The sequence below is a fragment of the Canis lupus genome, chromosome 25 (assembly GCF_048164855.1).
Source record: "Canis lupus baileyi chromosome 25, mCanLup2.hap1, whole genome shotgun sequence".
Lineage (NCBI taxonomy): Eukaryota > Metazoa > Chordata > Mammalia > Carnivora > Canidae > Canis > Canis lupus.
Window position 1 is genome coordinate 5,679,554 of NC_132862.1, and position 138,861 is coordinate 5,818,414.

Consider the following 138,861-nt stretch of genomic DNA (forward strand, 5'->3'; position numbering starts at 1 on the left):
GTGTGTGAGCACGCGTGTCTCTTCTCCTCCTGTGTATATCTTTACTCACACACACATACACCTGCATTCACAGGTCCTCTTTCCAGGCCTCCATCTCTTGCTTCCAATCCATTCCATTCCCCTAGAACATTCCCTATCCCCTGGCCTCCTCTCAGCATCCTCTTCTTGTTTTACATCATGACTCGGTGCTAGTTCCTCCAGGAAGTTTTCTCGGGAAATTCTCTTTACTTTTGTTTCTCCATCTACTGTCTCAGCAGATTCCTGTAACAACATGCAGCTCCCAGGAAGGGGAGTAGAGAGCATGAGAAGGAGAAAAGCCCCAGGAATGGGCCTGGCACGCACTGCTAGGCTTTGGTTTTCTCCTGTGGAACTCAAACAATTTCACAGAATACCAACATCAAGCCAGGCCACTCTCTGACCATGATGGATCAAGAACAAGACTTCCCTGCAGTTACATTCAAACCCAGACAAAAACAAGAACGTTGTCCAAGCCACAAATATGAACAAACACCCCTCATCCTAGCCAGTGGCAGTGGTTGCGTTCTCTCCCACCCATCCCACTCTTGGCCCAGTTGTACCCCTCCCATCTCGTAAGATTTATTAAGTTTCCCAATCACAGAATTCCCCAGCCTTCTGACAACAGACTCTCACTCACTTCCTTGATCTCTCCCTCCATCAGTAAATGTAAGTCCAAATACCAAGTCCTTTCTATCACCCTTTCCCTGCATGCCCACAGCTCCACCTCGGTGTGTGTTCTTCTTGTTGAAAGGAATCCTTGCACCAAATTTTGTTCCACTAACACTGTTGCTGGTCTTTGGCTGGAGGTCGTTGACAATCAAGAGCAACATGTAGGTTCACACTTTATGTAATATTTATTTATTTTTTTTTTTAAAGACTTTTTTTTTTTTTTTTTTAGATTCTATTTATTTATTCATGAAAGACACAGAGAGAGAGACACAGAGACATAGGCAGAGGGAGAAGCAGGCTCCATGCAGGGAGCCTGATATGGGACTCGATCCCAGGACCCCAGGATCATGACCTGAGCAAAAGGCAAATGCTCAACCACTGAGCCACCCAGGCACCCCGCACCTGAGTCCTATTAAGGGAAGGGGAGAAAGGGCCTTGTCTTGCCAGACTCGTAGGGGATGCAGGGAGCAGGTTGCCTGAGAGCTCTTTGTAACAATCCCTAGAGCAGAGAAAGATTGGGCTTGTGTACCCTCTGGTAGGGATCTGAGTGAATTTGAATTTGTCATCACCCTAAACACCTTTGTGTATTATGTCACTGTCCCAGATAAAGAATTTATCAGAGTAATCAGAGCCAAAAAAAGATAGGGCAGTTCCGAGCTTTCAACACGGTGTACACACACACACACACACACACACACACACACACACACACTATCCAGGCTAGTGGTTTTAAAACTGTGTTCCCTGTAGTTTGCTCCTGGGAAATACTCCAAGAGGGGTGGGGAGGCTGACTGAGCCCTACTCCAAGTCCTTCATTCTGATTCAACCAGAGCACTTTGAATTTTCGTCTTTTTTGTGTGTTTTGGGATTCTACGTAAGATTTAATTTGTAAAGGAGCTTTTACTACATGTAAACAGCATGAAGATGCAGTCAGCAAAATCCAAAATATGGAAGACACTGTTGAATAAACAACTTGGTTTGGGGCACCTGGGTGGCTCAGTGATTGAGCGTCTGCCTCCAGTGCAGGTCCTGATCCTGGGGTCCTGGGATCGAGTTCCACACCAGGTTCCCCACAGGGAGCCTGCTTCTCTGTCTGTGTCTCTGCCTCTCTGTGTGTGTCTCTTGGGTATAAATAAATAAAATCTGGGGATTCCTGGGTGGCGCAGCGGTTTAGCGCCTGCCTTTGGCCCAGGGCATGATCCTGGAGACCCGGGATCGAATCCCACGTCGGGCTCCTGGTGCATGGAGCCTGCTTCTCCCTCTGCCTATGTCTCTGCCTCTCTCTCTCTCTGTGTGTGACTATCATAAATAAATAAAAATAAAAATTAAAAAAAAATAAAATCTTAAAAAAAAAACTTGGTTTCTTCAACAAATAAGTCACAAGAAAAAAAGGAGGATGAACCTATGAAATAAAAGACATTTAAGAGCCATATCAACCAAATTCAACATGTGGACCTTGTTTTAGATTATATCAATGTATGACGCAGTTGGGAAAATGTTAACACTGGCTGGATATTTGATGATACTAAGGAGTTATTATTTATTTTTGGTTGTGATCATGGTATTATGGTTATGTTAATACACTCCCTTTAGAGGTGAGTACTGAATTAAATGATACAATGTCTAACATGTTTGAAAATCATCCAGTACAAGAGGTGTACGGAACGGGAGTGGGTAGGGAGGCATAGATGGAGCAAGAGTATGTTGATAATTATTGATGCTGGGTGACAGGTGCGTAGAGGTTCATTGTATTATCCTTTCTCCCTTTTTAAGTGTTTGAACATTTCCACAGACACAAAAAAAAGTTAAAAAAAAATAAGCTAAATGGGACTATAGAAATAAGATTTGGAATTATAACCTATTTCTTTCTTTCTTTATTTATTTTAAAGATTTTATTTTTTTATTTTTTTAAAGATTTTATTTATTCAAAAAATATATTTTATTTACTCATGGGAGACACAGAGAGAGAGGCAGAGACAGGCAGAGGGAGAAGTAGACTCCCTGCGGGGAGCCCGATGTAGGACTCGATCCTAGAACCTGGGGATCCCGCCCTGAGTCAAAGGCAGATGCTCAATCATTGAGCCACCCAGGAGTCCCACTTTATTTTTTAAAGTAACAGATTTATCGAGATATGATTCACATGCCATATAATTCGCCAAGTTAAACTATACAATTCAGTGGGTTTTAGTATATTCACAGAATTGTACAACCGTCACCTGATCAGATTTAGAAGATTTTCATCACCTCTCAAAGAAACCTGGAATCCATTGGCGATCACTCCCCATTCCCCCGGTCCTGACAGCCCCAGGCAGCCACTTACCTACTTTCTGATTCTTCAGTCCATCCATTCGGAACATTTCACACAAATGGAATCAGACAATATGCGGTCCTTTGTGCCTGGCTTCTTCCACCTTAAGATAAAGTTTTCAAATATAAGCTTGTCTTAAACTTTTCTGGCCCGGATAAGAAAGAGCTGCCTTGTAAGTTTATTATTCTGTCTATGGATTTTTAAATACAGACCCTTGGAAGAGGTTTAAACAAACTTAGTGCAGGGAATCTGACAGAAAGAAAGAAAGAAAGAAAGAAAGAAAGAAAGAAAGAAAGAAAGAAAGAAAGAAAGATAAAGGCTAAGAACCCCTCCTCTAGTCCAGACTCCTCACATTGCATTCAAGGAATGATCCAGGAGAGGGAAGTGACTTATACAAATGGTCCTAGCAGCTTGTTAAGGGCAGAGCAGGGTCCAACATCCACACCTGCTGAACTTTGGCTCCATCCTCTGTTCAGGTTGCCACGCTGCCTTCTGACCTAACACTCACACACATCACTTTCTCCACCACAACTCCTAATCACATGACCCATAAAATCTCTTTGGGCACATCTTGAGCATCAGCCATGATGGGGGCTGCTTTGTCTCCCAGCTAGGGTTTCTGCTGCCCTGTCCTGAGATGCAGCCACCCAGGGAAGAAGAGCCAGTGTTAGCACCTGCTCCCAGAACTTCTATCTCAGAGGAGCTCAAGAATAGCAATCTTGTTAGAAGCCAAAGGAAGCTGTTGGAATAGCAGGACCAGTTTCTTTGGGGTGGCTGGTGGAGAGAGTTTATGGGGGGGAGGCTGGTGGGAACATGGGAGAGAGAGAGGGCTAAAGCCTTTGGGGCTGCCATTGGAGGGAACCAAGTTAAAGGTTAAAAGGATGTATAGGAACCCCACGGAGCCCTCCAGAACGGAGTCCAGATAAGACTGAAGGTGAAGAAGAGGAGGAAAAGGTCAGGCTGAGGGAAAGGACTCCAGGTTGAGGCAGTCTATGATCATACAGCTGTTCCTGGAACTCTCCCAAACCATGCGTATGGACAGTTTGGAGAGGCTGTCAGCCTGCTGACAAAGGACAAGAAGAGGACAAACTCTACAGAGAGAATATCATCTGAAGGCTGAGCATGAGGCCTCAGGGATGAAGTGGGAAAAAAAGTTCCAGAGAGCCTGGGAGTAGAGTCTATGATAGCACCTGGATAACTCTTAACTACTCTGGAGGTTCGCTTAGGTGATCCTTGATCCCTGAAAGGGGCACCTCAGGAGATGGGTAGAGGACCGTGCACTTAGTCCCAGAGCCCTCAGCCAAGTAACTTGGACTTGGAGGCCACAGGATTTGACCAGAAGCACATGGGCTGGGCGATAATCTCAAAATACCTTCCATTGTCCTGTCTATAGTGAGCATTGGGAATCTCATTCTTAGAGGCCTGTCCCTTTGGGTCTGGGAAAGGTTTTTTAATTAATATTAATTAATTAATTAGTTTGTTTAGAGCACAGGCAGGGGGAACTGCAGTGGAAGAAGGAGGAGCAGGCTCCCCACTGAGCAGGGAGCCTGATGTGGGGCTCAATCCCAGAATTCCGAGATCATGACCTGAGCTGAAGGCAGACGCCCAACCCATTGAACCACCCAGGCATCCCCTGGGAAAGGTTTTTAAACATCCTTTATATCAAGGGAAATATCCCTGGCTGGGGCAGCAATGAAGGTAAAGCTCGGATGGGAGAAGACCCAGGGCATGCTCCAGACGTGTGGAGTTTGACAAGGAGAAGAGACCTAAAGATAAACTCTGGGGTGCTCTCATGCCCCAAATCAGCTTTACTCCAATCCCTGATCCCCAGGAAGCCTGATTTAGACTGTCTTCATTTCTGAACAATCAGTGGGCTATTCAAGCTGTGTATATCCCATGGCTCTGTCTACTGGAGAGGCTCCTTAACATGCAAGGGCTCTGAGGGACAGGGCTGGGAGGCAGTTACGTAGCTCCTCTCAACCTTGGGTTGCCCTCCAGCCTGCTAGTCCCAAAAGTCCCAGGCCCAGTCTTCCAGTCTGGACTTTAACCAGGTGACACACAGAGTGTGTTGGTATTAGTAGGTATCGGCCTGGAGCTGGACCTGTGCCTGATTCACCCAGGAAGCTGAACCCAGGCAGCAGAACAAACACCCTTAAGCAGCTCCTGCCAGGCATGGGGTGAGAAGTTATCTGGCCAAACAGACAGGGACTTTGTTTGCTCTGTTCTCCTTTTTCTCTCAACCCCAGTTGCCAACTCACTCGTTCCTTTCTCTCTGCCCATCTCTGGGTCAGGAACTCTGTGGGTTTTTTCCAGATGATGCAAGAAGACTCTATCTATCTATCTATCTATCTATCTATCTATCTATCTATCTATCTATCTATCATCAATCTATCTATCTAGGTGAAGGTGATTCCAGACTTGGGTGTTAAAAGAGGCACATCAGGGACTGATAAGGGGGTACCTCAGGAGTCTCTGGGAGAGGAAGCCAGAGTGGTTTGGATGAAGATTAGATGGAACAAAGGGGTCAGAGATCTAGGGGGCCACCCTGCCATCCCACCCCGGGTGCCACCTGTCTATGGTTGAGGCAGGGCCTGCTTTTCTCTTGGGACAACGCCAGCTTGACCTCATTTTCTGCCTTCGTGGCCAGTTTGCTTTTGACACTAATTGATGGACACTCGAGACCATTAATTTTGCTTCACGTCCCCTCCCCCCTTCCTCATACAAATGCAAACAGCGTGGGAATCCCCTTGCAGAGGAAGCAACGGTGCGGCTTTAAGAGAAAGGGAAGGGAGGACGAGGGCACTGACTCAGATTCTCCTCCCATTGGCTGCTGGAGGGGATCCCACCTCGGGGATTGGCCGCAGCAGAGCCCGCCTCCTCTTGTGATTGGCTCAGCCGGGGCTATATAAGGCGGCCGTGCCGGCCCCGTTTTCATTTGGAGGGAGGCGAGGCGGCCGGCTGGCTCTCCGCGCCGAGACGCGCCTGGCGCAGCCCTCTCGTCCCTGAACCCGAGTGCGAGTCGTGCGGAGGCGACAGCCATGAAGGAGAGACGGGCCCCGCAGCCAGTCGTGGCCAGATGTAAGCTCGTCCTGGTGGGGGATGTGCAGTGCGGGAAGACGGCGATGTTGCAGGTGTTAGCGAAGGACTGCTACCCCGAGGTGAGCCGCCCGCCCTCCGGCCCCCGGCCCCCGGCCCCCGGCCCCCGCCGGCCGGCCGCCTGCGTCCTCCCCGGGGCCAGACCCCCACCCGCCCAGGGGCGCGACCCCGACCCCCGGCCCGCCGCCCCCCAGCCGCCCCGCCCCCCGCCGCCCGCTGCGGGACCGCCCTGCCTCCGCCTCCCCTGAGACCTGTTCCACTTGTGCCGCCCCGCCGGCTCCTCGGCTCCTCGTCACCTCTTCACCCGTAGGCCCCGATCACATGCCCCCCCCCCCCCCGGGAGAGGGACCTGGAGGCACTTGAGAGTCTGGGGTGTCTTCTTGACGTAATACCTGCCGGTCTCCTCATCGCATCCTCAGAGGTTCTGCAGGCGGGCTTCTGCCCTGCGGGGCCGGGCGGCGGGAGGACGTGCGGAGCTAGAATTGGCTTGTGGCTCTAAAACTGGGGGGAGTCTGGGGACGACAGAAATCTGTGTGTTTGCCTCCCTGACCACCCACCTAGGGATCTGGGGGCTGGGGGGCTTGCCCCCCGCACCCTGGCTGGAAGTCGCTCAGATTTCTTTTTGCCTTGGAGCAAAGTGTCTATGCCTCTCCTCTCCCCTCCTTCCCATGTGGCCCCTCCCGCCCCCAGGTATCACCCCCCTTCCCTGCCCCTTAGCTCCTTGCACTTCGGGGCCTCACTAGGGTGGGTGGCTCCTGGTGCAGCCGGCACTAACCAGAGGGTTAGGGGAGTAGGTTTGCTCAGAGAGTGACTAGCCCCTCTCTCTTCACAGACGTATGTGCCCACCGTGTTTGAGAATTACACTGCCTGCTTGGAGACAGAGGAACAAAGGGTGGAGCTCAGTCTCTGGGACACCTCAGGTAAGGCTCCTGGCCCCAGATGCCCCCTTCCCGCCCCCACTGATCTGCTCCAGCTGCTGTCTTTAAGAGATTGTTTCCCTCTTTGATGGGGAGCAGCGTGTATGGTGCTGGCCAGGTAACCGACAGAAGGGGACCTGAAGATTCCTTGGTTGGCAGGTCCGGGGGTGCAGAGCAGATGAGCCCCAAGAAGCCACTTCTCTGGCTCTGGCCCCTTCTTTCAGAGGGCTGGGGTGGTGAGGTGTATGGACCCATGAATACAACTGGGGGACGGGCTTCTCTGTTTCCACTCCCTGCCTCTGTATCCCCCCCACCCCACCCACCCCGCCTTTACTGCCCCAGAGCAAAGCTAAATTAAGAGGCAGGAGTCGGTGCTGCTGGAGGCAGTTGTGGTTAAGGCCCCGAGACAAGCCTGCTTTGGGGAAATACTGCTCCTGCCTCAGTTTTCTCTCCTGCATTCCATCTTGGGTCACTGCTGTCCGCCTGCCGCAGCTCCGTTCCACTTGTCATACCGCTGCGGCTCAGGGATGAAGCGATGCATCATCGATGTTTTGGAGGGTGGGGGAGATGGCTTTAATATGGGGCACAGTCTCATTGTAGATAGTGGCGGGGGAGGTGGTGGTGGTGACAGTCACCCCCACCCCCACCCCACCCCACCATACCGGGCTGAGGTAGGAGATGCATGGTCTTTCTGGAATGTAGAAAGCAATATTTTCCCTCTCAATCCTAAACCCTCAGTGCAAGGCTGTCCTTTGCTTTGATTCTGATCCCTTCCCATGATCTCTTTTACCCTAGTTCTTTTTTAGTAGACTGGGCTCAGAGTCATAATTAAGGACTAGGATCCAGGCATAACAGAAAGAAAAGAAAATCCACCCTCCAAAAATGCAATATTCAGGCTGAGTTTAAAGAGGAACTGTGTAAATCACTAGGGGCTTCCTGTTACATATAATAAATATGCCATCCTATTCCTCCAAGAGCTGTTGCTCCCGTGATCTAATTTTTGAGGTCTGAAAAGATTAGGGGTAAGGGGTAAACAGAAAATAAGACTTCCCCTTGCTTTCCCCCCTCCCCCAAACAAAGCAAAACAAAAATTCCTCCACCTGGTGCGCCTTCCTCTGTTGCAGTTCCAGGGCTTGGAGGCAGGGTTCTGGCTATCCTGGACTGTGCTATGCTGGCTGGATCCGACTGGAATGCAGCTTGGCTGCATGATGTATGGGATTTTGTCTGCCCTCACCCTGCCCACCTCTCAGTCTTCCCAGAATCTTACTGCAGCTCATCTCTTTTTACTACCACTGCCCCAAAGTGCCCCCCAGCCACCCCCGCATCAGACTGCAGCCCTAGAATCCCCTTCCAGATAATGGAAAGTCAGCAAAGTGGTGTCTGTTCCCTGCATCACATCCCCACCCCCCCAATTTCAGAAAGGATGCAGGTTACCAGTCATCCTCAAACTCCTTTCAAATTAGGTGCCCACAAAGAAGGAAGGAGTGGTAGGGGTGTGTGGGATGGGGCTTCCCGACACTGGGGCCAGGGTTGAACCTGTTCCCATTATTCACTTGCTGGTCTTAGGGGAGGGGGATCGCCTGAAGCCAGAATGGAGGCCTCTTGCCCTCCCCACCTCTCCCCTCCCGTCTCCTCTCCTCCCTTCTCCTCCCCTCCCCTCCCCTCCCCCTTCCTCAGTACTGCAGTGCTCCCTTCCCTCAGTGCTCAGTGCTGCCTTGCTAAGACCCCACCTCAGAGAGGGGATGGGGGTGGATTGCCTAAGGGGCAGACAGTTATCACAACTCCTCTTTACTCTTTTTTTTTTTTTACAACCAACCCCCCACCCCATCTTGGATTCCCCCCAGTTTCCATGGCGATTGCGGTGCAGGGAGAGGGGCTGCTTGCTATTCTGAGCACGGATTGTCTGGGTTCCAAATCTGCTACTGTTCCTTCCCCAGGGTGGAGGGGGGGAGGCTGAACCCCTAGCATTCTCCCATACTGGACCACCTGGGTCTGCATTGCCTGCTGCCCTCCTAGCGGAAGGACCCTTGCCCGAGCCTCCAAATCCCTAGCTATTGGTGCTGCTCTCTTTGAAACTGCCTCCCTGAGATCTTGGGGGATAGGGGCTGCAGCTTTTTGTGGGGAGAAAGAGTAAGGCACTGGATCCATGATGTTCCTCCTCCCCTCCGCCAGCCTCCTAGAGTTCTGACCCCATGGCAAAGAAGCAGGGCAGCCAGTTATGTAACAGGCAGGTTTGTTTCTTCTTGGAGAGACCCTGGAGCAGAAGCAGGGAACAGAGGTTGGGCAGCAGGCAGACTCTAGAAAAGAGACCTGAAACAAGCCCTGGTCTCTCTGCAGGGGTGGGAGCTTCCTCCTCTGGGACTCAGAAAACTGGTAGACCTTAAATTAAGTGCACCGTAGGAGACCCAGACAGGGCCAAATGATATTCTACTCCCCCCTCCCCCGCCTTTTATTTCCCCTTTCCCTTTTTCAGGACTAAGGAAGATGGTATTTTTGTTCTGCTTTCTGGCAGGTGGTCAGGTCCCAAGCTTCTAGGCTGCAGCATGTTCCCCTGGGAGATGGGTGCGGCCAACTCACCTAAGGACCGAGAGTGGTATTCCCAGGGCTCTGTGGGCTTAGGCCCATAGCGAAGGGCAAATGCCATGACTCACCATCAGCTCTTTCTCCCACATACCAGGATCTCCCTACTATGACAATGTCCGTCCACTCTGCTACAGCGACTCAGATGCAGTATTGCTATGCTTTGATATCAGCCGACCGGAGACCGTGGATAGTGCACTCAAGAAGGTCAGTGTGGATAACTGTGCCATCTCTAGCTCAGCTTGAGAACAAAAAAGGAATCTCGGGGGCCTTGTTGCCTAATCCCCTCATCTGTAACATGAGGAAACTGAGGCCAGGGAAGGAAGAGATTTGCCTGAGACCATACTGTTAGCTACAGCTCTGGGATGAGAACCCAGATCGTGCCCCCCATGCCTCCTGCCCTCTCCCTATCCTGCTCTGCCAGAGGCCCAGCAAGGAAGGGTGGTATTGAAGACTCAGGAAGTGAAGGATCGAGAGGGAGAACCTTTCAGTGACAGAGTTTGAAGGTTGGAGATGGGGTCTTGTGAAGGCAGCTTCTCTGGAACTTGATCCCAGGCCCATCAGGACTGGGCAAGCCAGGCAGACCCTTGCAGAAATGCTGAGAGGAAATGCCTGGTTTGGGTGGCAAAGTCTGCCCGTACAGAAGAGTCTCAGAATACCTTGTGGAAGTAGTTTCCTAGAAGACTTTGGGATTATCTCCTTTTCTTGGGAAGAGACTGGTTGGCTTCCTCCCTATTCCTCCTGGCTTCCTGGAAGCTTTTTCACTGGGTGGAGGGGGCAGATCCACGTCCCACATGCTTGGCAGAGAGAGGGGAGGAGATTTTGCTCCTGGGCTTCCTTTGGTCAACTGGGCTGTTGAATAAGGGGACAGGCTCTCAGGTCAGTACTCCTGTGGCCCCAAAGGCCTCATGGGCAGGAAGATGATGTAATTCATGCGTCGGTGACGCCATGTGACTCAGGGAGGGCTGGGCTGGTGATAAGCTGGATGGCGTGTATGATGTTGCCAGCTGGGCTTCTCCAGGTACCTGTTAGCCACTGACTCTTCTTCCTTCTTCCTTCCCTTTTACATGGCTCTTCAGTGGAGGACAGAAATCCTAGATTATTGTCCTAGCACACGTGTTTTGCTTATTGGCTGTAAGACAGACCTGCGGACAGACCTGAGCACGCTAATGGAGCTGTCCCACCAGAAACAGGCACCTATCTCCTATGAGCAGGTGTGTGTGTGTGTGTGTGTGTGTGTGTGTGTGTAGACACACATATGTGTATTAAGGGTAGGGTGGGGAATGGTATAGACAAAGGACTGGACATGTGGCCCTTGCTCAAACTCTCACTATGGCAAGGGAGAATTGGTATTCTGGGGGGCTATCTCTAGTCAGCAAACCAGGCATCTCGATAGGGGCGGGAGGCAACTGTTTACCCAGTTTATACTGTAGGTTGGCAGGTGAGCCATTCCTGTGTGCACCAGGATTTCTCAGATTGTTTTTTGTTGACCACTGGCATTAGAATCACTAGAGGTACTTGTTAGAATTCCTGACTCCATACCTAGAGAGTCACTTGGGAGAAAAATACAGAAATTGTGTTTTTAATGAAATTCTGGGATAATCTCTTTTGCACATGGGAACGTATGGATTTCTTTTTTTTTTTTTTAAGATTTTATTTATTTATTCATGAGAGATACAGAGAGAGAGAGGCAGGGACACAGGCAGAGAGAGAAGCAGGCTCCATGCAGGGAGCCCGATGTGGGACTCGATCCCGGAACTCCAGGATCATGCTCTGAGCCGAAGGCAGATGCTCAACCACTGAGCCCCCCAGGCATTCCCGTATGGGTCATTTCTTTTAAGCCAGTGGTTCATGTTAGAAGCATCCGAGTAGCTCTTAAAAATATGAATGCCTCCCCACAGAAAGGCTGATTTACTTGGTCTGGCATCAGTATTGTTTTAAAAGTGCTACAGGTGATACTAAGGTGCATGTGGGCTTCACCTTCAGCAAATTGTCAGCAGAGGGGGTGGTGGGAGACTGGGCCACGGGTCCCATCTGGAGTAGCCCTGGGGAGTGCCACTGGGCATAGAAGGCAGTGTCTCAGAGCCACCAGGGACAACCACATTGATGACTTCACTCCCTCTGCAGGGCTGTGCCATAGCCAAGCAGCTGGGTGCAGAAATCTACCTGGAAGGCTCGGCTTTCACCTCAGAAAAGAGTATCCACAGCATCTTCCGGACGGCATCGATGGTGTGTCTGAACAAGCCCAGCCCAGTGCCCCCAAAGAGTCCTGTCCGAAGCCTCTCCAAGAGATTGCTTCACCTCCCCAGTCGCTCCGAACTCATCTCTTCTACCTTCAAGAAGGAAAAGGCCAAAAGCTGTTCCATTATGTGAAGTGGGGGTTAGAGAAGGGAGGCAACCTCCCACTTCCTCCCTTGGGTTGCAGAGGCACAGGGAGAGGGAGGATGGGACAATTTAGGACACTGGACATGTGTTTTTCAGATGGCCATGGTGAGGGCTTGGAAGGAGACAGGAATGGGACGAGGAAAGAGCCAGGCCCGGCTTGAGGACCTGACACTGAGAAAGAACCATCACACCCCAAGCCAGGCACTAGGTTGTGGTGAGGGCGGCTGCCCCAGTGTCTCCCCCCCTGCCCCCGCTCCAGAGGAAGGAAAGGTGTGGGGGTGTGGGGGGCATGCTGGCCTCATGGGCTTGGGGGCCTACGGGAGCCTCACCTTCAGCATCATGCCTCTTCCACACAGCGCTTCCATGTGGGCCAGGGGATGGGAGGGGTCCCCGAGCCCTTCCCTTCCCTTCTGAGGAAGCCGCAGAGCAGTGGAGTGGGGAAGCCAAGAGGCAGCTCCCTTGGGAGCAGAGCCCAGGTGCTTCATAACTGAAATCAGAAGGGCAGGAGCTGGTCAGAGCCCATGAGAAGGAAACCTCATCTTCGCATAGCCCATGCCTCATGGAGAGGTGACATCATACATCCATATGCTTCTCACCTAAGTCCCCAGGGTCCGAGGGAGAAGCCTCCAGACCCCCTTCTCTTGCAGTGTGGGGGTGGTGGTGCTGCAGGGGGCAGGGCTGGGTGGGGGTCACCAGACTTTTTCTGCCCTTAGGGCAGTATAGCTGGCATTTGTTTTATAGACTCTTGTCTTTGGAATTGGGGGGAGGGGGGAGCGTTTCAATCTGTTATATGTTCTGTGTTTAAAGAAGAAAAACCTATTTATTAATGAAAAATATAACACATATAAAGGAGTTGGCTCTGTTTTCTTAGTTTCTTTCTCGATTTCCTTTGTCTGGTCTTTGATAATGAGGAAGAAGCTATCCTGGGGCCCTTTCTGTGTGGGAGAAGTCAGAGATGCAGAGTGGCTGCCTCCACTGTTCCCTCACGTCTCTAACAAGGGTCTCCCTTTCCCCCGACCTACTACATCCCCCAAATCCTACCCAAGTCCAATAAGCCAATGAAGAGCTCGTTAGCCCCAGGGCAGGGTTCTTCAACCTTGGAACTAATGACATTTTACACTAGATGATGCTTTGTTGCTGGGGCTATCTTGTGCATTGGAGGATGTTTAGGAACATTCTTGACCTCCACCTGCTAGATGACAGTAGCCTCCCACCTCCCTCCCTATTCTCACAACCAAAATGTCTCCAGATATTGCTAAATGTCCTCAGGGGCAAAATCACTCTTAGTTGAGAACCATTGCCTAGATAGTCTAGAGGAGTGAGAGAGACAAGGTTTGGCAAAATCATCGGTAGAGGATCCAAGCCACTGAGATTCTAAACCCTGCAGAAGGTGGGATAGACTGAAGCCAAGGTTGGGGGGAGGTTCCTGGGGTCCTGGTTTCCTCTGACTTCAAGGAGAGGTAAGGTCTTTCACTTTCTTGATGCCCCTCCCCCCCTGCCAGTTCCATTGCCTGTTGATGGCAGCTCAGGGGCCTTAACATCACTTCCTTTCAGTGACTTACAGCTCTTTTTTCCGAGTTTCATAGTGTGCTGGAAATAAAGTTACTTTGTATGTTTTGAGCACTTACTGTGTGCTCAGCCCCTTGCTGAGAGCTTTCCCTACATTCTCATATTTAACCTTATAATAGCTAACATTTGTTATATGTTTACTATGTATGGGTCAGGGGGCACTTACGAGTTCTTTCTATATTACTTAATCCTGTGATAACCCTATGAGGTACTCTACCTCCTTTTACAGACAAGGAAACTGAGGTTCAGAGAAGTTAGTTAATGTGCCCAAGGCCACACAGTTAGAAAGTGATAGAACCTGGAGACAAATCCACCAACCAGACTCCAGAATATGCACTTCTTTTTTTTTTTGTATTGCTCTCCTATTCTGTGAGGCAAGAAATGTCATTATCCCTATTTTATAAATGAAGAAATAGAGAAGTCAGAGATGCTATATAACTTGCCCAAGATCATACTGCTAGTAAGTAATGGAGTCATAGTTCAACTGGGTCTGGTCTCAATGTTGCTAGCCATGTTGTAAAAGTTGAATAGGAGACTCTACCTACAGTCCTTACTAGAATGTAGTTCCTCTGTCTCCGTCTCCAAAGATGCATGTTTGTGAAAGAACTCGCAGGGTAGGACAAAGCGTATGAGTGTCCTTTAAGCACAACGTCTTACGTGTGTCATGAGAAAGCTGTGCACAGAGTAAGGGTGTCTACCACTGTGAACTTGAACAAACTTCATCACCTTCCTGGGTCTCAATGGACTTATCTGTAAAGAAGAGTTGTAGCCTGGAAATAGGGGGAAAGCATGGATGCCCAATTTAAATGAACCTAGAGTTGAATTCTGGTTTCATCCTTTTAACTATATTGCCACTGAAGGCATAATCAATAAAACGGTGATAATACCCACCTCATTTGAGTGTTCTAAGAAATAAGTAAGTAGGGGATCCCTGGGTGGCTCAGCGGTTTGGTGCCTGCCTTCGGCCCAGGGCATGGTCCTGGAGTCCTGGGATGGAGTCCCACATCGGGTTCCTTGCATGGAGCCTGCTTCTCCCTCTGCCTGTCTCTCTCTCTCTCTCTCTCTCTCATGAATAAGTAAATAACAAGTAAATAAAATCTTAAAAAAAAAGAGAAAGAAGTAAGTAGGGATGCCTGGGTGGCTCAGCGACTGAGCACCTGCCTTCAGTCCAGGATGTGATCCTGGAGTTCTGGGATCAAGTCCCACGTCGGGCTCCTTGCATGGAACCTGCTTCTCTCTCTGCCTATGTCTCTGCCTCTTTCTCTTTGTGTCTCTCATGAATGCATAAATATTATCTTTTAAAAAAGAAGCAAGCAAGTCATAGAAGTTAAGTGTTCAGCACAGAGTTGGGCACTTGGATTCTCAGTAAATACCACTGCGGCTGCTCTTCCTGTGTACGCCTTTGGTCTGATCGTTGAAGTTCCATTCTGTGAGTGCAGAGCCCTCTAGTGTTCACTGCGTGAGTTACATCTCGTAGATCTCAGATCTCCTTCCCCTTCAGATCTTTCTAATAAAATAAAACATTTAGTTAAATCATAACAGTATAGGAGATAGAAATTCTAATTGGAGCTATCTAGGGTAAATGTGGGCAAGTCGAAGGCTGTAGTGTTCTAAGAGCAGAAGCCCATCTCTCCTGGGGTTACTTTGGGCTATTGTGTGTGATGTTCAGGATTAAATTTTTGGTCTATCCTCAGGCTCTGTTTGAAGAGAACTGAACATACATTCAGAGAGAGAAGCCAGCCCTACAGCCACGTGGTATTGAAACCCAAAAGCTGCCAATGGGAAGATGACAAGGGAGAGGGCGTTTAGACACTTCCTGGTATCTACCTAAACCTTGCAAAGTTTAGGGTCTGTTTGTTTGTTAAGATTTTCTTTATGAGGGCAGCCCTGGTGGCTCATTGGTTTAGCGCCGCCTTCAGCCCAGGGCCTGATCCTGGAGACCCAGGATGAGTCCCACATGGGGCTCCCTGCATGGAGTCTGCTTCTGTCTCTGCCTGTGTCTCTGCCTCTCTCTCAATCTCTGTCTCTCATGAATAAATAAGTAAAATCTTAAAAAAAAAAAAGATTTTATTTATGAGACACACACACACACACACACACATAGAGGCAGAGACACAGGCAGAGGGAGAAGCAGGCTCCATGCAGGGAGCCCCATGTGGGACTCCATCCTGGGCCTCCAGGATCACACCCTGGGCTGCAAAGTGGCGCTAAACCGCTGAGCCATTGGGGCTGCCCCAGGTCTGGGGTTTTTTGGGGTCTGGGGTGGGGCTGGTGAATGATGAACCATAAGATCAAAGAGAAACCAAGTAAACATACAATTTGGGGTAGAGAAGGCTCGGTGGATGACAAGGAGGTTGGGGGGGGGGGCGCTAGGAGGAGGAAAGAAGCAAAATTAGGAAGGTAGCCCAATACCTGGCCAAAATCCCAAGGGCAAGAAAATAAGGAAGCCAGGATCCTATTTGGAATGTCGAGAAAACAGGTGCCACAGCCCAGGTGATACCACCTTGCAGGAAGAACTCTGTAACCCGCTTATGGGCTCATTTTGAGTTGGCACAGTAACTGGGGGTTGTTCCTGCGGGACCAACGTTGCTAAAACGTCCTCCTGAATCTGGGATAGTCCCACACAATGCATTGTCCCACCCTCATTGTGAAATACTAGGCTACTCCTGTAACCGAGCCTTTAGTTTGCCTACCTGTAAAATGGACTTAATGTATCTCGGATTTTTTTTTTTTTTTTTTTTTTTTTTTTTTGCAAAAGTCCTTTTCCACAAACGGCACAGTATGTGTTGTTATTGCAGTTGTTAGTTACAATTAAGCGCTCTCGATATCTAAGGAAGCCCCTGAATTCCTTCGGCGGAAGCCCCAGGCCATGGCAGCCTAGGAGCACCGCGCGGCGAGAGCACCTTGGGCTTGGAAGCACACCCACAGAAAACGGAGTCCCGCAGGCTCAGATGTTTGGCGGACCACATTGCCCAGCAGACCCCTCGTCCCGGGGCCGGCGCTCGCGCGGTGCATTATGGCATTCGTAGTCCTCAGGCCTTCGATGTCGGCCAGCCGTCTCGCACCAGGAACTCGCCTTCCCAGCTTGCCGCGCGCGGCCGGGGATGCAGCTCGGCGACCAGGAAACGGGAAAGATGGCGGCTGCTCGGCGACGTTGAGGCCGCGTTGGGCGGTTCAGACTCAGAGTGGTGAGTCCCGAGCGTTGGAGGCGGTCCCCGCGAGCTTGCAGAGAGGGCGAGAGTGGGGGCACGGCGGTGGCCCCTGCCTCCGGGACGAGGCGGGGAAGAACGCTTCAGGGTAGAGGGGGGAGCCCGGAGAGCTCTGGCGGGCTGGAGCGAAGGGGCGCGGGCCCCGGGGCGGAGTATTGGCTCCTGGGGACACAGGCCAGGTCCCTGGACGATGTTACGGGCCAGACCTCTGCCCATGAGCGCGGCCCCTATGATACCCTCTATCCGAGCTTATCCTTCATGTTTCGAGTAGCCCTTGCTCCAGCCAGACCGGAACTTTGGCTTTTCTCCCAGAATCAGTCATGCTTTCCCGCCTCTGCGCTTCCGTATTATTTCTTTTGCTGGGAATGACTTTTCCGCGCCCTCAATTACACATCTTCCAATTCTACCTGCACTGAAATGCTCAAGAGCCACTTCCTCCACAGATCTTTCCAAATCCCCTTTTGTAAATGAAAGGAAACTTCTTTGAATTCCTATAACACTTCATCTGAGCCTTCGTCTTGGTAAGTACCTGGTACCCTCTATTGTTCTGTAACCTTCCTTTGGACGGGATCTTCCTGATTTATTTCCTTTTGTAACTCAACACGACATCCAGCACAGTGCCTTGCATATAGTAGATGCTTGTTAACTACCTAATTGGGTAAGAGAAAGAATCTGCCCCCTTTATCCTACAAGACCTGAGGAACCCAGAGACCGGGAGGTTTGCAAGGAAGGCTGCTGGGAAGGGATGACCCCGGCGGGCCTGCTTATCAGGCCCTTGTGAGAAGTGTAACCTATAATAAAAGTTGCCTATATTTACTGTTTCTTTTATTCTCACTTCTCATTCTCTTCTAAACTCACTGCACTCAGGCTTCTACTTTCTCCAGGCCATCAAAACAGCTCTCGTCAAGGTCACCAACAATCTTAATTTTTCCAAATGCAGGGATCACTCCTCTATCTCCTAGTCTTTTTCTGCTTGGAAAAGTTGATCACTACCCCCCCGCCAGCCAACACACTTTTGGCTTCTGTGATGTCACACTTACTTTTTTCCTGCTTTCTTAACAGCTTTTGCTTCTTCTTCTTTTTTTTTTTTAAGATTTTTTATTTATTTATTCATGAGATTTGGGGGTGGGGGGCTGTAGAGACACAGGCAGAGGGAGAAGCAGGCTGCATGCAGGGAGCCCGACTTAGGACTCGATCCCAGGTCTCCAGGATCAGACCTGGGCTGAAGGCGGCGCTAAACCACTGAGCCACCCAGGCTGCTCTGGCTTTTGCTTCTTTACAGTCTTTTTTTTCTGGTTCCTCCTTTGCCTGACCTCTAAATGTTACAGTGTTCCAGAGCTTAATCCTGGTTCTCTCCTGTTTCCTTCCTTTAACTGGACTGTCTACTCTGGTAATGTTATTTAGTGTTCCATGGCTTTGAGAAGTTATCTATATATCGGTGACTCAAATTTTTGTCTCCAGGTTCTCCTGAGTTCTAGAATTGCATTTTCAAAACGAAACTTTTGATTTCCTCCTAAATCTGTTCCTTCTCCAGTTATTTCTGGTCGTTAATGACTCCGTGAACCGTTAGTTTGGTCAAGCTGTAAATTTGGGACGTATTTCTGTGTCTCCTCTTTCCCTTTCTCCTTTCATCAGTAAGTCCTATTAGCTCTGTTTCCAAGTATTTCCTGAAACTTTCTACTTCTTCCCGTCTCCGTTGCCACTTTCCTAGAACAAGCTACTGTCACCTCTTGCCTAGACTACTAAATGGCATTCTCAGTGATTTTGTTTCTACTCTTGCCTCACTATTCTGTACTTTCTTGCCAGTCACCAAATTCTTTAAAAGTGTAAAATTAGATCACATCACTTCCTGTTGAACACCCCTTAAGGTTCCCATTGCTGTTAGATTGAAATTCGAGTTCCTTCCCCCTGGCCTAAAACACATTTCCATGATCTGACTCTGGACTATCTCCCTAAACTCATGTTGAATCATCTTCCCCTTGGTTCACTGTCACTCAACCACACAATTTTTAAGGCAAACATGCTGAGCTAGTTCTTGCCCCAGTGTCTTAATACTTGCTGTCTCTTCTACCCAACAAGATCTTTTCCCTAATCTTCATAGTCTCTTTTCCAGCATTCAAATCTCAGTTTACACGGCATCTAAAAAATTCTTTCCTGAGCCCTCGCTCATTCCTACTTTGCCCCATCATATCCACTCTGTTTTGTTCTGTTTATTAACTGTCATTACTATTTGAAATTCTCTTATTCTGCTTGTTATCTGCTTCATTGGAACTTAAGCGTTATGAGATTAGAGATTGTTTACTGCCATTATCTCCAGTAGGTAAAACAGTTTCTGGTGCCTACCAGGTGCTCAGTGAATATTTGTTGGAAGAGTGAGTGATGTCCAGGATGCTTTATAGAGAAGAGACCTTTCTTCTGGATTGTTTTCTTAGGGTTCTAAGTAGAAGAGATATAAGTATAATTGCATGATGTACTGCTGTAGAACACTCAGTCGTTTCTCAGACAGTTGTGAAACAAAATGGGTTGTCTTCACCTTTTGAAAGTACTACTTGTTCATTTTTCTCTTCTTTATACGTTATCCTTTCTTAAAGGTATATGGCAGGAAATTAAATGAGGAAAGGAGATTGTAAGCAAAAGCCTAGGGAGCTGATATTCCAACTGAACCGCTAGAAGATAAAATAAGTTCTGGGTCTTAGGGATGGTGGTGATGGTGATGAAGTAGAGGTAGATTCAGACTTGGTGTCATTTTGGCTCCTGGCTGAAGCAGATTTTGTAGTCTGAAGGACAAGTGACAGTGGGACATGATGTTCAGTGTCCCCCAGGCAGGAGGGGAAAGGAACAAATTCCTGCTGAAATCTTTCATGGGACGGGGTAATGGTCAAGGCTGTGAGAATCTGCGTAGACTGTCAGGATGTTTGTGACCTTTAGTTTTTGGTAACTTTTTTTCTTTCTATTCTGAAATAAAGATTCAAAAAAAAAAAAAAAAAAGAAAAGGAAGAAAGATTCACAGTAAGTTGCAAAAAAAAAAAAAAAATAATGCATACCCTTCACAAAGTTTTCCCGTTGCGAAATGAGAAGTACATTTCTCATTAATCTGGGTGAAAGTAAGTTTGTATCTCCATTTAAATTTAGGTATTCTTTGAGGTGCTGATGATAACCCCAAATCTCAAAGCTAAACTCTTTGTCTTTCCTCTTTTGAGCTTTCTTTACGAGCTCAAGAGAACTTACCTCCCTTAGTCGTGTATGTGTTGACTGATCCCAGTGGACTGGCAGACCGACTAGACTCCTAAAGCAAAGACTAGACTCTAGGAGCAAAATGGGATGCTTCTAGAGGTAGCTGGTATACTGTTCACTCACTAGCATTTCTTTTAATGCTCTTGCCGTTTAATTATAAAAATAAGATATATTCATTGTATATTTATATTTAATTTTTATTTATTTTAAAGATTTTGGTTATTTACTTGACAGCGCGAGAGATCACAAGCAGGAGGAGCAGCAGGAGTAGCGGCAGAGGGAGAAGCAGGCTCCCCTCTGAGCAGGGAGCCCAGTGTGGGGCTCAAACCCAGGACCTGGGACAATGACCTGAGCCAAAGGCAGACACTTAATCAACTGAGCCCCAGTATACCTTTAAAAATGAATATATAGGGGGATGCCTGGGTGGTGCAGTCTGTTAAGCATCTGATTCTTGCTTTCAGTTCAAGTCCTGATATCAGAGTTGTGAGATCGAGCCTTACATCGGGCTCCCTGCTGAGCACAAAGTTGGCTGAAGTTTCTTCCTCTCCTTCTCCCTTTGCCCTTCCCCCCATGCTGGCATATGCATACTCTCGCTCTTTCAAATAAATAAATCTTTAAGAAGAAAACCAGACGTGAATATATACAAAAAGGAATCACAGAGGGACAGTGTAGTATAATGAATGAGTCTCTGAAGCCAGACCACCTAGCACTCTGTCACTTACCACCTGTGTGTCCTCAGGCAAGTTACTTTATATACCTGAGCTTCCATTTCCTCATCTGTTAAGTAGGCATTCTAGTATATCTACCTCATAGGGTTGTTTTGAGATTAATCAGATTATATATAAGCATTATATATATCGATTATACATGGGGCACCTGGGTGGCTCAGTCAGTTAATCTATAGCCTTCGGCTCAGATCGTGATCCCAGGGTCCTGGGATCAAGCCCAATGTGAGCTCCATATGAGCCCACATCAGGCTTCCTGCTCAGCGGGGAGTCTGCTTCTCCCTCTGCTCCTTCCCTCTGCTCATGCTGTCGCTCGCTCTCTCTCTCTTTCTCTCTCTCTCTCAAATAAAATCTTAAAAAAAAAAAAAAAAAAGATTATACATACACAGTTTAGAATAGTACCTAGTACATAGTAAGTATTCCTCTTATCCATGACAGATGGCAGGAGAGCTGGCTGACAAAAAGGACCGGGATGCATCACCTTCCAAGGAGGAAAGGAAGCGATCTCGGACTCCTGAGAGAGAGCGAGATAGAGACCGGGACCGGAAGTCTTCCCCATCTAAAGACAGGAAGCGGCATCGTTCAAGGGATAGGCGTCGGGGAGGCAGCCGTTCTCGCTCCCGTTCCCGTTCTAAGTCTACGGAAAGGTAAAGTGTAACTTTGTATGTCTTATATGGGAAGGGAGAGTACATTTCAAACGTCTTCATTCTTGGTTCTTCTGATGCCTCCAGTATTAGGATGTTAGTCTTTCATATTTCTCTACCTCTAGTGATCTAGTAGCTCTTAAAAGTTAAGAGGGAGGGGCTCCTGGGTGGCCCAGTGGTTGAGTGTCTGCCTTTGGTTTAGATCATGGGTGCTGCATCGGGCTTCTCGCAGGGAGCCCACTTCTCTCTCTACCTGTGTCTCTGCCTCTCTGGGTGTCTCTCATGAATAAATAAAATCTTTAAAAAAATGGTAAGAGGAAACTTGTAAGATGAAGGTCCAGGTGGTCGAGGAAGATTGTTCCTCTCTTCACATGGGTGATGGCCTATCGTTACCATTAATGCTTAGCAGTACAACCCTGATCTAGAAGACTTTCTTCGAATTCCCTCATAGCTTCTCCTGGACACACTCCAATTTGTAAAATATTACTTTGTGTAGAAAAGAGCATGAGAACCTCTTTAGGGCTGCAGTGAAGCTGGATACTTTTAAAATAACACATGATTTCTTAAACTTGCTGTCTTTAGAGAGCGAAGGCATAAAGAACGAGAACGGGATAAGGAGCGTGATCGGAATAAGAAGGACCGAGACCGGGACAAGGATGGGCATAGACGGGACAAGGACCGTAAACGATCCAGGTACCTGAGGGAATGGGGGTAGGCTTTAGGAGAATGCTCCCATCTCTTCCTCTCTGCCTTGGAGCTGGCTCAGTGTCATAGGAAAGAAAGTTCTTAGTGACTCCTACCGGTAGTGATAACAGCTGGCTTTTTTAGAAGGCATGTATCCTTCGCTGCTATAACCAGTTACTGAAGTCACAACTATTTGAGGGTCACCTTGTTCTTAAAGGTTAGAAATTAGTTGAAGAGGCTTACCAGCCTACGAAACATTCTCTTAGCTCCGTTGGACCATTCATTCAGGTTTCTATACAAGATAGCATATATTTGTTAGGATAGCATAATGTCCCAGTACCTTGATCTGTTTCCCTTGGAAACTTTGTATGCAAAGTTTTTATTAGGCTCTGAGTGCGTAAGTTAGAATTCAGGGCAAAGGACACAATTCCCATAACAAATACAGGGGCTTGTTGAAGATCTCTTGTAGATTGGGCTTGTAGCAGTTGTGGGGGAAGGATCACTGGGACTGGTAGGAAGGAAGCATGGGGAGGGAACCTACAGAGCAGTATTGGGGAAGGGTGGATGGTTGGAGGGGACCTTGTAGACTAAATTTATTGTGTATTATAAAATTGAGCAAGATTTTTTTTTCAATGTGTATGTGCTATTTGGAAGAGAGATTTTTGCCCTCAGTAGTGAAGACCCACTTGTGAGAAGAGATTAGTCTTGGAAAAGGAGATTCAGTAGAATGGGGCCAAGCAAGGCCATCATTAGATTTCAGAGCGGACAGAGTGACCATGCCTGCAAAGGGAGCTTCAGGGCATGATGGGTGGCCATGGGCCAGTCTTGTTGAGTCATGGAAAAACTTCATCCTCTTTGGGGCTCAGCCTGACCCTCTTCAAGGAGCGGGGGTAAGACAGTGATATGGACCTCTCCTGTTCCTTTTCTTTAAAGTTTATCTCCTGGGCGAGGAAAAGATTTTAAATCTCGGAAAGACAGAGACTCTAAGAAGGATGAAGATGATGAACATGGTGATAAGAAGCCTAAGGTAATGGGCAGCCCGGGTAGCTCAGCGGTTTAGCGCCGTCTTCGGCCCAGGGTGTGATCCTGGAGACCCGGGATCGAGTCCCACGTCAGGCTCACTGCGTGGAGCCTGCTTCTCCTTCTGCCTGTGTCTCTGCTTCTCTCTCTCTCTCTCTCTCTCTCTGTCTCATGAATAAATAAAAAAAAATCTTTTAAAAAAAGAAAATCCTAAGGTAAAGGAGAGGAAAGATTTCTCTCATCTTCCTCTTCAGTTTGTTCTCCATTACTGATCCTTTATGTACTGAAGTCCTGTGTTTCATCTTCAGGCTCAGCCGTTATCCCTGGAAGAACTTCTGGCCAAGAAAAAGGCTGAGGAAGAAGCTGAGGCAAAGGTGAGAATGTGGAGGTCTCTGTTAGTTGGCAGAGCTGCTAAAGCATCACAGACTGAGGCACATAAACAGTTCCGGAGGCTAGAAGCTAAGATCATGGTATCCGTAGGGTTGTTTCTTTGAGGCCTTTCTCATTGGCTTGTAGGTGGATGTCTTCTCTGCCCTCACACGATCTTCCCTCCGTGTGGGCGTGCCCCCAGTGTCTCTGTCCACTTAGGAGGACACCCGTCACATTGGTTTAGTGTCCACCCGAAGAGCCTCATTTTACCTTAAGCACTTCTTAAAGGTTCTGTCTCCAAATATAGTAATATTCTAAGGTCCTAGGGGTTAGGGTTTTGACATACAAATTTTGAAGGGGACAGGCCATAGTGGGGTCCTAGACCTATGTGTGTTTTCCATAACAGGTGTAATGCCTGAGCAGATATTGTTGGGCTCCCTGCCAATTCTGCAACAGTGGTGCGATTATACCCTGCTCCTGTGTCCTTTGTTTACAGTTCCAATCTATTTTGTAGCCCAAGTTCCTCTCCAAAGCAGAACGAGAGGCTGAAGCCCTAAAGCGACGGCAGCAGGAGGTGGAGGAGCGGCAGAGGATGCTTGAAGAAGAGCGGAAGAAAAGGAAACAATTCCAAGACTTGGGCAGGAAAATGTTGGGTTCGTTTTCCTCCCCGTGTAGCCCTTGGATGGGTTAGGAGAGGGTGGGAGGGGATTGTCACTCTTGAGAGCCAGAAACCAGTTTGCTCTGGAGTTTGGAAAAGGGAGGGTGTGGGAGTTGATGAGAAAAAGACCTTTGTGTCAGGTCTCCATTTCCCTTGTATTGTAAATCTCCCACTTCTCGTTTGGTGTCTGTTGTCTGGATCCTCTCCATGCCCTCTCTTTTCTTGCACTGAGCTCTTCTGCAGCTTTGCTTTCCTTGATCTGCAGAAGACCCTCAGGAACGGGAGCGTCGGGAACGCAGGGAGAGGATGGAGCGGGAAACCAATGGAAATGAGGATGAGGAAGGGCGGCAGAAGATCCGGGAGGAGAAGGATAAGAGCAAGGAACTGCATGCCATCAAGGTGCGGGCCTTGCTTCGGTATTCACTTCCTGCGCCACGCACACAGAAGTTTGGTCTTGTTATTTGGCCATTCTGCTCTCTGCATGTGAGGTCGGGGTGGGCCTCCAGCTTTGCCTTCTGTCCCTGGGCAGGAGCGTTACCTTGGTGGCATCAAGAAGCGGCGCCGAACGAGGCATCTCAATGACCGCAAGTTTGTCTTCGAGTGGGATGCATCCGAGGACACATCCATCGACTACAACCCCCTGTGAGTGGCTTTGGGGCCTGAGCACTAAGTCTTTTACACTAGGCGGTTCCCGGAGAGAACTAACTGGTGACCACAGAAAGAGAAGTAAGATTCTGGGACGGGGACAATGGTAGGCGCGTAGCTGGCCAGCTCTCCAGGCGAGGGAAGACTGGCTGGAAAGGTGTTGGTATCGGCACCTGTCCGTAGTCCGCCCTTCCCTCCTGCTGCCCCAACAGCTTCTCTCTTTTTTTTCTTCCTTTGTCTCAATCTCAGATACAAAGAACGACACCAGGTGCAGTTGTTGGGGCGAGGCTTCATTGCAGGCATTGACCTGAAGCAGCAGAAACGAGAGCAGTCTCGTTTCTATGGAGACCTAATGGAGAAGAGGCGGACACTGGAAGAAAAGGAGCAGGAGGAGTGAGTGGGAAGGCTAGGGGCGGTTGGGCAGAGCCCAGAGCCTACAAAAAGGAGCTGGAGGTTACTGATCCCACTCGCTCCTCACGTCCTGCTCCAGGGCCAGACTCCGCAAGCTCCGTAAGAAGGAAGCAAAGCAGCGCTGGGATGATCGGCACTGGTCCCAGAAGAAGTTAGATGAGATGACGGACAGGGACTGGCGGATCTTCAGAGAGGACTACAGCATCACCACCAAAGGTGGCAAGATCCCCAATCCCATCCGGTCCTGGAAAGACTCTTCTCTGCCCCCGCACATCTTGGAGGTCATCGATAAGTGTGGCTATAAGGTAAAGAGAGGCAGACTGGCCCAGAAGATCTGACTTGTTCCTATATTCTAGGGGAATCATACTTACTTTGGGAACAGGAAGCTTTGTTCCTTTGTTCCTCTGTTTCGTGCCTTCTCTGCCGGGGAGCACTAACGTGATGCTGTCACTTTCTGGTGGGAGTATTAGCCTTTGTTGACTGTGTTTCCTTGCTGTGAACTGGTGTCCTCCTCCTGTGCTGGCTCATGTGCCCACTCTGTCAGCAGTAGCTTGGGTAGCAGAACTCCATCTGTACCTATTACTCCCTCTGGGTCACTGCAGGAACCAACACCTATCCAGCGTCAGGCAATCCCCATTGGGCTACAGAATCGCGACATCATTGGTGTAGCTGAGACTGGCAGCGGCAAGACAGCGGCCTTCCTCATCCCACTGCTGGTCTGGATCACCACTCTCCCCAAAATCGACAGGTGAAGTCAGCTGGCACCAGCTGGAGTAGATTTGGCTAGGTGGGAAGGGTCACAGTGGCAAATAAGCATTTGGTTTTCTTTCTTTCTTTCTTTCTTTTCTTTTCCTTCCTTCCTTCCTTCCTTCCTTCCTTCCTTCCTTCCTTCCTTCCTTCCTTCCTTCCTTCCTTCCTTCCTTCCTTTCTTTCCTTCCTTTCTTTCCTTTCTTTCTTTCCTTTCTTTCTTTCCTTCTTTCTTTCCTTCCTTCTTTCTTTTTTCTTTTCTTTCTTTTCTTTTCTTTCTTTTCTTTCTTTCTTTTTTTTTTTTTTTTTCTTCTTTCTTTTTTTTAATGAGTTTTATCTACCTCTGTATTTATTTATTTTAAGTAGGCTCTATGTCCAGCATGGAGCCTAGCATAGGGCTTGAACTCACAACTCTGAGATCAAGACCTGAGCTGAAATCAAGAGTTAGATGCTTAACTGAGTGAGCCACCCAGATGCCCCTATTTTTAAGTAATTTCTACACTCAGCATGGGGCTTGAGCTCACAACTCCACAGTCCGGAGTCACATACTCTTCCAACTGAGCCAGCCTGGTGCCCCCATTTGTTTTGCTTTTTAAGTTATAATCAGAATCCCGGTTCTTTAGTCTGGGTCAGATATTAGGGAATAATTAGATCATGGTATCAAAGAAGTGTGTGATTTGGTTGGCAAGGACCACTCCCTGAAGAACATGGCTGTCCTGGAGTCTGTGACTTTTAAGTGAGATCTTTGCATCCTTTTCCCACCACCTTTCCCATCTCCATAGCTACCCTTAAGAGTTGACTTTGTCTTGCTCCTGTTTGTGGTTGGATGAGAACCAAAGCTCATGGAACTAAGGGATGCCCCATTTACCACAGGATCGAAGAGTCAGACCAGGGCCCTTACGCCATCATTCTGGCCCCCACTCGTGAGTTGGCTCAGCAGATTGAGGAAGAGACCATCAAGTTTGGGAAGCCACTGGGCATCCGCACTGTGGCCGTCATTGGCGGCATCTCCAGAGAAGACCAGGGCTTCAGGCTGCGCATGGGCTGTGAGGTTCGTTCACCTAGCCGGCAGCCAGCCTGCTGTGTGAGGGCTCTGACTTTGGGGGCTGTGTTTCTAGTTTCTGCCACGGATGGGCTGTGTAATGAAGAAAAGGACTGGCTTATATGTATGTGCTGTTACTTAGAACTTATGCACAGATAGGTAACGTGCACATTAATTCTACCAGCGACCGTATGAGAATAGGTAGGTTACCTCCATTGTACAGATGAGGCTGAGGCTCAGGTCACAGCTGGCGAGGAGAAGAGCTGAGATCCATATCCAAAGCCCGCCAGATCATGCCTTCTCGGGGTGAGGGGAAGATAACTTTTTATAAGAATTCTGATGCAGGAATTGAGTCTTTGCAGACTTTTTGGTATAATCCCTTTATGTAACCTTCTCCGTAGTTGCCCTTGGTTCCTCTTCTGTGTAAGAAAGTTCCTTCTGATTTTGCTCTTCTGTCTAACCTTCTGTACTTTACTCAGAAAACCTATTTATCCCTAAAAAAAATCCAAGGTAACAACAAGGGATTTCATGCCAGTTCTTATGAACCTTTGCTGCCAATCCTAACTGGAGGTTGGGGTCCAAGTTCCTTAGCATTGGAGGACTGTTGCCCAAGGGGATGGATAGTTCACAGGAGGGAGGAGAAAGAGATACATGCTAGGGCTGCATGTGTTTCCACTGTGCCCTCCAGATTGTCATCGCTACCCCAGGACGTTTGATTGATGTGCTGGAGAACCGTTACCTTGTACTGAGCCGCTGTACCTATGTGGTTCTGGATGAGGCAGATAGGATGATTGACATGGGCTTTGAGCCAGATGTCCAGAAGATCCTGGAGCACATGCCTGTCAGCAACCAGAAGCCAGACACAGATGAGGCTGAGGACCCTGAGAAGATGTTGGCCAACTTTGAGTCGGGAAAACATAAGTACCGCCAAGTAAGGCTGCTTCGCTAGGCTGGGAAATGGGGGCGAGTTGCCAAAACTGCTCTGAGGCCCTTCTTGCCCTGGATGGGCCCAGAGTACATTTACCAGCATGTCAGTCCTCCGACAGTCCTAGCTGTGTAGCCATGGGCTGTGCCCTGGAAAATCATTCCAAGGCATTATGCTGCTCCTTACCATGGGTGCCAGCAGATGCTCTCAGCCCTTCCTGTCATCATAGGATGTAAAGGACCTTGGTGAACAGGTACTGAGGAAAGAAGGGGGAAGGCAGAGGACACCGTTTCCTACGGTGGGGTTGTCAAAGCCTACTCAATGGCTCGCTGTAGGTTCTTTAGCCCAGGCTACGCTGGCTGTGCTGATGGGGGATATGTGGTGGTGTCCGCCGGGGCCCAGGGCTGAGCTTCCTGTTTTCATAGACCGTCATGTTCACGGCCACCATGCCCCCGGCGGTGGAGCGTCTGGCCCGGAGCTATCTTCGGCGACCGGCTGTGGTGTACATTGGCTCTGCGGGCAAGCCCCACGAACGTGTGGAACAGAAGGTCTTCCTCATGTCAGAGTCAGAAAAGAGGTACGGGGGCAGCTGAACCAAGAAAAATGTGATGGAGAAGGAGCTTTTTTCAGTACGGGGGATGGAGGGTAAATGTTCTGTCGTGTTGGAGAACGGCTGTTTTCTTGTTCGGGGTGCCATGGGTTTAAGGTCCTGGAATTGGTGTTGGTAGATCCAGGTGGGCATCCCACTCAGAGGTACGCCTCTAATGTTTCTCCTCTTACTCTTCTCCCCAGGAAAAAGCTGCTGGCAATCTTGGAACAAGGCTTTGATCCACCCATTATCATTTTTGTCAACCAGAAGAAAGGCTGTGATGTTTTGGCTAAATCCCTGGAGAAGATGGGGGTGTGTCTGGCAGGGGAGAACCAAATCTGCTCTCTTTGGTGGGGCATTCTAAAGATAGAGGGGCCCTCGAAGCCTCTTCCTTTCAGTTCTGTCCCACTCTTTGACCTCTTTAATATTCAAGTCAGGGCCAGAGGGAAAAGGGCAGTTTGATGGGGATGAGGGATGGGGTCTGTTGCTGTGATTCCCTGTCCGGACCAGCAGTGCCAGTCAGAGCTGTTTTGGGTCTTCCTCCAACGGGGCTGAGCCAGGGACAGGTTTTGAGCCACACATCCTGAGGCTGTGGAATAGTGGATCAAAATTCTTTGTGTTGATCTGTGTTTGGGAAAGGGGGTGGCATGGTCAGGAGGGAGATGTGGGTGATCGGTGTCCTTTACTCCTGCCGCTGGTGTCTGAAGGCAAGGGTGTGTCCTCTTAAGTGTCTTGGTCCCCGCTTGCCACCCTCAGCCTCATTCTCTTTGATGACTGCCCATCTCTCTGGCTTCACCTCCACCCGCCCCACAAGCTGCTTTACCTTTGAGCTGACTGACTGCCCCTGTCACCCCACACCCCGCCGTCCCCCTTTCCTTCCCCCAGCCTGCCTATCCTCTTGCTTTCCGTTGCCCTCATTCTCTCTCCTTCCTTCCCCTTCTACCCTACTGCTCTGCAGCCCTCCCTCTGTGTCTTCACTCCCTTAACTTCTGTGTCTTTCTGTGAGCCCTCTGCTCTTTCCTCACCTCCTCCTTCTTCCAACAGTACAACGCTTGCACGCTGCATGGTGGAAAAGGCCAGGAGCAGCGAGAGTTTGCACTGTCCAACCTCAAGGCAGGGGCCAAGGATATTTTGGTGGCTACGGACGTGGCAGGTCGTGGTATTGACATCCAAGATGTGTCTATGGTTGTCAACTATGATATGGCCAAAAACATTGAAGGTCAGTGCAGGGGAAGCAGCTTCCATCCGGGTAAAGGGAGGCTACTTGTTGGGTGCTCATTCCTCACAGCTCCGAGCCTGGGATTGCTTGTTCCAGTGAGACAAGCTCTGCTCTCTAGCTCTCATGGGTTTGTTGTCCCAGTACCTGGGACAGGTCTGTCCTAGAGGCGGGGGGCTGCTCTCAGCCTGGGTGTGGTGGGACAAGTGCCGTCGGTGGTGGGGAGAGCACTGTGGGTGCTGCAGGGTCAGGTGGCACAAGTGATATCAACCCCGGGGTGGCGTGGGGTGGGTGGGTGATGCCTTCAGAAGGGAGGCCTGGTAGCCTCAGTGGCATTCCTCCCCCTCCCCAGATTACATCCACCGCATTGGCCGCACGGGCCGAGCTGGCAAGAGTGGTGTGGCCATCACCTTCCTCACCAAAGAGGATTCTGCTGTGTTCTATGAGCTGAAGCAAGCCATCCTGGAGAGCCCAGTGTCCTCCTGCCCCCCAGAGCTAGCCAACCACCCAGATGCCCAGCACAAGCCAGGCACCATCCTCACCAAGAAGCGCCGGGAAGAAACTATCTTTGCCTGACACAGCACTCTTCCCATCAGTTTAAGGGCATGTGCTGAAGCCCGTTCGTTCTTCAGGACCCTCACATCTCTCTTTCCAGGTCCTCACTCTTTCGGTCTTAGGAAACAATCAGATACCTTGGCCCACACCCTCAGGTCTGAAGGCCTGAGCATGGGGCAGCAGAAAGAGAGGAAACTGCTGGAGGGGCAGGGAGAACGAAGCAGCACAGGTGCTGGCCCAGCTCTGCCCCTCCTGAGGGCCTTGGGATTGCATTGGACCATCAGCTCTTGCCAGTCATGGGAGCCGCCAGGTGGCATTGCCTCACAGATTTGAACAAAAACCTGGCTGCCAGGCTGGTACCTCTTCGGCACGGACCTGACTGCAGAAGTGGCAGCAGTGTCGTTGCCCTCGGTGACCCCGGGGTGGGGGGGCGTCTGGCACCGTGAGCGTTAAGAACCTTGGACTATGTCATTTCGACAGCTCTTTGTCCTTTCGGATTATAAAAAAACAAGTTGAGAGCCTTGTTTAGAGCTTGCACGGCCCCTGTGCCAGGGGGTGCTGTGCACTCTAGGCATCCCTCACCCAGGGAATTTTTTTAGTAGATGTGGGGACAGGGTGAGCTGGCTGTGCCCATCTTGAAGTCACTGAGTGAAATTTTGTTTTTTATTCTCTGAGAAGATGAGTTTGTATGTTCTGCGAATAAACACATGAAGACGAAGGCCGTGTTGAATTCTAGCTACACTCCATCTCCCAGGTTCTCTCCGCTGCCACAGGAGATAGGAGGACAGCCCTTGCCTCGGTGGGTTGACTTGGGAGATGAAAGAAAACCAAGTCCAGAAAAGAGCCTAGGGCCTCAGTTGATGGTCTGAATCGATAGGAGGCCACTTGAGGGCAGATGGAAAAGCCACTGGCCACAGGATCAGAATGCACCCTCCCTGCCTGCCCTAGCCTCACCTAACTTGTAGCTCTGCCTGCCGGGGCACCCTCTCTTTGCACACGGGTGGGAATGGAGAGCAGCCAAGAAACCGGCACGTGAGGCATCGGTGGAGCCCGCTGGAGTGTGCCGGATGCCCAGACCTCGGTACCTTTGCTTGTGGCTCCCTGATGGCTCAGCCCACTGCTCACGGGAGGGGCAGAGCTGGGGACCGAGAGCTTTAAGGAGTGGTGAGCTGGGGCCCGCTGAGCTCGGTTGTGGGGAGAAGGCTGCAGAGCCGGCAAGTACATGGAGTTCAAGTTACAAGGGCTCTTGGGCAGACTCTTGGGCTTTTTTGTCCCGAGGCAGGGACGGTGTAAGGCTGTGCCTCAGCCTCCTCCTCCCCACCTTCAGAGCAGGTCCTTTCTGAGATGCTGAATGTCTTCCGGCACCTGGGTGGGAGGAAGCACCTGGAGCATAGTGCCTCCCCCAGCTCTGTCCTTGTTCCCATCCCAGTCAGTGACTCCTCCATGAGAGAGAGGGCCAGGATACTTGTTTCCTTCAGGCTTGGACTGCCCGGTGACACACTTGGCCACCTGAGCCAGCACACACAGAACAGGAGCCTGCAGGACTGTGCATGGTGTTTATTAGTGATGACAGTGAGGTGGGGGTCTTGTGGAACATGCTCTGTAGGTCACACGCTAGAGCCATAAGGCAAGGGTAGTCGGGTAGACAGGGCCTCTGGGGGCTGTCCACTGCATCCTCTCTCTCCCCATCTAACCCTAACTTAACAAGCAGCAGTTTATGAATCAGCAAATAAAGTTGGGCCCATGTGCCCCGGGAGGCATGAGGGCCAAGAACAGATATGACCGGATGCAAGAGCGAAAGAATGAGGGGGGCAAGGAGGCCCCCGAAGCTGTTCCATATGTTCTCTGCTATACACGCCCTCCCTTCCCAAACACCCAATCCAGGTTGGCTCCTGTCCGCCGTTTGGCTTGACCATGCTCCCGTCTCTGGCGCTGTCAGGTGTTAAGAAGCTTCCCCAGTAGGTGAAGAGAACCGTTTGGGAGCTTCGGCTGCGAGGCCTTTGGCCCCAGCCTAGCCTGCCTGCTGCTCCAGCCTCGTGTGCGGATGCCCCACCCCAGCTGATGGACAGGAGTGTCACCCTGTTGGGCTTTGATTGTCTCATTTCTAACGTGTGGCAGTGAGGTGAGTGGCGGACCTCGAACCCCAAAGCACAACCCCCAAATCCCTTGACTGTTAGGACTTGTGCCTGCTCGGTAACCTTGCTTCTTCCTCGTGCCATGCTGCCCGCACCCCCACCCTCTTGTCACTCTGAGGGGGCATCCCTTCCCTGAGTCTGGTGGGAAGGCCCCTGGCGAAGGGGTTCCTGGCCTGAGGGCACTGCCCGGTGGGGCAGCTTCTTGTGCAGGAGAGGAAGGTGCCAGGGGTGCAGCACACACAGCTAGTACCTGGAATGGGAGCCTAGGGGGGTCACTGTGCCCAGGAGGTAAGGGGGCTCCCTGCTTCTCCCAGAACCTTGGGACCACAGGCAGCCCTGGAGCTGGGGCTGGGCAGGGGTTGTGGGGGCTGAGCCTAGTGCCAGCCTAATGCCAGTCTAACTCCAACCTGCCTGGAGTGGGCACCCCAGCCAGCTGTGCCTGCACCTGCCAGGGTAGGGTAGCAGGAGGCCGTCAGTAGCTATCCTTGGGCCAGGGCCGGTTGCGCTGCCAGTTCCGGTCATTGTGGTTGTGCTCCGAGTCCTGGGCTAGGAGCCGGTCTTGGGGGTCGTGCCCGTTAGCACTAGGCAGCCCCGAGGTGTGTTGGCGGTGAGGCTGGTACAGATCCTGGTAGGCGTCTGCATAGTCCTCCTCCAGGTGGCGGGAGCTACGCTGTGAAGACCCTGTCCAGGCTTGGCGGGAGCTCTCGCTGGCCTCATCTGAGGGCATCAGGCTGTCCCGCTCCAGGGGTGAGTGCTCCTCGCCACGTTCCCCCAGCAGCTGCTGGTTCTGGGGACAACACAACAGCTCTAAGTAGACAGGGCCAACCTCACCTTGGCCTCCTTCCCCTCTCTGGTGTGTGTGTGTTGGGGTGGGGGCAATTCTTCCCCCCTCATCTCTCAGTTCCTGGATACAGGAGATGGTGCAAGGAGGGAGAAGCATCTTCCACTTGAGACATGGAAAACTGGAGCTTTGGACTCCTGCAAAATTCAGGCTCTGCCTTCAAGACAGACTAAAAGAAAGAGTGAGCCTAGAAAAGTAACCTGAGATTACCCATCTCATTGATTTCCTCCCCCTCTCATCAGGAAGTTCTATGCCCATCTGCCCTAGCTCTGTACAGCACAGCTGAGATCTGCAATCCTTCGGCCTTCGAGCCAGAGGCCAAGGGCAGTCCCCTGGGCCAGGAGGGGGCAGTGCTTTGGCTGGTTTAGCCTGAGAACTGGAGATGGGTACCTGAAGTCCAGGGATGGCGCTGGGAGGGCCCAGAAGTCCAGGGCCAGGGGCTGGGTGGTGGGTGGCCCTCCAGTAAACCTCTAGGTACTCAGCCAGGTGCTCACAGGCATCCTCCAGCTGATTCTCATCCAGAATCACATCAAATGACTCCTAGGGAGGAAAGGAAAAGGGGAAAGATTGGCTTCCTTTCAGTAGCAGCATCCCCTCCATCTCCATCACTCCCCCAGCCCTGGAAAAGCAAGAGCGGGCACAGCAGTAGCTGATCCAGGCACTCACCGGTGGGCACTGAACCAGCTTATCATATGCCATCATCTGTACAGTCAGGTGCTTCATCTGTGACTTCCCCCGGGAGCGGATGAGGCGCTGGAGGACCTGAGGGGAAAGGGCAGAGCTGGGCCTAGAAAGAACCGGGCATGTCCCCCGCTTGGGATATGGTGTCAGTAGCCGGTGAGGATGACGGAGGGGCAGCAGGAAAAGGGAACTCGGGAGCCCTGGGGCAGGGACCAAGTAGAGTTGTACCGCCTCGTGGGAGGGCAGCCCTGTGATGTACCTTTGGTGAGGATACTTTGACAAAGACGATGATGGGGGCCAGCGAGGTCTTGGCCAGCTGTGCCGGGTGGTTGATGGTGTCAGCATCTAGCACTACCAGCTGCAGGGATTTGGCCAGCTCGAATATGCGCTCAATCTCACTCTGTACTTCCGCTGTGGAGGGGGCAAGTGAGCCGTGATGCTCACCTTGGGGCTCCTCCTACTTCTTACTCCAGCGGGGCTGTGGGCACTCCCAGATGGTAGATGGGAAGGAATTGGAGGGAGAGGGTATTCCTCAAGGCCCGGGAAAGCAGAGAGACCGGGAGCCGGGGTGGCTGCGGTGGTTCTTGCTGGTGCTGGGGCAGGTAGAGGAGCTGGACAGGACTGCAAGGTGCCAGGGAAGAGAAAGGTAGGAGGAAGGGTCTCACTAACGCTTGAGTGGGCCGAGAAGCAGGAGACCGGGACTTCTCACCAATGCTGGAGCGAGCGGAGGAGCGCTCAATGATGGTCCTCTTGCCGGGGTTGTTGAGCACAGATCGCTTTGCCAACGAGAGGTCAGCGGTGACTCGGGTGATGGAGATCCTAGGGTGGGGGCGGGAATCACAGCCCACCTCTAAATGTCAAGACTTAGGCCTCTCCTTACCCAGGTCCAGCTTTCTCTTTGGAAAAGTCCTCGCTACAGGCATCTGAAGGGAGATGGTGATCTTCTCCCTGGTTCTCATGCCACCTGGGGCCAGAGCCGCTTACCTGCCATCAAACCTATGTTTGAGGAAGTCGAAGAGAGCCTTCTGCATCATGTCTGTGACCTGGGGAGGTGGAAGGGAGGAGGGCGGGTTAGGGCTAAGGCATGGGACTGACCAAGCATCCCTAGGCACAGCCCTGAAGCCTGCCCCCTCCGCGCCCAGAACTCCTGTGGGGGGACACCCCCTCCCACTGCCCCTGCCCCAGTTAGAAGCAACTCTTTGAGGTCAGGGACCTTCTCTCACCTCGTAACCTTTCAGAGAGGGTCCCACCAGCACCACAGGCCGCATGGAGGGCACCACATCATAGGGGGGAACATGCTCTGCCTGCAGAATTGACCTGAGGTCAGGCAAAGCCATGGGGCCCTGTCACCTGTCCTATGCCTGACTGGTGTGGGGCAGATTCAGAAGTTCTGGGCTCCCTCCCTTCTCTGTTCTCCTGCCTTTCCAACAGTGATGGCCCAGAAGCCTGTCCCCACAGCAGTGAGCCATGAGCCATGAGCCCCCCCCAGCCCAGGTCCCTTCCTTGACTCACCTGCTTTTGCTTCTGCTTGGCTTTTTGGAAAAGGAAATAAAAGATTAAAGTTGGTGAAGGGGGAAAAGCCCTGGGCGCACGGTATTCCCTTCCCCAGGGGAGACACTGGGTTTCTCGGAGCTCTTTTGGTCCCTCCGCCAACCCCTTCCCACACGGCTCACCTCACGGGAACAAGCCCTCGCCCCCTGTGTCTTAGTTACCCACCTCCCCAAGACGGGCGGGGCGGGGGGGTGGCTACCTATCGATGGAGGGGGGGAGCGGCGGTTGCCAATGTCAGTCAGGCTGGAGGGGTTCCCAGATCTCCTGAGGGCAGAAAGGGAGGTCAGTCGGCTTGTGTGTGTGTGCACATCCTGCACACCATTTAATAGTCGTAGATGTTTCCTTACATCTTAGCTAGTGAGGGAAGGGTGTGTGTGACATACATGTACTTGCGTGTGCTGGCTCCCGGTTTGCACGGCGCTAATGTGTGCGGCTGGGTCTGAGTGTGCTTGTGGTGACTCGTACTCAGGGGGAAGTGCACGTGTTTGGGGGGTATGTTTACTGTGTCACAAACCCTGCTCTCACCTGGCCTTCTGCTCCTGCTTGAGCCGGATGCTCTCCAGGCGCTGGGGGCTGGGGATGAAGGCGATGTCCCCACCCTCTTTCACTAGCCTCCCGATCCACCAGTCATTGCTGTACTTCTGGGGGAAGGGGTGGTGAGAGGAGGCGCCCAGGCCTCAGTCCCGGCTCCTCAATGTGAAGGAGCCAGGGAGGCATTCAGAGACCTGGTCTGAGGAAGGGAGCACAAAAGGAAGGGGGCAGGAGAAGGCGCCAGCGGGAAGGGCAGTCGGGGCGGAGCCACCCAAGATTTCAGTGTGAGGCATCACTATTGTCAGGGGGAACCTAAGAGGCAACTCATCTGACTGCTCACTTTACGCATATGGAGACTGAGGCCCAAGCCAGGTCTCAGAAGGATGGAGGCCCTGCCGATCGGGTTTTAGATAAGGGGTGTACGGGTATGTGTTCTGGGTAAGAACTGAGGAGTCTGGGGACTTGTTTATAGACTAACACGAAGAAAGAGGCACATGAGCTCGGGCAGGAGCATTAGGGCAGGGATATCGGTGGCTTCTCTTTGGGGTTGGGGTTGGTCACCTCTTTAATATGCAGAAAATCTTTGGCCTCAAAGTTGACTCCAGATCCCTGGACTGGGCACTCCTCGTCCAGTACGCCACAGTAGCTGACATTGGTCCTCACAGCAAATGCCACAGGTTTGTGCTAGGGAATTTGGCCGTCAGCACAAATGAGGGGGGCCTCCCAGCATCCTTTCTGACTTCAGTGCCCCATTAGTAGAGGGCGGAGGCCCCAACAGAACACCCAGGACACACATACTCTTGCACACTCATGAGCATCCTGCCCACTGACCCTTGGGGACTTAGGACCGACCACAAGTTTCCACCCCAGCCTGGCCTGGCCTGGCCACCCAAGTTGATACCTTGGCCCTTTCAAGCTGCTGCTGAGCCTGGCTCTCCACTTCCCGCCGGGCACTCTCCCGGTCCTCCTCCAGGGAGACGTCTGAGTCCAGGGATGGGCGGCTGGTATAGGAGTCGGCTGAACCCTGGCATGGGGGAGAGGCTGTGACCCCTGGGCTCAGGTGTGAGGGGCACCACAGAGACCCCATACCTCCGACAGCCGTGCCTCCACTAACCCTAGCCTGTCCACGTCCACATGGGCGGCTGGGCCCCAGTGGTCCCTTCCATCTCCCTGAGAAGGGCCCAGTGCCTCTGGGCCTGCAGGAAAGCCAGCCCAATCCATATGTGCTAGGATCTGGGCCCCTCCCCCCAAGCCTATTAATACTGCGGCTTTGAATAGAGCTTTCACTTTCCTCCTTCCTTTCCTCCCCTCTACCCTGGCCTCTGGGGCAGAGTGAAGGGAGATGTGCTGAAGATGATATATTGGAGATGATTCTGAATCTAAAAGACCCAGCCCTCTTGTTCCCATCAGCCTGCAAAGCAGCCTGGTCCTTATCCCTTTAAGATGCGTGGCAGGAGTACAGTCAGCTGGGAACAGTCAAGAGACGCTGGTTGGCATGGCACTGGTCCTGGGTGTCAGGATAGAGCCATCCACCCCCTTAGATCTCCTCTCCCCCAGTGCCTACCCTTGCAGGGTGAAGAGGAGGACAGAGAGCTGCCAACTCCTGGAAGTCACTTCCTCTCCACTCTCCCCACCCCCACTTTCTTTGCTCTCACACCTGCTGGGGCAACTGGCCAGGTGTGGGCAGCAAACAAGACACAGACTGAGAAGGCAACACAAAGCTGTCTCCCTGGGCCCCAGTGAGGCTCGGCCACGCCTACCATCTGGCCTACATCTCCCCAGCCCTTCCCCAAAGGGATATCAGCCCTAGAGAAAGGACCTGTCAGTTCCAGGCAACCCAGCCGAGGACCCTGGGGATGTAGGGACAGGGTCTTTGGCAACCTGAGCCAGGAGAGTCTCCGAGTCCTGCCCACAGGACGGGTCTTTGGGCAGGGGGGGACATTTGGAGGGCTGCGGAGCTCACCGTGAGGAGACTCTGCGGGAGACGCACAAATGAGCAAGGGAAGCTGGACCTCAGGACGGGAGGGTAGAAGTCAGGATGCCTTGGGGAAAGGGAATCTTTTGTTTTCTGCCTCAGTTTCCCCCTTATGATCAGAAGCCTGAAGAGGTACCTCCATCAGTTCTGAGGTGCAGGCGGCAGAGAGAAGATCGGAGTCTAGATGAGGGGTCCACGTGGGAGTGTGTTGTGCGTGTAGGGAAGGGGTTTTAGAATATCCTCCGACTGAGGAACATTCCTTCCAGCTCACCGTGCATGACCACTCACAGAAGGCAGCTGAAGCCAGACTCGCAGTAGGGAACACAAGCTCACGTATCCCAGGCCCTCTGCCCCAGCCCCACCGTCAGCAGGAGCGCTGGTCAGCTTGATGCTAACCCTGGGGCCTGGAGCCTAAGCTAAAGACAGTGTCTGTGGTAGATGGAAGGCATGAAGGTAGCACAAAGGGGGGAAAGTCTTTCGTTTTACAGAGGAGTAGAGTCAGCCCGCTAGTCCCCATCTCTCCTGAGAACAAAGTAAGGCTGGCTTGACAGCAGGGTCAAGAGCCGCTGAGCCCTGGGAAGAACCTCTGGACTGTCAGTGGAGCGGGGGACCTCCTTTCAGGGGTCGGAGCCATGGCAGATGGCTGTCTGCAGTGAACAGGGGCCAAGGGGAAGGAGGCAAGAGAAGACGGGATGACCACTCAAGTTGATAAATACCTACCAGATGCCTCCTAGATGTCCAGGCCTATGCCTGAGGAGGGGTCTGACCTTCACCCTCTGCTCCACGGGCTCTCCGTCTAATTTAGTAATCTTAATGTCCCTGCCTGGGGCGTCTGGGTCACCTGGCCTCTCACCTCAGGACGGAAATGACAGGATCTCCCCTAAAGGTTTAATGGGTTGTGCTCGGAATGGAACCCCCTCTCCATTATCCCCAAGTCCCCAGAGCTCAGCCATCTCTCATGCTCTGGTATCACCTGGGAGGCCAGGGCTGCCCTGCCAAGTGCGCTCTGGGGTCTTGCCTCCCTCACCCCCTGTTATGCCAAAACAGCCAGAGGCTCAGTACTTCTGGAGCTGCCAGGAGTTGGCACAGTGCCCTGGTGGTGCCCCCCTTGCCTGGTGAGTGTGTGGGCAGGCTGCAGCTCCACTCTTGCCTGGCACGGGGGAAGGAGAGGAGGGAGATGAGCCGGTGGATTTATTTAGAGCCTGATCTCCCTCCTACTGCTTCAGAGGGGGCCTCAGGGAGAGCAAGGAGCCAGGCAAGAGAAAGGGAAGTGGGGGAGGGTGATCCAGGAACCAGTGAGGGGTCGGGAGCCGAGGAGGGGGCAGCAGGCTGCCCCGGCACCATCCCCATGTCAGTCTTTACCTTGCAACAGCCCTCGCCTTCTCACCGGGGATGGGAAGAACATTCTAGGGCCCTCCCATCCCCTCAGAGAGGCTCATTCTCAAGCTCACCTTGGCACCCTGGGCCGTGCCAGCTGTCCCTTCAACTGTCAGAAAGAGGTGTCCACCAGAGCCTTGCAAATCATCTGCTCTAGCTGCAATGTAATTAGCCCCAGAGGCCCAATGGGGAATTGGGCCCAGCAGGAGCCCAGTCCCAGAAAAGGACGGAGAGCCGCCCACTCGGAACCCCAGAACTCCTGTACCCTGGGCTTGGCAAGAGTCTGAAGAAAACGCAAATACTCCCCTTTTGACCAGAGCGCTCTACCCTCCACACCTATCAGGGAGCCTTCCAGGCCACCTAGTGGTCCTCTCCAGAGGAGGCCTTCATGCAGGATGTTTGAGACAAGGGACGGAGAAGCTGCTCCCCATCCTTGCCCCATCTTTCCAGGCACTTTCCCTGCTCTCTGAGCTCCGGGAATCACTGCCTAATGAGCTGATTTGTCTCAGTGGGTCAGGAGATAAAAGCAAAGAGGAGAATTAAATATTTATCAGTTGCCTGGTTCTGGGAGGCAGCGCTTCCTCTCCATCCCCAGGCCCTGGGCCCTCCATGCTGAGCAGGAGCTCGAGCCCACTGCTCTGAGGATGCCTGGGCAGGAGGCGTGGAACGCATGGGGCTTAGTCAGCTGGCCCATGTGCTGGGTGCCCAGCTTCCAGCCTGCCAGAGGAGCTGGGCCAGGCAGGGCGAGGACGCGAGGCAGTGCTCGGGCAACCGAGGGAATAATGGAGGTCCCCAAGTTTATGATCCTCCTGGGGCTGGTTCCTGACTCTCTGAATTGTCCTTTACTTGAAGCACAGGAGGTCTGAGCTGTCGCCCCCCTGGAGAGAGACAGAGAGCCCGGCCTCTCGGTAGCTGCTGGGTTCGGCCCGGCCAGCCCCCTTGGGGACCTCGGGGCGCTGCGCCGGCCTCCCGCGGCCTCCCGCCCTCAGTCCTCCCTCCACCCCTCGGTCCTGGGCGCCCGAGCCACCTGCTTGCGCCTTGCCCCCCTCGCTCCCCCCGCCGGGCACACTCCCCGTGCCCCTTGCTCTCGGACTGGGGCCCTGGCAAGCCCTCGGCAGGAAGATCGCCCCCCCACTCTCCTAGGAGCGCCCCCCTGCACGCCCTGTCCCTGCACTGGGGCGTTTTTCGGAGTCCTGACCCGGGGAAGGGTCCGAGGCAGAAGAGGAGTCACCCCAACTCCCCCCCCCGACCGTGGGCACTCACCGCCTCCGAGTCCTCAAACCCGGGCACGTAGGAGTCGTCATACATGGGGGAGTCCGGGCGGGGGGAGCGCGCGGCGCCGGGGCGGGAGCAGCCCGAGCAGGGGCGAGGACAGCGGGCCGCGCCCGAGGTGCCACCGAGCCCCGCAGCCCTGCGGGCGGCGGCGGAGCGAGAGCGCGAAGGAGGGAGCGAGCGGCGAAGACCAGCTGCTCGGAGCTCCGCTCGCCGCTCCCCTCCCCACCCCCCGAGCCCTGCCGGTCCCACCCCGAGCGCGGCTGAGGAATCTGGCTCCGGCTCCCACAACAATAGTGCCCGCCCACCTGACCCCTCCCCGGAGCGCGCGGCGGGGGCGCGGGGGGCGCGGGGGGCGCCGCGGAGCCCGCGGCCGGCGGGGCGAGGGGCCGGCGGCGGCCGGGGGAGGTGGGTCCCCGGGCACCTACGGGGCACCGGGGCGGCGGGGAGGAAGGGGAGGAGAGACTGCGGGCGGGGCGGACCCAGGCTCGGAGGAGGCGGGGCGAGGAGGGATGCGGAGACAGGGACGCTCGGCAACCCAGGAAATACTCCGCCGGGAAACAAAGGGCTGGCGCGGGGGAGGGGAGCAGGGGAGGGGGCGCCCGCGCCGGGGACGCGGGGGGCGCAGGTGGCGGGAGGCGGCGGGCGGAGGAGGACGGGTCGAGGCCGGGGGAGGGAGGGGGAGACAGGAAACCGGGGAGACCGGGGGAGCGCGGGGGCGGGGGACGGGCGGCGGACGGGGGAGGGGCCCCAGGTGACCGGGCGGCCGGCCTGGGCCCTGGCGGCCCCGAGACTCCGAGGGCACACCCCGCGATGGCACTGGGGACGGACGGGCTTGGCGACCCCAGGCCACTGCCGTGAAAGTGGCCCCGGCCCGGACAGGTGCTCGGCCCCCTCCTTGCTGGGACCCTGCAGCCAAGGACCAGGTCGCCCACCCCGCGCAAAGGGCGAGGCTTTGGGTCCCGCCGCCCCACACCTGTTGCGCGAGCAGATTCCCTCCTAGTCTGGCCAGGATGGGGGTTCCCTTCCTCCCTTCCTCGCCAAGGACTGTGCCAGGCATTGCCAAGGCATCCGTGGGAACTGGGGGAGGGAGGGGCTGTTTTAGGGGAGCCTGAAGGAGGAGGGAAGAACCCGGAGGGTGGAGGTAGGGGGACTGTGGGAGCCGTGACAGAAGGTGGGACCCCGGCCGCCCTGGGGTTGGGAGGGGGAAGGAAGGGCAAGACGACCCAATCACTAGTGTCAGGCCAGATTCCCTCCTTAGAGAAAGGATGGGGGTGGGGTGCCCGGATCCTGGTTGGAGCCTCAGTACCGCGCTGTACCAGTCAGTCTCCTTCCAGGGAGCACTGAGATGTGGGGTTAGAGACCGAGCAGCAGCCCTTATCTGGAATAAACTTCCCCAAAGATCCACCCATTTGAGCTCCCTCCTTTCTTCCATCTCCTGAGCAACACTGTTCCTTTGAATGTTGATTACCCACCTGCCGCACTCCCCCGCCAGAGGAGGAGGTGAGACAGAAAGAGGGTTCCACTTGGAGCCCCTCTGAGCTCAGGCCTTCCCCACTCCCAGTTTCTCACACCCAGGAGAGTGAATCGGGAATCTGCTCCTCATCGCTTTACCTTCCTGACTACAGGGGGGAGTCAGAAGACCAAAGTGCACGCGGTTGGAGGGGCTCTATGGGAGAAGCCCAGCGCTCGGGAGAGAGGAAGACCACCCAACCCAGCTGGCGTCCCCCTTTATGGCACGTTCATGTTCCATTGACAAGAGAGAAGGAGAGAAGGGGCCTAACCTTAAGACCGGCTTTAGTCTGTCTACCCCTGTGAGTGGTGCAGCCCAGCTCTGCTTATCATCTTCCTCCTGCTGCATTTGGCACAACTTTGTGGGAGCCCTAGGCCGGGCAGGCGCCTGGCAAGCGCCTGGCAAGCAGGGCCGAGGGAGGCGGTCGGCTTTCACGGTGCCCTCTCCTGAGTCCGGCACCTTTGGGGGGTGGTTACACACTGGCTTCCTTGGTAGCCTTGGCTCCCAGACACTGTTCTCTTCACTTTCGTGCCCTCTTCCAGTTCCTTAGGATTCCTCCAATCCTCCTCTGTTATTTCCTGCCACTTCGGGTCCTTCTGTTTTTCCAGAAGGGCAGAAAAGAGGCATAAGGTGTGAAAGAATAAGGCCTTCAGGGCGCTCTCTCCTGGAAGATGATTCCAGGGAAGACAGCTGCCGAGGCATCTGCTTCTCTTCCCATCTCTGGATCTACTCTCCTGGTCTCTCCTTTGGGGACTCTTTCCACCACCGAGGGGGCCTAAGGATGGTAGCGACACGGTGGCCCTGCCATCAGCTTCACTCCTTCCTCACACACCTTGTTGTCTTCGTCCCCGTCTGGGACAGTAGTGTCCTAGTCTGCTTCTGAAGCCTGAGTTGCCATGCCAACCGCCCCCAGAGGATGGGTTCAAGTTTTTCAACCCTGGATCCATCCCTTGGGTCTTGCAGGAGCCTCAGAGCTGCTGTCTTTCCCTTATCTCAGTGTCGCTACTCAGTGCCCCCTTCCATTTCTCATCTCACCCACACCTGCCTGCTCCAGTTCCCCTGCCAACTTCCTGTCCTGAAACCAGCCACACGCCCGGCAACATCCGTGCGGCCCCAACCCCTTTTCTTTTCCATGGCTGAGCATAAGGTGAGAGAGCGAGTGCACAAAAAGGATTCGGGGAGAGGACTCCTGCTCTCCTCGTTCTGGGTGTTAGACTGGCAGCTGGCCGGTACCCAAGGCATGGAAGCAGGACATGGGGGGCGCGGAGAGGGGAGGAGCCTGAATAACCAACCAGGTTTGGGAGTTGGAGTTCTTGGGAGCCTCCAGAAGACATTCCAGCTTCTCCTAGAAGTGCACAGGAAGCTGGACAGATCCTAATCCCTCTACAGTGAATGGGGAAACTGAGTCAGGAGCCAGTCCTGAGAAGTCCTTTTCCCCAGCAGTCTTTAAGATCAGCACCAGGCCAACCACCCGCAGCACTCCAGCTGCTAGGCTGCCCTCAGGGAGCCTAGAGAGGAGCACCGGGGGGTTAGTGGAGGCCTCTCCTCTCCGTCTTTTCATCTAAGCCCCTTACCTGGCTCCCCAGGCAGTCCTCCCCTCCCCTCCCCTCCCCTCCCCTCCCCTCCCCTCCCAATCCCAGTGCTCCGAAGCCGCCAGCTCTGGTCGCTCCCTCCCTTCTTGCCCACCCCGTCCACCCTCGGCCTCACCTCCTGCATCTTCCCCCCTCCCCATCACTGCAGTCTCCCCCAGATGCGGGCCCTCTTCCTAGCTTGGAGCGGGGCTCCCCTCCCACCCACTGGGGAGGGGTCCCCCCGCGTTTACCTCATTCAGCAGGAAGGTTGCACTGGAGTCAGAAAAAGACATAGACCGGGCTGGCGGCCGGCCCCCCTCCCCCGGGCCCGGGGCTCCGAGGCGGGAGCAGGACCGGCCGCCGCTCGGCACGCGGGCTCCCGCCTGCGCGCCCGGCCTCGCCCCACGCCCGCCCGGCTCGCCGCCGGCTCGCGTCCCTCTCCCGGGCTCCCTCCCCCTTCCCTCCCCCTTCCCTCCCTCTCCCTCCCTCTCCCTCCCTTCCTCGCCGCCTCTGTCACTGCCTCTCCCGTCGCCTTTCAGCCCCGCTCTCTCCGTTTCCGCCTCGTCTTCCTCCTGTCCAGGTCCGCGTCCTCTGTCTGTCTGCGCGCCTCCCACTGTCCTTCATCCGCACGTCTCGCCTCCCCTCCCTCCTCAAGCCCCCCCCGCCAAGAGGCGGGGACCCCGAGCTCCCACCGCCGCGGCCACGAGGGCCGCCCGGGCTCCGGGGCTCTAGGCGGAGGCTCTGGTCCGCGCGGGCCCCTGCGCCGTGCGCCCCGGGAGCCGGGCGGCCGCGCTCGACCCCGAGCCCCGCAGGGAGAAGGATCGGGGGGAGCAGCGCCCGTGCGCGCCTCTCTAGCCTCCGCGGCGAGGCGCCCCCTCCGTCCCGGGGAAGCCGCGCGGCCGCCGACACCCACCCGGGCCCCGTGGCCGCAGCGCGCGCGGTGTCTCCTGCGTCCCGGCTGTGGCGCCGCGGGGTCCGACCGGCTGCAGCGCCCCCTAGGCTCCCTCCAGGCGGCGGCGCCCGCGGGGGTCCGGGCCGGGGGCGGGCGGGGGCCGGGGCCGGGGCCGGGCGGCCAGCAGGAGGCGCTGCCCTGGCCGGAGCCGCGGGCGCCGCGGGGAGCCAGCCCCCCACGGACGCCGGGGCGGACCCCGCTGCTCTCCTGGCCCAGCACTGCGGTCCCCCCTCCGCCCCGCCGTGCGGGGCTCCAGCCTGGACTCGGTCTCCACCCCCTTGGGGTTCCTTTGAGACACTCGGCTCCCCTGGGGCCTTAGCTCCTACCTCCATGCGGGTCTCCAGGGGCGCCCCCGGCGAGCCTGGCCTGGGCCGCGGGGAGTACAGCTGCTCCGGTCGGTACCCCCTCCGTCCCCTCGGCGGGCACGTCAAACAGGACAGGCCCAAGTTCTGGCGGGGGAAGGGGGTGCGGGGGTGTAGCCCCAGCCAGCTCTCTCCCTGCACCCGTCTAAGCGGATCAGCCTCTCATTGGTCCCTCCACACCCCCAATGCCCCCAGGCTGGACTCTTCTGTACCAAAGGCCGGCTCGAAAGGGGAGGGGGCGGCGAACCCCTGGAGGAGACCCACGCACCCTGAGGCTGAGTGGCGGGCGTCCCTAACTTCCCCTCACACCAGTTAGAACTCGTCCCCTTCGGATGGAGGGCGCTCTACCTGCCTCCTCAGTCCTTTTGACTCTCTTCCCCTGGGGGCTCCTGGAAGCCCTCCCCCAATCCTCCCATCCCCCCAGGGATCTTGGAAGAGTTCTTCCCTCTCTGTTCAGCTGACCGTCCACCTGCCCCCATTCCAGAGGGAGCTAAACTGGGGAGAACCAATTTCTCCTCTCTCCGCCCCTAGCTCCTCCTCAGGCTGGACTTAACCTGGAAAGTGCTTTGCAGGGCGCCGCCTCCCCTCCCTCTGTGGTCTAGTCCAGTGGGTGCAAGGATCTCGGACCCCCCACCTACCCCCAAGTTACTCAGCTTCAGCTATTCAGAGGAGATAAAGAGGTTGTGTGTGTGTGTTATTAAAATGTGCATGGAGGTTTTTATAGGTTTTGTTTTGGGGCTTTAATAGAGGGAGCAGAGAGCTTTGCTTTTCATTTGGCAGTGAGACCCGGAGGGAGAGCGAGCCCCCAGCACACACACACCCCTGCTGACCACAGCTAATGGACTGGCTCCTCTGGGCCTTGGGGCATCTTAAGTTTCCATATGGGGAGGAGGGGTGGGGGTGCTGGCCAAGGCAAGCAATTGTCCCTGGCTTCCCCATTCCCCCCCCCCCCCCTCTCTCCACCCTCCCAGAACCTACTGCCTAGAACACCATCTCTCTCTCCACCCCTTATTTTAAAATAGAAATATCAATGGCTTCTCTCTGAGCCTATCAGAGGGACTCTGGGGTGCATCGGGCCAGCTCTGTGCTCTTCACTTTTTCTTGTTTTCATTCCAGCTGCCCGACCACACCCCTCTCCCTTCTGCCACAGGGAGAAGGTAGGAACCTCAGAGCTAGAGCTGGGAGCCCAGCCTGCAGGCCCCCAGAACTGTCCTCTCCCCACCCGTCTGTGTGAGATGACTGGCAGGATCATCGGGGCCGTACTGGCCTGGCCGCACAGCCTCTTGCTCCTCCATCTCTGGCTCTGACCTCACAGCGTCTGGCACCTTGCTAAAGGGGGACCCTAGACCGGATGCACTTCTGGGAGCAACCCCTGAGTTGGGCCCTTCAGGTCCTCAGCTCCCACATACGGCCCCTCGGGGCTTCACAGGCAGCCTTGACCCCTTCTCTCTGGGCTTAGCTCACCGTATTCTGTGACCTCCAGACTCCCAGGGCCTCAGGACCTCAAGATACCTGGCAGGGCCTCCATTTATTTATTTATTCATTCATGAGAGACACAGAGAGAGAGGCAGAGACACAGGCAGAGGGAGAAGCAGGCTCCATGCAGGGAGCCCAATGCGGGATCCTGGGCCCAATGCGATCCTGGGACTCCAGGATCATGCCCTGGGCTGAAGGCAGGCGCTAAACCACTGAGCCACTCAGGGATCCCCTCCATTAACCCTTTTGGCTAGTTTTTGTGCAGATACCTTCTGTGCCAGGGGCTCGCCCTCCTGATCTAGAGTTGGATTTCAGTTACCGCTTGCCTCCCCAGCAAGGCATAACCTGCACAACTAGACTTGGTGGCCCTGGCATTTGAAAATCTGTGTATCATGGGGATAGCGAACAAATATCACCATCTCCATCCCTTTATATCTATTCTATTGAGACCAAAAAGGGTCTCCCCAGCTCTTCTGAGAAAGCTCTGTGGAGGTAGCTGCCACAGGGAATCCCCACTGCCAATTCTGTGTATTACCCTGGGGAAGTTCTTCCAACATGCAACCTCAATCCCTTTTGCTGCAACCTCTGTCTTCTTTTCTGGGTTCCATCTCTAGGTCCATGGTGATATTCGATGCGTCTAGGCACTTCTAGTCTCCAGCCCCTGACGCAGCATTTGCTATAAATATGTCTCAAGAGTTTCTTGCTGACAGTGCCCGGCAAGATTGCACCTTCTTTCCCACACTGGGCCTCTCTGGAGGGACCGAGCTCTCAGCTATGGCTTAAAGACCCAACTCTTGCCAGCTCTGGCACAGGCAGCGTGACTGCTCTGTGCATTTGGGGGTTCCTTCTGGCACCCGGGAAGGAGGGAAGGTGAGAGTGCTGAGAAGCTGGGCTCTCATTCTCTTGCTGCCCAGGCTCAGCCTGGCACGTAGTAGGTGCTTGATATGTGTTTATTTTAGTCTTCGGTCTCAGTTTCCCCTCACACTGCATGTGATTGGTGATTCCAATTTCCCAGGATGAACTGGAGTGGGGGAAGAGGAGGGGACAGGAGCAGAACTGTAGGGCTGCCCCAGGTGGAGGAAGGGGTATTAGCAGCAGGATCCCTAGGGTGGCCTGGAAAGGGGGGGCCTGGCCTCCACTACACGGGCCTTCTCTCCTTCTCTTGCCAAACCCTAAATACTTTAGGACTCTGAATCACGGCACTGCTCAAGGGGCCAGCGCAAGTCCTTCCTTCACTCCCATGTGTTTACAAGCTTTGTAAACATCAGAGGTTGGCCAGGGAAGCTGGGGCTGAAGAGAGCTGGGTGGGGGTGGGAATCCCTGGGAGGTGTTCCGAGATGTTTGAGTCAGATTACTGGCCTAAGTGGTCAGGGCTCTTTGCTGGGGCGGGTGGGGGGGACTGGGGAGGAGTCCCCAAGCAGGGGCCGCTGAAACCTCCCAGGGCTTCCAAAAGTCTGGGACAAAGGGGACTCGGGGCGTTGTTTAGGAGGTGGGGCTGCTGGCGAGAGGCCTGGGAGGGCTCTGCAGGTACCCTCCTGCTTACCCGGTTTAAGCATCTGAGTGGGGAAGCCGTGGCCGCCCCGAAGCAGGGCCTGGTGCCTGCAGGCGCCCCGGGAATGAATTATTGACGAGAGCCGCCGTGAGAGCTGTGCGCAGCTGCTGCCCGCGCCCACCGTGGCCTCGGCCGGCTCCTCCCTGCTGCTTCCCGGCTCGGCTCGGCTCGGGGCTGCGGAAGGGGCTCAGGGAGCCGCAGGGACTGGGGGGAGGAGAGCAAGGCCTGGGGACTCAGGCCCCGGGGAGAAGCCCCTGGGCAGGGGGGAGCCGGCCATGGCCTGATCCGCCAGGAATCGGGTGGGCAGAGCCAGGAGCGACGGCCACCTGGGGCTGGCTTGGGAAGTGACACTGGGAGACTGTCCCCCCCTGGCTTGGGAAGTGACACTGGGAGACTGTCCCCCGAAGCGACTGCGGTCGTTGGAGGGCAGGAGTGCATCTGGGTAACCCCGAGCCAGAGGGAGTCTGGGGCCTTCTTTGACCTGGAGTCAGCACCAGTGAGGGTATTGGGTCACTGGGGGATGCTGGGGCCCAGCCCTCCGTCCCTCCCTGGGAAGTGACATCCTGCTGCGAATGGAGAATCCAGAGCTGGCGGGGGGGAAGGGGGGGCGGGTGTCAGGTGCCGGGTCGGGGGTGGGCTGGCTGGGGCCATGCAAAGAGCACGGGACTTGGAGTCTGAAAACCAGAGGGACATCCTAATTCCATCCCTCACTAGTTGTGGGCGAGCCACTTATCTCTGAAACAGAGGGAGGGGGCTTTGTTTTTTGTTTTTTGTTTTCTACCTCTACAGCGGGAAAGGACAGTGCTCACTTAACCTGGGGTGCTGTGAGAATCGACAGGAACAACTGTTTCATAAATGAAAATTGCTACATAAATGTTAGCTGTGGGGCGCCTGGGTGGCTCAGCGGTTGAGCGTCTGCCTTGGGCCCAGGGCATGATCCCAGGATCCTGGTTCGAGTCCCGCATCGGGCTCCTTGCAGGGAGCCTGCTTCTCTCTCTGCCTCTCTCTCTGTGTCTCTCATGAATAAATAAATAAAATCTTTAAAAAAAATGTTAGTTGTTCTTGTCAGGCGGTGGACAGAACCCGTACAGAGTCATGGCCTGGGTTTTGGTCCATGCCCTGTGACCCACTCTTAGCTTTTCCACTTCTGAGGGCCAATGACTTCCCAGAGGTTACAATCAGTCCATGGTTGAGTGAGATTCAGACCCAGATCTTTCAGATTCTACATCCTGGGTTCTTTCCGTTACACTGTGTGGGCTGGATGCTTGGTTCCACTCTGACCCGTCCCTGGCTCAGCGCTGCGGGCTTCCCTTGAGCAGTACGCCCCCCCCCGCCCCCCCCCCCCCCCCCCCCCCGCCCTGGATGCCACAGTGATTAGGACTTCATTCCTTTGTAAGTTGTGTGGCCACACCCCTCTCTCCTTTAGGAATAATGCAGCCAGTACATCTCATGACCCCCCCCAACCTCCTCACCGGACAGCATGAATAATATTATCGTCTATTTGGAATGCAGTTTAAGAAATAGTATTACAGAAGGAGTTCTTATGTGTTGTAGAAAATAAATTTTTTTAAAAAAAAGAAAAAGAAAATAAAATTACAAAGGAACAACAAGATAAAATAAATCCAAACACTATTCCCCCCACCTAGAAATTACCACCATGAATACTTTTTATGTAATCCTTCTGGATTTTTTTTCTTAAATTTTTAAAAAAGATTTTATTTATTTATGTATTTATTCATGAGAGACAAAGAGAGAGAGAGAGAGAGAAGCAGAGACATAGGCAGAGGGAGAAGCGGGCTCCCTGCAGGGAGCCCAACGTGGGAAGGGATCCCAGGACCCTGGGATCATGCCTTGAGCCAAAAGCAGATGCTCAACCACTGAGCCCCCCAGGTGCCCGTCTTTAACTTTTTTTTTTTAATTGAGATATAACAATTGTGTAAAATGCACAAGTATTAAATGATAACTCAATGATATTTTTGGCCTATGTATCTCTATCTGTGTAAGCACATTCAAGTCAAGGTTTACGACGTCATGCCCACCCCAGGGGTTTTCCTCAGGCCCTATCATAGTATCCAGCCTCCGTGGATAGTGGCAATTACTGTTCAGTCTCTTATCACCATAAATTGGATTTGCCTGTTCTTGAATTTCATATCAAAAGGATCATACAGTGTGTACTCTTTTGTATCTGGCTTCTTGCCTACAACATTATGTTTTTGAGATTCATCCTTGTTGCCTTTATCAGCAGTTTGCCCTTTTTTATTGCTGTGTAGTATTCCATGGTTAGTTTATATCATAATTTATTTATCCATTCTCCTGTTGGTGGACATTTAGGATGAATCCAATTTTGTCTGCAATGAATAAAATTGCTATGGACATTCTTTTTTAAAAAAAGATTTTTATTTATTTATTTATTCATAAGAAATACAGAGAGAGACAGAGACATAGGCAAAGGGAGAAGCAGGTTTCACATGGGGAGCCCGATGCGGAACTCGATCCCAGGACCCCTGGATCAGGCCTTTAGCCGAAGGCAGATGCTCAACCACTGAGCCACTCCCAGGTGCCCCTCTCGTCTGTCTTCTTAACTTACTAATGTATCCTCAGTCCCTATAAACGTGCCATTAATGCCAACTAGGCATTAATGAACATTTGTGGAAAGGATGAGTATGTCTTGAGATTTGGCCAAGTCACATTCTAACCTATTGGCATCCAGGTCTCTGTGGCTTCACGCAATCCACCACACCGGGAAGGAAAAAGGTGGTGGTGGGGTGAGACAGAGAAGGGAAAGGCCAGGAGGAGCGAAGGGAAGAGAGGAGGATTTGGACAAATTTTTGACAAAACACACTGGCTAAGGGGGCAGCTCAGGAAGGCTCTCTTTTCCCCTTAGAGCTTCGTCCCAGAGGGAGCATAATTCCCTTGTCCTGGATCTTCTCAACATGGTTGAGAGAGGCTCACATTGGTTTTAAGCAAACAAAAACCTTTACCTAATGTTAAGGAAGAACAAAAAGAAAATAAACAGTGACAATGCATGAACCATAAAACAGTCCGGGGTAGACTGGAGTATAAAGTTTCCATTCACATTGCAGCTAGCTTTATCCCCGGATTCCCAGACTCGGGCTCTCTGCCTACCTTGCTACCCAGCTCCAAAGGGCTTTATACAATTTTTCAGTCCCCTTGAATGCCTGCCTGCCTTCCTGGTTCCCCTGCCTCCCAGCTCCCAGGCTGTTTGCCTTGGTGGGTGTGTGGGCATTAAGATGCCCTACGCATGAAAAAGATTATGACGATCTTGGCCAGTGAGAAACAATTCAACTGTAACAAAATTTAAGTCTGACAAAATTCTGAAAATTTCCATGACAAATCTCATGTGTAGAGGAAAATGACAAATATCAAATTCTTTCTTTTTTTATTTTATTTATTTATGAGAGAGAGAGAGAGAGAGAGAGAGAGCACAAGCAGGGGGAGGGGTAGAGGGGGAGGGAGAAGCAGGATCCCTGTTGAGCAGGTGTGTGTGTTGGGGGTGGGGGTGGGGGGGAGGACCCGAGATCATAACCTGAACCGAAATCAAGAATTGGCCTCTTACCTGACTGAGCGACCCAGTTGCCCCTCAAATTATTTCTAAATAAATATTTTTCAGTGCGTATGCTGGGCCGTACCTAGCATTCAGTGAGCCTCTTGAGTGAATACTCACTGTTGCACACCCCCTCACCCCACCTCTGTGGGAAACATGAAATTTAGAGGAACCACAGTACATTGTCACTTTCCTCATTTGGAGTGTTTTCCTGCTGGCATTAAAACTCTGAACTGGGATTTTCCCAAATGGTTATTTTATTTTTAAAGTTTTACTTATTTAAGTAATCTTTATAACCAATGTGAGGCTCAAACTCATGACCCCAGGACCAAGAGTAGTATCCTCTTCTGACTGAGCCAGCCAGGTGCCCTTCCCTAAATTGTTATCTTGAAATTTTTTTTAACCTTCCTGTAGGTTTAAAGTTGCAAGAGTAGTCCAATTTCACCTAGATTCACTGGTTGTTAATACTTTCCCATATTTGTGAGGTGTTTTTGCTGAACAATTTGAAAGTTGATTGCAGACATCAACTTCATTCCTAAATACTTCATCATGTGCTTACCAGGAACAGACATTTCTACATAACCAAACATTATCACATCACACTCAGGAAATTGAACATTGTTATGGTATTATCTAGTATAGAGTCCATTTCAAATTTTCCCAGTTGTCCCAACAACTTTCTGATGATTAAAAAAAAAAAAAAATCTGGGATCCAGGTTAGTTATGTCTCTCTAGTTTCCTTAAAACTGGAGCAGTTTCCCAGCTGGGTTTTTTTCTTCTATAACATTGATATTTTTGAGTAGAACAGGCCAGTTGTTTTAGAACTATACCTCAGTTTGTTCCTTGTGGTCAGATTCAGTTTAAACATTTTTGGCAAGAATACTACATTGGGTGACATTGTGTCCCTCCCCAGCACATCCCACTGGGAGCATATAATGTCAGTTTGTCCCATTTTCGGCGGTGTTAAATTTGATCACTGGGTTAAGGTGGTGTCCGTGGCATTTTTCTTACTCAGGGAGGATGTTCCCTTAGAGAGGAGGAGAGAAACGAGGGGAAGGAGACCGGAAAAGAGACCTGAAAACGAAGGGCCATGGTTGTTCATCATTTTGCCCTGGGGACGAGGCTGCATCAAGTGACGAGCTGCTTGCTGCTCCCTGTTGCAGAGGTTGTGAGCCAAGGATCCAGCCCGAGCCAGACAGCATCTTCCTTCCCTCCCTTCCCCTGAGCTAAGGGCTGAGATCCACTGGGTCAAAACCGAATCAAGAGAGTCCTGAGTGTCTGCCTTCCATATCTGTGTGATGGTGCTGGCAATGAGCAAGGTGATAACTAACTTCTGGGAGCTGGTTCTCCACCCTGGGCTTTCTCCAGGATCCTTTCTCTTCCCAATGTGATGGATCAGGAGCAAAGCAGAAGGCCAAGTTCCGTAAGCTGAATACAGCTTTTTAATTGATGACAATATCAATTGACAATATCAATGACAACCATCTCCACTCCGCATTCTTTTGTTCAAGATGATGGAAGAATTTTAGTAAGTTTATAGATCTATATCTATATCTATATCTATATCTATATCTATATCATCTATCTATATCTATATCTATCTATGAGTGTATATTCACTGTCCTAACATGAGAGCCCTTTGGGGCTTGTGAGATGAGCAAGTTTGATAATATTCCTTTAAAAGACTGTATTACTAAATATCTTCTCACCTCTTACACACACATAGAAAACTGGCTTCCTGGACCATTTTTGGCATGAGCTAAAGTAGCTTTTTCCATGGTAACTGCTTAGTCAGGGAGATTGGGAAACAAAGGAAGAATGACCTTCTGACTCTCTCCTTACTACTCTAAATTTTCTTAAGGAAAAGCGTGGGCATTATGATATGCTATTTCCAAATACTTTAGTAGTCTTTCTCAAGAAGAACATTTTTCTTACACCAGCACCAAAATCACATTATCCCTCCTAACACAATTAAAAATAATTCCATCAAATACCTGGTATACCTTCAAGCTTCTCCATTTGTAATGGGAGTGTTTGGATTCATCTGTGGTGAGTTTGGGCTGAGGAGGGTCTTGAAAAGCCCTCAAGAAGGAAGTGGGATTTTGAGCAAGGCCTTGGATGATGACCAACAGCTACCCATTGTGGCAGGACAACTCCAAGGTGGCCCCTCAAAGGATCCCCATCTTCTGGTATTCATGTCCTTTGGTAATCCCCTCCCCTTGGGTGTGAGCCGGCCTAGTGATTTGCTTCTAGTTTGTAGAACACAGCAAAAGTGATGGGATGGCACCTCTGTGATTAGGCTACCAGAGGTTATGACTTCCATCTTGCTAGCAGGCTCTCCTTTGCTGGCTCTGATGAAGCAAGCTGTCACGTCGGAGAGGCTTTGTGGCCCATCCAACAACCTGAAAGAACTGAGTCCTGTCAACAAACCATCTGAACTGGAGGTGGATTCTTTCTTGCTCGAGCCTCAGATGAGACTGCAGCTCCTGGCTGACACTTTGACTGCATCTTTGTGAAAATCCTGAAGCCTAGAGCATCCAGCTAAGCCATGCCCAGACTCCTGATCTATGGAAACCAGGAGATAATAAATGTGTGTCGTTTAAAGGAGCCAAATGCATGGTAATTTGTTATGTAGCAATAGGTAACTAATACACTAATTTAATAAAATAAACTTGCATGTGGAAGTAATTGTTATCATCTCTTTTTACTGAGGAGGAAACCCAGGCTCAGAAAGGGTTGTCTAAAGTACCAGTCATCTTCTTGGTTGCAAAGACAGAAACAGACTCCAAGTAATGTGAGCAGAAAAGACATTTATTAGAAGGGAATAACTTGCTCACAGATTTGATGGAAAAGTCAGAGTACTAGCCAGGCTTTAAAAACAAACAGGAACAGGGCACCTGGGTGGCTCAGTGGTTGAGCATCTGCCTTTGGCTCAGGTCGTGATCCCAGGGTCATGGGATTGAGTTACCACATTGGGCTCCCCTCAGGGAGCCTGACTCTCCCTCTGCCTGTGCCTCTGCCTCTTTCTGTGTGTCTCTCATGAATAAATAAATAAAATCTTAAAAAAAAAAAACCCACCAAAAAAAAAAAAAAAAAAAGCCCCAGGCAGTAACAAAGGGAAACTAGGCAGCAGGAACCATGGAAGGATCTGGTTTGGGAGGCTCTTGCCACTGTCACTGGACAGCAGAATAAATTTTAAACTGCTCTAGCCTCTTCACATCATCAGCTCCAGACTCAAAGTCCTTAGTGGAAATGCCTGATCCTTTGAGCTGGAGTCAGCTTTGCACATGTCGGTGCCTGGGATCAGCTCACTGTAGGGAGTCAAAAATAGTTCATTCAGCTTATAAACAAAAGACAAATCTGGCCCTGGATGAAAGGCTGGTTCATGCCTCTGAGGCTCAGAAACTGGTATGACCCCGTGCTTTAATGCAATGACATTCCCAGCCCTTCCCAGGATTTCCGAATTTCCCATACTGCTCCCCAGGGAGCAGGTAACCAGGGAAGACTGCAGATGGAGTAGTGAAAAACTGAGAAGAGGAACTATGGGCTTCAGTGTCAGAAATCTGCCACCAGAGGGAACTGGAGACTCGGAAATCTAGCAGGGAGCCCGAGGTTACTGGGGCGGCTGAATCTTATGGAATGGTGGGGAAGGCTGAGGAAGTCAGCCTGGACTGGGGCTCCCTGCAGGCTGGGCTCTGGGGGCCCAGAGAAGGAGGAGAAGTGCTGTGGGCGCCAGTAGGTTTCTCTTGCCCTCGTGGCCCTGGCTGCACCCTCTCCCCATTGTTGGGGCTTTGGGCTCCCCTGGTCTTTGCTCTGAGATCTTGGGAGAACTTTGGACTCTTTTTTATGGCATCAATTCTCCAACCGTAAACACTCCCCCCCACCTCATTAACCCCAGCTCAGCGTTGGAGTTGAGTGCAGGGGTGGGGTGAGGGGTGTGCCTCTGGCCCTGAAAATGGGGCAGGGTTGGGATGGGTGTAGCTTCCCCAACCTAGAGCTTTCTATGGCAATAGGGCAGGAGGAGGTGGGTTAGTCTTCTCTGGACTGTAACTTCCAGTTGCTAGCACCGTGCCTGGCATGCAATAGGTGCTCCATAAATATTTGTTGGTCTTGATAATTATTTGGTATGAATGAACCATGCAGAGGGAACCAAGGCAGGCTATGAGGGTACTCCAACTCCAAAACATCTCCTGAGTCCTTTAGCTTCTCAACAGCCCACTATTGCCATCCTTGTCCAAGCCACTGCTTTCTCCCATACCGCTGTGATAGCTTCTTAAGTGGTTTCCCTTCCCTTGATTTATTCTGTACCCAGCAGCCAACAATCTCTGAAAACCGTAAATGGGATCATGCCATTTCCGAGTTTAACGATCTTCCAAAGGCTTCTCATTACACTTCGAATGAAATCCAAACCCCTTACGCTGGCCTGTGAGCTTCCCTGCTAGCCAGGGCCCGCCTCCCTCTCTGACCTCACCTTGTACTCTCTTCCTCCAGCATACTGGCCTTCCATATGGTGAGCTTGCTATTGCCTTAGGACTCTCGCATGAGGTCCCTCTCCCTGGAATGCTCTTCTCTCAGATTCTCGGCATGGCTGATTCCTTGTCATTCAGGTCCCCCTGTGAAAGTCACTTCATCAGAGAGGTCCCTGACAATCCAGCCTATATTTCTCCTCCAGTCACTTCCCACCCATCCCCATTCCTAATTGTTATCATGGCACTTATCACCTTCAACGACCTTTTCATCTGCTCATTGGTTTCCTCCCACAAGAAGGCAAATCTGTGAGAATTGGGAGCCAGTTGGCTAACTGTATCCTCAGCACCTACTGCTAGAGTGGGACCTGGCCAGAGTAGGCACTCAGTAAATATTTGCACAAAGAATGTTCCGAATGAACGAATGGTGGGGAGCCAAGGGACGGGCAAGGGAAGTCTGTATCCCTCTGGAGTCTACAGTCAATCATTTTATTCCTATGGGTGTTCATGGTTGTGGAACTGGTGGTGGCCAAGGCCTCCTCCAACCGTGAGACCCAGAGGAAGGCTAAGTCTTTAGGGTGCTAGTGGTAGCAGCAGTCATTCTAGCGGTGGTGAAGTGGGCAAGTCTATTTACTGAGTTGAATGGACGGGGGCTTTCTTTACACATCTTTCTTACTTTCGGAAAATGTAACGTGCAGAAATCTGAGCTTTAAGACAGAGAAGTCAGGGAATGGTTATTTGCACTCTAGAGGGAATCCATGCTTTGTAAAAGGGAGTAGGTGGAGGCTCGCTTAGCTGTTCCCCAAATAGCCCAGGGAAGGCTCAGGGGACTCAAGCCCATCCATTAGTTTTGTTATAGGGTGTTTGCAACACTGGCTATTTATAGAGTGTCGTCCAGATACACTTATGGCTATATGAAACTTGCATTTACATGTAATACACTCTCCTTGTAGGAATTTCTTCTTCCTGAAAATGAGAGGTTGCAACACCACTGGGACTGTGGTCTGTATTAGAAAAACCAAGGTCGGGGCGCCTGAGTGGCTCAGTGGTTTAGCATCTGCCTTTGGCTCAAGTCATGATCCCAGGGTCCTGGGATCCTGGGATCAAGTCCCAGAAGTCCTGGATCAGGCTCCCTGCAGGGATCCTGCCTCTCCCTCTGCCTATCCTCTCTGTGTCTCTCATGAATAAATAAATAAAACCCTAAAAAAGAAAGAAAGAAGAAAGAAAAACCAAGGTCATTGAGACAGAGCTAGACTTGGAGAAACAGAAACAGTGCATGCCAGCTGCCTGGCTCGGCTCTCGTCACAGGGAAGTCCTTTCTGAATATTTTCCTTATTGTAGAAAACGAGGCTCAACAGGGCTGGTGCTCTGCAAGTTGGATCAAGGTGTTCTGTCGTGAAAGTTCAGTAATAGCCGTCTTGTCCCAGTTCAAAGAAAAATACATTGGTAGGATTTTCTCACTGTTAAGGGTTTTCCCCCTCAATCTTTGGTGCCTGCGATTCTAGACTATCAGATCTGTCAGAGCACAAATTGTGTAGTTATTTTAGTACGTGCTGGTGCTAAGAGTATTATTTCTTCTAGGGGCTTGGAGTAAGTCTGAGAACCACTGTCTTGGAGACTCCATTACTGGACCTCTCTGTGCCTCGATTTTTCCCATGTCTAAGGTGAGCATGATAATAATAGCATCAGGGAGGTTTATGAGGATTGATGAGTTATTTTATGGTAAGGGCTTTGAAGAGAACTTGGCACATAGTAAGTGCTGTATAAATGCCTGCTGTTAAAATTACTAAAAGGGTAGCAGCTGACTTAGATCATCTTTATGACCCCTTCCTACTCTCTTAAAAGTTTAAAAATTCAGTGATTGAGTATTTTCCATGTGCTTAGCAGTAGCTCGTGTTTCCTAATGATAAGAGACTGGAATCATTTTTAAGAACCAAACAGTCTTGGGGACGCCTGGGTGGCTCATCGGTTGAGCCTCTGCCTTCAGCCCAGGGCATGATCCTGGAGTCCTGGGATCGAGTGTCTGCTGGGAGCCTGCTTCTCCCTCTGCCTGTGTCTCTGCCTCTCACTCTCTGTGTCTCTCATGAATAAATAAATAAAATCTTAAAAAAAAAAATAACCAAACAGTCTCTAGTGCTAGAAGAGATCTTTTGTGTAAGGTGCTGATGTTGAGGAACAAAAAAAAAGGGTGGGGGCTGATGGTGGCTCTGCCTTCCAGCAAGGGACTGGAATTCAGGAGCTCAGACTAACACAAAGGCCATACTTGAGGGTGGAGGAAGCCTGCAGGACTGAATGCACCCAGACATGGAGCCTTAGCGTATCTCTCCCGCGTACTTGGTTGGTGTCCAAGTTTGTTTTCATTTCAAAATAAAACGAAGGACAAAATATGAAAATTTATAATGCACACACATGTGTACAAATTTCAACATTTATTTATTTTTAATTTTTAAAAAAAAATTCAAAATTTTATAATCTCTCTCTTTTTTTTTTAAAGATTTTATTTATTTATTCATGAGAGAGAAAGACAGAGAGAGGCAGAGACACAGGCAGAGGGAGAAGCAGGCTCCATGCAGGGAGCCTGATGCGGGACTGGATCCCGGGACCCCAGGATCAGGACCTGGGCTGAAGGCGGCGCCTGCTGAGCCACCCGGGCTGCCCTAATCTCTTTTTCTCAGTTGTGTTTTGTATTTCCCCCCTTGGCCCTTGAACACATTATCCTAATAGTTAAGTGGCAGATCCTGGCTTCGGGTTGGAGAGGAAATTTTGACAGCAGTGAGAACACTGGCAACTTGATGGGAGAAGTTAGGTGAAGAGCCCCCAAAGGTCAAATAATAGGCCAGGCTGGCATAACCGAAAATTGTACATAGCAAAATAAACTACAATTATTTCCCATTGTTGAAGATTTTTCTATCTAAGCCTTAAAATCCTATAAGAAAGGGAAAGCAGATCATTTTATCCCTATTTAATTTTATTTTTTATATTTTAATTTTATTTTAGTACAGTCTTTTAACATTCCCATTTTGGGGGCACCTGGCTGGCTCAGTGGGTAGGGAGGGCAATTCTTGATCTCAGGGTTGTGGGTTCAAGACCCACTTTGGGTATAGAGATTACTTAAAGAATAAAATTTTTTTTTAAAGATTTTATTTATCTATTCATGAGAAACACAGAGAGAGGCAGAGACACTGGCAGAGGAAGAAGCAGGCTCCCTGTGGGAAGCCCAGTGTGCCATCCTGAGATTCTTGAGACTCCGGGGTCACTCCCTGAGCCAAAGCCAGCTGCTCAATGGCTGAGCCACCCAGGGGTCCCTAAAGAATAAAATCTTAAAGGGGCACCTGGCTGGCTCAATGGTTGAGCAGCCAGCTTGATGTGGGTTAAGCTCATGATCTCAGTGTCCTAGGATAGAGCCCCACGTGGGCTCCACTTGAAGATTCTCTCTCCTTCTGCCCCTCCCTCACTGGCCCACCCAAGGGTGTGCTCTCTTCCAGATAAGTAAATCTTAAACCTCCTCACCTTTTTTTTTTTTTTTTTTTTTTTAAGATTTTATTTATTTGAGAGTGAGAGAGAGAGAGAGTGGGCAAGTGAGCACCAGCACAAGATGGAAGGTGGGTGGGGAGGGCCGGAGGGAGAGAAAGCAGACTCCCCGCGGAACAGGGACCCAAACACCGGGCTCAAGTCCCTGATCAGGACCTGGGCCAAAGGCAGACGCTTAACGAACTGAGCCACCCAGGTGCCCCTTAAAAAAAAAAAACAAAAAAAAAACAAACAAACTTAAAAAAATTGCCATTTTATAAATGAGGCTCCAAGAGAGTAATGATTTACTAAAGTATATAGTTTGCAATCGGATATGGCTGATAAGTGATGGAAACCGACTTTCCTAATTCCTCCCCTCTCCGCGAGGGGCTGGAAGGCAGGAGGCGCCAGGTGGGCCCCGGCGTGCGGAAGAGGCAGCCGGAGAAGGAGGAGCCACAGGTGTGGCCGCGGGAAGGCGGCGGGGCCTGGGGAGGCCGGGCTCTGGAGCGGCGCCCTCGCCCCAGGTCCGACTCCCCGCGCTCTGGGAACCAACCCTCTCCCCGGTCCGCCTACAGCATGTTCCAAACCCTTAAAGGGTTAAAGCAGCTTCCACGTGATTTTCCCATCACCCAGGTAACTCCGAGCGCTGCTTTGTGCGAGAAAACGTGGGAAGTAAAGTCCCAAACCATTTCAGAAGGGGCAGCTAGCGAGGCACCCCTTCACCCCCACCCTCAACGGGGAAGCGCAGCCCTTTGGGTGAAAGGTGCCCCGGGGGAGGGGCTCTGCGCGCGGCAGGTGCGGGGAGCGGCCGCGGGAGGCAGCGGGGCCGGGGCGCGGGCCGAGGGCGCCCCTCGCTTCAGGCCCCCGCGGGGCTCGGGGCGCAGCAGGTTCGCGTCGGGCCGGTGCCCCGGGGGCTGGGGAGGAGGAAACCCGCGGCGAGCGGGGAAGCAGGCCGCACACACCTGGCGCCCGGTGGAATGAAACCTTAATTAATTATTAAACTGAGTTCCCGCGGGAGGGCGCGGGGCCGCGGCGGCGGGGCGGGAACGGCGGGGGGGGGGGCGGGGGGGCAGGGGGGAGGCGGGAGGGGGGGGAGGAGGGGGGCGCGGGGCGCCGGCTCGCCCCGGGGGACCCCGGCCGGAGGGAAGCCGCCCCGCGCTGCTCCGGGCGGGGGCGAGGCGCGGGCCCCGAGTGCGGGCGCGGGCGCGGGCGCGCGGGGACCCCCGGCCGGGGGCGGGCGCAGGGCGGCGGGAGGCGGCAGGGGGTGGAGGGAAGGGGCGCGCGGGACGGGCGGTCCCCGGGGTCCGGCTCCCAGAACAGAAGCCGCTTGTTTGCCCAGGACGGGGGAGGGGGCGCGCGGAGGGGGCGCCCGGGCTCCCGCACCCCTGCGCGGCTCCGGGGGCAGTGGGCCCCGCGCGGGGCGCGGCGGGCGGAGGGGGAGGGGAGGGGGAGGGGGCGCCAGACAATGGGCGCTTGTGCCTTTAAGGCGGGGAGTCCGGGAGCCGGCGGGGAGGGGACTTCTGGATCCGGGGTAGAGGGCGGCTGCGCTGGCCGGCAGGGAGGGGGCGCGGGCCGGGCGGGCTGCGGGCGGCGAGGCTCGCCGGGGCGCGGGCGGCGGGGGGCGCGGGGCGGCCGGCCGGCCGGCCGGAGCCCGCGGGGGCGGCGGGGCGGGGTCCGGGGCGGCGCGGAGCGGGGCCGGCAGGTGAGCGGCGCCGGGCGCGCGGGGTCGGGGGGCGTGGGGCGTGGGGCCCCCGCGCGGCTCCCGGGGGGCGGCTGGGGGCGCGGAAGCGCGCGTCGGGGGGGCTGGAGGGAGGGCAGCGGGGGCAGCGGGGGGCTCCGGGCTCCCATCCTCGCCCCGTTCCTCCAGCCGAAGCGAGCGCCCGGCCGGCGGGCCCGGGGACGGGCTGCTCCTAGGGGAGGGGCTGGCTGCGGTTTCTGGGGCGGAGGGTGGCTGTGATCGAGGGGGGATGCCCTCCGCCTGCAGGGGTGCCCTCCACTCCCCGCGCCCCGACCCGGCGGTGCAAGCGGTGCTGTGGGGCCCGCGGCAGGGCGCCACGGGGGGAGCCGGCTGTATTGCAAACGAGGCCTGGCTGCAAACCTAGACGTGGAAGCCTGCGGTGGGGACCGGCTCCCCGTACCCTCCCTTTACCAGAACCCCCCTGTGAGGTGGAAAAACCTGGTGGGGCTTGTGTGGCTGGGCGTGGAAGTGGGAGCCGCCTGCAGTCTTCGGGGAGACCAGAGACTGGGGAAGCAGGGAGAAGGCAATCCTGGACTTTCAGATACAGGCCCTGGGGGAGGCTCCTCTACATCTGGAAAGGCCTGGAATTGAGGCCCACTTCCCAGCATGGTGGGCGGTGCTGGCACTGAAGGGCCCTGCCTGGGCAGCGCCTTCTACCATGAACTTTCTGAAGTCGTCTTAAATCCCCTGGAGCCTCCTTCTGCCAAGGAGGGCAGGGGCAGGGGCAGATCGGGGTGGCCAGGGAGAGAGTTTGGACAGCGAGAAGCAGTGGGCAGAGCTATCCTTGGGGCTGGGCCTTGGCCTGCTTCGGACTCTGGGTCTCAGGCTGGAGAATCCGGACTGGGTGGGACTTGAGGTCTGGGAGGCACTGGGCCTCCAGCTGCCAGGCTGAATGAGTATGGCTCCGGCTGTGGGAGCCAGTGGTGCCTGGAGCAGCCGATCTGTGAGAGAGAGCAAGGGACCAGGACCCCGGGGAGGAGAAGGTCAGAGGCACAGGCTCAGGAGCCTGTCTCTGGGGAAAAGGGAGGTGGTCTGTGGTTCAGAGTGATGCGCTGTTTCTGGACAGTGAGGGTTGGGGGACCATATAGGGAAGTCCTGTGGCTTTGAACAGTGCCCTCCCCTGTTCCTTGTCGTATCAGCCTAGTCTGGGGTGCCAGGAGCGCTGGGAGCCTGGTGAGTTCTCCAGGGTGGGCAGTGCCTGGAGTGAAGCCGCAGGTAGGATGGGTGCAGTTAGTTGGACAACTACACAGCTCCGAAGCCATCCCCTTGGCGGAGGTGGGGGGGTGCTCAGGGTGTTCTGGGGATGGTCATGCGTTCTCCTGGACGGTGTCTGCCCCTTCCTCTGTGGGTATGAGCCAGATGCTAGGATGTGCTTCCAGGAGGCCGGGAACACAGCCAGAAACAGGTCCTTTGGGAACAGAGATCTGGCCATTTCGGGGAGGGGGGAGGGCCGTAAATATAGGGCAGGGGACAAGCAAGCGGGAGGAGGCTGAATGAAGCACAATGTCACGGTAGGGGTGGTGGGAAACCTGCCTGCTCTGGGCTCTGTCTCCAGCAGCTCTGGGGACTCACAGCCAAGGGCACAAGGTCTGATGGAACCAGATGTCTGATGGGCTGGGGAGGTGTGTGTTCTTGCTAATGGCTTTTCTGTCTTTTCATTTCTTTGACAGTGGCAGAGTTTGGGGCTTAGAGTGGCGTTGGGGGGCGGGGGGAGAAGAACTGCTTATCAGGTGTGGACTCCGTGGCAGATAGTCTTGGATTCTCTCCTCACGACTGTTACTATTCCCATTTTACAGATGAAAAAACGGGTGCAGGGAGGTAGTAACTTGTTCAAGGCTGTGCAGCTAGCGCACGGTTACTCTCAGGTCTGAGGCCTGGTCTTGCTCCAAAGCTCCTGCTTCTAATGAAGTATCTTGGGGAGCCAGGCTTCCTTTGGTAACTTTTCCCCAAACTCTTGGATTTCCCATCTGTCCCTCCAGAGGGTGCTGTTGGTGGTGGTAGAGGTTGAAGGGCAAGCTGCTCAGTGGGACGAGGGAGAAGGGATGCTGAGAGGAGTTGGCCGAGGGTGAAGTAGGGATGGGGGTCCTGCCTGCAGAGTGGTCCCCGGTCTGCCTTCTGTTTGTGGGCCTCTGGGTGTCTGAAGTGCTGCTTGTCTGTCTAGAGTGCCTGAGCCTGAGGCCACCTGGGGCAAGTGCTGGGCACCCCCCCGCCCCCACCGTGTCCCCCAGTGAGTACAAATGTCAAGGCTGCTAGCTTTGCCTAAGTACAAGGAGCCCCGGGGTGCCCTGTGGGCAGGGAGGAGTATATGGCACAGGCATCCAAGGATAACTGTGCTGTCATCCTCACTTTCTCTTGAGCCCAGCTTGGCTAGGAGGCACCCGGAGGGTGTTGTCCTGGAGTCCTCCCCACCCTGCTTCAAGGCACTACCCTCCCGGAGACCCGAGATCTGGAGCTGACCTGGCGGCCCAGGCAGGATCTCTGTAACCAGCCAGATAAAAGTGCCGTGGGTGGACCTGGTCTTCCTGTCAAATCTGTGCTCCAGGTGGCCACAGGAGCAGCTCCACAGGGTTCTGGTGAAGATCAGGTGGGATTGGGCATGCGGAAGGACCCGGGAAAGGTACAGCACAGAGAAGGCATGTCATACCCAGCCATTCTAGGAGCATTTATGTAGTCTCTATTAGGTGTGGCAGGTAGGGCGGTGAGCAGAATGGGCCCAAATCCCTGCCTTCATGGAGCTGACATTCTGGGGAGGAGACACAATGAGCAAATAAGGCAAATATATAGAATGGCCGTTGCTGATAAAGAGCAATGGAGAAAAATAAAGCATAAAGCTGGGAAGAGAGATAGGGAGCTCCAGGAAAGGGGGTTGCTATTTTAATAGAACGGTCAGGGAGAGACTCACTGATAAGGGGACATTTGAGCTGTGACCAGGACGAGCTCTTGTCGAAGGCAGAGGACACAGCGGGCACCGCAGTCCCAGGCCGGCCAGTGCACGGTGTGTTGGGGAACAGCAAGGAGGCTCATAGGACCGGGTGCAGTGAGAGAGAGGGACAGTCACGGGATTATCACTATTTGTTGTTATTTCACATTAGCTGCTCAGTGCCAATGCCCTTGAGCTAATTTTCTTTTAAAATTTTTAAAAAAGATTTTATTTATTTATTTTAGAGAAAGAGAGAGAGAGAGAGCGTGTGCTTGGGGTGGGGAGGAGGAAGGGGAGAGAGGGAAAGGGAGAAAATCCCAAGCAGACACTGTGCTGAGGGTGGAGCTAACACGGGGACTCGATCTCCCAACCCCGAGATCATGACCTGAGCCGAAACCAAGCGTCAGACACTTAACTGACTGAGCCACCCAGGCACCCCATCCTGAGCTCTCTTTTTGTCTTTTCAACATATTTCTTGAGTCCTTACCATGTGCTGGGCTCAGTACTTGGTGCTGAGGGATAAAGGGCTGAGCAAAATAGTTACAATCCCTCCCCAAAGTTTACAGTCAGCGGGGTGGTGAAACAAGGAGCAATTTATTTTTTTTAATTGTTTTTTTTATTTTAAAGATTGTTATTTATTTAATCATGAGAAACAGAGAGAGGGGCAGAGACACAGGTAGAGGGAGAAGCAGGCCCCATGCAGGGAGCCCGACTGGGATTTGATCCTGGGCCTCCAGGATCACGCCCGGAGCTGAAGGCAGCGCTAAACCGCTGAGCCACCCGGGCTGCCCAGGGCAATTTAGCTATAATTGTGGTAAGTACAATAGAGGAAACGTACAGAAGGTAAAGGAGACCAAACGCAGTTTGCAGTCTGCGTGGGGGAGCTGGGACACCTTCCCCGAGGAAGTTCCATCTAAGCTGTGACCCGGGGGAGAAGTTGAGCCTGACTCGGCGAAGTGTGCGTGGTGTGAGTGTGATGGGGACCGACATGGAAGGAGATTGCCTTTTGTATAGAGGTCACCGATTGGCAGCTCACAGGCTGAATTCATTCCATAGATGTGATTTATTTGGCTTGCAGTATTGAAAAATGTGAATTACTTGCCAACATTTAAAAATCAGGAGCTGTCACATTAAAATGTACATTTTTTTCAGCAGCTGTTGAAAAATCCGATCAGGCTCCACTGGGATGCCAGTGGCAGCTACCTACTGGTGTGGGGTGGTACGTGCCCCTGCTGTGCTCAGGGGGTGCACTCTTTCGTTCCTCCCAGATCCCCTAAGCCATGGGTGCCTTTGCTCATTGACATAGGCACTTGAGTTTGTCACCACCAACAAATCAGTGCTGTTTAGGGAAGAGGTGAACGTGTAAGTGTGCTGCTTTGGAGTCAGGCGGATCAGGGGTCAAATCCTGGTTCCTACACCTCTGGGGCTACTTGAGCTAGGGCAGGGCAGTTACCTCCCTCCCTCTGCCTCCAATCCCTCGCCTGTTGCCTATGGAAGGGGGATACCATTGCCTTGCTCCAGAATTTTAGGGGGGTGAGGCGTCTGAAGGGCTTCGCTTGGCCGGGAGGTGCTGTCTACGATGATAGCTCCCGGCGGCGGTCGGCTGTCCTGGTGTTAAAACCAACTCCTCCCTTTCTCTCAGCAGCATGTCGTGGTTTAGTGGCCTCCTGGTCCCCAAAGTGGACGAACGGAAGACAGCCTGGGGTGAACGCAATGGGCAGAAGCGTCCACGCCGCGGGACTCGGACCAGTGGCTTCTGCACGCCCCGCTATATGAGCTGCCTCCGGGATGCGCAGCCCCCCAGTCCCACCCCTGCGGCTCCCCCTCGGTGCCCCTGGCAGGATGAGGCCTTCATCCGGAGAGGCGGCCCGGGCAAGGGCACGGAGCTGGGGCTGCGGGCGGTGGCCCTGGGCTTCGAGGACACTGAGGCCATGTCAGCGGTTGGGGCAGCTGAGGTGGCCCCTGACGTGACCCCCGGGAGTAGGCGATCCTGCTGGCGCCGTCTGGCCCAGGTGTTCCAGTCGAAGCAGTTCCGCTCGGCCAAGCTGGAGCGCCTGTACCAGCGGTACTTCTTTCAGATGAACCAGAGCAGCCTGACGCTGCTGATGGCGGTGCTGGTGCTGCTGACAGCGGTGCTGCTAGCCTTCCATGCTGCACCTGCCCGCCCTCAGCCTGCCTACGTGGCCCTGCTGGCCTGTGCCGCCACCCTCTTCGTGGCGCTCATGGTGGTGTGTAACCGGCACAGCTTTCGCCAGGACTCCATGTGGGTGGTGAGCTACGTGGTGCTGGGCATCCTGGCAGCCGTTCAGGTTGGGGGTGCCCTGGCAGCCAACCCCCGCAGCCCCTCTGTGGGCCTCTGGTGCCCTGTGTTTTTTGTCTACATCACCTACACGCTCCTACCCATCCGCATGCGGGCAGCTGTCTTCAGTGGCCTGGGCCTGTCCACCCTGCATTTGATCTTGGCCTGGCAACTCAACCGCGGTGACGCCTTCCTCTGGAAGCAGGTGGGATGTCAGGGAGGTAGGCTTTGGGGCGCCAGGCGGGGAATGAGAAGGGGTTTAGTAATGGTTGGGTGGGTGGATACTGCGCGCAGGGATGTCTGGCTGTGTCCTGGGGAGGGGGCGGGAAATAGTGAGAGGCCAAGTTTCAGGGTCCGCTCCATCCTGGATCTGGAGCAGAGGGCACTGGCCGGGAGAGGCAGCACCCCAGGACCCAAGCCTGTGCTCTGTTTGCATGGGCTTTGGCCCGATGCCCTTGAACAGCAAGGCTGGTAGATGTGAGGTAGCCCTGGAGGTGGGAACATGACGGTTCACCCCGGGGCGGGGGAGGGCGGGGGAGGGCGGGGGAGGGCGGGGAGGACAGCTCTGGCCTCGAGTTGCCTTCCCTGGAAAGCAGCTCCAGGTGGTGACCTGGAGGGATCAAGCAGGGTTTGGATGGACTTCGCAAGGGAGGACTTGCTTCTCTCCTGGACCAAGGCCATCTCTGAGAGGACGGGGAGGGGGATGAGTGGGATCAGTTTTCCCTGGGGCTGGGAGCGGTTTGAGTGGAGTTGGATGTGGAAAAGAGGGGCCTCAGGGTCGGATCTCTTCCCCCTGTCTTCCCACTGAGCACCAGGGGTCCGGCAGCCCTGCGGGGGGTTCTGGGCCCACGCCAGCCAGTGTGTCCGGGTTCTGTGTGGCTTGTGGGGTGGGGTGCGACAGCACCATGCTGAGTGAGAAATGAAGGCTTGGCTGCTTGTCCGATGGGCTGTGTTCTTCTCTGTTAGATCCTAGACAACTGACTGACCTCCCTTCGCCCAGCCTTGATTTCCCGGTCTGTAAAACTGGGATAAAAATAGTATCTACCTCATATGAGAGGTTGCTGTTAGGGCCCCACCCTCCCAGAGGGGAGTAGAAGCCAACAGGGCAGGGTTCTCACCTGGGGGCAGGGAGGTGTGGGAGTGCCGGAGGGGATGGGACTCAGGGAAGGGCCTTCCCGGAAGTCCCCTTCGGCTCCATGTGGCTGCCACCGTCTCAGGTCACCCCCCTGACCGGGGAGCAGAGACCGGGCCATCTTGCCTGGCTGATCCTTCAGGGCACAGCCCCTAACCAACATACCTCATGATCCCTCTGTCGGCACTCGGATTTCGGGGGTGCTGCCCTCTGTCTTGCTCCAGTTTTGAGGGACTCAGCCTCTGCTTTGCTGAGGGCCCGTGGTCGGTGTAGCCCACCCTACCCTGCCCGCAAAGAGGAAGTTGCCCGGGGCTCCCAGGGTGAGAAGCTGGGTGCTCTGGCATGATGCCCTTCTCCGCCCAGCTTGTGCTCCAGAACAGAATGTACCTTTTTAAAAGAAACTTTATAGCCCATTTGTTTGTGGAGCAGCACCCACAGGGCAGTCAGACCTCTTAAAGGGCCAGGGTCTTTCTGCCTCTGCTAGCCCCCCACTTCTCCCTGGGGTGGCTGCTGCCCTGGGCTTTGGAGCTGGACTGCCCTCCTGGGAAGGGAGGAGCTTGGAGGTGGTGCCTCCCTTCCTCTCTACCTCCTCTCCGGCTGGCCAGGGGTAGGTGGCTGTCTCTTCTTTGCTCTCAGCTGGCATGGTGCCCAGAACCGGGCCCAGGGCCTGACTGGGGAGGCACAGCCCCATGGAGACTGGGACTTTGCAGCCTCCTGCCTCCCCAGGGGCACCCAGCTGCAGCCTTATCCTCTGTAGGTCTCAGCGGGCACATTCTTAGGGTGAGGAGAGGAAGTCACCCCTGCCCCTGCGCCTGTCTGTGGAGCCAGGGTTGCTCATACCTGGACCCCTTCTCCGAACTGAGGAGGATTGATTCCCCGTGTCCAGTTGGCCTATGCATGCCGGGGTGGCCTGGGGCTGTGGCCTCCTTTCCAGGCTCCTTGGACAGTCCCTGACCAGACCTAGGCCTGCTCACACTCGTGGGAAGGAGCCTTCAGTCCTCCCTGACCCACTCATTCACCCAGTGACCCCGGCCCCGCCTGGAGTCTCCTGGAGCGCCCCAGCATCCATTTTTTCTCACAGTCGGATAGGGGTCCTAGGGGTCCGGTACTGATCCTGATCTATTTCAGTCTCTCGTCCCCCTTCCCCTTCCCTCCACCATGACTCACTTTTTCCTCTTAGGCTCCTGGGGCCAGGAAGGGAAGTTGCCTGGTTAACCCCTCCTCCTTCTCCCCCACTGGGGGCTATTCTTAGAAACCCCTCAGGGAGATAGTGTGCCCCCCTCTTCACCCCTGCTGCTGGGAGGGGGGCCTTGTGAACTGGACTGGGAAGGAAAGCTAGGCGGCCAGTCCTTGAGGGTCAGAGCTGGAAATGACTTGGGGGTTTGCTGAGCGTACCCCTCTGCTTTACCTAAGAAAAATGAAACTGAGGTCCCAGAGATTAAGTGACCTGCCCAGGTTTGCAGGACTAGTTCTGGTTCTGGGCAAAGCCCAGAACTCCTGGCTTCCAGTTGGTGCTCTTTCCCTCCCTTCTCCCCAAACCGGAGCCCCGCCCCAGCCAACTCTGGGGTGGATCCACAAGTGCCAGGTTAACCCCTGAACTTCTGGAAACACTGAGGCCAGTTCTCCTTAGACTTGCCGTCCCGTGAGTGCTATTGATGCTGAGGAGGGCTGACCACCCTGAGATCGGGGTCCTCGGGCATGGGGCCTGGCTGTGCCAAGTACTGGCGGCACCTGGGCGTGGTGGAAGAGAAGGTCCCATGTTAGTAGAATTGATGACTCCCAAGCCTGGGCTCTGAGGCTGGGCCTCAAGAGCTTGTATAAGTGGAGTGAGTAGGAATCTTGGAAATCTGGAATGTACCACGCAGTAGGGTTTGGACACAGGCTTTGGAGACTGTCCTGGATTCAAGTCCCACACCAGCCACTATTAGCTGTGTGATCTTGGGCAAGTGACTTAGCTTCTCTGTGTTTGAGTGCTCACCTTTAAAAGGAGATACTGTTACCTGTTTCATAGAGAATAAGAGATCCGCTAGTTACCGTATAGGAAGCAGCTATGGAAGCCACGCATATTAAACAGGCAGCCAACAGATTAGCTCCAATAATAATAATAATGATAATTATCATATCACATTATGTCAGAGCAGGGAGGGACCTTAGAAATCTTGTCCCTCTCCAGGTTCTAGGTGAGCCTACAGAGGCCCAGAGAAACGAGATGATTTGTCCTAGGCATTCACAGGACGATATAGAGCTCAAGTCTCCTGGGTGTTGTCCTGTGAGGAGAACCACATGCAGAAGGAGCAGCATTTGTCTTTATTTGGGCTGATTGTGGGGCAGGAAATCATAGTGTCCTGGGCTCAGGCCCCATGACCCGCCTTGCCCTGGTTGGTGCCTCTGCTCCCAGGAGTCGTGAAAAGGTCCCATTTCTAGCTATGGAGCGATCCAGGCAGGGGGCCGGAGTCCTGTGGGAGGAGAGGGAGCTGTATTACAGGGGTGGGGACAGACAGGGCACAAGATCCTGGCTTTCTCCCCACAGAGAGCCTAGCAAGTTGCACCTGTGTGTTGTGGGGGCGGGGGGGGGGGGGCGTCACCAGTCTGCCTCTGCCACCCTCTTGCAGCTCGGTGCCAACATGCTGCTGTTCCTCTGCACCAACGTCATTGGCATCTGCACACACTACCCAGCTGAGGTCTCTCAGCGCCAGGCCTTTCAGGAGACCCGCGGTTACATTCAGGCCCGGCTGCACCTGCAGCATGAGAACCGGCAGCAGGTGTGGCTGCCCTCCCTGTCCAAGCCCCCCCCCCCCCCCCGCCCCCAATAACCAGCAAACTGGTTCCACCGCCTTGTAGCATTCCATGGAGTAAGTGTGGGTGGTCCCCCTGAGTGTTCCCCGGCAGCACACAGGCCCTGTGACACTGGGGTTCCTGTCCTGTCTGAGGGTGGGAGAGGATAGATGGGAGCGCAAGTGAGGGGGTGCATGGCTGGGGGGGGGAGGTCCGAAAGGGAAGCTCAGGTCTCCAGAGGGGCCTGGGAGGGCTCTGGGGTGGTGGAGGCATCAGGAGGGATCAGGAGCCTCAGCGTGAGGCTGAGAAGATAGTGGTGCCCTGTTGCAACCACTGGTCTAGGAACGGCTGCTGCTGTCCGTGTTGCCCCAGCATGTTGCCATGGAGATGAAAGAAGATATCAACACAAAGAAAGAAGACATGATGTTCCACAAGATCTACATCCAGAAGCATGACAATGTCAGGTAGGGCGGGGGTGGGAGGGTACCCGGAGGGATGGGGGCCCTGGGAGTCCCTGAGGGCCATGGGGTCCTTCCATCTTCTGCCGTTGTCCACAGCATCCTGTTTGCAGACATTGAAGGCTTCACCAGCCTGGCGTCCCAGTGCACCGCGCAGGAGCTGGTCATGACCCTGAACGAGCTCTTCGCCCGGTTTGACAAGCTGGCTGCGGTGAGGGGGCTGGGCCACACGTGGTGTGAGCATAGCTTTAAACTGGGGCGGCCTGGCACGGTGGGGACAGATGGCGACTCGGTGAGGGTGCTGGGCGGGCAGGAGAGTGAGAGCGACTCTCCCCAAATCTCCCCTTTAGGAAAATCACTGCCTGAGGATCAAGATCTTAGGGGACTGTTACTACTGTGTGTCGGGGCTGCCGGAGGCCCGGGCAGACCATGCCCACTGCTGTGTGGAGATGGGGGTGGACATGATCGAGGCCATCTCGTAAGCGGTGCCCCTCCTAGGTCCCTGGAACTGAGGGTGCCCCGGCCGGCCTCTGCCCTTGGCTTTGTCCTCAGGAATTGTCTCGTTTTGGCTAATCCTCTGTCTTGGAGCCTCTGCACCTTAGACCCCAGCCAACAGGCCGGGGGAGGGGGTGCGGGGGGAGCCCCAGGGAATGGGGCTGGCCTGGCGAGGATGCTAGCTGCGCAGGCCTGCGGGGAGAGCAGTGACCCCTCCCTTCGTAGCTCCGTTCCACCGGATGCCGCAGGGCCACCACTGGTGAACTCGCTTCACAAACGTTTGTCCTTGGGACCCATGCAGCCTTTTGCCCGTGTCCAGCCAGGGCTGTGCTGCTGTGGCCTGCGTCTGGCTCTGTCCCTGTCTACTTGGCTCCGAGGGGGAGTGAAGGGCCCGAGCTCGGGGCTGGGAGTGGGGAAGGTAGTGCCGGGAGCCGAGCCAGAGCCGCCTCTTCCCAGGCTGGTGCGTGAGGTGACAGGTGTGAACGTGAACATGCGCGTGGGCATCCACAGCGGGCGTGTGCACTGTGGCGTCCTTGGCCTGCGGAAATGGCAGTTCGACGTGTGGTCCAATGACGTGACTCTGGCCAACCACATGGAGGCGGGCGGCCGGGCCGGGTGAGTGTGGGGTGCAGCAGGTGAGGGGTGGGAGCGAGGTGGGCGAGGCCAGGTCTCACCCTCCTGTCGGCTCACAGCCGCATCCACATCACCCGGGCCACGCTGCAGTACCTGAACGGGGACTACGAGGTGGAGCCGGGCCGCGGTGGCGAGCGGAACGCGTACCTCAAGGAGCAGCACATCGAGACCTTCCTCATCCTGGGAGCCAGCCAGAAACGGGTCAGGCCGGCGGGGTGGGGGGTGGGCGGTGGGCGGTGCAGGGCGATGGAAGGGCGGACGTGGGCAGCAGAGACATCTTCTCTGGGCCCCTTTCCTGATCCCGTACCCCTGCTGCCTCCACAGAAAGAGGAGAAGGCCATGCTGGCCAAGCTGCAGCGGACGCGGGCCAACTCCATGGAAGGCCTGATGCCACGCTGGGTGCCCGACCGCGCCTTCTCCCGGACCAAGGACTCCAAGGCTTTCCGCCAGATGGTGAGGGGCCCGCAGCACGGGGACCCGAGGCCTCATTGTCCTGACACTCTGTGCGCCCTTCCCTCTTCTGCCTTGTGGTAGGGTGAGGCGGGAGGGTTGACTTCACCCCCAGGGTCCCAAGCCTCGCCAGGTCAGCAGTGCTGGGGACGGGGAGGGGGTCATGGGGGTGAAGGCGGTCCGTCCTTCCCCTCACTTGCACACTTTGTCCCTTTCTCCAGGGCATTGATGATTCCAGCAAAGACAAGTAAGTCAGGTTATTGAGGAGGGAGGAAGAGGAGGGAGGAGGCACTTGCACCCTGGGACAGGGCTGCGGGGAGCCGAGACCCCCTCTTTCCTGGACCTTAGGTGTGTCATGTGGGAGCAGGTGTCACACAGCCAGCTCACTCTGTCTTTTGGGTGCCGCCCGTGCCCTCCCCTTCTCATTGCCTCTCCTGCGGCAATGCTCATGCCCCCGGTGAAGCCATGTCCCCTGCCCTCAGCCGGGGTGCCCAAGATGCCCTGAACCCCGAGGATGAGGTCGATGAGTTCCTGGGCCGTGCCATCGATGCCCGCAGCATCGATCAGCTACGGAAGGACCATGTGCGCCGCTTCCTGCTCACCTTCCAGAGAGAGGATCTTGAAAAGAAGGTTTGGGGGATTTGAGGGCAGAGGGATGAGGGCGGGATGAGGGCTGGATGAGGAGGGGCTGGGATGGCTGAGCACAACTGAGGCAGCAGCAGAGGTTATTTCGGGAATGGCGAGGGGGCGACTACAGGGCGCAGTGGGGATCCCTATCCGCGGGGCCACTGCTGCTCCTCTCTGAGGCCCTGGTAGGGCCCTGCCTCCCCCAGGCCAGAGCCCAGCACCCAGCTCAGCCTCCTCTCCCTCAGTACTCGAGGAAGGTGGACCCCCGCTTCGGAGCCTACGTGGCCTGTGCGCTGTTGGTCTTCTGCTTCATCTGCTTTATCCAGCTCCTCGTCTTCCCACAGTGAGAGCCCTGCCCCTCCTCCCTCTGCTCCTCTTCCCCACCACTTCCCAGAACCTTCCCAGACACCCGTGCAAGCTCACGGTCTGTGGAGCCTGGGCCCTGCCCATCTGGGGAGTGGGATGAGGATGCTCAGACATTCCAGAGTAACATCTTCCCTGGCCCTTTTGTGCCCCAGCTCAACCGTGATGCTTGGGATCTACGCCAGTATCTTTGTGCTGTTGCTGATCACCGTGCTGACCTGTGCCGTGTACTCCTGTGGCTCTGTACGTCGGGGGTTCCTCGTGGGCTGGTTGGGGAGGGCAGGCCGCGCCACCGTGGTGAGAGGTCACACGGGGAGAGGGAGGAGAAGGCCAGGCCTCCTGCCCGGGGCCCCATCCCTGGTTGGCCTTACCCTTGGCTGACGCGGTCTCTAATTCTTGGTCTCTCGCCTGTCTGCAGCTCTTCCCCAAGGCCCTGCGACGTCTTTCCCGCAGCATCGTCCGCTCTCGGGCACACAGCACTGTGGTTGGCATTTTTTCAGTCTTGCTAGTGTTCACCTCTGCCATCGCCAACATGGTAAAGGCCCAGTGGGGATTCTTCTACCCTTTGTCTGTGCCAAGCACTGCTCTGGGCCCTGGGGGTAGGTAGAGGAATAAGACCCATTTCCTGCCCTCCGAGAGCGAGAGCGTGTTATCTCAAAGGAGGGGGTTAGGTTAACTCTTTTCTCCTTGCTCCCCCTACCTCCTGTCATCCTTCAGTGAGCACTTTGACCCCCAGGGTATGAGGCACGGGGCATGGCTGTTGCAACCACTCTCTTGCGTGCTGACCCTGATATGTCTCCCCCAACTTTTGCAGTTCACCTGTAACCACACCCCCATCCGGACCTGTGCAGCCCGGATGCTGAATGTAACACCCGCTGACATCACTGCCTGCCACCTGCAGCAGCTCAATTACTCTCTGGGCCTGGATGCTCCGCTGTGTGAGGGCACCGCACCCACTTGCAGCTTCCCTGAGGTGTCCAAGCCGTGCTCAGGCGGGATGGGGGGCTGTCCCGATCAGTCCTAGCTGTTGACCCCTCTGTGTCAGGCCTGGTGATGGGCACCAGAGTCCCTGCCGGAGGAGCAGCCGGGGGCTCTAGTGTGGTGTGGGGCGGCGTGTGGAGGCTGAAGGACCTTTGGGTTTGAGGTTGAGGAGGGGTGTGCAGGGCTCCTCCTTCATGGGGTAGGGGGTGCCATGGCTCCTGCCTTCGTCTAACACCACCTCTGCCATCACCCCCCAGTACTTCGTTGGGAACATGCTGCTGAGTCTCTTGGCCAGCTCTGTCTTCCTGCACATCAGTAGCATCGGGAAGTTGGCCATGATCTTTGTCCTGGGGCTCATTTATTTGGTGCTGCTTCTGCTGGGCCCCCCAGCCACCATCTTTGACAACTATGACCTGCTGCTTGGTGTCCATGGCTTGTGAGTTTATCCTTAGCCCTTTTAACCCCCAAAACGCTTCCTGACCCTGCTGGTCACTGTGAGCCTCTCTGGTGCTCAGGCCTCTTGTGCCCTTGTAATGCCATCACTCACCCCTCACCTGTGGGGGGAAAGGAGGCAGTGGGAGGAGCTCCCAGCATAGGACTCCACAATCACCCCAAGGAAACCCCAGTCCTGGGAAGTCCCTGTGTCTTCAGGCCAGACATTTAAAAAATTCCCTTTCTTGTTCACATGGTTCTTTCATATCCATTCTCTTAACCACCTGTAGGTCACACAGCTGCTTGGCAGCAGAGCCCTGGCTAGGAACCAAAACTTCTGACTCCTACTTAGGGGCTTGGCCTGGGACACCACACTGGCTTTCCCTCTGCAAACCCCATCCCTTGTGATACGGGGCCATAGGTTGGTGTGGTAGGAAAAGCCTCTGGAGTCCACTTGGGTTTGAATCCTGCTCTGCTGCTCGTTAGCTGTGTGACCTTGGACAGGTGAGTTAACTTCTCTGAGCCTCAGTTTCCTCATCTGTAAAATGGCAGTGGCACCTGTATCCTAGGTGATTGTAAAGACTATGGTCACTAACGTTTGTCGAAGCCTTACTGCACGCCAGGGGCCGTGCTAGACCGTTTGCATGTGTTATTTAGATCTCGTCCCTCTTTTACTGATGAGGAAACAGGCCTAGACTTAAGCAACTTGTTCCGAGTCTCAGGACAGGTAGGTAGAAGAGCTAAGAGTGAAACCTTCTCTCAACCTCTGCTCTTACTGAGTTACTGTAAGCACAAGCCCTGGCCCTGTGCCTGATTTTGTGCTATGTGCTTGGTAAATGCAGTTTCTGTCTCCCCTTCCCTGTCCCAACTCAGCAACTTAAGAAGAACCGATGACTTTGTCTCTTGTATCTTCCTGCCAGGGCTTCTTCCAATGACACCTTTGATGGGCTGGACTGGTGAGTGAGGGCTCCGGGGCAGGGAAGGGTAGGGCTGCCACATGCCTCTTTCAGGCACTGAGCTTGCCTCTGCTTACCCTCAGCCCAGCTGCGGGGAGGGTGGCACTGAAATACATGACCCCTGTGATTCTGCTGGTGTTTGCCCTGGCGCTGTATCTGCACGCCCAGCAGGTGGAATCAACTGCACGTCTGGACTTCCTCTGGAAACTGCAGGTGACTGAGTGGGGACAGAACCTGGGACAAACCAGAAATGCATCTCGTTGGCTGGCCAAGGCTCGGGCCGCTCAAGCCCACTCTGGCTCCAACCTGCTCCGTGCCCGTCCCCTAACCCCTGCTTCATCTTGTCCCTGCCCCTCTCATCCCTTTGAGTCTCCGCTGTCCATGCCTTTCTTCTTCCCCGTGGTTCCCTCTGATGACCGTCTCCAGGCACTGGCTCCCACTTCTTGTGAATGTTGGGCAGTGGGTGATGGGTGTGGTGTCCACAGGCAACGGGGGAGAAGGAGGAGATGGAGGAGCTCCAGGCCTACAACCGAAGGCTGCTGCATAACATTCTGCCTAAGGACGTGGCTGCCCACTTCCTGGCCCGGGAGCGCCGGAACGATGAGCTCTACTACCAGTCGTGTGAGTGTGTGGCCGTCATGTTTGCCTCCATTGCCAACTTTTCTGAGTTCTATGTGGAGCTGGAGGCAAACAATGAGGGTGTCGAGTGCCTGCGGCTGCTCAACGAAATCATCGCCGACTTTGATGAGGTACTTGTCTGTTTGGCTGCTGCTGGCAGAGCACCTGGGGGGGACGAGGGCAGTGGGAAGAACTTTGGGTGGGAAGGCCAGGATTGGGGGGCTGGCTGGATTGGGAGGGGGAAGGAAGGGTTGATGGGACCCAGAGATACTGGGATAGTAGTCAGGGTAGGTACAGTGGGGACAAGACCAAGGACCCACTGTGGTGTCCGAGGCAGCAGGGAGGTCCGCCCCAGTGGGGCAGGGTCATCACTGCTGGGGAGCAAAGGACATGAGGATCTGTGGAGAGGACAGGAGGGTACCAGGTGGATGTTACTGAAAAAGGCGGCAGTAATCTGTGGACAGAACCCCATGAGCCCAAGTAAGCAAGATGGGCTCCTGAATAGAGAAAATGGAAGCAAACACGAGGAAGTGTCCAGAATATCCAGCTCAGGAATGGGCCATTTACGGTCTTGGAGCCAAGTCACTCCTTCACTCTGGCACTCGGTTTCCCAAAAAGTGATGGTTAGAATAATTGATGGCTAATATCCCTTGTGTGGTTTTGGATTCTGTGAGGGAGCATTTGAAGTTGACCTGAAGCTGTGTGCCAAAGTTCTGGCCTGGGGCTCTGATGCCTGCCTGGTGAAGGCGGCCTTTTTTCCTGGCTCCTCAGTCCCGCCTTGAGAACACCGGCTGGAAGGCGGGGCTCGCTCACTAAAAGGAGGGGAGCTGTTGCAACAGGGAAGGGGGAAGAGGCCGAGGCCTGGCCCGAGTGAGCACTGGGCAGGGCGCGTTCGGCCTCTCCGCCTTGACAGCCAGGTCTCCCTGTGCCGTCCAGATCATCAGCGAGGAGCGGTTCCGGCAGCTGGAGAAAATCAAGACGATCGGTAGCACGTACATGGCTGCGTCGGGGCTGAACGCCAGCACCTACGATCAGGCCGGCCGCTCCCACATCACTGCCCTGGCCGACTATGCCATGCGGCTCATGGAGCAGATGAAACACATCAACGAGCACTCCTTCAACAACTTCCAGATGAAGATTGGTGAGATGGCCTGGTCGCCTGGCAGCTTTGCCTAGGCTGTTTCTGGGTGAGGCAAGGAGGCAGGTTAGGGGTTCCCCATCAGGAATCCTTTGGGATGTCCTTTCTCCCGCCTCCTACCTCGTCTTGTATTAAGAACAGAGGTCATTGACCGAGGGCCTGCTGTGTGCCGGGCGCTGTCCTGGACATTTTAGTCTTCACATTATCATCCCCTTCTACAGAGAGAGACTGACTCTCAGATTAAAGAACTTGGCCGAGGTCAAACAGCCAGGAGGTGGCTGGACTGGGATTCAAAACCAGGGTTATTGAAGCTCCAGGACCCATTGTCCTCTGAGGCCAGTCTGATGAGCTGGGAGCTGGTGAGCGGGAGGGGTGGCTAACGTTAGGGGTTCTGGAGTCACTCTGGTTTGAATTCTGGGTGTTCCACTCACTGGCTTATTTAGCACATCACCCAACTCCTCTCAGTTCCCTGAGGTTATCTGCAAAATGGGGATGATCCCTTTTAGGGCCGCTGAGGGGATGAAATGATGGAACGCTAAATGCTTATGAGAGGGGTTGCACAGAGTGAGCATTCAGGGGGTTAGCCAGTGTTAGGGCAACAGCTGCCTTAACTCCGGGGAGCTCCACAGGCCTAGATCTTCCATTCTTTACAACCAAGACACTTGTCACTTTGCCACTTTCTCCTCTGGGTCCTTCTAAAGGTTCCAGGAGGGGGGATGACTCCCTGGGCTGACCCTGGCATGTCCACTGGTCTCAGTTTTTTGCTGCTGTCCCCATTGCAGGGCTGAACATGGGCCCAGTTGTGGCAGGCGTCATTGGGGCTCGGAAGCCACAGTATGACATCTGGGGGAACACGGTGAATGTCTCTAGCCGTATGGACAGCACGGGGGTTCCTGACCGAATCCAGGTGAGGAGGATGGGTCCAGAGGGCTTCTGCGGGTCCCTCTCTGCAGTCAGCTAGGACAGGGGTAGGGTGGCAGTGTTCTGTGGTTGGGGGGGCGGAGGGCCGGCGGGGGGTGGCTAGCATGATTAGAGAACCCCTGGACCCCTGCAAATGCAGCAGGAAGGATCCCAGGCTAAGTGGGTTCCCCTCCCATCCCCCAGGTGACCACGGACTTGTACCAGGTTCTAGCTGCCAAAGGCTACCAGCTGGAGTGTCGAGGGGTGGTCAAGGTGAAGGGCAAGGGGGAGATGACCACCTACTTCCTCAATGGGGGCCCCCCCAGTTAGCAGGGCCCAGCTACAAGTTCAGCTGTCAGGACCAAGGTGGGCATTTAAGTGGACTCTGTGCTCGCTGGATGGAGCTGTGGCCGGGGGCACCAAGCCTCCAGACCCTGCTGACCACAAAAGGGAACACCTCAGCAGGCTGTGCTTGGACCATGCTCGTCTGCCCTCAGGCTGGTGAACAAGGGATACCAAGAGGATTATGCAAGTGACTTTTACTTTTCTAATTGGGGTAGGGCTGGCTGTTCCCTCTTTCTTCCTGCTTTTGGGAGCAGGGGAGGCAGCTGCAGCAGAGGCAGCAGGAGCCCTCCTGCCTGAGGGTTTAAAATGGCAGCTTGCCATGCCTACCCTTTCCCCTGTCTGTCTGGGCAACAGACTCGGGGCTGGGCCCTTCCTTTCCCTCTTTTTCCTGGGAATATTTTGTACAAAGACTGGGGCAGGCATGAGGAGTACCTATTCCGTGCTTGCCTCTGCTATGCCTGCATCCCCAGCACTGGCCTTGGGTACCCCACCCCAGTCTGGTCTCCCTTCTAGGCACAGGGCAGAGGAGGGAGACACTCTGGGGACCCAGCTCTGTCCGTATTTCAGGGGAGTATTTCCATTTGCCAAATCTTAGTCCCATGATCTGTCCCCAAAGGGGAACAAAGGGACTTTTGACAGCTTAGATTTAGCCCCAGTTCCTGCGCAACTCCAGGGAAAGGGGCATCTGGCCTCATTGGTACTGTGAAAATGGCCAGCCAGAGAGCAAGCACGTATGTGGGGATGTCAGAAGATCAGGAGCTGGAAGTACACCTGCAGGTGCCAAAGTGAGCAGGCCGGCCAGGGAGTGGGGTGGTACCAGACTCTTGATCTGAGGGCCCCACTGGGGTCGGGATCAGGTCACTCTGCCCCCATGCTCTCTTGCTGTCTGCCGGCAAAGGGGCACAGAGCATCTCTACCCCCTCTGTTGCCAAATAGAAAAGGGTCAGGGCATGGAGGAGGATGACCCTGGTCCAAACCTGTCCTCCCAAGTCTTTGGCACTGGGGAGGGCCTGTGTGTCTGTGTCATGTGTGTGCATGTTGGCTTTGGTGTGTGTATCTGTTTCCCAGGTTTGTGTGTGTCCTTGTGCTCCTCCTCAGCTCCCTACCTGGGGCTGCCTCTCTCCTGTGGGCCTCTGTCTTCTGGGAATAAGGCAGAGTTTCGGATTTCAAGGGATGGAGAAAGATGCCTTGGTTGCACAGGAGTGGCATGGGGTATGGTAGTAAGAGGAGGGGGTCCCTGGGGAGAAGAGTCCTTTTTGTGCCAAATCCCTAAGTGCCATTTGGGGGCTGTGTGCGTAGCATGACTGTGTCCCTGCCTGGGGCGGGGACCCAGGTGCCTGCTTGAGCCTCAGTGCTCCAGGCACTTGAACCGTCTGGGGTTTGGTGGCCAGAGGCTCAGGAACTTCCTGGGTTCCCCAGCTGGTGGTATACTTTGGGACTGGGGTAGCATGGGATCTCTCTGAAGACCCAGATACTGGTACTTAGGGGATGGGGCAGGGAACCTGAAACTTGGCGTTCTCCAGCCTTCAGTCTCAGTTTAGCATGTTCCTGGCTCCTCAATCCCCATGAAGCCTGCAAGGACTAGAAGGGTTGGGAGGTTGGACTCTAGATACCCTTCCTATCTCTGCCTTCCTTTCACCGCTTTCTCTGCAACCTCCTTGCTTCAGGCCTGAATTAATTGGTGCCTTGGTTTCTCTGTATCTATTTATAGAGTCAGAGGCATTAGCCTGAATTTTGCTTGAAGATCATTTTGTCTTGGAGGTGATTAGAAAGACCGAGGAGAGAGGGTCCCAGAGTTGCTGGGACCTCTTGCGGAGGCCTGGTTCTGGCTCATATTGCCTCCCTTGGGGGATCTTCATGCATCAACCAAATGGGCTATCAGGCACTTCATTAGCCATGGCAGGAGGAGGGGAAAAGACTAATTGGTCCAGACAGAAAATCAGCTTCCTTTCCCCAGCCATACCCCTGGATAGGAAAGGACTGCTTGGAGCCCTTGGGTGGGAGTGAGGATATAAGGAGACCAGAGGGGAAAGACCTCAGTCTTGGGTGACTTGTCTTTGCTTCTTGCCAAGTGGGTCCTGTCCACACCCTGACTCCCCATACCACAGTGCCAGCCATGCCCTTCTCCTGGGCTCCCATTGCCCCCTTTCTCACCAGGTGATGGGGGAGTCAGTGGATGGGAGGCCCATGGACTTTGGTTTTATAATGTAACCACTGTGGCGGGGGGAGGGTGGTGTATCATGTATTTCAGTGAAATATTTAATATATTTAAATATCAATAAAATCAAATTCTTTGTAAAATTCCCAGCTCTCTGAAGATGTTCTGGGCCCTGGGTTGGGTCAGCAGTGGCAGAGCTGGGCATAGGAGGCAGCCTCCTGCCAGAGTGCTGTGAACCTCTTTCCTCTGTGCTTAATGGGCTTCCTCTGGCTGTCTTGCTGCCAAGGTGAAGCTGCAGTGTCTTCAGAGATCATGACTACTCTAGGCCCTTCAGCATCATGAGGACCAGTGTGTGTCTTCCCAGACTTGTTACTCTGACACCTGCCATTCGTGAGGCCAAGCCCTTCCCACACCAAACACCAAATTCTGGCCCACACACATCTGATCTCACAGGAATTTGGGCATTGGAATAATCCCCCCTCCTTCCGGTACATACAAGTGACTTCTAGTCCAATCTGTTTACTCTGCTTTTGGGATCCCCTCCTCCCATTAGTCCTTCAGTGGAACCAGGACACCTTCTCCCACTTTCTCCTTCTTTGCCCTGCTTCCACAGTCCATCTTGGCCCTTCTGCAAACACATCCTGCTCAGTACAGACTGAAGTGCCTGTCACTAAGAACAGAGTGATCCATAAACCTGGAAAAGAGAGAGAAGGTCTCAGATTCAGCCAGACCGGCCTGGTGTGTGTGTGGCAGTGTCTTTAAATGTCTCCCCTGACTGCCTCAGGGTAGAAAGGGCAGGGGCAGTAATGAGGAAATATGGCATCGGACAGTGAATGGTGGTTGGAGGATGGGAAGCAGCAATGAAGGAAGCAAAAACGTCCCTGGACTCCCCTAGGAAAGCTACAGACACTTGTCTTGTGCTTGTCCAGGAGTCCTATCCACAAGACAAAACACAAAGATTCAAACACATCTTTAACTCTTTTAAATGCCAGATTCTAGGGCCAGCTCTCCCTGGTAAGACAACTTTGTCTTCTATTCCCTGAGAAGAGATGAAATAGCCTCTAAGGAATTAAGTGAAGGGAGGGAGTACTTCCCTTATTCTTCCCACCTCCTCCATCCCAGACTAACCTGGTCATTGGGCTTTTAATGAGACAGTGGCGGGGGCTTCGGATCCATGGCATGGTTTCCTCTGGACGCACTCCTGGACCATGGGACCGCCAGAAGCTGAAGTTCTGAGCATCCGTTAAGGGGACTCTGAAGACCTGATTGGGAACTGAATAGTTGGGGAAGGGCAGGTTATCCAGTGTCTTCAAGTTCTCTCTTCCTGTTGTGCCTCATGGCAGCACAAGCCCAGCCTAGCAAATGGGCCTGACCAGGTGCTGAAAAGTCCTGGGAATCTGGCCACCACACCCAGCTTCATTTCCGGATTCCAGCATCTCACACCCTTCGTGGTCAGTTGAATCAGTCTTGGTTTCTCCTGCTGCCCCTAAGCCCATCTCCAAGAGAGCTTTCCCCAAATGCTAAGACGGTGGAAAAACATGTGGGCAGCTCACTTGGGAAATATGCAAGATGGGTCTCCTGGCTCCCCTCACTCCACTTCTGCCCCCCTGGCTTAATCATCCTCTTTCCCTTCCCTCCTCTCTGAAAAAATTCCTTCCTTTGCTCATTCCAGGTAATTCTCCGAAACTAAATAATGATACCATCTCATGTTTAGATACTGCTAGTAGATTCTTTTATCAAGTACCTATCATGTTCTAGGTGTATTAGATGTTCTTAAGATTTTGAAATAGTATCAGACTTACCTAGTTCTTTTTAATAATTTTATCCTTTATGTGGATAAATCTAATTCTACCACTGTATAAAATTTGTACATTCTTTATTTTTATTTTTTATTTAAGATTTTATTTATTCATGAGAGCCACAGAAAGAGAGGCAGAGACATAGGCAGAGGGAGAAGCAGGCTCCATGCAGGGAGCCTGATGTGGGACTTGATCCCAGCAATCCGGGATCACGCCCTGAGCCAAAGGCAGACGCTCAACTGCTAAGCCACTCAGGCGTCCCTGATTATAAACTCTTAAAAGAATTTGCAGGCAGCCCGGGTGGCTCAGTGGCTTAGCGGCCGCCTTCGGCCCAGGGTGTGGTCCTGGAGACCTGGGATCAAGTCCCATGTCAGGCTCCCTGCATGGAGCCTGCTTCTCCCTCTGCCTGTGTCTCTGCCACTGTCTCTCTTTGTGTCTCATGAATAAATAAATAAAATCTTAAAAAAAGAATTTGCTACTAGGAATAACTCTTAAATACTCCATCTATATGTCTTTTTAAATTTCTGAAAGTATCTTAGTTTTTTAAATTAAACTTTAATTTTGAGATAATTATGGATTCACATATAGTTGTAAGAAATAATACACACGGATCCTGTGTACCCTTTATTACCCGATTTCCCCCAATAGGGAAAGGGAGTTACCCTTTTATAGCCATGTCCTCCTAGCCCCCTTGGTGTTCTTCATTTCTGTAATTTTGTCATTTTAAGAATGTTATATAAACATTCTTGGCAATGTTTGGCATCACTGACAATATGTGATCTTTTGGGGGCTGGCTTCCTTTATATAGCATAACTCCCCGAAGAATCCTAGAAGTTCTTGCATGTATCACTAGTTTGTCCTAGATGCTTTTTTATTTTTAAATTCTTTTTTTTTTTTTTTGAGATTTTATTTGAGAGAGAGAGAGACAGAGATAGCAAGAGAGCAAGAGCTGGGAGGGAGAAGCAGACTCCCCACTGAGCAGGGAGCCAGATGCAGGGCTCCATCCCAGGACCCTGGGATCATGACCTGAGCTGAAGGCGGGCACTTAACTGGCTGAGCCACCCAGGCACACCCTAGAAGCTTTTGAAGAATGTTTATTTATTTTTTAAAAAGATTTTATTTATTCATGAGAGAGCGAGAGAGACAGAGGCAGGGACATAGGCAGAGGGAGAAGCAGGCTCCCTATGGGGGAGCCTGATGCGGGGCTCGATCCCAGGATCCTGGGATCACGACCTGAGCCTACCTGAACCCAAGGCAGATTCTCAACCACTGATCGACCCAGGTGCCCCTAGAAACTTCTTTAAATGTACATTTTCTCTTACTTTCACAACAATGCTAGAATATGATTCCCATCTTCAGATGGGTCAGAGAGGTTAAGTGGTTAAAGGAACTTGCCCAAGGTCATACAACTTGTTTGGAGTTTAAACTCCGTTCAAATTCCAAAGCCAAAGTTTGGTCTACCACTCCTCACAGGCATAGCACATAATATACAAAGTACTCTCCTAAACTGTCTCATTTTGTTGTGATCTTCACAATTCTGTAAGATTGATAAAGCAGGCATTTTCTTTTCTTTTTCTTAGTGAGAAAGCACATTAATAGAAGATAAGTGGGTATCCAAAGACAGACACTTAAAAGAAGCAGAACTAGGAGATGCCAATATGGAGCTTCTGCTTCCAAGTCTGATTCAATTTTTGTTTTATCTTGCTCATTCCACCATTCAAGTCTAATTTCTGCCCGCTTTTCTCAGTTTCCCTTCGCTGTTTTTTTTTTTCCTCCCTGTTCTATAACCATGCCCCACCACAGCCCAGCCATTCTTTACAAACTCAGGCATATCTATTCAGCCTCTAGCATGGGGCCCACTCTAAGATAATTTCATGTCTTTGTGGGGTTTTTTTTCAAGATTTCATTTATTTGAGAAAGAGCAAGAGAGCACTCCCCCCCCCCCACTTGCCTCTGAGAAAGTAGCCCAACCCTGGGCCAAAGGCAGAAGCTTAACCAACTGAGCCACCCAGGTGCCCCAATACTTACACGTCTTTAACAGCACCTTCTTTACAGCTTCATGGTACTTTGTATGGCTATTCTGGTGCACGGAATAATTCCCATCTTCTGAGATAATAGGTGGAAGCCTAGTGGACACTGGTTCCTTCTGGTCTGAAATGAGCAGACTTGTTATGAGTATTTAGGAAATGGGGCTATTTGATTTTCTGAGTCTCTGGTCTCCATGCCAACCAGGCACATGGCAGGGATCTCTCCTAACCACTCAAATCTGATCTCAGGGTCTCAGATGTCAAATTATAATGCCTGTGTCAGAAGGGAAGGAGGGAGAACCCCAGTGATCCCTCACCATTCTCTTGCTCCTCTCTGACTCCTGGGTTTTGAGTAGCCTCCTGCTAGAATCAGGATATTGACAGATACTTAGTGCCGGTGAAAAAGGCTCTTTATCTGAAGGGACACTTATTACCTGGGATTGGCATATTTGCAGAACTTTAATTGGTCTAATAGAGGAAATTATGTTTGAGCTAAGTCTTGGAGGATAAGAAGGAGTCCATGGGACATAGTGGTATCAGGAAGAGCCTTTCAGGCAACAGGATAGCAAGTGTGTAGAAGATGGAAGCATTAGAGAGGTTTCAGCTTGTTATTGATTTGGAGCCTGATTAGTGCTAGGTAAAGTGGAAAGGGGAGGGAAAGCGCTGGAAAAGTAATGTAGAGTAGGGTAAGGTAAGGTAGGGTAGAGTAGAGCAGTGTAGACCTAGCATTCTTATGGGGGTTTGGGAATCCCCTCTGAAGCAAAACTGGAATCTCACCACGGGGCCTGAAAAGACCAGAGCATCTTTGCCCAGGTCTGAATGTCTGAATTCATATGTTGAAAATTCAATTCTAACATGGTAGTATTTGGAGGTGGGGCCTTTAGGGGGTGATTGGGTCATAAGGGTAGGGCTCTTATGAATAGAATTAGTGCCCTTATAAAAGAGGCTTCAGAGAGCTCCCTCACCCTTTCCACCACATGAGGACATAATGAAAAGTCTGCAAACTAAAAGAGGGCCCTTATCTGACCATGCTGGCACGCTCATGTCACACTTCCAGCCTCCAGGACTCTGAGAAGTAAATTTCTGTTGCTTATAAGCTACCCAGTCGATGGCATTCTGTGACAGCAGCCCAAGTGGACTAAGATGCCAGACTCTCTTGCAGCTAGGGCACGGGCAAAGAGTTTTGGCTAGGCCAAACACATCTGCTTCAGATTCTGAATCATAGAGGAATGTTGCAAAGAAGCAGGGGGTAGAGTCTATGCTATGTAGTCCTTTTTCTACTAATGGGAAGTTAGCAGATCCTAACTACTTAGGATAGTTAAGTAGTGCAGCTACATCTTCTAGTAGCATGTCCAGAGCCCAGGGTCCTTGGTACCAACAGTGCCTGCAACAGTACTGAACACAGCAGTGTCTGTGCCCAGCATGATTCTGGTTGTTATCCACTAAACTTGGTTTTCTATTCCTTTTACAGCTTTTATGTACTTCCCAATATTATTTTTAAAAAATTGTATGTAAAATTGACATACAAGTAGTTGGATGTATTTAATATGTACAGCTTAATGAGTTTGGAGGTAAGTATACAACTGTGAAACCATCACCACAATGTATGCCGTAAACATATCCGTCCCCTCCAAAAATTTCCTCCTACCCTATTTACCCTATTTATTGTTATTTTGTGATAAGAACAAATAAAAGAGCTATGCTTGTAGGAAATTTTTAAGTATATAATATGGTATTAACTACAGGTTCTATGATGTACAGATCTCTAGGATTTATTAATCTAATATAGTTGAGACTTTGTACCCTTTGACTACTGTCTCTCCATTTCTCCTTCCCTCTAGCCTCTGGCAACTAACATTCTATTCTCTGTTTCTTCAAGTTTATTTTAGATTCTTCATATAGTATTTGTCTTTGTCTGGCTTATTTCACCTAGCAGGTCTTCCAGGTTCACCATGTTGTAGCAAATGGTAAGACTTCTTAATTTTGAGGATGAACAATATTCTATTGTGTGTGTGTGTGTGTGTGTGTACTATATTTTCTTTATCCATTTGTGCATTGATGGACATTTATGTTGCTTTCATGTCGTGGCTATTGTGAATAATGCCACAATGAACAGAGAAGCATAGATATGTCTTTGAGATCCTAATTTCTTTTTCTTTAAAAGATTATTTATTCATGAGACACACACACACACACACGCACACACAGACATAGGCAGAGGGAGAAGCAGGCTCCCTGCAGAGAGCCCGATGTGGGACTCGATCCTGGATCCTGGGATCACGCCCTGAGCTGAAGGCAGACACTCAACTGCTGAGCCACCCAGGTGTCCCGAGATCCTAATTTCAATTCCTTTGGGTACATACCCAGAAATAGGATTTAATTTTACTTTTTTGAGGAACTTCCATACTGTTTTCCATCATGGCTGCACCAATTTTCTTTTCCATTAGTAGTATACAAAGGTTTTCCCTTTTCTCCCCATCCTCACCAACATGTTATCTTTTTAAATATATAATAGCCACTTTTACAGGTGTGGGGTGATATCTCATTGTGGTTTTAATTTCCCTGAAGATTGGTGATATTGAGCATCTTTCAATACACCTGTTGGCCATATATATGTGTGTCGTCTTTGGACAAATGTCTCCTCATCTTATGCCAACTTTTCTATCAAGTTATAGGAGTTTCTCATGTATTTTGGCTGTTGGCCCTTTATCAAATATATGGTCTGCAACAATTTTCTCCCATTCTGTAGGCTCTTTTCATTTTGTTGATGGTTTCCTTTGCCGTGAAGTTGTTTAGTTTGATGTTATCTCACCAATATTCTTTTAATAAACTCATGTTCTGCTTAAATAGGCTAGGTTTGGCTTGCATCTCAGAAACCTGAGCTTGTCAGAAACTGGATCAAAGTTTGCCAATCTCTCTGGAAATTGTTGCAATCTCTGACTCACCTCTGGTGGAGAATGGGGATGCCACTTCTCTGCGGTTTTCCCTTAGCTCCTGCTTTTCCCCGTCATTGTGGTTTGACCCCACTCATTCATTTCTGTCCCTCCTTCCCCACTTTTGCACTCTAGTGGAAATCTCCTTTCACACTCTTTTGAGAATGATCCCGCCAAAGTGGAGCACTGTTTGAAACCCCTCCTTTGACAGTAGAGGATTTGGATAGGTGACAATATAGAATTCTGGAAGCCTGAACTGAACAAGGGGGCTGATTTGGACTTCATCACAGGTTACGGTAATGAGAAGCCAGTTCCTCGAAGCAGTGTCATTTGAGTTTGGGCAAGGTGGGGGTGCCAGAATGTCTGTGGCCAAGTAGATATGTTCTGAGGAGAAAGAGTAAGAGTATACTCCTAGTGGACAATGGGACCTTGACTGCGAGTAATTACTGGTTTGGGTGCAGGTAATTGTATGAGCTCTTTGTCTGGTCCTGAGACCTCAGACAGATTGTCCGTAAGGGTATAGCCAGGTGATGTTCTCTATTATCTCAGTTTCTAAGTAGTAGGTTCCCAGATTCCCATATAAAAGGCTACTGTGTACTTGGAGGTGTGCTGGACAGTATCACCCATTTGGATGCCTTCCTCCTGAATCAAGCACCAGTTGGCATACTCTTTGATTTCTGGCAAGCTGGAAGATATTTTTGGTAACCCATAGTTTCCCACAGCTGCCAAGTTTTTGAAGCCACCTAGGGTGAAGGGCGGTGAGCTGTAGGTAAAAATCATGCTATAGCTACTGTGAATGGGCAGGTTATGGGTAGGGAGAGCCAATGAGCTCTTTATAAGCAAACTACAATGTGGCAAGATAGATGAACTCATCATTTCTTTTCAAAGATTTTATTTTTATTTATTTGAGAGACACACAGAGAGAGGCAGAGACATAGGCAGAGGGAGAAGCAGGCTCCCTGCAGGGAGCCCGATGTGGGACTCGATCCCAGGCCTCCGGGATCATACCCTGGGCCAAAGGCAGCCGCTCAACCACTGAGCCACCCAGCATTCCTGAACTCATCATTTTATTGGTAGATAGTGTAACAGAGGTTCTTCATCTGCCCAGTTAGTACTATGCTCCATATAGTTTTTGGTGGTAAGTAGATACGAAGGGCCCTGACAGGTTTCTTTTAGAATTGGGCCATAAATTGAGAGTTGCTATAACACTATATCTAATACTTTGAATATACTATGAAGGACTTTGGGGGTGGTGCAAAAGTACTTGGGTAAATCTTCCTTTTATTCAAATTAATGTTGCTGATTTTTTCAATACTACAGGCTTCCTAGGCCTCTGAGTGGTCACAAAATCTTACTTACCCACTACTTGCCTACTGCCTCTGATTAGTTCCAAGTGGGACCGATTGGCCACAATGTTTTCAGGTCGAAGAATTTTTAGATTGGGTCCCAGAATTCTGACTTCTAGGTTAGGACACTTGCTTGTTTCAAATGCTTAGTACGTAGTGGTGATAATATCTAACACACATTACTTGCGAGCTGGTGTTGCTGCAAGCAGAGTAATACTACCCTGACTAAAGATTCACACGAGATCAGTTTGAGAGAAAATGTGGTGTATTGTACATAAAAAATGATTCCTATCTAGGATTTCCTATCAGATGCCGGGCATTAATCCCTTGACGTTGGCTGGAGGGATAACATAGAGTGAAATTGACTGAAATGTGTTTGGAAGGTTATCTTGCACATATTGTCTTCCCTGATACAAGGGACTTGTCAGTGCATTGGGAGGAAGTGGACAGAAACATGAGCCCAGGGAACTAGGGCACATTTTACCTATGGGGACAGTTTCTTGATCTCCATGTCCAAAAATATCTTTCTCCAAGCGGAATACTTGTTCAGGATTCTTTTTTTTTTTTTAAATTTTTATTTATTTATGATAGTTACACACAGAGAGAGAGAGAGAGAGAGAGATAGAGGCAGAGACACAGGCAGAAGACGAAGCAGGCTCCATGCACCGGGAGCCCGATGCCCACATCCCAGGTCTCCAGGATCGTGCCCTGGGCCAAAGGCAGGCGCCAAACCGCTGCGCCACCTAGGGATCCCCTTGTTCAGGATTCTGAACACAGGGGAAGTAGATGGGACATGGGATAACAGAGGCTTAGTGCTGGCTGCAGACTGCTGATGTAAAACAGACTACATGGATCTTCTAGAGATGATAATGATAAACCAAGCTAATATTTAGTGAATGCACTCAACTATAAAAGTTAGGTACTATTATTATCTTATTTTACAAATAAGGAAACAGAGTCCCAGAGAAGTTTAGTAATTTGCCCAAGTTCACTAAACTAGCACATGGCAGAGGCATGAATTTAACTCAAGTCATTTGGCTCCAGAGCTCATGCTCTTAACTACCACACTAACCTGTTCTTAAAGTCATCTCATAGGGCTTCCAGGCAGGACAAAGGACTGTGGGAAAACAAAAACTGATACAACTAGCCTCTTGCTGAAATCCTTTGAGTACAGCTCAATGGGGGGGGGGGGGGTGTCCTGTCAAAGGTGTCTGCTCATCCTGGAAGCAGCCCTGAGTTGGGTGGGGCACATGATATCTATACCTTGTTCCAGAGGCAGATCCCTGATACCCCACTGAAATGTGGAGTATCATTCCTATATCCAGCATTGGGGGAACAGAGAAGACTGAACTGCAGTGGGCCGCTCTGCAGTAGACTGGGCTAGTCCCAGTGGGGAAAACTAGTGGGGAAAGGCTGAGCCTCCTTAGAAAAAGTGGCCTAGGGATCCCTGGGTGGCGCAGTGGTTTGGCGCCTGCCTTTGGCCCAGGGCACGATCCTGGAGACCTGGGATCGAATCCCACGTCGGGCTCCTGGTGCATGGAGCCTGCTTCTCCCTCTGCCTGTGTCTCTGCCTCTCTCTCTCTCTCTGTGTGACTATCATAAATAAATAAATAAGAAAATTAAAAAAAATTAAAAAACAACAACAACAAAAAAAGTGGCCTCTCTGCTGCTATACATAGTCATCCACCTTGGAGGTGCCCACTCCTTAGACTTTAGCTGACTGAAGCTATGAGTAGCTTGAGTATCTTCTCTCCTCTAGTTTCAGGGGACAGGGGATGATGGTCTGTAGCAGCTACAAGACATATATGGGTTGTTTCCAAGATACATTTTTACAATTTCAGTATTTATTTGGAAAGGCAGAGGGGTTTAGAGGCTTTGGCCAGTTCATTCTTGGCTGAATTGTGCCATTCGTTCTCCTGTTTGAAAAGCCAGAACTACAGTGCCCTCTGCTGGAGCCTAAGAAGGGCCTCCCCAGCTGTCTCCTAACAGGTGGGTCACCAAACAGGCAGTTTGGAGAGATCAGAAGACCTAGAAGATTGAGCAAAGAACATTCCAGTCAGGGTGGGAAAAGCCATCTATTACATCGTCTGACAGGATCCAGAAAATGAGGACCAAGTGAGACATGCTCAGCTTTTACCACAATACCATATACTCGAGATTTAGTCTTTCTTGAGGAGCTTCATTTAGAACTGGAAGAGCAACTCTGAGGACTCAGTGAATTCCTCTGGGAAGAGGAACGATAAAAGTAGCAGTGGAAGAAGATGTGTGGAGCTTGGACGTCATTGTGTCTGTGACTAGAGGGCAGTTGCTAAAGAGTCTGGCAGGGAAACGTCATTTGTCTCGAGACAAAAACAAGCATAATCTCTTCTCACCACCACCCCCATCAACTTGCCTCTGAGATTCCTATCAGTGGGAAATGTCCTGTGTGTTTATTTGTGTTATGATGAGGTTTAGTCTGACCTATGGTTTTCATATAACAGGGCAATGGTGTTGTCTCAGCAGAGGGCCAAATAAGAGTTAATTTGTCTGAAATCAAGACCATGACACTCTGGACTAAGACGACTGCCTAGGTATGAAGCTTAAACAGGAGAGCAGAGTTCAGAACAGGTGGTAAGACAGAGTCTGCAAAGGAAAGGACAGATATAGGGCCAAGTTCCCCAGGGGAGGACAGGGAAGGGAAAGCTTAGGCATTCAAGAGACCAGGGCAAAAGGTGAACAGACTCTGGAAGCTGGGTTGAACCTGCAGGGGCCATCAGTATTAAGATCAGGAAGGGTGAGTCTGGGAGGGCAGGAATCTATGATTGGTGGACATGTGAGTTCTGGTCACTGGTCAGAGGTGCTTTTTTGTGGATAGCTGTAACGATGAAAAGTCCTTTGAAGTTAGGCAGGTTTTTTGTTTGTTTGTTTGTTTGTTTTGCTTCCCAGGGAAACTTAATAGTTAAAAATATTGCTTTCCAGGTATCCTATCCTGGCAAGTATGTCTTTGAAACATGTCAATGATATTTCAGTCATAGTAAAGGTATGTAGTAACTTATATGTTATGGTTTATAAATTTCCTGCAATTATCTTATTGTGCAGTTTTATGTGCTAGGTCTTAGGTATATTACGTACATAATTTCACTTAATCTCCACAACAAACCTATAAGGCATTATTATCTCCATTTACAGGCAAGGAGACTGAGGTACTCTGAATTTGCTTAGTGTGAGTTAGCCCCCTGAATCTGAACAACTTTGGGTACTTGATAAAACTGAATTTACGAAGTCAAGAATAGACCAAAGTATGCTCTCCACACCTGTTTTCCTCTTTGGTTTTTCTATTTGGGTTCTTTATCAGGAGGAAAAGAAAGGAAGGAGGCAGAGACTTGCAGAATATTTGGTTATGTGTGTTGACTCACCTCTATGAGTTTTCATTATGATGATAATAAGGAAAGCTTGAGTGGGCCCTTTTGAGTAGAATGTTAATACACTCACACCTACTAGGAGAAAAAAAAAAAAGCCCTATCTTTCTTCAAAGGAAAATTCGGAATGACTTAAAAATATCATTATAGTAAGAATGTTAAGGATGAAGACGTGTTAATATTAATAGGTTCATTTTTATAGTTGCTGTTAAAGCCCTAGCTGAAGGGTGAGGTTAAGAGTGGCTAATTTGAGCATGGAGAACAGGCCGAAGTGCTAGTGCAGATGGACAGAAAAGGATCAAGCCACTTGAGGGAATGTGTTGATGAGGTGAAATCAGCCAGAGAATCATTCTCAAGACAAGTGTGGATTACAAATCAGAGTCCTGCAAGATTTGGATTGTGGGACTAATGTGAGTTGAGTCAGAACTGTAGGTTCCTTGAATTAATGGATGCAGCAGTTGGGATTAGGAAGACTCAGCCAAGCAAGGCAGATATGGGCTTGCTAGGAGCCATACAGAATGCTGTATTTTACCCATACTTCTTCCACCCCCCTCTGTTAATTTCCCAAACCAGTTCTGAAATAATAGACATGTCTGAGGCAAGTTCCCCATTATGGTGGTCCACAGGCCCAAGACTCTCCTAGCTGACCATATATTGCAAACAACCTCAGCAGTACCAGGAGTGAGAACAATCTGAGCTCTGTTGGATCTGCTGAACAAGAGGAGAGCTAAGAGTTTAGCAACATGGTAAGTGGATATGAGCACTGGCGCCTAGATATAAGTAGTTTCAGAGGAGTGACTGAGGCAAGAGCCTGACAGGAATAAGTTCATGAGACTGAAGGAGAAGAAATGGAGACAACAACTTTGTCTTTTGAGGAATTTTTCTGTATGTGGGGGCAAAGAAATAGGAAATAGAGGGCTTTAAGATGGAAGAAATTGTAGCATGTATGTGTCCAGATAGGAATGGTCAGAGATGGAAAACTTGATGCAATGGAGTGCAAATAACATTGGAGTAGCGTGGGGATGCCTGGGTGGCTCAGCGGTTGAGCATCTACTTTTGGCTCAAGGTGTGATCCCAGGGTCCAGGATTGAGTCCCACATTGGGCTCCCTTCGAGGAGCCTGCTTCTCCCATCTGCCTATTTCTCTGCCTCTGCCTCTCATGAATAAATAAGTAAAATCTTTAAAAAAACAAACAAACAAAAAACCCATTGTAGTGTCCTTGAATAAACAAAAAGATGGGACCTGATGCACAGTTGGAGGGGTTGGTTTTAATAGCTGTTTGGACTGTTCATTTAATAAGACACGTGGGCAAAGATGCAGATAGATGGGTAAATGTGGTTTGCGGGAGGTTATAGAAATAATCTTCTAACTGCTTCTGTTTTCACAATTGAAAACTATGAAGTAAAAGGTGAGTTGGGGCATCTGGGTGACTCAGTTGGTTAAGCATCTGCCTTCAGCTCTATTTCCAGTGCTTAACACATACTTGGCATAATCAGTTCCTAATAAATAAATATCTGATGTTGGATGAGAAGGGGAGTCTGGACTGCTGCCTTACTGGAGAGCTTTTTATCCTGAATATTATTATATATAATAATTATATATATATGTATTAATATACACACATCTATATATGGCTAATATTTTCTATCAGTCTCTTTCTTGTCTTTCAACTTTATAATGTCTTTTGCTACACAATTTATAATTTTTATTTAGTACAAGTTGCCATCTTTTGAGGCTTCCTGGTTGTATGTCCAATAAAAAAGGTTTTCCAAAACCACTCTAAGATTAAAAATATTGTTTTCCTCTATTTCTATAGCTTTGTTTTATATATTTAGCTTTTTAATCCATCTGCAATTTATTTTTGTGTATGATGTGAAGTGGGAGGTCCTTACAATTTTATTCTTAATTTACAAAGTTTGTTTTCTTTTTCTTTAAAGATTTTATTTATTCATGAGAGATACAGAGAGAGGCAGAGACATAGGCAGAGGGAAAAGCAGGCTCCATGCAGAGAGCCCAATGTGGGACTTGATCCCGGGATTCCGAGATCACGCCCTGAGCTGAAGGCAGATGCTCAAAGTGTTTTTAAAAAATAGCAAGTGTAGGGGTGCCGGGTGACTCAGTTGGTTGTCTCTTGATTTTGGCTCAAGTCCCTGCCACCACTGTCCCCCTGGCTTGTGTGCTCTCTTTAAAAAGAACCCCATGGAGTGCCTGGGTGGCTCAGTGGTTGAGTGTTTGCCTTTGGCTCAGGTCCTCAAGTCATGATCCTGGGGTCCTGGGATCGAGTCTTGCATTGGGCTCCCTGCAGGGAGCTTGCTTCTCCCTCTGCCTATGTCTCTGCCTCTCTTTCTGTGTCTCTCATGAATAAATAAAATCATAAAAAAAACACAACAAACCCCCCCAAACCCAAATGCCTTTCTAGTTTTTAGTGATAGTTGTACACATCTTTTTAATTTGACATAGGTGTTATGTATCATATTAATCTCTTCTAATATTAAGTCATCATGGTATTCCTGGAATAATTCCTACTTGACAGTAGATGATTATCTTTAATATATTCTTGAATTTGATCTGATAGTGGGATTTGTCCATTTGTCCATTTATACTTACATTGATCTATGGGTTCCTCTTTTGTACTATATTCTATAGTATGTTTTATGGCATTAGTTTTGTGTATTATAGAATTATTTTCATTGCTTTTTGTGCTTTTGAAAATGAAATTATGTCTTAACATTATGTCTCAAAATTTTGAAAAAATTCCCTATGAAAATCGTACGCACAGCCTTTTTTCAAAGCAACTGTTTGGCAAGTTTTCCTCTGGTGATCATTGATTTAATTTGGGTTTATACTTATTTATTTTTTAAAAAGATTTATTTATTTTAGAGGAGAGGGCAGGGAAAGAAAGAGAGAGAGCATCTCAGATCTCAAGCAGATTCCTTGCTGAGTGCAGAGCCCAATGTGGGGCTTGAGGCAGGGCTTGATCTCATAACCCTGATATCATGACTGGAGTCAAAATCAAGAGGCGCTGAACTGAATGAGTCACCTAGGTGCCCCTATACTTGTTTATTTTAAATATCTTATAATCTAAACGTTTGCCAGGAAAAAAAAAAACTTCCACAAACCTTTCACTTTCTTGATGGTGTCCTTTGAAGCACAAAGTTTGTAATTTTGATGAAATCCAATTTATTTGCCTTTCTGTCACTTATGCTTTCGCCTTTCTGTCACTTATGCTTTCGGTGTCATTTCTTAGAAACCACTGCCTAATCTAAGGTCATGAAGATTTTTCTTCTAACAGTTTTAAAGTTTTAGCTCTTACACTTGTGTCTATGATTCATCTTAACTTTTGTATATGGTGTGATGTGGGGTCCAATTTCATATTCTTTGCATGTGAATTTCCAGTTTTTGTAGCACTGTTTGTTGAAAAATGATTCTTTTCAATTAAATGGTCTCGCATTTTTTTTTTTTTTTTGGTCTTGCATTCTTGTTGAAAGTCTATCGACCATAAGTGTAAGGGTATATTTCTAGACTCTCAATTCTATTCCATTGATCTATCTATACACATCAATCCTTGTGGCCAGTACCACACTGTCTTGATTACTGTAGCTTTGTAGAAGATTTGAAATTGGGAAATGTGCTCTCCAACACTGTTGTTCTTCAAGATTGCTTTGATTATTCTGGGTCTGGTGCGTTTTCATATCAATTTCAGGATATCTTGTCAATTTTTGCCAGGAACCATTATCTTTGGATGATATGTCAGCACAAAGAATTCTAAGAATCTAAATTGCATCTAGAAAGGGCTCTTAAATCTATCCCTCTCCTACATCCTAACTCACATCTTGAATTTGGCAAACATTCAGGAATCTCCAACTTGGATAAGTTTAAGTTTCTATTAATAATTAATTCTTTAAGATGCTTTAATTTCTTGATGTATTTTAGGACATTAAATGTGAATAGCTCAATATTATAACTAGTAGAAGCTCCACTGAATAGGTTTGCTAGGTTAATTAACGTTCTTCATTTCCTCTGAAAAACATTAAAAGATGCCTGCAACATTTCAGTTGCAGCTGAGAGCTACTCTTCAGTGTATCTGCATACTTCTGCTCTCACAAATTAAACTGTATGGTTACCAAGAGTCAGTAGTGTTGTGTTTGATTTTTTTTGTTTCCCAATTTATGCTGGGTTACTTTGTAATTATAATTTTGCAGTGTTAAAAAAGAGCAGTGATTTGTATAAACTAAGTTGAATGTATTAGAAAAAATTAAAACTTAACAAATTACCGTAAACATTGAATTAAAATAGATTTGAGTCAGAAAATTACCATTTTGCAGCTCTCATAGAAATAATATCACTCAGAACCATCAACAGATACAAAAACAAAAACTAGTGGGTAAAAATTTGATGAAGAATATTTACATGTTTTTCAAATATCTTCCTGGAAATTATTACAAATTACAAGACAAAAATAATAACTTGGTAAATTACAATACAAAAATAATTTGACAGTGGAGAAAACTGGCAAACACCATCTTAATGACAAGGCCAAATTTAACATTATCAGTGAAACAAAAGGACACTGAGCCTCACGATGTGACCTACTGAAGACATGCTGCCGCCTATTCCTGTAGAAAATATTTATTTATTTATTTATTTATTAGATTTTATTTATTCATTCATGAGAGAGAGAGAGAGAGAGAGAGAGAGGCAGAGACACAGGCAGAGGGAGAAGCAGGCTCCATGCAGGGAGCCCGACATGGGACTTGATCCCAGGTCTCCAGGATTCCACCCTGGGCTGAAGGCGGCGCTAAACCGCTGAGCCACCAGGGCTGCCCTGTAGAAAATATTTATACCCAATGTAACTATGAGAAACATCAGACAAACCCATATTAAAGAAAATTTTATAAAATGTATGCACTATTAAAAAAGTGTCAATATCATGAAACACAAAAGAACATGGGAATTGTTCCAGATTAAAGGAGACTAAAGAGCCATGCCAACTAAATGCAATGCTGATCCTTAATCAGATCCTGGAAGGAAAAGTTTTGCTCTAAAGGACATTAATGGGACAACTGGCAAAACTGTAATATAGACTACAGATAATTAGATAATAGTTTTGTATCAATGTTAAAATTTGATGAGTTTAGGAGATGCCTGGGTGGCTCAGTGACTGAACGTCTGCCTTTGGCTCAGGGAGTGATCCCGGAGTCCCAGGATCAAGTTCCGCATTGGGCTTCCTGCATGGGACCTGCTTCTTCCGCTGTCTGTGTCTCTGCCTCTCTCTCTCTGTGTCTCTCATGAATAAATAAAATCTTTTAAAAATGTTGATGAGTTTAATACCTGTATTGTGGGTTGTTATCTAAGAAAATGTTCTTATTCTTAAGAAATACAAACTGAAATATTTGGTGGTAAAGGAATATAATATAAGCACTTTATTCTCAACTAGATGAGAAATATATATCAGCTGATAACTAGAAGTCATATATTTGGAAGGAAAGAGTATGAGAGGGAGAAGTAAAGCAAATGTGGCCAAATATAATTGGCTAATTTGGGTAAACAGTGTAGGGAATTTCTTTGTACTAATCTTACAACTTTTCTATAATTTTGAATTATATCACCAAGGAAAGTTTTTAAAAATAATTGACCATATAAGTTTCCTTTCTCTCTCAAATTTGTTAAAATGACATAAAAATAACAAGGGCATTAACCTGCAAGGCAAAGAGAGAGACAGCAAGGATATAAGGGCAGATGAAACATTTCAGAAGTATCTTTTGCAGAAAATAGAAAGTGGACAGAAGGGTGGTAACTAACCTTTCAGAATGGAAAAAGTTCTAACTTAATTTTCTGCAGTGGAGGACAGAACTAGAATTGGGCTAATCCATCTGAGAGGTTCAAATCTTATAACAGGTATCATAGAAGGCAGGAGTTAAGAAATAGGTCTGAGCACAGGAAGGTGGATACAGAGACTGTCTACAGAACATGCAGCATGAGCACACAAACCACCTTCCCCAACAGCCCCAACAAGGATATGAAAGATTTCTCTGTCCAGCAATTCCACTTCTGGGTATATATCCAAAGGAAATGAAAACAAGAGCTCAAAGAATTATCTTCATTCTCATTTTCTTTCTTTCTTTCTTTTTTAAAAAAGATTTTATTTATTTGTTCATGAGAAACAGAGACACAGGCGGAGGGAGAAGCAGGCTCCACGCAGGGGGCCCAATGTGGGACCCGATCATGTGACTATATGATCACGCCCTGGGCGGAAGGCAGACTCCCAACTGCTGAGCCACCCAGGGATCCCTTCATTCTCATTTTCATTCCAGCATTATTCACAAATAGCCAAGATGTAGAAATCTAAGTGTCTGTGAATGGATTAATGACTAAAAAAGATGTGGTATATATACACAGTGAAATATTATTTAGCCATTAAGAAGGAAATCCTGCCATTTGCAATAACATGAACAGATCCTGAGGGCATTATGCTAAGTCAGGTAAGTTGGACAGAGAAAGGCAAATACTGTATGATCTCATATGTGGAATCTAAAAAAGCTGAACTCAGGAACAGAGAGTAGAATGGTGGTTACTAAGGGCCATTGGGTGGGGGAAATGTTGGTCAAAAGTTATACATTTCCAGTTTTAAGATGAATAAGTTCTGGGGACCTAAAGTACAGCATAGTGATTATAGTTAATAATATTGTTTTTATATATTTGAAAGGTGCTAAGAGAGTAGATCTTAAATGTTCTTACCACAAAAAAGAAAAGATAATTATGTGATGAGATGGAAGTGTTAGCTAGTACTATGGTGGTAATCATTTTGCAATATATAAGCGTATCAAATCAATATGTTAAATTTACATGTTTTATGTGAATTACATCTCAATAAAACTGAAAATAGTTTCTTTGGAGGAACTGAATCTAACAGGCATTGCACTCCTAGCCAAGATTCACCATGAGGGGTGGCATATGGTGCAGGACTAAAAAATGTGAAAATCAAGATCCTCAAATGTGTGACTCTTAATACCCCCTTCTCCTGTCCTGGTCCTAGTAGGCTGGCAGACAAGCACATAACCAATCCCCAGAGAAACAATTATCAGATCCTTCCCTGGAAAAATTGTAGATATACAAAGGAAAGCTCCCAGTGAAGCCCACAATGGACTCCCCCACACATAGGCTTTTAGTTCATCACTCCTTTTTTTTTTTTTTAAAGATTTTATTTATTCATGAGAGAGACGCAGAGGGAGAAGCAGGCTCCATGCAGGGAGCCCGATGTCGGACTTGATCCTGGGACTCCAGGATCATGCCCTGGGCCGAAGGCGACACTAAACCACTGAGCCACCCAGGGATCCCCTTAGTTTTTCACTCCTCAATTATAATGGAAAGCCACGGATCACCAGTTGTTTGACAACAGTCATCAGAGAAAGACAGAGACAAAATAAACTCATTGGAAAAAGAGCACAGAGGAGACAGAGCTAATGCAGGACCAGAACTTCAAATAAAGCAGAATATCTGTGAAGAAAAGAGAGACAATATGGACAAGGAAAGTCAGAGGACCAAAAATGGCCCTTGGAACTTAAACATAGTAACAAACAAACAAAAGTTCTGATACAAAGGTGTGTTCATGTATGTCTGCAACTTCTTCCATATATTTTTTTTTTAAGATTTTATTTATTCATGAAAGACACAGAGGAGAGAGAGAGACAGAGATACAGGCAGAGGGAGAAGCAGGCTCCATGCAGGGAGCCTGATGTGGGACTTGATCCTGGGGCTCCAGGATCACACCCTGGGCCGAAGGCAGGTGCTAAACCACTGAGCCACCCAGGGATTCCCTTCTTCCATACTTCTTGAAGAAGTAGAGCTTGTTTCACCTCACCTTGAGTGTGGGCTGCATTTAGTGACCCTCTTTTAACAGAATAAGGTGGAAGTAAGAGTCACTTCTAAGACTAGGTCATAAAAAGGCATTGTGGCTTCCTTCTTTTCTGCATCATCTGCTCTGAAGTTAGCTAACATGTGAGAACACTGAAGCAGCTTATGGAGAGGTCCATGTGGCACGAAACTGAGGTGTCTTGTCAGCAGCCAGGGAGGAACTGAGGCCTCCAACCATCAGATGACTGATGCTCCTGCTGACATCCTGTTTTCAACCACATAAGAAGCCCTGAGCCAGAACTACCTAGCTAAGCTGTTCCTTGGGCTCCTGATTCACAGAAACTGTGAGGTGATAAATGTTCGTTAAGCCTCTGTTTTAGGATACTTTGTTACACATAGATAATTAACAGAAAATGGAAGATAAAGTTGGGCAATCTCCTGAAGAATGTATTTTTAAAAACCCAAAGAAAATAAAGAGAAAGATTAGTAAGTTAGAGGATCATTTCAGCAGGTTTTATAGCTGACAAGACAGAAGTTCCAAAAAGGAGAGAGAAAATAGAGAATAAATAAAAGGAAATTTCTCAGAAATGAAGGGCACAATTTCCAGATTCAAAAAGTTTGTGTAGTATCTAGTGCAATGAATGAAAAAATCCCTACAGCAAATTCCATCATTACAATGTTTCAGAACACCAAGGAACAACAAAAAATTAGAAGCTTCAGAGAGAAATAAGTCACATATAGAAGAATCCAACTGGAAGTGGAAGATAATAAAGGCATACTTCCAAATTTTCAGAAAATGAAAAATTTCAACCTAGAATTTCACAGCTGGAAAAACTGACAAGTATGAGGGTAAAATAAAAATCATTTTGGCTTCAAAAATATACCTCCTACACATTCTTAGAAAGCTATTCAGGCATATATTCCAGGAAAGGGAGGGAATAAATCAAGAAAGAAAACATGGGATCCAGGAAATAGGGAATAAAACCTGGGAGAGGGATGCCTGGGTGGCTCAGTGATTGAGCATCTGCCTTTGGCTCAGCACATGATCCCGGGTCTGGGGATGGGTCTTGCAATAGGCTCCCTGCGAGGAGCCTACTTCTCCCTCTGTGTCTCTGCCTCTTTGTCTCTCATGAATAAATAAATTCTTAAAAAAATAAAAAACCTGGGAGAGAGGCAAAAGCAAATTCTATGGACAAGAGCTATGCACCAGGTTTAGAGAGTGAACAGTCCAGATGGAATAGGAGAGAGGCAGTTAGGAAAAAAATCAGAATGGATTTATTGTTTTGAGTGATTGAAAAAATATATATTGGACATTTGACAGAGATGCTGAAATATTAGGGGAAAAATAATAGTTATATGGAGAACCAAGCCAATGAAAAATGGTGGCAATTCTTAACTCTAGGGGTAAGGAAAAGGTTGAACAAAAGAAAGTTATCATAGTGACATTATTTGGCCTAGCAGTGAACAATTGTTATTAAAGATTTTATTTTAGAGGGAGAAGGAGAGGGAGGAGACAATCTCAAGCAGACTCCATACTGAGCATGGAGCCTGATGCAGAGCTTGATCTCATGACCCTGAGATCATGACCTGAGCTGAAACCAAGAATCAGACCCTTAACCAACTGAGCCATCCAGGTACCCCATCAGTGAACAATTTTTACACATTTTTAAGATCACAAGACTTGACTGAAACTTTTTTTTTCTTAAATATTTTATTTATTAATAAGAGACACAGAGAGAGAGAGAGCGGCAGAGACAGGCAGAGGGAGAAACAGGCTCCATGCAAGGAGCCTGACCTGGGACTTGATCCCGGGTCTCCAGGATCATGCCCTGGGCTGAAGGTGGCGCTAAATTTACGCTGAGCCACTGGGGCTGCCCTTGACTGAAACTTTTATTCATGTTTTATTGTTGCATCACAAACTTGGTGGCTTAAAACATCATTCTTTTATTACCTCACAGTTCTGTAAGTCAGAAGTCTGGGCAGGCTTGACTGGATCTTTTGCTTAGTCTCATAAGGCTGAAATTAAGGTATTGACTGGGTTGGGGTCTTTTGTGAGGCTCTAAAGAAGAATCCACCTTCAGTCTTATTCAGGTTGTTGGCAGAATTCAGTTTCTTGGTTAGATGGGTGAGCCCTTGCTGGCGGCCAGCCAGGCCACTCTCAGCTCCTAAATGCCACTCACATTCTTTGGCATGTGGCCCCCTCCATCTTCAAAGCCAACAATGATGTGTCAAATTCCGCTCATGCTTCCAATCTCTGAATTCCTCTTTTGCTGCTGGCTGGAGAAAACACTCTGCTTTTAAAGGGCGTGTGTGATTAGATTAGGCGCACTCAGATAATCTCCCTTTCTCCATATAAAGTAACAATCAAGGAGTGTTATCCATACTATTCAGAGATTCCACCCACACTCAAAAGGGAGGGGATTATATGAAGGCAAAGTTCATTGAGGGTCATTCTTAGAATTTTGCCTTCCACAAACATAAACCTGGTAATATAACTATACTGGAAAAACCAGGGTGGGAGAGGAGAAAAACAGTATGGTAAAAGAAAGCTAAATTGTCAACCGTCATAACAGGAAGGCAATATATAACAGCCAAAATGGATTAATCAATACACATATGAGCATTTTCTTTTTTATAAAAAGATTTTATTTGAGAGAGAGAGTGTGCATGTGCACAAGTGGGATGAGGGGCAGAGGGAGAAGCAGAGTCCCTGCTGAGCAGGGAGCCTGAAGAAGCAAGGCTTGATCCTGAGACTTCAGGATCATGACCTAAATTGAAGGCTGCCACTTAACCAACTGAGCCACCCAGGTGTCCCGATATGAGGATTTCCTTTAGAAGTAGGAAGGTTAAATACCAAAAGAAACTAGAAGAACTGAAAATTTGTCTCTGGAGAGTGGAGGTGAGGGGACTGGGGTACGGAACCCATTTTTCATTATAAGCTTTTTAGCACTATTATGTTTAATATTACTTTGAAAAAGAATTAGATAACTCTTAAAAAAGATTCTATTTTAGAAAAATAGAGGAAGAGCATGTGCATACGTCATGGGGAGGGGCAGAAGGGGAGTGAAAGAGACAAGAAAACTGTGCTGAGTGCAGAGCCCAATGAGGGGCTTGATCCCATGACACCAAGATAACCACCTGAGCCAAAATCAAGAGTTGGATGTATAACCAATTAGTTACCCAGGCGACCCAAGAATTACATAGATAACTTTTAAGTATTTCTGATTAGACACGAGGAAGATACCTAAAAGGTTTGAATATAATAAAAATCATAAGAAAATAAGTTTGCTTTGCATATGTCTGACTCCACTTTAAATAGACCCAAATGGAAATTACAGATGAATTTGTGCGAAAAAAGGGCATGGCACTCATCAACAGACACATTTTCAAAGAAATGGAACTGGCACCATATCAAAAAAATTGGTGAATCTACAATTACATGTATTAAGTGAAACTAAAATATATAAGGTGTACATTTTCTTGATTTCCCAATTTACAATGTAATCTTTAACTGACCAACGATTTGTCTAAGAGTCTACTGTACAACTGACTCTTGAACACTGGTTCGTTTATATGTGGATTTTTTTGAATACACAACAAAAGAAAATTACAGTATTATAAATGTATTTTCTCTTATGATTTTCTTTTTTATTTGAGAGAGAGCGTGCACAAATGGAGGGAGGGGCAGAGGGAGAAACAGACTTGCTGAGTGCAGAGCCTGCTGCAGGGCTCAATCCAAGGACCCTGAGATTACAACCTGAACCAAAGGTAACTACCTAACCTACTGAACCACCCAGGTGCCTCTACCCCATGGTTTTATAAAGTGAAGTCTTTCTCTCTGCCTCGCCTAAAACGAAACTAATTAGAAACAAGACTCAGGCCTCTTTGGATTGGTACTCTTATTTACTGGAATTTAGGTAGCTAACTGGATAGGGAAACCCCAGGCTTAGTGCTTAGTTCTCTCATGATGAGGCGTCCCATCTAGTAGGGGTAGGCAGGGTTGGAGCAGCCAGGAAAAGCCTATTCTTGGAACAAGGAAAATTTATGGGTTAGGCAAAGTGTGTTTCTTTGAGAGAGGGTGAAGAGCTCCTTATTTGGAGACAATAGCAGCCCCATGGCATAATGCTGGGACCCAGGTGGGGGCCAGCAGGGGAGGACTGGTGTAGGGCTATTAAGGGATTTCTAGGGTTCACCAGTGGGCCCCTTTGTACAAACCTTACCTGAAAGCTGGATATATAAAACAGAGCTTCTTTGTTGTCATTAGAAAAAGGACAGAGTGTCTAATAGAGCCCTATACAATAGTGTCTTTCAATCTTAACTTTGTGCTTTATACTTACCAGTTACTCTTCCCTTCACCCCAATAAAACTTTTAGTATCTGTCTACACTTAATTTCCTTCACATGTTCTCCATTCTTCCTGAAATACCCTTTCTCCTGCATTTCTATGCTTTAAATTTATCTTTTAAGATCTTAACCAATTGTCACATCCCCTCCAAAGCCTCCTGTTAACTTCCTGTTTTAGTCATTCAAGTATCACTTAATTTATTTACCTACAAATATTTATTAAGCCTCTATTATGTATTAGCATTGCTAGGCACTCTGGGTATAATATAATCAGATATTTACTCACTGCCTATTAAAAATCCTTCAATGGTTCCCTATAAAATTACAATGCTTAGCATGGCTAACTATCCTAGATTTTCTGGCTCCTGCCAAGCTTTCAAGGCTTACTTCCTGTCTTCTTTATACTTTATCTGGAGTTCAGTGACTATGGCTCTTTCTCTCAACTCTTTGTTCCTTTGTCTGTGCAATATTCCCTTTCTGTCTACTTGGTGAACTCCCACCATCCTTTTACTCTCAATTCTGGCAGCATTTCCTATATGAAGTCTTCTCTAAAGGATTCTCCTGTGCTCATTAAAATCCAATAGTATCAAGTACTTCTTTTGTGGTTCCACAGTATTCCATAATTTATTCATACACTATATTGCAAATTTTTGTTTGCATATTTATCTTTATTCAATAGCCACTTTACAGCAGAGACTATCCTATCCATCTTTGTAACCCCCGTCACCAACATAAAGCCTGGCACAAAATCGTACTTGATAAATGTTAACTAAATGAGCAAATTAATAATAATGCACATTTATTCAGTTGAACAGATTGAACATCTTTTCTTTTAAAAGACTTTTTAATCTATTTATTTGAGAGAAAGCTTGAGAGCGCACACACACAAGCAGGGAGTGAAGCAGACTCCCTGGTGAGCAAGGACCCTAGGATCATGATCTGAGCTAAAGGCAGATGCCTAACCACCTGACCCACCCACGTGCCCCTGGATTGAAAGTCTTAATAAGGATATTAAAGGACAGAAGAGGGAAACTCAATGGATAATCTCCCTACTTTATAATTTTAACTGGTGTAATTGTTAATTGTGGGTGACAAAGCTCGAACTCAAGGTAGAAAAAGAAATGGCAAGAAGCAGCTCTTCTAACCCTCTACCCTATATTCCTCTTACTTGCTTCTTCAGTTGTGTCCCTTTTCTTGTTCCGAAAGGAATTTTGATATCCCAACAGATACAAGTTGAAGAAGGCCATCTCAGCTCCTCCCTGTCTTCTTCTGGAATGTTCAGGCTGGAGCACTGGACTCTGTGTTTGGTAACCATGGCAATGCCCTGAAGAATTACTATGACTGACGCTCCCTTTGTCTAAGGAGACACAGGATTTATGGTTTCACAGTAGAGCTAGAGTGAGAGTGGGCTAAATAACTTCAGAAAAATGCCAGTTACCCTTTTCCTTGCCCCAGTCTTATTTATACCGTAAGTTTCTTGAAGGCAGGGATTAGAAAGAGCACTGAACTGGGCTCAAATATTAGTTTTGCCATATTCTCAGTGTCTGAGTTTGAGTAAGTTAAGCCTCTGTTTATTTTAAAAAACCACAGTGGTACCTATTTCATAGAATTATGAGAATTAAATGAGATCATACAGATTTACTTAGCATAGTGTTCAGCATATGATGGAAACAAACAGTATTCAAATGTGAATATGGTACTTCTCATGAGTCTTTATTTCAAGCAGTGATATGCTGAATCTGTCCATACTGATTTTTGAGCTCCTGTTAAATTTTCAGGAATTTTGCAAGCTGGTTAAAGCCATTATTAAAAATTATCTAAATTTACAATTGAATAAATTATTAAAAAGGTAATAAATACTAAAACTCATCTCTTCCTAATCATTTTACTATATTTTACTATTACATATGTTCATTAAGTTATTTATATCTAAAACAAACAAACAAACAAAAAAAAAGTTATTTATATCTATTGTATCTGGATATTCTATTTTTATTCTTTTTTCGCATTGCTTTTCAGGATGGGAAGTTTCTGTTGACATATCTTCAAACTCTGATTCTTTCCTTGGTTGTGTCCAGTGCACTGATAAGCCCACCAAAGGCATTCATTTCCTTTACAGTGTTTTTTGTTTGTTTTTTTAAAAGTAAGCTCTAGGCCCAACATGGGGCTTGAACTCATGACTCCCAAGATCAAGAGTCCCATGCTCTACTGACTGAGCCAACCAGGTATCCCTGTTACAGTGTCTTTTATTTCTAACATTTTCTTTTGATTCTTAGTATTCATCTCCCTGCTTGCATTACTCATATATTCTTGCCTGTTGTCCACTTTTTTTCCAATAGAGTCCTTAGCCTATTCATCAGTTAAATTCCTAGCTTGACAATTCAAACACTTCTGCCATATATGACTCTAGTTCTGATGCTTGCTTTGTCTCTTGAGACTGTATTTTTTATCTTTTATTTTTTAAAAAAGATTTATTCATGAGAGAGAGAGAGAGAGAGAGAGAAAGAGGCAGAGACACAGGCAGAGGGAGAAGTAGGCTCCATGCAGGGAGCCCAATGTGGGATTTGATCCCGGGTCTCCAGGATCATGCCCTGGGCTGAAGGTGGCACTAAACCACTGAGTCACTTGGGCTGTCCTATTTTTTGCCTTTTAGCATGTCTTATAACTTTTTTGTAAAAAGTTAAATGTGATATATTGGGTAAAAGGAATGGATGTTTTACGTTTATCTGTTTGGGAGTTTGGCTGGTGTTTCCTGTTTGCTATGGCTGTAGGTCTCAGAGGCTAAAATTTCCTGATGTTTGTCTCCCCTGTTGTCTTTGGGTTTCCCTACAGACTCCTTCTTCAATAGGGTCTGAGTTTGTAGTTCTTTCCTTCTTTTCTGTTGTAATCTCGTTATTATATAGATCATCTACCAATATGCTGGTAAGGGTGGGCAGATGGGGAAAGTGCTTTATAATCTTATCAGGTCTCAGTATTTTAGTGAGCTTGTGTCCTCTCTGAACTGTGACCTTCACAAATGCTAGAGTTATTTTCCTTTTCCTACATTGGTTAGGCTCTGTTAAGTAGCTTCCATTGAATACAGGCCGTTGTTAAGGAGAACTGAATGCTCTGGGCCTATTTCTTTTTTTTTTTTTCTAAAGATTTTATTTATTTATTCATGAGAGTCAGAGAGAGAGAGAGAGAGAGAGGCAGAGACAAAGGCAGAAGGAAAAGCAGGCTCCATGTAGGGAGCCTGATGTGGGACTCGATCCCAGGTCTCTGGGATCAGGCTCTGGGCTGAAGGCGGCGCTAAACCACTGAGTCACCTGGGCTGCCCTCTGGGCCTATTTCTATGTAGCCCCCTTCCTTGCCAATAATGAAATTTTTCTCCAACCTTCTTAGTAAGACCTATAGGGCTCCTGAAAGTAAAACTCATGAAACTGTGGGGGCCCCCAAGAGTTTTTTTTGTGTTTGTTTTTGGTCTCTCACTCTATGCCAAGTTCAGTCTCCAGCAATTAGTCAATGGCCCTTTTAGTATTCCTATCAGTTGCTGGTTTCAGAAGTAGTTTCTGCTTCCAATAAGCCATGAGTCTTGTTCTGTCTCTTCTGATTCTTTTTTTTAAAGATTTTATTTATGTATTCATGAGAGACAGAGAGAGAGAGAGGCAGAGACACAGGCAGAGGGAGAAGCAGTCTCCATGCAGGGAGCCGGATGTGGGACTCGATCCTGGGTCTCCAGGATCACGCCCTGAGCCGAAGGCAGATGCTCAACCACTGAGTCACCCAGGCATCCCTGCCTCTTCTGATTCTCCAGTTTTTGTGGTGGGGGTTTGCCATGTCCCCTCAAGACTCAATCTAACAAGGGTTGTTGATTTTCAGTTTATTCAGGTTTTTTTGTTGTTTTAACAGGAGCAATGACTTCCAAACTCTTTACATAACAGAAACCAGAAGTCCCTATGTATTGTATCTATATGGAGGAAATACTATGTGTTGGTATGCTCATCTCTTCCCAATTCCATGCTCAGTGATGTCATGTTGGTAGCTTGAAATTGGCCATAATGGGCAGCCCAATGGCTCAGCGGTTTAGTGCCGCCTTCAACCCAGGGCCTGATCCTGGCGTCCCTGGATCGAGTACCACATCGGGCTCCCTGCATGGTGCCTGCCTCTCCCCCTGCATGTGTCTCTATCTCTATCTGTGTCTCTCATAAATAAATAAATTTTTTTTTTAATTTTTTTTTTAATTTTTATTTATTTATGATAGTCACACACAGAGAGAGAGAGAGGCATAGACACAGGCAGAGGGAGAAGCAGGCTCCATGCACCGGGAGCCCGACGTGGGATTCGATCCCGGGTCTCCAGGATCGTGCCCTGGGCCAAAGGCAGGCGCCAAATTGCTGCGCCACCCAGGGTTCCCATAAATAAATAAATCTTAAAAAAAAAAAAAAAAAGAAAATAAATTGGCCATAATGGGAAAATTTATTCTACAGAAATTGGTAAATGTTCAAAGTTTGATTTCTTTTTGACTAGACTTAAGAAAGTGATAGAATATGTAAATAATGTAGATTAAGTTTAAAAGTGTATCATGTCTATGCCCATTACACTGTCAAGAGCACAGGGGCACCTGGGTGGCTCAGTGGTTAAGCGTCTCCCTTTGGCGCAGGTTGTGATCCTGGGGTCCTGGGATTGAGTCCCATATCAGATTCCTTGCAAGGAGCCTGCTTCTCCCTCTGACTATGTCTCTGGCTCTCTCTGTCTCTCATGAATAAATAACTAAAACCTTAAAAAGCATTCATTGTCAAAGAGCACAAAAAATCAAAAGGTTCTTCCAGTTTTCAAAAACTACTATCTAGTTCAGCAAAGATGTTGCTTAACTCACTGATAAATAGGGATGCCTGTGTGACTCAGTGGTTGAGCATCTGCCTTGGGCTCAGGGCTTGATCCTAGAGCTCTGGGATCAAGTCCTCCGACAGGCTCCCTGTGGGGAGGTGCTTCTCCCTCTGCCTGTGTCTCTGCCTCTCTGTGTCTCTCATGAATAAGTAAATAAAATCCTTAAAAAAAAAAAGTCACTGATAAATAAGTGAGTTCCAACGTAAGACTTATTGTTTCATCTTTTTTTTTTGGAGGGGGGGAGAGACAATGGGAGAGGGAGAGACGGAATCTTAAGCAGGCTCTACTGCTTGGCTTTATCTCACGATCTTGAGGTCATGACCTGAACTGAAATCAAGAGTCAGATGCTAACCTGACTCAGCCACCCAAGTGCCCCTTATTGTTTCACTTTTATTTTACTAATGCAAATGAAAATGTCAATGACTAGTCAAAACTTTTTTCATTTGTTGGGGCTCCTGGGTGGCTGAGTCAGTTAAGCATCTGACTCTTTAATTTGATTTCGTCTCAGGTACATGATCTCAGGGTTTTGAGATCAAGCTCCATGTGGGGCTCTCCACTCAGAAGGGAGTCTGCTTGGGATTCTCTACCTCTCTCTCTCTCTCTCTCTCTGACCCTCCCTTCGCTTGTACATGCTCTCCCTCTCTCAAATAAATGTATAAGTCTTTGAAAAAAACCCTATTCTCATTTGTCAAATGCAATCACAGGTTGGTTCTTGAATCAAGAAGTTGGCAAAACTGAGTAAAAGCATTTTTTAAAAAAGATTTTATTTATTTATTCACAAGAGAGAGAAAGAGAGAGAGAGGCAGAGACAGGCAGAGGGAGGAGAAGCAGGCTCCATGCAGGGAGCCTGATGATGTAGGACTTGATCCTGGGACTCCAGGATCATGACCTGCCAAAGGCAGAGGCTCAACCACTGAGCCACCCAGGCGTCCTGAGTAAAAGCATTCTGTGAGAAACAACTGGTGATAAGAAATTTATAATAAAATTGTTTATTGTATTTTTTATAAATTGTGTGCTATACATCTTTTTTTTTTAAGATTTTTTATTTATTTATTCATAGAGACACAGAGAGAGAGAGAGGCAGAGACACAGGCAGAGGGAGAAGCAGGCTCCATGCAGGGAGCCCGATGTGGGACTCGATCCCAGGACTCCAGGATCATGCCCTGGGCCAAAGGCAGGCGCTAAACTGCTGAGCCACCCAGGGATCCCACATCCTTTTTTAAAAAAAAAAAAAAAGAAAAAAAAAAAGATTTTTATTTATTTAAGAGAGAGAGCACGAGCCTGGGGGCGGGGTGAATAGAGGGAGAAGGAGAAGGAGACTCTTTGGTGAGCTTGATCCCAGGACCCTGACATCAAGACCTGAGCAGAAGACAGATGTTTAATGGACTGGGCCATCCAGATGCCCCCATGCTATACATCCTTTATATCAGTAAGGTTTTTTTCTTTTTTAAATTTTATTTATTTGAGAGAGAGAGAGCGCGCGCGCACAAGCCGGTGGAGGGGAAGTGGGAGAAGGAGAAGCAGGCTCCCTGCTCGGCAGGGAGCCCCATGTGGGGCTTGATCTGGGATCATGACCTAAGCTAAAGGCAGCTACTTAACCAACTGAGCCACCTAGGCACCCCTACATCAATAAGTTTACGTTTAAACTTACATATGTATACACACATATGCAATTATTTTCTGGATAGCTGATTATTAATAATTTATCAGTATACCCGCACACCATGGCCAATTTCAAGCTATCAGTATCACATCAACTGAATGTGGAATTGGGAAGAGTTACAAATGGCACACCAACCTTTGTTTTAATTTGGAGGCTATATAAATGTTGGAAAGAAATGATCTTAACAGTAGTAGATGATAATGTTCGACATGACATTCATAAGCACAACACAAAATAAGATCAAACCATGAAATATGGTGTAATACTATATTCAAAACAAGATTAGTCTAGGAAAAGTAGCTTTATAGGTTTCTTTTACAGGAAACAGTGTCCAATTTAAACTTAAAAGAAGAAAAAAAAAGAAAATTCGTCTAGTTTAAGATTTTGTCAATTGTTCTTTAAGGACAATTTACCTGAAGGTTAACATTATTTTGACAACAAACATGTACTGAACACCTACTGTGTGCCAAGATGATGTCCCATCAGGATCCAGAGATGACACCTAAGATCACACAGGTAGTTAAAAGAATAGCTGGGAATTTTAGGGATATTACATTAAATGAAATAAGCCAGTCACAGAGACAAACACTGTATAATTCTACTTAAGAGATCTAAAGCAAAGTAGAAACAAAGTAGAATGGGGGTTGTCAGGGCTGGGAGGAGGGGGAAATGAAGCATATTAGGCAGAAGAGTTTCAGTTTTGCAAAATGAAAAAGTTGTAGAGAGTTGTTCTATTACAATGTGAATATGGCTGACACTATGGTACTGTATGTACAAGAGTTGAGGGTTTAAAAGAAAAAAGAATAGCTGGGATTTGAATCAGGCCTGATTAAAAACTCATGTTTAGCAATGGCTATTCCTGCCTCCTTCTTTCAAGTCTTTATCTTCTCAAAGAATAATTTACAGGTCCCTGTCCTCTGTATGGCAGGATAGCAACCCACTGATTACCACCTGCATTGTCTAGCTTAACAGATCCCTGAAACTTTTTCTCGGAAAATTGTTATACTCAGCCAGGATAGCAAATGCAAAATTGGAATCCTCAATCTAAGAGTTTAAATGGAGGACCAGCTGTGCCTGGATGGGTCAGCGGGTTAAGTGTCTGCCTTCAGTTCAGGTCGTGCTCTCAGGGTCCTGGGCTTGAGTCCTGGGCTTGAGTGGGTAGGGTCCTGGGCTTGAGCCTCCAGGCAGTTCCCTGTTAAGTGGGGAAGTCTGCTTCTCCCTCTCCATCTGTCTCTCCCCCATTCGCGCATGCATACACACACTCTCTCTCAAATAAATAAAATCTTTTTTTAATAATGTAGAACCAGGGATGCCTGGGTGGCTCAGGGGTTGAGCGTCCAGGGGTTGAGCATCTGCCTTCAGCTCAGGGTGTGATCCTGGAGTCCCGGGATCTGGTCCAATGTCGGGCTCCTTGCATGGAGCCTGCTTCTCCCCCTGCCTGTGTCTCAGCCTCTCTCTCTGTGTCTCTCATGAATAAGTAAATAAAATCTTAAAGAAAAAAAAGAATAATGGAGAACCAAACACAGGACAGAAATGGGCAAGAGGATTCTGGAAGAAATAATTTTGGCTGTTTAAAAGACAATATAGGGGATCCCTGGGTGGCTCAGCCGTTTAGCACCTGCCTTCCACCCAGAGTGTAATCCTGGAGACCCGGGATCGAGTCCCACGTCCATGCAGGGAGCATGGAGCCTGCCCCTCTCTCTGTATTATCTCTCATGAATAAATAAAATCTTAAAAAAAAGACAATATAATGACTACATAGTTGAAAAAATGCTTAATCTATTAAAAGAAACAAGTCTGTGATGTTAGAAGTTTGAAATTATACATTTTTAAATGTTATAACCTGAAATAAGTCATTTAAATCTTCCCAAAACTCAATTTTTCTGGAGTAAAATGTAGCTAATGCTAATTATAGGTAGTATATGGCAAAGGAGGGGCTGAAATGGGAGGAAATACTTCTGAGAGTGAATCAGAATCAAACTGAGCAGCAGCAGCATGTCTAAAATGACAAAACTCAAAATATTATAAGAGATAAAAAAATTCTAATACTCTCCCAATTTAATCAAAGTAAACGGTTTCAGAAACGCAAGAATGAAGTCTGTTAAAATGGAAAGAACAATGGAATTAGACTTGATTTAAACACCTACACTTCATAGCAGTGTAGTGTAGGGCAAACTACTTAATCTCCCCGAGCCCTAAATTTCTTCATTGTAGGGTGCATTTATGTGACATGTACTGACTACCAGGGCCGGGACTGTACTAGGTAGGTGCTATGGATACAACTCACTTTTCATATAACAACAAATACTATGATGACATCTACTGAATGTCAATAGATTTCCTATGTGCCAAGTACTATTATAAAGCCTTTCAACTGGGCAGCCCGAGTGGCTCAGCGGTTTAGCGCCGCTTTCAGCCCAGGGCCTGATCCTGGAGTCCTGGGATCGAGTCCCATGTTGGGCTCCCTGCATGGGGCCTGCTTCTCCCTCTGCCTGTGTCTCTGCCTCTCTCTCTCTCTGTGTCTCTCATGAATAAATAAATAATATATTAAAAAAATAAAGCCTTTCAACTAATTCCATCTTCATTTAATCCTTCTCAACCTAAAACGTAGGTACTGTTGTTGTCATTTACATTTATACAAGAGGTACAAAGAGGTTAAGATATCTAGGCCAGGATCAAACACGCGTTAGGCGTTCAGCGGGGATGTTTCTTGGCGGGGGACAATTCTTACGTGTGCAAGGTGGAGGTGGAAGCTTTCCACAACGAAGGGCCAGTTTTAGTTCACTCGTCCACAGAACAGGGACTGAAATAGTACTACTACCTCTCGGGGTTTGGGCCTGCTATTTATTTATTTGATTTGATTTTTATTTATTTACCTCTTGGGGTTTGGGCCTGCTATTTATTTATTTATTTATTTATTAGATTTTTATTTATTTACCTCTTGGGGTTTGGGCCTATTTATTTATTTATTAGATTTTTATTTATTTACTCATGAGAGACACAGAGGGAGAAGCAGGCTCCCTCCGGGGAGCCCCATGCAGGACTCGATCCCGGGACCCCGGGGTCACAACCTGAGCTAAAGGCAGATGCTCAACCCCGGAGCCACCCAGGTTCCCCGGGGTTGGGCCGCCTTTTAAATGAAAATAGTATATTTAAGAGTAAACAGTGTGTCTGGAGCATGGGAATCCGTAAATCAATACTATTAATTAAATTTGCATTCCGTTATGTGGTATCACTATGGCGAAGCACAGGCAATTCTTTTCAAAGCTCTAGATAATGCTGCAAAGCGCCTTCGCAAAGTTTACACCGCTACCAAGAACCGAAGAGCTTTCTACCTGCTTTCTCTTACGATATATACGGTAGGGCCACTCTCTTTGATTACTCTGTCCAGTTTTGGACAATCTCACCTGTTCCCTCTGTCAAGCTCGCTATCCTCCCCCATTTTACGTCGCCACCTCCGTCACAAACGAAGTTCTCCGAGGAACCGCCGAGGGGCGCGTGGGCGGGCGCCTCCTCCCGCCACAACAGTTGCCTGGCCACCTCGTCCACCACGCGACGACTCAGCGCAGCTCTCGCGGGAGGAGACGCGGTTTCCAACGAGACCTTCTAACCCCACCCAACCCTCTAAGGGTCACGTGACTGGCGCCTGCGTCCTCGACTCGAGGTCTTTCCTGGTCTCCTACTGGCTGTTAACTCGGCTACAGGCCGTCGCGAGGCCCATTCCGGAAGTAGCCCCTTTATCTAGCATTCTTTTGCGGAAGCCTGTTACAACCCAGCCGGCCACCTTTCAGCGGAAGTTCGTCACGTCGCAGTTGCCCCCGCACAGCGGATGTGTGTCGCCGCTTAGGTGACGCTGGGAAGTGCTTGCAGCCTCCGCCGCTGCCTTCTGGTTGAAGCACTATGGAGGGAGAGAGGAAGAACAACAACAAACGGTGGTATTTTAGTCGAGAACAGCTGGAAAATAGCCCATCCCGTCGTTTTGGCCTGGACCCAGATAAAGAACTTTCTTATCGCCAGCAGGCGGCCAATCTGCTCCAGGACATGGGACAACGTCTTAACGTGTATCCTTGCGGCCTAGGCCTCGGCCTTGGAGTCAGACCCGCCTTGCTCGGGCGTCCGGGCTCCAGGCTCTGTCAGAGACGGTAGAGGAAAGAGGGGGGACGGGGGCTGAATGTCTGGGTGGAGGAGCCCACGGTGGGGCGGGCTGAAAGTCAGTGTTTGCGCCCGGGAAGCGAGGCGGAGTTAATTTCCCGCTCGCTCACCAGGGCCACCAGCCTTGCTGGGAACTCGTATCCTTCGCAGCTTTGTATTTGAACCAGCCCTTCGTAGTTTCCTTTCGTTGTGTTCTGTTCTCTTAGTCTGGTGACTTAAGAGATTCTACTTTCCCGCTATGCCCTAGGGGTTTGGAGGAGGTTTCGCTGTGGATGGCCGCCTCTTGAACTTTAGTGTGTAAAGAGAGTTTGAGAAATTCAAGACCTGGAAAGTCTTCGAAAGACAGAGGGTGGCCCAGAACTAACGCCCCAGCTTTGATTCAAAATCCGTTCCTTCCGCTTAGGAACTGTTTAAGAAACCTGTCGAATTCTTGGTTTTCTCGTCTGTAAAATGGAGTCCTGCCCCCTTGCATCTAGTTTTTAATGCCTAACAAAATGTGTGGCACACGTGTTCAAACGGTAGTTATTGTTAAAGTTTTAGAATTTCAGAGGAAGGAAGGATGTCAGTTTCTATTTGTAAGGATATAGACCCAGGGATCTAATGTTTTAAAAGACCATTTACAGAATGTGGAGTTTTTAATTTACTCAGTTCTAATGTGTATTTGTTTTTTTTTAATATTCCAAAGATCAAGTTATTAATTTATTTTTAAAGATTTTATTTATTTATTCATGAGACACACACACAGAGGCAGAGACACAGGCAGAGGGAGAAGCAGGCTCCATGCAGGGAGCCCGATGCGGGACTCGATCCCGGGTCCCCAGGATCACACCCCGGGCCGAAGGCGGCGCTAAACCGCTGAGCCACCCCGGGCTGCCCAAGATCAAGTAATTTAGTGATTTTTTTTCCCCCCTCAAGTATTTTTGTCAGAAAATATACTCATTTCCTAGCAGAGAAAGCTTACGTAGTTATAAACTTCTTTGCGCTCGGGAAGTGGGGAATTATTTCTGAGTGCAGCTTCTGTTTAAGTGTGTCGCTGGCTGTAATGTTTGTTGTGTCTTAAAGTGTTTGCTCGCTTCAAAAGAAGTGTTCTCTTTATTGTGGATATCCAGTTTGTTTCCTAAGCATCCGGTTAGTACTGAGTTGAGCTTTTGTTTGAAATTGTTTCAGTATGTCTAGCCCTTTTTTCTGTGTGTGTTATTAAGGTTGTTGACATCTTGGGACCACGGCCTCTTCTGATAACCCGCGTTCTCTTCTGAGGTTTTTAGAAGTAAGACATTTAAAATTTTTTCTTGTTAGTGAATGAGTATATCAAATCTTTCCGCAGTGTTCCTGTTCCCAGGGATCACCGAATGGGAAGGCTTAGTCTCCACAGACAAGTGGGACTGAAAAAGCTCATTTCTGGACCTTAGAAAGTGAGGATATAGTGGAGACATACCTAGGAGCTGGATTAGGGAGGGCATTGTAAGTCATGTGAAGAGATACCCTGAGCTAATGGATCACCACTGCAGGACTTTCAGGAGGCAAATGACAGGTTTAGGTCTACATAATTTTCTTATATTCCTTGATCCACACGTGTTAAGAAGCTTGCTTATCAATTCAGATTTACATATTGAAAACTGGTTGTGTGTAGGGCATTATATTGTGTCAATTGGTGTTTAATAATTGATGAAAGAAAACAGATTTGCTCTTTAATTTGGAAAATTAAGTATGATTTTCATTTAGAAGCACATACTGGGGCAGCCCGGGTGGCTCGGCGGTTTAGCGCCGCCTTCAGCCCAGGGCCTGATCCTGGAGACCCCGGATCGAGTCCTACGTCGGGCTGGAGTCCAACGTCGGGCTCCTTGCATGGAGCCTGCTTCTCCCTTTGCCTGTGTCTCTGCCCACCCCCCCCCCCCCCCGTCTCATGAATAAATAAATAAAATCTTAAAAAACAAAAAAAGGAAGCACATACTATGTTTGTCTTGCTTGGTCCTTTTGGGAGGATAGGGAGGTTATATATTTGGGGGTTGTACTGCTGTCTGTTTTGGAGCCTTAACTTTAGGATTTTAGCTCACAATTGACTATCAACACTGCTATAGTATACATGCATCGATTCTACATGATTCAGTCCTTTACACAGTTCCATCGAAACGTAAGTATTTTTTTGTATGGTATAATCTTTTTGTAATCAATTGCAACAACTTGTGTGTGTGTGGGGGTGGGGTGGTGAGGGTGGAGTTGATCTTTGTTGCTGAACTGGGATTTGAAGTTTAGAATTTAGGATTGATCACTTTCATTATGTGTCACACTGGATCCAGTTTTCCTGTAAACTGTCCAGGCAGTTATTTAGTAGATTTAGTACATCCTTAGAATAGATGGCTTCTCTGATAAAGAAATAGATTGTTGAACGCTTAAACTTGGCGTTTTCGGGTTGGGAGAGGAGCATTAAAGGGGAAATATTGCTTAATTTAAGTGTAGTTTTTGAAGTGGTAAATAATAAAATAGCCAGAGGAAGACAAGTGAATGTAAGTGATTTAGATTTTCTAAAAGCCTTTGATATAATTGCAATCAATGGTTGGAGAGGGAAGGCACATTATGTGATGACTGGGAGGTGACTTTTAAGATAGGAAAAAGAAAATAATAGTAATAAAGGGATTTTTCTTTTCTGGACAGAATTGTAAATAGTGCTATTTTCAGTTTTGATACCTGAAATGGTCCTATTTAACATTATTATAAATGACTTGGAAGCAAGTGCATAGTGATATCCCAGTTGCAGGTAAGATTTATTTATTTAATAAAATGACAAGGTAATAGGACTAAGCCTGATGAATACTTCATATGGGTTTGTGAGTGAAATTTTTTTTTTTTTTTAAGAGAAAGGTTATGTTTTGAGGAAAAGTGTTTAAGACTTCCCTCTAGGATGATAGACTTTGAGCTCTTTTTTGTTTTTTTTTTTGTTTTTTCTTTTTTTGTTTTGCTTTTTTTTTTTTTTAGACTTTGAGCTCTTTTTTTAATGCCATGGAAAGAGAATCTATGAAGCTAGATATTGCTCTTATAATGTAAGGAATTGGTGTATTTACTGTTGGGAATAACTGCATAGGAAACCATTTGCATCTGTGGATTAAGTATTCCCACTTATTACTGATTATCCAGTCAGCTTGCCTTTCTCTTACCAGTAGACCTCTTACCTCCAGCCATGTTCTACCTCTGATTGCAAGAGCAATTTTATTAAGATAGAAAAAAGCATTTAATGAGGCTATCTGATAGTTCTAGAATAGAAGGTAGTAGATAAAGAATGAAATTCGAAGAGGAAGTCCATAATCATCTTGCCAGTTCTGAATGTCTTCTACGTCTTACCTTTTATTATTGTAAAGATTTGAAATCCAGGATGTAATACATCTCAAATCAACTTGTCCACTTTATGCATGTATATAGTATATATTTCTATTTTTATCTTTTAAATTATATTTTTCCTTATTTCCTGTGTTTTAAGCTTAGCAAGGGCAGAGACTCACTTTTCTGTGTATCCTCCAAAGCACCGTCAGTAAACTTGAATGAATGAACGATCTAGTAATTATTTAATATGGAGAGATTCTAGTGGATAACATGACCTTTGCCAAAATCCAATGACTTTTTAATTTTGAGACTGTTGATCTCTCTAGAGAATCAATTTTAGGCATCTGGAATTAACAGATCAGAAGCATCACCTTTTAATATCTTAATTTTAAGAGTTAACTTATGATAAATCCAAGTTCAAATTGGAGAATATTTAATACATTGTTGTAGCATTGATATTTATCCTGTCAAGCTCCCATGCATTTTTTCATGTTATTTTTTTCTCATTACAAGGGTAATATGTATGGCAAAAATTAATACAGAAATGTATAATGTAGAAAGTGAAAGCTGTTCTGTAATCCTACCCTTCAGAGGTAACTATTAATAAATGTTTTTTTCATATAGTTCCTTGGACATTTTTGTGTGCATATACTAGTATTTATGTATTTCTAATAAAAAATTTCTTCTTACCATACTACTGTTATGTGAGTTGCCTTTATCAGTTGAATATATATTGGATATCTTGACCTTTGAACAGGGTGGGGTTAGGGGTGCCAACCTTCACATCATTGAAAAACTACATATAACTCTTGACTCCCCAGAAAGTTAACTACTAATAGCCTACTTTGACCAGAAGCCTTACCAATAATCCAACTAACACATATTTTATATATCTATCATATACCATATCCTCACAAAAAAGTATGCTGGAGAAAAAAATATTATGAAAATCATAAGGAAGTGAAAATACAATTGCAGTACTGTACTGTATTTATAGGAAAAATCTGCACATACATGGACTGACACAGTTCAAACCAGTGTTGTTAAAGGGTCAGCTGTATTTTAATTGGCCACATGATTTTTTTTTGTGTAGTTACCATAATTTACTTCACCTATTTCTTTTAGCTACCTATTGGTGCATATTTGAGTTTTTTCTAGTTTAGTAACTATAAATAATGTTACATAAAATTGGTACATATATAATGTATGACTTACATGACCTTTCTAATATAAATTCCTGTAGGTAAAATTACTATGTCCGCAGGGCTGCATTTAAAAAATTTTGTTGTGTCAATTTGCCCTTCTGAAAGATTGTATCAGTATACATTGGTTTGTTGTGTTAATTTGCCCTACTGAAAGATTATATCAGTATACATTGTTTCATTGTGTCAGTTTGCCTTACTGAAAGATTATATCAGCATACATTGTTTCCAGCACTGTAATAAGAGAAAGTCCTCTGCATCCTCACAAATAACATACTCATTACATCAGGAAATATTAAGTTTTAACTAATTGCTGAGCACTTGGGATACAGTGGGGAGCAAGATAGAGGGTGTCCTGAATTATTTTCTTTTTTTTTTTTTTTTTTTTTTTGAATTATTTTCTTAATTTACATTTTTTCAGTTAGTGAAGTTGACCTTATACCTATTATTGGTCATTGTTCTCATGAAATTGAAGAACTGGCTTAAAAATTGACTGTTGATTCTCTTTGCCCCTCTTTTCTGATTTTCTTATGTATACGAGCTCTCATGTATTAGAGCTGTATGTCAAATGTTGTGAATACTTTTCTCATTTTGTTGTATCTCTTTGTTCATAGTGTTTTGGAGCCTAAAAAAGTTTTGCCTTTTAAAATTAAAAAAAATTATTTTTTAAAACTTAAAAGATTTTATTTATTAGAGCGAGAGAGCAAGCACGAGAGAGACAGAGAGCATGAAGCAAGGGGGAAGGGTTGAAGGAGAGAGAGAAGCAGACTCCCCATTGATCAGGGAGCCCAATGTGGGACTTGACCTGAGCCGAAGACAGATGCTTAACTGACTGAGCCACTTAGGTGTCCTAAAATTTTTTTTTGTTGTTGGAGGTTTAACAGTAAAGCATAAAAATTTAAAGTGTGCAACTTGATTACTTTTTGCATTATTATTATCACATGTATATGTAACCATCACTCAGATCAAGATAAGTATATTTCCTACACCCTGGAAGATAAAGAATTTGCCTTTTGATGGAAATAAATTTTATTTCTTTCGTGGACATGATTAAAGGACTGATTTATTTTCACTTAAATTCTGGCATTGCAGTACTCTGAGAAGAAATTTAACCTCGCGAATTGAATTTCTGTATGTACTGTCAAATATTTTCAAATGAGGGAGTGTAAAATTATGGTGAGCAGCCTGGTGTGTGTATTTATGTCATATTTCATACATTATAAAATGTAGGTGTTGTATTTTAATGCCTAACAGATTTGATTGGGTGTATTATATTCTGATTATCCTTAAGGAGTCAAGCTTAGTGGTTAAGAGGATGAGCTCTGGAGTCAGACATGTCTAAGTTTGGATTTTTTTGCACTACTTACTAGTTATATGGCCTGAGTAAGTTACCATAGGCCTAGGTTTTTTCATCTCTTTGGAGTCAGTAATAATAGTGCCTATCTCACAGTGCAGTTAATAAGTTTATTTATTTATTAGAGAGGGAGTGTGAGTGGAGGGAGGGGCAGAGGGAGAGAGAATCTCAGGCAGACTCCCCATTAAGCAGCATGGAGTCCAAAACGGGGCTAGATCCCGAAATGCTGAGATCATGACCTGAGCTTAAATCAAGAGTTGGACACTTAACCAACTGACCCACCTAGGGCACCCCAGTAGTTAATAAGATTTAAATGAATTAATTTACAAAGTGCCTGTACGTAACAAGTAATAGGTAGCATTTTTATTCTTTTAAAATGATGGAGGAAATCTTATATTCTTATCTGGTATAAGAATTCCTCTTAGAAATTGCCTTTGAGGGCAGCCCCCGTGGCGCAGCGGTTTAGCGCCGCCTGCAGCCCAAGGCATGATCTGGAGACCCTGGATCGAGTCCCATGTAAGGCTCTCTGCATGGAGCCTGCTTCTCCCTCTGCCTGTGTCTCTGCCTCTCTCTCTCTCTCTCTCTCTCTCTCTCTCTGCATCTCTATGAATAAATAAATAAAATCTTAAAAAAAAAAAGAAATTGCCTTTGATAGGAAAATGCTGTTGTAAACTGGCTTGGTAAGTGATTCCATAAGGACCAATGAGTATTTACATGGTTGACTGCAAAATTTAGACTGAAATTTATCTTTTGCAGTCTTTCATTTAATGAGTTACTAGCTTGCCTTTTCTTAGCCATTGTTTGTGTATACTGTATTTTAGTTTGTGCCTTTTGAATAAATCTTTAGCTCCTTGAAGGCAAAGTAGTAGGCTTAAAATCTTAGTGTTGTCTTTAGCTAGTTCTTTTCCTTTTCTGTTTTTTTCCAATTAATTATAAAATCCTGTTAATTTTTAGAGTGTTAACTTTTTTCTGTATGTAGTTGTCATAAAACTAAAAGAAGACAATAAAGGAGGAAATGATGATATTCCTATTCCTAACTGCAGAGATAATCCTATTGACATTTTAGAATTTTTTTTTCTCCACATGCAAATACATAACACATACATTTAGTGAAGCCGTATTAATTTTCTAAAATCATGCTATGGGTTTCTTTTTTTTCTTTTAAGATTTTATTTATTTATTCATGAGAGGTACAGAGAGAGAGAGAGAGAGGCAGAGACACAGGCAGAGGGAGAAGCAGGCTCCATGCTGGGAACCCCACGTGGGACTCGATCCCGGGTCTCCAGGATCACACCCTGGGCTGAAGGCAGCAGCGCTAAACCACTGAGCCCCCTGGGCTGCCCACCTGTGGGCTTTTTTCCCCTTTATTTCTACTGCTAGTGCCTACTCTAAACTTTATTTCTTAATGCCTGGATTACTAATTTTTTTCTTTTTAAAAATTAACTTTTAATGTGTTTCATTCTTTCCTTTTATTTATTTGAGAAAGTGCATTTATGATTGGGAGGAGGGGCAGAGGGAAAAGCAGACTCCCCACTGAGTCTCTGGACTCCTGGACCATGACCCCAGCCAAAGGCAGATGTTCAACCAAATGAGCCACCCAGGCGCCCCTAGATATTTCTTTCTAAATATTTCTTAAACTTTTTTTTTTTTCTAAAATCTTCACTGTCACTCTCTTGTTAAAGCTCTTTTGTGTTTCACATCCCATTATTTATATCACCTACTCAATTTAGTGTGCATCATGCTCTGATTCCTTACATCTTGTTCATGCCCCATCTTCTGGTTCTGCTTTGCTTATCCTAAGGTCTAGGAATATATATGGAGCTTGCTGCATACAACTGCAATAGATATGAAGGAAGAGAATTGTTACTGTGAATTGGATTTGTGGACAAAAATCTGTTTCAGCAAAGTAGCAGATAGTATCAGGGATACAAATAAATATTAGAATGCTTGTTCTACTCATTAAAGTGAAATAGATATTAAATTGTATAACATTATTTATTATATTTTTTTGACTCCTGGTTCTTGCCATTGCTGTCTTTGATTCACTGAAATATTCTTCTTAAGATTCAGTAGAAATTCTTGGTTTCCCAGGTCATTACCAGGCTACATTTATGTCATATTGCTTTAATCTCTTATATTGTTTAATGACTGAATTTGTTGTTTACTGGTGTGTTGGCTTGAGATTTTTTCCCCCAAAATGCCTTTGTATAACATCTTGAATATAATAAGTTTTGAATTCTCTTTTTTAAGATTTGTGTTCCCCTCAGATATAATTGAGATAATTCACATACAATAAAATTTATCCTTTTAAAGTGTACAACTCACTGGGTTGTTGTTTTTTCTTTTTTTTAAGATTTTATTTATTTTAGAGAGTGAGTGCGTGCTTGAGCAGGTGGAGGAGCAGAGGGGGAGGGGGAAGGAGGGGGAAAGAATATCAAGCCGACTCTGTGCTGAGTGTGGAGCCAGACAAGGGACTCCATCCCATGACCTCGAGATCATGACCTGAGCAGAAACCAAGAGTTGGACGCTTAACTGAATGAGCCATCCAAGCGCCCCAATTCACTGGTTTTTAGTGTATTCATAAGGTTGTGCAACCATTGCCACGATCTAACTCAACAACATTTACATTCTCCCAGAAAGAAACTTAGGCATTAGTGGTCTCTTCCATTTTCATTTTCTTCCAGCCCCTGGCAACTACTAATCTACTTTCATTTTACTCCTTTAAAAAAAAAAAAAAAAAAGTATATAGAGGGTTATGATAGAAACTTAAGAAAGAATCTCATTTTAAATAGCCAACTATTTACATCTAGTAGTTTATCTCAAAGATAGCTTTTAATGAGAGTTCATTGAAGGATTGGTTTTTGGGAGTGGATGTAAATGAATGGGTGGGAGAAGGGAAGACATTTTAAGGAGAAGAAAAGGCATTAACAAGAAGTGAAGTTGAGGCAAGCGAAGAACTTGGTTTGAGACTTAGATTTTTTTAAAGGTCTATCTTGATCTAGGAATAAATAATAAATATGGTTTATTTTCTTTCCTTCCAGTCTGTGGCTCCAGCAGCCTTATTTCTAGCAGCTAAAGTAGAGGAGCAACCAAAAAAATTGGAACATGTCATCAAAGTAGCACATGCTTGTCTCCATCCGCAGGAATCACTTCCTGATACTAGAAGTGAGGTAGGGGATTAATTACACATATCCATTTTTCTTTATTTATTTTGATGATAACTTAGTTTTGTAACTTTGATTTACTGAGGTCTGAATGGGGAGTTAAGCTTTTGGGTTTTGTTTTTTCCTTTACAAAAATGTCAGAAACTTTATGGCAAAAGTTTATTCATTATAGTAAAATTGGAAAATACAGAAAAAGAAGAAAATGTATTACCTAGATATAATTTGGACCACAGTTATGTAAGTGAATCATTATTATTTCTAGCTTCTTTGAATAGCTACACACGTGTGTACCTTGTATGTCTTTTCCACCTATTATATTGCAAATATTTTCCCATTTTCTTTATTTTTTAAGATTTTGTTTATTAGAGAGAGAGCCCACAAGTAGGTTGCAGGACACGGGGACAAACAAACTCCCTGCTGAGCAGGGAGCCCTCACTGAGGCTTGACCCCAGGACCCTGAGATTGTGACCTGAGCCAAAGTCAGATTTTTTTTTTTTTCAAAGTCAGATTTTGATTGAGCCACCCACCCAGGAGCCCCGTGAATAATATTCTTATAAATAAGTTTTTATTATGGACTCTAAAAAGAAAAAGAAAGATCCTGTCATTTTTTTTTTACTTTTAAAGAAATTACAAAAGTTATATATGTTAGTTATAAAGGAACCTGAACATTTAAGAATCGTTTAAAATTAAAACTCCTCTCCCCTCTCCCTAGTAGGATCCTGCTGATTATAATCCCAGTATATGTTCCATCAGACCTTTATCCTAAGCATGTACACATAGGCTTTTTTCCTTCCATCCTTCTTTGACTTTCTTAATGAGGGGAAACTCTGGCTTTGGAAGTCTGTTGTTGGGGAGTGATGAGTTGTGAGAAATTTGGAGATCTGATGTTTTACATGTTTAAACTGTGGATTCCTAAAAAAAAAAAAAAAAAAACAACAAAACTGTGGATTCCTATTACTAAGATTATTTAAGTCTCTTATGATGGATGTGTGCATTATCCTTTAACAAATAGATAAATAAATTCGCATGTTTTGATCATGCTGGAGAAAGCAGTTCTTATCTAATTTGAGAGGGAGAGAAAGCACAGGGAGGGGCAAGGGATGGAATCTCAAGCAGACTCCCTGCTGTGCGTGATTTCCCACAACCCTGAGGTCCTGACCTGAGCTGAAATCACAAGTTGGATGCTTAACTGAGCCATCCAGACACCCCTTTATTTCGATGATAGCCCTTAGTTACGTGAATTGTTTCACATAGCAGTGTCTTGACTTCCTTTGTTTTTCTGTTGTGGGTACAGCAGTAGGTCTTGTTCAAAATTACTGCCTTGGACTTTTATTTTAGGTTTTAGACTAGCAAATGGCATTGGTCCATAGAACTGACCAAATGAAAAAAAAATTTGTTTTAACAAAGTAAAACAAAAAATAATTCTCACTTTTTTCCCTCTAAAGTATATTTATCAAATTTCTCATCTGAATTTTTATTCCTTGTGAGATGGGGAATCTTAGGGTAAGATATTTTCTTCACTATATGGAGAGAAGTACTAGCATAGCTTAAGTTCTTATTGGACTCACTGAAGATCATAAAGTTAGGTGGAAAGGTCACTGCAATGTAGCTCTAACTCCTGCCTTATGTCTCATTCTCTTAGAGTTCTAGACCAGTGCAGTCCCACTAGAAATCACTACAAAGGGACAAAGGGAGTCATGTGTAATTAAAAATTTTTAACTTTCATTGAATTTCATTTAAAATCTTCATTAGAAATAAAATCTTCATTTAAAAGAAGTGAAAGAACTGTTATATTTTATATTATTTATATAACCTCAAATATTGTCATTTTAGCATAAATCGATATTAAAACATTAATGAGGTCATTTACATTATTAGTTTTTAATTAAAAGTCCTCAAAATTTGGTGTATATTCTATTGCACATTTCAATTTAGACTAGCTACATTTTAGGTGCTCAGTAGCCATGTGTGGATAGTGGCTACAGTATTGGCTGGTACAAATCTGAGAGAATTTGTTGGTTTATTCCCTTTTCCTTTGAACTCTTCTAATTCTTAGAAATATAGCATTACCTCAAATGTGAAGGTTTGTCAGGAGTCAAATGTTTGAGGTTGCCTATAGTACTATAGGAAGGGTCTACAAATGTATTTTGATGGTGTTGAAAAAAAAAGTATATATATTTTTAGTTGTCTTTGTCTACATTACATGACTTTAAAACCTAAAATGTCAGTCTTGAAAATGAACCAAATCTCTGGTGCCTTTTCTGTAGCTAATTATGGATAAAGTGTTACTTCAATGTGCCATTTTTTCCTTCTTTTAAGAGGAGAATTTGTGCTAAATAGAGATAAAGATTGTATTTCAGTTCCTAGGCTGCCTGCTAATTCTACATCCCTGCCGTTTGTTGGTTTGGTTTCCCTGGAAGGAGTTGTTTATACTTTATATATTGTGCCTTCTGGGGGAATAATTTATATGTCTTCTCATCTGCAGGCTTACCTGCAACAAGTTCAAGATCTGGTGATACTAGAAAGCATAATTCTGCAGACTTTAGGTAAATTTATTTTTCTTTAAAACATTAAGAAATGTATATAGAGTTATAAATTTGCAAAATAGGAAACAGGAAGAAAATCTCTAGTGAAGGTTCTTGCAAATTATAGAGGTTGTGGAGTACAGAGTTTAACCCTGACCTATACCATAGAGAGAAGGTAGATATAGCTGTCCTTTGGAATAGCAGTTAGCAGGTTTTTTTTTAATTCTAGGATCATGATTTGCTTTGGAAGGTTTGGCACTTTTTAACTTTATGATAAATGCAGACACTAAAAAACTTTTCTCCTTTCATGGATTTTTTATTCTGTTTTTTTATTCTATTTAGATAACAGTATTTATTTTTAAAATTGGTAATCAGTGGTTTGTTTTTTATTAAAGTTCAATTTGCCAACATATAGTATAACAACCCAGTGCTCATCCTGTCAAGTGCCCTTCTTAGTGCTCGTCACCCAGTCGCCCCATCCCCCCACCCACCTCCACTTCCACTACCTCTTGTTCGTTTCCCAGAGTTGGGAGTCTCTCATGTTTTGTCACTCTCTCTAATGTTTTTTAAAGAGGTCACATAGAGTTCTGTTTTTTAGATTATTTATTTGAGAGAAAGAACATGCATGTGTGTGTGCCTATGTGGACGGGAGGGGCAGAGGGAGAGAATTTTCAGACTCTGCCCCAGATGCCTCTCTAATCAGTTTTTAAAACAGCAGAGTGGAGGTGGAGAAATTCAAGCTCCAGCAGTTGAATGGCTGGGAACCCAGATGTTCCATTATTATTTTTATCAGAGACACTACCTTCAAAAGCTTAGCAAATAAGGAAAATAAAAGAGATTTTCCTAGTTCTTTTGGCCTCTTTTTCTCTTCTCTGGGTAAGGGAGGAGTTCGTGAGTTGTGTTGGAAAGTTACTGGTATGGCTATATTTTAATGCATGTCGGTACACACAATTCTTCAAGGCTTATCTTTTTTTTTTTTTTTTTGTAGCATATGTGCTGCCAAAGTGAGCACTAAAAGGTTATTTCAAGTTAATTTCTGTTAATTAGCTTTTTACTTTAAATTATCTTCAAAGTAACTATTTTAGGGGACAATGATATTTTTCTGGTGGAATAAATTTTTATTAATATTTTAATGTGGAAGCCAGTAAGATCTAAGTTGCATAAATCATTTATCCACTTAGAATAATTTTCTGTTTATAGATTATTGGTTCCTCAGGGGTCTTGAGACTGCATTAGCTTTATCATTTAGTTAAAAACATAATTGTCTTTGAAGATAATTTGTGTTAGAGAAGAATATGCTGTATGTGTTGTGTGACCCTCTGAAACAGCAGTGTTGGGAGAGGGCAATGAGGGAGACCTGTGATGATGACTCACATAAAAGAAGTATAAAATGTCTCCAGTATCTTTAGCTTTTTAATTAAAGTGCTTTTTTTTTAGCTTTTTAACTAAAGCTTTTTTTTTTTTTTTTTTTTTTTTTTTAAAGGCTTTGAACTAACAATTGATCACCCACATACACATGTGGTAAAGTGCACTCAATTGGTTCGAGGTAAGGAATCCCAACTTGAAATTGTTTTACCATTTAATAGCCATGATTTATTTACTGTGACAAATATATAACATTGATGCTTTGCCCAGAAGTTAAATTGAAAGGATTTACTGGGCTTAAATCAAAATGATTATTTCTAATTTGGGATTTTTCTGCAGGGTTCTTAAAGTTTTTAGGTGATCTCCAGTTAAAGAAAATTAGTCTCTTGAGAATATTTGTCAGAGTCTGGAGCAGATTTTATAAAGTCAAATGATTAGTATGTAATGACAATTTAAGGATATTTTGGGAGTGGTGATCTTAATGTGATTCTAGGGTTGATTGTCCTAGGCAGCCTTTTATAGGCCACTCAGAGGATCATCTAGAATTTATTTGACTTATTTCCATGATTGACAAAGTCTTGGTAGGACATAGTTTTTATTCTTTTTTTTTTTTTTTTTTTTTAAGATTTTATTTATTTATTCACAGAGAGAGAGAGAGAGAGAGAGAGGCAGAGACACAGGCAGAGGGAGAAGCAGGCTCCATGCAGGGAGCCTGACATGGGACTTGATCCCCGGTCTCCAGGATCACGCCCCAGGCTGAAGGCGGTGCTAAACCCGCGAGCCACCTGGGCTGCCCCATTTTTTAAATTCTATTTTAACCGTAATAACTGTAATTGTATGAAACCTTGTTCCTCTTCTTTAAGTGTTAATATCAATATCTAGACACTGGTGCAATGAAGTTCATTTTAATTTTGTAGATGAAACTGATAATTGGCCTCATTTTATATTTTGCTAATGTGTGCTTCGTCTGTAAATTCCCAATGTTTTCCCAAGTTGTTTATATTTACAAAGCATTAGAAAGTTTATATTGAGCAAGGATAAGGTTAAATAAAGGTGGATATATGCCCATATTGAAAAGACTTAAGTTTTAAGGAAAATTAAAGTTTACTTTATTACTCAGAGCAGTTTTTTGGGGAAGGGTGAATGTGTTTTGTATTTTGTTTTTTCCTTCATTGTGGTATATCAAGTAATTGTTATTTGATGATTTGGGGTCTGAATGACAGGCTATTCAATTTAAAAAAATTTTAAGCACAAATCACTTTTCTCAAATATATCAGGGTCTTCTAGGTTCTGATCTTGCGTCCAAATTAGTTCATCTTTTAGTTCAGTACTTTTCAGTGAACTCTTGCATCAGAATTTCTGGGTTACTTGTTAGAAATGTTTGTGTCCTCCAAACATATCGAGTCACACTGTAAAGAGGATATCTAGGAATTGCATTTTAAGCAAGTACCCCAAATACTTGGTGTGCAGAGTAAAGCTTGAGTCCCTAGGTCTGGAAGCAGCATAGTTATTATAATTAAAAGTTGCTAATTTATCTCTTTGGTAGAATACTAAACATTGGGTGGTCAGGGACCATGTCTGCTTTATTCATTATTATGTTTCTCTACTTGGATATATTAAATGCTCACTAAATAATTGTTGAGAATGAATGGAACTAATAATTTTTCCCTCCCCCCCCCTTTTTTTTTTTAGCAAGCAAGGACTTAGCACAGACTTCTTACTTCATGGCAACTAACAGGTTTATATTTTAATATTTTTCCCCTCTATTTTTGGGATAGGACTTTACTGGGGTTAGAATTTTTACTTTTTGAGGGGTATATATCGGGTCTAGCATTTAGTCAACTAGAACCCAAAGACCCAGGATGGATATTTGATACAGTGTATTACAGACAATTCTCTGGTAAATGTTGATTTTTCTGTACAGTTTTCATATTGTAAATTAAATTTCCATGGGGCTTTTTAATTTGCTAAGGTGATGTAATTATGTAGTACTGATTGTTTGAAAGCCTACTTGATTCTGCATGTCTTACATTGCTTTAAAATATCCAAGAGCATGGGCACCTGGCTGCTCAGTTGGAAGAGCGAGTGGCTCTTGATCTCAGGGTCATGAGTTTGAGTTCCATGTTGGGTGTGGAGATTAGTTAAAAATAAAATCTAAAGAAATAAATAATCCAAGAGCATAATTCTGTAAGTTTAGGTAAACTTGTAGTTGATAGTGACTGAGAATCTAATTTGGAGGATTCTGCAATAATTACGGTATTTATTTATTTTCAAGATTTTATCTACTTATTAGCACAAGCAGAGGGACTGGGTGGGGAGTCCAACACCCAGGTTGATCTCAGGACCCTGAGATCATTACCTGAGCCAAAGTCAGATGCTTAACCAAATGAGCCACCCAGGTGCCCCAATAATTATGGTATTTAAAAGACTTCCGTTTTCTTCCCCCATTGCCAGATAAATGTGCATGTATATGTGTAAAGAGTTATAATATTTTTTCTTCCTTCTAACCTTTTTAAAACAAAAATTATTAATATATGACTTGTATTACCAAATTATTTGCTCAGTCTCATCTCCAATTGATTAATCATGGAAAACCAAAGATATTCCTACTGACTGTCAGGACTAAGAAGTTCATTTTTATACCCTGATAGAAGAAAGTTTTGAAGTAAACCATCAATTAAACACATTCACAATTGAGAGAGTGTTCATTTTTTAATTTTATTTTTATTTTTTATTTAAATTCAATTTAGTTAATATGTACTGTATTATTAGTTTTAGGGGTAGAATTTAGTGATTCATCAGTTGGATATAACATCCAGTGCTTATTACATCAAGTGCCCTTCTAAATGCCCATCACCCAATTTCCCCTCTGTACATTATTTTAAATAGACCAGACCTGTGATTGGCACGAGATAAGATGATTTTAAGACAGTTTAAAGTATTTGATTTAGGGATTATATATCAACCAAAAATATTATAATTTTCCTTAAGTTCTAAGTTATTCTCAGGATAATAGATCCTTATTTTAAAAAACTGAGTACCCTATTTGGTTTGGGTCCTGGTCTTTCGTCAGTGGGTGAGATTGAATGAAATCTAGCCAAAAAAATTCAGAAATGTTACCTGAGCAGGTGGGTTAATGGAAAATCATGTTGAGTGCTGGATCAGAGCACTGGATATTTCTTACCCTTCTTACTCTCCAGTGTTTTAATTTTTTTTTTCTTTTTAAATAATGGAGAGTTTTAACTTTGGGTTCAGAATTGAGAGCTCATGACACTCTCTTGTTTCCTTCCCTCTGATGTCAGCCTGCATTTGACCACATTTAGCCTGCAGTACACACCTCCTGTGGTGGCCTGTGTCTGCATTCATCTGGCTTGCAAGTGGTCCAACTGGGAGATCCCAGTCTCAACTGATGGGAAGCACTGGTGGGAGTATGTTGACGCCACTGTGACCTTGGAACTTTTAGATGGTAAGTTTTAGAGTAAGGGACCTTGGAAAGCACTTGCTCTTCATCTGTCACATATCTGGCCCAAAGTGACTTGATTCAGATGAAAATAGTTAGTTGAGGTTATTCTTGTTTTTTACTTCTGTTTCTCTGAGTTTTTCTTAAATGTTCTATTTCATTTGTAGAACTGACACATGAATTTCTACAGATTCTGGAGAAAACTCCTAACCGGCTCAAACGAATTCGGAATTGGAGGGTAAGAATTATTGCTGTCAGCTTGTGGTACAAAACCAGTTTATTTTTCTTTTAACTGCACAGTAAATATACCAAAATTGGATATGTACCCTGGATTTGGAATTTCCCTTTTTCTTAGTTATGTCATAATCATGACTTCAGCTTCATAGCTTGGATACTGGCCCGGAAGTTAATGGTAATAGGTGATAGCAGGATTTGTTTTGTGTTGTGCAACTCTTGTGATAGTCAGCAACATTGGTTGAGTGTTTTCTATGTAGAGACTGTTAGGGGAAAAAATGTAACTTCTCTGAGTCCTAAAGTGTTGGATTCTGGTAGAAGAAAGGTAGAGTTACAAGGTTAGAGCTGGTATCATTCTGTCTTTGACATTACTTGCTTTTAAATGGATTGTAGAATTTTGTTTTTATAGATGGAAGGCAAAAGTTGTATTTCAAATATTTTTCAAAACTTATAATGAGATCATTCTTTTTTTTCCTTGGCATCAGATAGAAAGTTTGTTTAAAAATATTCCTGCCAAAAAAAAAAAAATTCCTGCAGGGCAGCCCCTGTGGTAGTACAGCGGTTTAGCGCCGCCTGCAGCCTGGGGTGTGATCCTGGAGACCCAGGATCGAGTCCCATGTCAGGCTTCCTGTATGGAGCCTGCTTCTCCCTCTGCCTGTGTCTCTGCCTCTCTCTCTCTGTGTCTCTATGAATAAATAAACAAAATCTTAAAAAAATAAAAAGATAAAAATATTCCTGCAATCTCAGAAATTCAGATTGATAAATTTAATCTCATTCTCCCGAGTTTGTGAGTTGTAGAAAATGAGTTTACCTAGATTTTAAAGAATTGACAGTACATAGGTCATCACTGTGGTCATATGACACTTCACCAAAATTTCTGAAATTTGCTTTTGGACTAACTGCTGTCATAAGTCATAAGACATGGATAAATTTTAGATATGCACAAATTATTTTTTTAGTTGGCTTGTAGCATTGGTATAGATTACTATAACTTTTTGGTGGTGTGATAGAATACTTAATATAAGATTTATCCTTTTAGCCAATTTTTTAGTATACAGTACTGTGTTGTTAACTATAGGCATTATACAGTAGGTCTCCAGGACTTATCTTGTAACTGACTTTGTATCCTTTGACTAACAGGTTCTTGTTTTTCCCTACTCTCCAGTCCTCTATTTTACTCTGTCTGAATGAATTTAATTCTCTTAGGTTCTTCATATAAGTGAGATCATATTTTGTCTTTCTGTGTCCGGCTTATTTCACAGCAAAAGGCCTTCATTCATGTTGTGGCAAGTGGCAGGATTTCCATCCTTTTCTTTTTTTTTTTTTTTTTAATTATGGTAAAATGCATATAGCATAAAGATACCATCTTAACCATTTTTAAATGTATATTTTAGTAGTATTAAATATATTCATATTGTTTAACCGTTATTACCGTTCATCTCCATAATACATTTCATCTTGTTTTTGCTGAGTTCTGAGTTCAGTGTGGGGCTTGATCCCATAACCCTGAGATCATGACCCAAGAGCTGACACCAAGAATTGGATGCTTAGTCAACTGTGCCACCCACGTGCCTCTCATTTCATCTTGTAAAATTGAAACTATACCCATTATTATAAGTCCCCACTCTCCCTCCCTCTCAACCCTTGGCAACCACAATTATACTTTCTATCTTTATGATTTTACTACTTTTAAGTACTTCATATAAGTGGAATCATAAAGTATTTGTCTTTTTGTGGCGTATTTCACTTAGCATAAAGTCCTAAAGTTTCATCCATGTTGTAGCATATTGTAGAATTTTATTTATTTTATTTTATTTATTTATTTATTTTAAAGATTTTATTTATTTATTCATGAGAGACACAGAGAGAGAGGCAGAGACACAGGCAGAGGGAGAAGCAGGCTCCATGCAGGGAGCCCCACGTGGGACTCGATCCCGGGTCTCCAGGATCACACCCCAGGCTGAAGGCGGCACTAAACCACTGAGCCACCCGGGCTGCCCCGAATTTTGTTTATTTTAAAAGCTGAGTGATACTCCATTGTATGTACCTAACACATTTTGCCTATCCATTCATCTGTTAATGAACAATTAGGTTGCTTCCATATTTTAGCTGCTGTGAACATGGGTGTATAAGTATCTCTTTAAGACCTTGCTTTTTATTCTGGTTATATATCCAGAATTGGAATTGCTGGATTATATGGTAGTTCTGTTTTTAATATTAACTTTTGAAGTGGTTTTAAAACTTTTTAACTAGAAAAATAAAACAAATTTTTGAAGTCCAGATTGTTCATTTTTTCTTTTGTTACCTATACCATTGATATCATATCCAGAAATTAATTCCTTTTGTTACCTGTATCATTGATTTCATATCCACTGTTAGGAAGCTTTTGTCCTCTTCTAAGAGTTTTATTAAGCCCTTTATCCATTTTTGAGTTAATTTTGTATATAGTACTAGATAAGGGTCCAACTTCATTCTTTTGTATGTGGATATCCAGTTTTCCCAGCACCATTTATTGAAAAGATTATCCTTTCCCTGTTGAATGTTTGGCATCTTTGGTGAAAATCATTTGACCATGTATGCAAGGGCTTATTTCTGAGTTTTCTCTTCTGTTTCATTCATCTGTATGTCTTTATGCCAGTACCACACTTTACAGTGATTATTTTAGCTTTGCAGTAAGTGTTAAAATCAGGAAGTATAAATTCTCCAGTTTTGTTTTTCATTTTCACTTTGATTTGGCTATTTGTGGTCCTCTGAGATCCCATATGAATTTTAGGGTGGCCTTTTCTATTTCTGCAAAAAACATCATTGGGATTTTGATAGGGACTGCATTGATTTTGTAGAAGCTTAGGGTAATAATATTCACATTTCAACAATTTTAAGCCTTTGAATCTAGAACATAAATTTTCCATTTAGGTCTTTTTTTTTTTTTAAGATTTTATTTATTTATTCATGAGAGATACAGAGAGAGGGAGGCAGAGACACAAGTAGAGGGAGAAGCAGGCTCCATGTAAGGATCCTGGGAATCCGGGATCACGCCCTGAGCCAAAGGCAGATGCCCAACTGCTAAGCCACCCAGGCGTCCCTCCATTTAGATCTTATGTAATTTCTTTTAGCAATGTTTTGCAGTTTTAATTGTACAAGTCTTTCACCTCCGTGGTTAATTTATAAGGTTTGGTGGTTTTTTTTTTAATACTGTTGTAAATAGGATAGTTTTCATAATTTACTTCATAGATTGTTCATGTATAGAAATGCAGCTGAATTTTATGTGTTGACTTTATATCCTGTTACTTTGTTGAATTCATGTATTAATTCTAACTTTTTGTGTATGTAGACATTTCTATATAAGGTTATATCATCTGCAGACAAATATTTTACTTATTTGCCAATTCTTTTCTTTTCTTTTCTTTTCTTTTTTTCTTTTTTTGAGAGAGAGAGGGAGGGAAAACATGTGAGTGGGGAGGGGCAGAGGGAGAGAGAGAGAGAGAATCTTAAGCAGACTCCATGCTCAACACTGAGCCCAGTGTGGGGCTCCATCTCACAACTCTGACATCATGACCTGAGTAAAAATCAAGAGTCAGATGCTTAACTGACTGAGTCACCTGGGTGTCCCTGAATGCTTTTTGTTGCCTGGTTGTTCTGATGTGAAGTGAAAGGGGGCATCCTTCTCTTGTTTTAGATCTTAGCAGAAAACCTTTTCAGTTTTTCACTGTTGAGTGTGATATTTGCTATGAGTGTTTCATATATGGGTTTTATTATGTTGAGGTAGTTTCCTTCTATTCCTAGTTTGTTGCGTGTTTTTTTATCATGAGAAGGTGTTGGATTTTGTCAAATGCTTTCTATATCTAGAAAATCGTGTTTTTTTTTTTCCTTTATTGGGTTTATATGGCATATGGATGATCTTTGTATGTTGAACCATTCTTGTATTCCAGGAATAAATCCCACTTGGTCATAGTGTATAATCCTTTTAATATGCTGCTTAAAAAAGATTGGTGTTACTTCTTTAAAAGATTCACCAATGAAGGCATCAGGTCCAGGGCTGTTCTTTGTTGGGAGATTATTTTTTTATTTTATTTTTTGAGATTATTTTATTATTAATTCAATCTCCTTGCTAGTTATAAATCTACTCAGATTTTCTATTTCTTTATGGGTTATTCTCAGTAGGTTTTGTATTTCTAGGAATTTAATTTGTCCATTTCATCTAGATTATCTAATTTATTGGCATATAATTGTTGAGAGTACTTTTATAATCCTTTTTATTCTGTAGAATTGATAGCAATGTCTCCACTTTTATTTCTGATTTTAGTAGTTTGAATCTTGTTTTTTTCCTAGGCCATCTAGCTAAAGGCTTAATTTTGTTCTCAAAAAGCCAATTTCTAGTTTTATTAATTTTTCTCTATTCTATTTTCTATTTTATTTCTGCTCTAATTGTTATTTCCTTCCTTCTACTTGCTTTGGCTTTCGTTCTTTTTTTTTTTTTTTTTTTAAGATTTTATTTATTTATTCATGAGAGACACCCACACAGAGAGAGGCAGAGACACAGGCAGAGGGAGAAGCAGGCTCCATGCAGGGAGCCCGATGTGGGACTCGATCCCGGGACTCCAGGATCGCGCCCTGGGCCAAAGGCAGGCGCTAAACCGATGAGCCACCCAGGGATTCCCGTTCTTTTTTTTTTTTTTTAAGATTTTATGATTTTTTTTTTTTTTAAGATTTTATTTATTCAAGAGACACACAGAGAGAGGCAGAGACAAAGGCCGAGGGAGAAGCAGGCTCCCCATGGGGAGCCTGATGGGGGTGTTGATCCCACAACCCGGGATCACAACCTGAGCCAAAAGGAGATGCTCGGGATCCCTGGGTGGCGCAGCGGTTTGGCGCCTGCCTTTGGCCCAGGGCGCGATCCTGGAGACCCGGGATCGAATCCCATGTCGGGCTCCCGGTGCATGGAGCCTGCTTCTCCCTCTGCTTATGTCTCTGCCTCTCTCTCTTTCTCTCTCTCTGTGTGTGACTATCATAAATAAATAAAAATTAAAAAAAAAAAAAAAAAAAAAAAGATTTTATTTATTTATTTTGGGGAGAGGGGAAAGAGAGTGTGAGCCCTTGAGAGTGAGTGCTCACACATGGGAGCAGGGGGAGGGACAGAGGAAGAAGTAGATTTCCCACGGAACATGGAGCCTGACCCTGGCTGGATCCCAGGACCCAGAGATCATGACCTGAGCCAAAGGCAGACGCTTAACTGACTGAGCCACCCAGCAATCACCTTGTTGCTGATTTCTAACTTTGTCTTGTCAGAAAAGCTAATTTGTATCATATTTGTCTTTTTTTTTTTTTTTTTTAAGATTTTATTTATTAATGAGAGAGACAGAGAGAGGCAGGCTCCTCACAGGGAGCCCAATGTGGGCCTTGATCATCCCTGAACTGGGATCACGCCCTGAGCCAAAGGCAGATTCTCAACCTCTGAGCCACCTAGGCGTTCCCATATCTGTCTTTTAAAAATCTAGACTGGGCAGCCCTGGTGGTGCAGCGCTTTGGCGCCGCCTGCAGCCTGGGGTGTGATCCTGGAGACCCGGGATCGTGTCCCACATCGGGCTCCCTGTGTAGAGCCTGCTTCTCCCTCTGCCTGAGTCTCTGCCTCTCTCTCTCTGTGTCTATGACTAAATAAAATCTTAAAAAAAAAAATTCATTAAAAAAATAAAAAAAATAAAAATCTAGACTCACTTTGTGGCTTCATATATGGTGTCTCCTGGTAAAGGTCCATGTGTACTTGAGAAGAATGGTTTATACTGTTGTTGGGTATGTTCTGTTTATGTCTGTTACATCTGGTTGGTTTATATTTTAAGTTCTGTTTCCTTATCTTTTGTCTGGTTTTTCTGTCCAGTGTTGTGGGTGGGTATTGAAGTCTCCAAGTGAAGTCTTCTGTCAGTTTTGATGGTCTTTTATTGGTATATAAATGTTTATAATTGTTATAATTGCTATATTGAGTCTTTTATTAATATATAATGTCCTTTCGTATCTCTTGAAACCTTTTTTGTTTTTTTATTTTTAAAAAAATTTTTAAAGATTTTTATTTATTCATGAGGGACACACAGAGAGAGGCAGAGACATAGGCAGAGGGAGTAGCAGGCTCCATGCTAGGAACCCGATGTGGGACTCAATCCTGGAACCCCAGGATCATGCCCTGAGCCGAAGTCAAATGCTCAACCGCTGAGCCACCCAGGCATCCCACCTTTTTTGTTTTAAAGTATATTTTGTCGCATATCAGTATAGCCATCCTTGCTCTCTCTTGATTACTGTTTGCATGATTTATGTTTTTCCCTCCCATTTTCAGCCTGTTTGGGTCTTAGGATCTCAGTTGCTTGTAGATGGCATATAGCTGGATCATATATTTTTATGCATTTTGACAATCCCAGTCTTTATTGGAGAGTTTAACCTATTTACATTTTTTTTTAAAGATTTTATTTATTCATGACAAAGAGAGAGAGAGGGAGAGAGGCAGAGACACAGGCAGAGGGAGAAGCAGGCTCCATGCTGGGAGCCTGATGTGAGACCCGATCCCGGGTCTCCAGCATCATACCCTGCGCTGAAAGCGGCGCTAAACCGCTGGGCCACCGAGGCTGCCCCCTATTTACATTTAAAATAATTATAGAAAATGTCATTATGCTTACACAGTTTGTTTTCTATATGCCTTGTCTTTTTTTGTCCCTCATTTCCTGCATTACTGTCTTTTAGTTGATTTTTTCATAGTGAAAATTTTAAATTCCTTTCTCATTTTGTGTATATTCTATTGCTGTTTTCTTTTTGGTTACCATGAAGATTACATTACATCATAAAGATATAATAGTTTGAATTTATACTAGTTTAACTTCAGTACATGCAGAACTTTTCTTCTTGCTACCTGCATCTC

General features: G+C 47.9%; 6 protein-coding genes across 23 annotated transcripts in view; 4 read left to right on the top strand and 2 right to left on the bottom strand.

Moving 5' to 3' along the window:
- The first annotated feature begins 5,911 nt into the window (after positions 1-5,911).
- On the top strand, positions 5,912-12,837 carry RND1 (Rho family GTPase 1). Its single transcript, XM_072798088.1, has 5 exons — positions 5,912-6,153; positions 6,924-7,011; positions 9,686-9,795; positions 10,668-10,802; positions 11,716-12,837. Exons 1-5 carry the CDS (start codon positions 6,034-6,036, stop codon positions 11,959-11,961), a joined length of 699 nt encoding a protein of 232 aa, XP_072654189.1. The 5' UTR covers positions 5,912-6,033; the 3' UTR covers positions 11,962-12,837.
- Positions 12,838-16,578: 3,741 nt separating this feature from the next.
- On the top strand, positions 16,579-30,933 carry DDX23 (DEAD-box helicase 23). 2 transcript variants are annotated; one of them, XM_072798090.1, is made up of 18 exons: positions 16,651-16,730; positions 17,195-17,272; positions 21,149-21,357; positions 21,937-22,047; positions 22,972-23,065; positions 23,367-23,432; positions 23,942-24,080; positions 24,351-24,484; positions 24,615-24,727; positions 24,980-25,123; positions 25,221-25,446; positions 25,744-25,889; positions 26,762-26,939; positions 27,619-27,861; positions 28,281-28,432; positions 28,648-28,756; positions 29,489-29,663; positions 30,013-30,933. In XM_072798090.1, exons 3-18 carry the CDS (start codon positions 21,149-21,151, stop codon positions 30,234-30,236), a joined length of 2,463 nt encoding a protein of 820 aa, XP_072654191.1. In that variant the 5' UTR covers positions 16,651-16,730; positions 17,195-17,272; the 3' UTR covers positions 30,237-30,933. The 2 variants fall into 2 exon arrangements, with proteins under 2 accessions (XP_072654190.1, XP_072654191.1); XM_072798089.1 differs by lacking the exon at positions 17,195-17,272 and having other exon boundaries at positions 16,579-16,730.
- Positions 30,934-31,757: 824 nt separating this feature from the next.
- On the bottom strand, positions 31,758-44,961 carry CACNB3 (calcium voltage-gated channel auxiliary subunit beta 3). 3 transcript variants are annotated; one of them, XM_072798093.1, is made up of 13 exons: positions 44,941-44,961; positions 36,856-36,978; positions 36,516-36,638; positions 35,949-36,064; positions 35,623-35,687; positions 35,385-35,404; positions 35,096-35,176; positions 34,857-34,915; positions 34,582-34,691; positions 34,132-34,283; positions 33,858-33,953; positions 33,582-33,731; positions 31,758-33,137 (listed from the first exon to the last, which is right to left on the bottom strand). In XM_072798093.1, the coding sequence occupies exons 1-13, from the start codon at positions 44,944-44,946 to the stop codon at positions 32,823-32,825; spliced, it is 1,416 nt and encodes a 471-aa protein (XP_072654194.1). In that variant the 5' UTR covers positions 44,947-44,961; the 3' UTR covers positions 31,758-32,822. The 3 variants fall into 3 exon arrangements, with proteins under 3 accessions (XP_072654194.1, XP_072654193.1, XP_072654192.1); XM_072798092.1 differs by lacking the exon at positions 44,941-44,961 and adding an exon at positions 43,914-44,069; XM_072798091.1 differs by lacking the exon at positions 44,941-44,961 and adding an exon at positions 40,570-40,789.
- Positions 44,962-60,038: 15,077 nt separating this feature from the next.
- ADCY6 (adenylate cyclase 6) lies at positions 60,039-81,106 on the top strand. Of its 14 annotated transcripts, none has more exons than XM_072798099.1 (23): positions 64,234-64,278; positions 64,831-65,017; positions 65,846-66,707; positions 70,247-70,396; positions 70,752-70,873; positions 70,967-71,078; positions 71,218-71,345; positions 71,819-71,977; positions 72,055-72,196; positions 72,320-72,448; positions 72,667-72,692; positions 72,904-73,075; positions 73,318-73,415; positions 73,591-73,678; positions 73,854-73,970; positions 74,250-74,408; positions 74,674-74,852; positions 75,769-75,804; positions 75,888-76,017; positions 76,290-76,553; positions 77,359-77,563; positions 78,343-78,467; positions 78,665-81,106. In XM_072798099.1, the coding sequence occupies exons 3-23, from the start codon at positions 65,850-65,852 to the stop codon at positions 78,788-78,790; spliced, it is 3,525 nt and encodes a 1,174-aa protein (XP_072654200.1). In that variant the 5' UTR covers positions 64,234-64,278; positions 64,831-65,017; positions 65,846-65,849; the 3' UTR covers positions 78,791-81,106. The 14 variants fall into 14 exon arrangements, with proteins under 14 accessions (XP_072654197.1, XP_072654196.1, XP_072654205.1 ...); XM_072798107.1 differs by having other exon boundaries at positions 64,257-64,278; positions 65,849-66,707; positions 72,928-73,075; XM_072798096.1 differs by lacking the exons at positions 64,234-64,278; positions 64,831-65,017 and adding an exon at positions 60,039-60,178 and having other exon boundaries at positions 65,849-66,707.
- A 360-nt stretch (positions 81,107-81,466) lies between these two features.
- Positions 81,467-105,987, bottom strand: SPMIP11 (sperm microtubule inner protein 11). Its single transcript, XM_072798121.1, has 4 exons — positions 105,832-105,987; positions 84,791-84,913; positions 82,092-82,236; positions 81,467-81,657 (listed from the first exon to the last, which is right to left on the bottom strand). The coding sequence occupies exons 1-4, from the start codon at positions 105,908-105,910 to the stop codon at positions 81,609-81,611; spliced, it is 396 nt and encodes a 131-aa protein (XP_072654222.1). The 5' UTR covers positions 105,911-105,987; the 3' UTR covers positions 81,467-81,608.
- Positions 105,988-114,959: 8,972 nt separating this feature from the next.
- Positions 114,960-138,861, top strand: part of CCNT1 (cyclin T1) — a 28,557-nt gene continuing 4,655 nt past the window's right edge. For both annotated transcript variants that reach the window (XM_072798109.1, XM_072798108.1), the window contains exons 1-8: positions 114,960-115,253; positions 117,394-117,475; positions 124,257-124,385; positions 126,865-126,925; positions 128,388-128,450; positions 129,962-130,007; positions 131,572-131,735; positions 131,897-131,967. In XM_072798109.1, coding sequence (XP_072654210.1) covers positions 115,093-115,253; positions 117,394-117,475; positions 124,257-124,385; positions 126,865-126,925; positions 128,388-128,450; positions 129,962-130,007; positions 131,572-131,735; positions 131,897-131,967 — 777 coding nt within the window. In that variant the 5' untranslated portion in view covers positions 114,960-115,092. The remainder of the gene's footprint in view (positions 115,254-117,393; positions 117,476-124,256; positions 124,386-126,864; positions 126,926-128,387; positions 128,451-129,961; positions 130,008-131,571; positions 131,736-131,896; positions 131,968-138,861) is intronic.

Bases quoted from the DNA above. Each gene is read 5' to 3' on its own strand.
- RND1 (XM_072798088.1), top strand. From the start codon at position 6,034: ATGAAGGAGAGACGGGCCCCGCAGCCAGTCGTGGCCAGATGTAAGCTC. The intron at 9,796-10,667 runs GTCAGTGTGGAT...ATGGCTCTTCAG, and splicing joins TGGATAGTGCACTCAAGAAG to TGGAGGACAGAAATCCTAGA. The intron at 10,803-11,715 runs GTGTGTGTGTGT...CTCCCTCTGCAG, and splicing joins CACCTATCTCCTATGAGCAG to GGCTGTGCCATAGCCAAGCA.
- DDX23 (XM_072798089.1), top strand. From the start codon at position 21,149: ATGGCAGGAGAGCTGGCTGACAAAAAGGACCGGGATGCATCACCTTCC. The intron at 21,358-21,936 runs GTAAAGTGTAAC...TGCTGTCTTTAG, and splicing joins CGTTCTAAGTCTACGGAAAG to AGAGCGAAGGCATAAAGAAC. The intron at 24,485-24,614 runs GTGCGGGCCTTG...GTCCCTGGGCAG, and splicing joins AGGAACTGCATGCCATCAAG to GAGCGTTACCTTGGTGGCAT.
- CACNB3 (XM_072798091.1), bottom strand. From the start codon at position 40,614: ATGTATGACGACTCCTACGTGCCCGGGTTTGAGGACTCGGAGGCG. The intron at 33,732-33,857 runs GTGAGTGCCTGG...TTTCCTCCCTAG, and splicing joins AGCTGGTTCAGTGCCCACCG to GAGTCATTTGATGTGATTCT. The intron at 33,138-33,581 runs GTACCCATCTCC...TGTTGTCCCCAG, and splicing joins GCGCCATCCCTGGACTTCAG to AACCAGCAGCTGCTGGGGGA.
- ADCY6 (XM_072798094.1), top strand. From the start codon at position 62,886: ATGTCTGATGGGCTGGGGAG. The intron at 62,906-65,848 runs GTGTGTGTTCTT...TTCTCTCAGCAG, and splicing joins ATGTCTGATGGGCTGGGGAG to CATGTCGTGGTTTAGTGGCC. The intron at 76,554-77,358 runs GTACTTGTCTGT...TGTGCCGTCCAG, and splicing joins TCATCGCCGACTTTGATGAG to ATCATCAGCGAGGAGCGGTT.
- SPMIP11 (XM_072798121.1), bottom strand. From the start codon at position 105,910: ATGGCCTTCTTCAACTTGTATCTGTTGGGATATCAAAATTCCTTTCGG. The intron at 82,237-84,790 runs GTAAGTATTGGG...CCAACTATTCAG, and splicing joins GAAGGTGCTGTTAAAGACGT to TTCCCAATCAGGTCTTCAGA. The intron at 81,658-82,091 runs GTTAGTCTGGGA...TCTCTTTTCCAG, and splicing joins ATTAAAAGCCCAATGACCAG to GTTTATGGATCACTCTGTTC.